Raw genomic sequence first — 128,895 nt, forward strand, 5'->3', positions numbered from 1 at the left:
TGGGGGAGCAGCACAGCAAAGAAGGACTCATCCAGGCTGGAGAAACTGATCAGGAGGGCTAGCTCTGTGGTCGGCATGAAGCTGGACACTCTGGTGACAGTGGCAGAGAAAAGGACATTAAAGAAACTGCTGGACATTATGAACAATGCTGGGCATCCTCTGCACACGGCCATTAACAACCAGAAGAGTCTGTTCAGTGACAGGTTGCTTCTCCCAAAGACAAGAACTAACAGACTTAAAAACTCCTTTGTCCCACACGCCATCGGACTGTTTAACTCCTCCCTGGAGGGGAGAGGGAGGGGAAACAGGAGGACAAAGGAGGGGGGAACAACTAAGCTGTAGTGCCTCTTCACCTCACTGTGCAATACCTTGTGTACTTTTGTAAATAGTCAACGGTGCAATAGACTCAATACTTGAAATGTGCAATTCACTTGTATTTTTATTTTTATTCCTATTTATTCTATTTATCCCCTTCGTATATTTTATTTATATTGTCTCTGTATTTATATATATGTGTGTGTGTGTGTGTATATATATATATATATATATAATATTCTGTAACTCTGTAACTTCTGTCGGTGCTGTGCTTTTTTGGAAATCGAATTTCCCAGAGGAACCCACCCGAGGGATTAATAAAGTTCTATCTAATCTAATCTATATTACATTTGAAGTGTGAAACTTGGGAATCCTTTGTCACATAAAACAAACTGCATGAGTTCAGAGCAGAATTTACCATGTGACATTTCATAATGGACTCTAAATGAAATTAAATGTATTTGAATACGTCCCTGAAGATGTTATCATTAGCGGCATTACTCTATTATCCGAGGTTTCAAATGAGCATCTTCTTTCTGTGTCGACAAGATTAAAGGGAGGAACTGTACGCTGCAGTTTCTTTCCACGAGCATATGGATGGATATTGAATGTTTGCACAACATCTGCTCTGAGGTAGTGACTGAATATCACTGTATACGCTGGTAGTTTTGGTAGTTTTTGCTGGATTTTTTTCTTCTTCCATGATGCAAACTGGTCATATTTGAGCACACTTTGCTTATTCAGTAGATGCACTCTGTCCCTGTTTAATTAGATATCATGATTAAATGAGTTAGCTCCAGGAACTGGTTTGTAGTAGTTTACTAGTCTACACTTGAGTATGATAGCTAAAAGAGGAGAGAAGAAGTACAGAAACTGATTTTTACCCTTCAACTGTGAAAGCATGAACTCGAGAACAAGGGGACATACGATTCTCAAATTGATACCACAGATGTAGCTACTAAAAGTCTTGGCCAAGTTCAGATATCAGTGAACTTGAGCTGAAGGTAGACTAAGTTTTCTGAAAATCTTGGGAATGCGGTGACTTGAGAACAAGGCGACCTAGGATTTTGAAATCAATACCATAGGTGTGCCTGCTAGGAGACTGAGGGGTAACATTGGTGGTCAGTGGTCAGTATTTTTCTCTTTTTGACTGCTTCTATTTAAAGGTTTCTTATTCTGCTTTTTTTTCCAGTCTTTGGCCTGATTCAGTTAGAACAATTCTTGCTCCGGCCTCATTATCCTGTGTTGTTGTGCTGTTTTTATTAATACTAATGATCCAGGTGAAAACTACTGCCCACAATACTGAAATTCTAATAGGGTTAAAAATAGTATCGTATTTATATGCCTGGAATAAGGTGGATTTTGGTAATGAATGGTCTTGCACTTTTCTTTTGCTTTTTTGCTTCCTTTCTCCTGATTACACCGGGGAATGCTGATTAAAATATTGCGCTTCGTGGATTGTTAAAAAGTCCATCTTCACAAGCCGGAGCAAAAACAGCAGAACACGCTCGCGCTTTAACGCATGCATAAAATCTGAACACCCGGGAGATAAATGTTTAATATTAGCCTTAATGCGCGCGGTCATAATTGGCATTAGGATCCTAATCCGCGCGCTCCCTGGCGATCCGCTCCAGGTTTTGCGCGCTTTCCTCAACAGCCAGCTGCTGCAGAGCAGGGGACCGGTGAGCCGTTTCTCCTCGCCTTGTTTGCCTCCAGTCCGGCTGTAGCTCCGACTGTCTGCACGGCGTGTGGATAAGGCGCAGAGGGAACAACCGAGGGAACGCACTGAAAACCAGCCTGAAGAAGTCCTATTAGCCCCCTCCGTGCTTTATCTGCGAACCCGACCGCTGGAGACTTTAAGAAAGACTTAGCAGTGCGGGAGCAGAGCTCGGAGTTTGATTTTTTTAAACGAGACTGGGGCGCAACTCAGTCTCCTTGAAGTGATCCCTTTTTTTATGCAGTCTATCCGTAGCGCTCCCGTCGGAAGGAGCCTGGGTGCATGCACAAGAGGAGGAGGAGGAGGCGGGGGAGTAACGATCATTACTTTTGAACAGACCCTTCGCCATGGAGCTATTCGTCCGGTCCCGGGCGCGTTGGCTGGAAGAAGAATAGATACCTGGCACGGGAAACCCCACCTTTCTCTTCCACTGTGAGGAAAGTGGAGCATGCAGCCGAACCCCAGCCGTCTTTGTGCGACCCGCTGTTTAGTTTCTGGGGGCCTCTTCTGAAAAAGAAAAGAAGGGAGAGACGGAGAAGAAGAAGAAGGGGGCTCCTGGTGTTGATCTGAGATTCACATTCCGCGCCGGGATCCGTATTTTGGCACGGCGTATACCCTCTGTAAGTAGCCTTTAAAAGCGGATGTTTTGAGTCTTTCAGGGGAGATGCTGGGTTATGTCTCGCTGAATCAATACCATTTATTTACACTCCCAGGATAGGATAAGGCAAATGTCAGAAAACGGGCCCACGGGCTCCTCCGGTAGTTTAAAACTGTGGTGATGGGATCAATATAAAGCCCAGAGTATAGGCGACGTTATTTTTAGGTGGCTTTCGCATCCAGACTTTAAATTAATGTGAAGTTGCTTAGTTACTGAGATGTATATATAATCCCATGTAATTTACCTTAAATACCCACTGAGAGGTGCTTTTTTTAAAAAACGATTATTCTATGACAGTTCTTGGGTTTTCACATTACAAATGGGATTTTCTTTTAATCAAGATTCACACATGACAAGAAAATCCCTTAGCATGAAGCTGAAGCCTGTTTTTCTTCATAAGGAAAAAACAAAGAGAAGTTGATTTATATTTATAGGATATTCAAGAGTGATATTTTAAAAAAAAAGAGAGCGCTCACACAAACATCTCCACCCAGTCCAGGACACCAGGAGCTAAGTAGTTGGATGTCAGTTACTGTCTCCATTTACTTCTCCATTTTGCGGCTATAAAATAAGATCATTTCACAGGGCATGTATAATTCACAGACCAGAGTCAGCCATGTGTGATGATGGGACACACTCACAAACACACTCACACTCTCTGTCTCTCACGTACACACACACACACACACACACACACACACACACACACACACACAGTTTTTACAGGCACCATCTCCCAATCTCACATGAAGCTTTTAGAGATAGGGAGGCACAGACTAAAGCAAGAAGCCAGAGGAGAGCATGACTGTGCTGGGCAGACGTGGGAAGGTTAAATAACGTTTGCACATAATCCATACTGTCTATACCAGATCAGGATGGTGGTGCAACATTATATAAGCTAAGTTGGGGAAACTGAGAGCTTCCCTTTCATATGCTTATATAACAGCTTCATGCAGAAAAGTATGGATGAGCTGGCCTTAAAAGAAACCTGACAAAATTCACAATTCAGTCACGAACTACAAAGGGGGGGAAAAAGCGAAAGGAAAAACTGCAGCATTATATAAGCTATATGCACAGTGTGACTAATTGTCTCGCCACCAGACAAATCCAGGCATATTTTGGGGCCGTGGCGGATAAGTTTTTTTGTGTCGTGTCGGTCAAAGACAAAAAAAAAAGTCTCCCTCGGCTGGGATGATGCTCAGAGCGTCTGGTTAATACTGACGTACCCATCAGTGATTGCTGAAGATGAAAAGGTCACTTCCTCCCCTGCCGATAGGAGGCTTTACTGTTGAATATAGATGTTGCGCTTAAAAAAAAAATGCCTCAGTTCGGGGGGTGGGGGGGTCTGTGTCTTGAAACAAGTGCTTGGACAGTGAATGGTAGGAATTCAAGGAGAAGGAGGGGAAGGGAGGAGGAGGAGGGGGACAAATGGTCTGTTGCCTCCCTCTACCCTGTCTCTACCTCCACTCCATCTCTCGCCCACCCCAGACATGCTGGTTTAGTCCATTTGTCTTGTGTTTTCTTGGGAGGAAGTGCCATCTCATCTCACATTGCGCAAATGGTTTCAGTGCATGCTAGTGTGAATTCTAGCGGGTTTTTGTAACTGCCAATTTCCATATCAAAGTGTCTGCATTTCAATAGGGAGAACTTGAGCTACCAGCCCCCTTCCTCTAAGCAGTTTTGTTCTGATAGAGAATTGCTGCTGCTGCTGTTGCTGGTGGAAGCTAGTGACAGGATTGCTGGACACTGCAGTTGGTCATGGTTTATGTGTGTGTGCGAGAGGCAAGTGTTTGTCTTGGAAACAGATTTAGTGTGGATTGGGAGAACTTGCTGGCCGTAAGCTTAACACCAAAAGCCGCGTATTTAGCGGAAATTTTGGACGCCGTTCAGAGACGTGGTCATGTTAAAAAAGATTTTGCCTGTTAAAACATTTTCGCTCAGTATTTCTCGGGGCGAGCGTAGACCAGGAACAAAGATCTGTGTTTCAACCTCTTTAGGAGAATGGGACACCATCAGAGCAATCATGGCGATTGGGGAAAAAAAGAAAAGAACAGAAGTTGCTGAAAATATGTTTGCTTGTTTTTCACTGCCGTTTTGGTCACCGCGGCCTGCATCTAAAAAGGCTCCAAAATCAATTTGCTTTCAGTCGCTTTCTGACAAAATAAATGGTTTAATTCCAAAACCGAGCGAGCGTAGATGTAATGACACGGAGCGTTCAAGCTTTGTGTACGACTCTCGAGAACCTAGCGGTGTTGTTTTTCTTGTCGCAGAGATAATATTTATTTCCAATTCTGTGCAGCTGTTGTTTGTCAGAGAAGGAATGCGGCAAGACGCTGTTTATTTTGATGGATTCGTCTTTTTCCCCCCCCCTTTCCCTTCTCCTCCCTTTGTGTGAGGATACGTGGCCTAATGTTCACAGCAATTTTAGGCAGGTTAAGTAGATGAAAATAAACACTCGCACGTTTGCACTGCAAAGAAGGAGAGACACGGGGGAAAAAAAGCCATTTCTATGCTTTGTGCGTGCCCTTACTTTGAAAATAGGATCAGCATAGGTTAATAGTGAAAGAAAGTGCAGTGTGTGAGATGTTATTACACAGAGACAGGGAATGGAAATGCCATTGGAAGCGCGGTAGGGGTCGGTGGCCCCTTCGTGGTCATCCTGCTCCTGGGTAATAACATGAGCCAACCACTTCCCAACCTTCAAGAGGAGAGACCTCGCTGCTTCCTCTCCTTCCTATGTTTGGACAAAATATGATCACAAAACTTGTGAAAGAGGCGAGAGTAGGAGGCCACTTTTCCGTGTTGAACCAAAGAGTAGGATAGAGAAGTCTGAGGAGGTGGGGGGGGGCGGAGGTGGATAAAGCAGGACTTCACCTGCCATCTTCACTCACGGCAGGCGGGTTTGACAGCTGACTTGTTCTGTTCCTCTGACTGGCTCGCTGCGAAAAAGTTGGACAAACAAATGGACAGGAAGAAGGTCTGAGAGGGGCGCAGGTGGGATTATATTCATTTTAGTGGAGAAGCACACTTTAGATGCTTTTCTCATGAATGGTTGAATTCTCCTTCCCTGTTAGGACTGACTTACTCCTGTGTTGTCTACAATGGCTTCTGACAAAGCTCAGAGAGCAGGGCTGCCTTCATTGTGTATGTGTAGGAGGACAGGGCAGCAGCAACTGTGGTGAGTTTGGTGAGTCAGGAAAGAAACAAGAGTGGGAAGAAACCATGCTGCGGTGTGCTGAGCCGAGCCCGGTTCTTCAAATTATTAAAAAGCTGCTGAAGAGGAGAAGTACATGCATTCTGCTCTGTTGAGGTTGCTATCAGTGGAGGGATTTGACATCAGTGCTCCTTCTAAGATGGATTTTGTCCTGGCTGAGTGTTGCTGCAAAATGGTCTCAGGTCTGGAGAGTAGTGTCTGAATCTTAGGGGCTGACACCAAACCTGATATTTACCGGTGATGCTCACATTGAAGCGGTACTCTTGCCTGTTAGCCAGAAGGAGGGAGGAAAATGCACAACAGAGGAGTGTGGGCTTAAAAAGAAGAAAGCAAAGGGCATTTTGTTTATTTAACAAAGTGCTTCGGGGTGAGTTTCTCACTCGCTGCAGAATCCTATCATAGCCATTTTGTGGCTCGCCTCAAAAATAAAGAGACAGATGACTGGAACGAATGATTATGTGTTAGGGTAGTTAACCCGATGGATAGATATATGGTCTCGCTCCTTTTCGCTGAGATCTGAGGGAGAAAAATTCTCTCCCATACTACCACCTCCTGCGTTTAAAATGACAGTTAACTTTCCCCCACTGGTTTAAAAATGGATGTTTAATGATCAACAGAGGCTTGGCACTTAGGTCTAGTAGTCACGCTGGCTGTAGATGCGCTCACCGCGGAGAAAGCTACCTCCTCTGTGTTGTTAGGGGACTCTGCTCAAACAGAGACCGGTTCTTGAGTGATGGATCGTCAGAGGTCTCTTTGGGGTGTGTGTTAACCCTTTGGAGTGTGCAGATCTCGCCCAGTAGGGGAGCCGTCAGCGGCATGTGATGGATGTGTCCCAGGTCTTTAAGCTCCATATATCAGAAGATTAGCACTGACCTGTGCTGTCTGGGCAGCCCTCAGAGCTTCTTCTCCAACACTGGCTGGCATTAGCATATTAGGACACTGCTCTGTCTCAGGGGGATACGAAGATAGGGTTCTTTATTTGGTTCTGCCACAGTATAGGTCACAGGAAGTGTGCAGATTAAAGGCTGAAGGCTTTGTGTTGGTATTAGGTGTATCTGACAGGTCATCTGTCTTGAGCCGAGGAAGCGCTTCTCTCTTCTTCAAATTCCTAAATAGTATCATATAATTATCCCAGAAATTGAAGCTCAGGCCATGCTTCACTGCAGAAAGATCTCCTTGTTCATCCTTCATGGTATTCATGAATCACATAAAAATGGAAATGAGTCAGCTGATGTGGGGTAACATCGTTATTCCTCAAAGAGATCGGACCAGGTATACACCCACACCCATGTTTTATTTTCCAAATGAGTAATCGTCATGGCCTCCGCGCGTGATGGACAGCACGAATTCTGCTATTAAGTGCTTTCGCACAAACATCACAGGAGCATTTGCTTCCCGAGAAGCTACTTAGTGTATTACAAAGCTAAATTGAACATAATATTGGGGTTCTTTCACTTCCTTCAATTTTGCTGCAGATTCCTTCAAATGATCATAAAAACGCTTCCACCGTTAGTGCTCTCATGCAGTGCATTTTCTGTCCAACTCTTAAATGTCACCTCCCACGGTATTGCTGGCATTTGTTCTTGTTGTGTCTTTATGTACAGAAAGAATACTTTGAATGCCAATTTTTCAAGGAGCTGTTTTGCTACATTGGGTGAAAAAAAGAAAAGAAAAATAAGAGGAGAGAGGCACGGGATCACCTGTAGTGCGCCGGCTCTTTGTCTCCCATGTCTAATGGCTATTTGATGCCTACTTGGTGTCACTCGGTGCCTTGTGATGAAGCCAATGTATTTTCAAGGTGAGGAGATATTGTCAAAGCCCTTGAACGTTCCTCGGGCTTTGATTGGCAGGCGTTGTCACAGAAGATGAGGAGTGGTGGGAGTCGCACAGCAAAGAGAATCTATTACCTAGGATTGCGAGGCGTGCTTTCACAATGTGTCAGTGCAGTCAGCCATCTTGCGCTCTCCGTGTCAGGAACAGTCCCCTCATCGGCGCAATGAGGGAGCAGCTTTCAAGTTTAATTTAACTGGTTACCATAAGTGATGTTATTGATGTTTTTCTTCTTACTCGGGTTTCGTAGCATGATGAATTAGCTTGTGAAACCAAAAACATTTAGGCGTTCATCACCGTCAGTGTGTAATCTATTTTGTGATTGCTGGCAGTCAATATTAAAAAAGAGACAGAAAGAAAGAAGGAAAAAGAAATGCAAATGGCATTCTGGCAAAAAAAGAGAGAAGAAGAGCAATATAAAACTCAAAATTCAGCTGAGCCCTTTCTTGCTGATTTCCGACATTTCAAAAGCCTCCTTAATACACACTGAGAGGGGCTGCAGGCTCTCAGGGTTGCAGTGAGAGAAGGAAGCCTGTTGTTGATCAGCCAAGCAAACCAGATCTTGATATTTGAAGAGTGGAGTTGTGATTGCTAATCACTCCACTGCTGAGTTTTAATTAGGAGACTCATAAGCATTCTGTCATTTCTCAGCAGAGCATAGTCAAGCATCAGATGTACTTAAGAGAACAAATAATTAGTTGTCTTAGTAGTTGGGGCTACCAAACAAGCACGTGCACGGGTTTGTTTTAGCTTTTTATTTCATGGATTAATTAGTATTTTATACTATGTACTTGCAATGATTAAAAATATTACTGCTAACTGTGCTTAATGCGAGCCCGTGTGCTTTTCACATCTTAAATCATATCTTGATCTCATTAAAGGATAAACTGGGGTTGTTTTGAGCCGAGCAGCAGCCGTGCGTGGACACTTTGTGCATGTGCTTATCACCAAAGGAAGCTTTAAACTATTTTCTTGGGGTTATTGCTATAGATTGGACCGAGCTTATTTTGAATGGGTAGGTTTCTGTCCTGTGCTCCTAAGACCTTTGTTAGGACATTTTAATTACAGCAGAGCTGGATGTAATTGATCTAGGCTTAGAGGGATTTCACTGTCAATGAGAATGAGCCTGGGCGTTAATACAGCCGAGCAAACGCTTCCACCTCTGTGCCACACTAACACACTCACACACACACACGGTGGAGACAAGAGGAGATATGCGGTGGCTGTCCTTTATTTCAGAGGGACCTCTGTGTTTTCCGTGTAACGGTTAAATCAACCTTGCGGGACTGGCTTACATGATAGTGCAGACGAGTGTACCTCTGCCTTTAGTTGAACATATCTGTTGCCCACATTGTTGGCACCTGGAGTGCTCTCTTACGGAGCACTTTCTTCACTGGTTCCATGTTGTCACCCACAACCTTGAAATTTTTATAAGGCTGTTAGATAATGCTTCCCGATGAGGGTGAATTATTGATGGTCTTGTTCGTATGAGTGGGACAGGGCAGGCTTTTAACTCTCTGAGCTGCTGGGTCTCTTATCCGGTAACTAAGGGACACCGCACAAACACCCAGAGGAATGATGTACTGGAGGGAGGAAAAGAAAAACGGAGGCAGGGGGCTGAAAATAAAATAAAAGAAGCATGCATCCTTTACGCTACTGTTGGGCTAAGCCACAGCACAAGGGAAATTTGGCAGCAGAGAAAAGCGTTGCATCGACTGAAGCCTTTTCTTTGTTTTTTTTTTTGTTTTTTTGAAGCATTGAAAAGTGATGTGGTGGCCGCGTATTTTTTGTTTGCAAGGATACACACAGAAGTCTGCCTTTTGCGATTTCTTTCCTTTTTTGCAGAAACACATGCTTCAAGTTTAGTACATGTGTCAACACAGGATGTGATGTCAGGAGAGAAAAGCGGACAAATAAAGTTTGTAACCCGGGTAAGGCTGCAGAAACGAGTTGATTAATTGATTAGGCGGTCAAATAAAAAGTGATAACTGATTGATTATCCCAGAGAAGTAAAAACACAAAGCATTCTTTGGTTTCTGGCTGGATGTTTTTGGCTTTTCTCTCGCTTGTAATCAGAGATAATTCGATGTGTTTTGGGCTTTGGACTTTTGATTGGACAAATCAGGCAATAAGAAGATGTCACACAGATGGATAAATGAATAACATAGACGGGATAATATACAAAACGAAGATAATGATCAGTTCTTTAACGGATGGTTTTAGCAGGCTCTTACCAAATGTGAAGTCCTTGTGTCCTCTCACAGTTTCAAATTTGATAAATGTGGCTATAAACACTCAAGGTTTTGGTACATATCTGCTCCAAGGCAGTGTAAACAGTATTTATGAATGCTCTTGGAGGCAGAAACCACACAGCCTTGAGTCTTAATTAGTTTTTTGGTGAAAGTGAGGTCTGAGCTGTTCATTTGACCCTTAATGGCAAACTGTGTAACCTGCTGCACACACAGAGCTCTTCTCTGTGTCTGTCTCTACTGAAAACGTAGCTGCATTCTAGTAAAATCAGTCCTCAGCCATTAATTGTACACCCGCACAACCTGACAGCTGTCCTGATTCTTATAGCTCGCACTTTCATCATTGTCCCAATTCATTCTCTCTCCTCTCAACTGGGCCTCGTGTTTGCATTACAATGGAGCGAGCAGGACGAACTGGTGGAAATACCGGTAAAGCGTATAATTTAGCAAGCAGAAATCTGCAGCGTTGTGCTTGAAGCTACATTTTGGATTTTATTCTAGCGTCTGCTTTTTTTCAGCCACAAAAAAATCTTAAGTTTGGCCTTAAAAAGCAGCCTGTCTTTTGTCAAATCGTCGCAGGTTTGGTGCATTTAAAGCAAGAAATCCTATTCTGAGTTTAGAGACGCATCCAGCTGTTTAGAGGCTCTGCGTTAGTCTTTTTCGATGTGTTGGAGGTCATGTTGCATTCATTCGTCAACCTGCGGTGGTCCGTCTTCACAATGAAAATTTAAAGTAGTTTACAGCTCAATCAGCGATAGTCACTCTTGAATAATAACCCCGAGACTGTCTCAGCGAAGACAGGAACAGCACAAGAAAGCAATTATGTACAAAGAAAACGAGAAAAACAAGTCCAACCAGCTTCCATTTCCCACTGGAAATGCTGTAGATTGATGCCTGTGAGTTTGTTTCCAAAGGAACAGACAGAGGGGGTGGACAAATTAATAGAAACCAATACTGAGAAAAAAAAAAAAAAAAAAGGATTTGTGAAGAAAACAAGCACAAAAACTGTCCAGGCCTCCACGTATGTGCATATTAAGTCCATGGCTCATTTCCAGCTCAATACAGCCAAGTTGTGAATGTGGGCAATATGGCTAAAAGATATTAGCTTGAGCATGGGTGAAATACTGAATCTCTGCAGAAGGATTTCTCTAATCGGTGCTTTAATTCAGAGGAATCAGTCTTCAATAAATGATGGTAGATTTGAACAGACAAAGTCAAGATTACTAGGAGTTTGAAATGATCATTATTATTATTTCTTTTAAACAACATTGATTAAAATTCAGATCTTGAGTCAGAAGAATATTCGGCTCCAAAACTGTCCCTTTGGGACATGCCGGGTGTCTGTGAACTTAATCATATTTTCTGGCTTCTCTCAAACACCGCCACAACTAACATGCCATCAATCATACCCAATTTTCTCTTTTGCTCTTTTTTCAATTAAAGTCTAACTAAATTTCAGTTGCTTCTCTGATGAATGGCGCTTAGCTGAATATACAGTAATGAGTCAGCTTCAAAAGAGACTAAGCACCACATTTGAACATGAAAGTAGCAGGTCTGAGCAGTCATTACTTGAATTAGCAGGTACTGGGCACAGAAAAGAAAATTAATGTTCAACACTGTGCCAGGTATTGTTCATAACTGTTATGGTTGTGTAGCGATAATGCATTGTTTTCAAGGTCTTTCCTGATTTTTGAAAAAAGACAACTAAAAACTATTAAAAGAAATAAGAAGCCAAACTGTGGTGAAGTAATTTAAACGCAAGAAACATGGGTCAAAACAATCCAATAATCAAAAATTTCATATCACAGCGGCTCAAACGACTGCATGAAAAACAAAAGTGGGCTCTTGTGCTCAGAAATCCCTTCAATTTGCTGAGCGTTGAGCATCTTTTAGATTATAGTGTTGGTTTCACAGCCTGCAACTTGCTCTCATAGTGTCATTTACTGCAGCAGCAGACAGTTGTTTTTCACCAAAGAGGAAAAAAAAAAAACCCTACGCACACTACCTGCCCATCAACAAACCACAGACAGACAAATTTAGCAACTAGCCAATAATGGAGCATTTAGCAGCTTAAGAGCCAGATATTTCCCTCGGGAGTTTTGGAGACCACGGCAGAGCTAAAAGAGAGGGGTGTATTGGCCAGAAATGCGACTCCAAATGAATGATAATGCCGGGCTCTAACTGCTGGATGTGTAATTAGGCAGTTGTTTGCTAACAGATTGAATAAAAACACTTGGTCATCATATGTCAGTGTTTTGTTTACAGCTCCATCTGCGGGCCCTAATCCTCAAGTCGGACTAAAAAAAAAGAGATAGCAAACTTTTAATAAAAAGTGCCGTGGACGGAAAAAAAAAAAATGTGGTAGTGAGGTTAAACAGGCTCCTATCAGATGTGAACAAAAGCACAAAAACTGAGATATTTACTAGTAAACAGCTTAAAAGTCTAAACCGTAAGTTCGCATGTTGCACACCATGATTCGAACAGGCACAAATCGCTTTCATCCAGTGCTCAGCCATAAACTTGCACTTAGCTACCTGGCATCGAAACGCAGACAAAATAAAACGGTGCTAAATGTTTTTCTCGAAATCTAATGAGTTTACCTGCAGAGAAAACCCGTATGTGTCTGCTGTCGACTGTTAAACATGGCGGTGGGTCCGTAATAGCATTGGCAGCCGTCTCGTGGGACTCATTAGGTCTGACGATTACTCCGCACAGTGGTGTAATGGCCAAGGTGTATGAGGCAATTTTACAGGACTACTGTTGCTGCTCCCCGTGTTGCGGCGGTTTTATGAATTAAATCAAATTCCTGGTATGGTTTCCCCTGTCACCGGATATAAACTTCCTTTAACATTGTGGAAAACCCTGTAGAGAAGAGTGTGGAGTCAGTTTCCACCTCCCTCCATTCTCACCCAGTCAGAGGCTTTAGTCCTATAATTATACACGTTCACGCTATAGTCTTAATATTTTCTCATATCAGCACATTTTTTATGTCTCCAGTCACTGAGCTTCAGTTATATAAGAGGAGTCCTTAAGGGTTATTTACTATTCCATGTGGTGCTTGATTTGCATTATGTGAGTGCGCACTGGAAAGTAGGTCAGTATATCAGTAATATTAAATATCAGCGCAATTGTTTGACAGTTTTGGCTTGTTCACATTCATTATTGCAAGCTGTTTTTCTTTTTTTAATCAATCAGATTATTTTAGGGTTAAATTAGTACATTAGTGCTGCGCCTAACAATTATTCTCAGCATCCTTTAATTTAATATAATTTTCTTACTACATTATTGTTTCTTTAAATGTTTCATGTGTGTTGTTTTGCTGAATCTCGTGTATAAAAAAGCACAATTAAGTGATTATAAAACACCTGCTGTTAATGCTCTGCCAGGTGACTCATTGCTTTAGATTATTATTATTTTTTATTTATTTCTTGTCATATTGTGATTTACACCGAGTTGCCATTTTTTGTATTTTTACCTAAAACGGATGTAGCTAAAAGCACGTTTCTGTTATAACCCCCCTCCACCCACTTCATAAAGGCTGTAATGCAGAAAAGGGGTTTAGTGAGTGTGTAATAGTATCAGAAAAAATATATATGTACGTTTATTGGACTTTGTTTCCAGAAATTTCAGAAAACAGCAATTGTGTAGGTGTTTGTTGGAATAGGAGTAGGAAGACTTCACAATATCTGCAAATGAAATGGCAATTTTATTCACACAGTACACTTCAATATGTTACGCTTAACATAAAAGATAAGAAAATAAAAACCTGAATGGCTCTACTGTGCCTTAAGGTAATAAAAAACAGCAAAAAAGACTTTATAAAGAAATAAAGAATAAATAAAGAAATACAAGTTACCATACATACTACACACACACACACACACACACACACACACACACACACACACACACAACAGTTATTAAGTGCAAGCCTTTGAGAATAAAAAAGGTTTTGAGTGAGTTTTTAATGTAGACACAGTTGAGTTCAAAGGTCACTTTTAAAACTGTAAACAGTAACCAAAAGGAGCAAAAATACTTCTTGTTTAACTTGGTTCACACAAATGCAGACTTTTACTTTGGTGTTTTACATAATAACTAAGAAATATATATATATATATATATATATCCCAGCTCAGTTATTACATTGAATAAGGCGCTTTAGAGAATTTGCTTCTGGAGTGAATCACAGAAAGTTGATATTTTTTCTGTCCTGGCAATGACACCGATAACTATTTCATTTTTTATTTTGCATTTTTAACACGAGCATTAAAGAAAAGAAAAAGAACCAGTTTTCAAACACGAGTAGTGAAAACACCACCAGCTTTTTGTGACTGTGACATATGGATTTCCTGATTTTAAACTGATTTGTGATTAAAAATCTGCCTATCATGAGCACACAAACAAACAAAAACTCCAAGATGATCTCAAAAAATCAATGTGTATCCGTGAATGTCACTGACTTCTACGACCCTGATCTAATAGAGACCTCACAGACGTCCCACAGCGGGGAAACACACCATGTGCTGAACAAACACACATTATGCAAAACAGACTGAATTTTTGACCAAAAAAAGCCCTTTAAATGCACTTTAAATTGGACAAACATGGATCGCGATGAGGCCGCAAGGATAGATACATCACAGTATGTGTAGTGAGCCATGAAGATCTCGTTGTGGCAAAGCAGGAACTGCATTAAATTGTTCCCAGTTGAGAGAATCCATATAACTTTAAATAGCTTCTAAAATCTGTATGAAAATGCAGCGAGCATGAAGTGTAAACCAAGATGTCAGGAGAGACATAACAGCCTGTTTGAGTGATGTACAGTGTCATGTCCTTGTGTTAAAAATAAGATCCGGCTCTGTGAGGAACATTAATGTAGCAGCTCTGTGGGTGAAACACAGCGAGGGAGGGACTGCACCACTGGCAGATTAGAGGAAACTTTAATCAATGTTAAATGAGGTTTAATCCAAAGTTAACTTTTTATTCAGTAATAATTAAACTAAATAATGAACTAATGCGACTGTGCCAGATGACAAAGTAGACATATAATCAATAATCATGATTCCTTTCATTTAGAAAAAAGTCAAAACACTTTCCCTTTTATAGTCTTTCCTTTGATTTAAATGCAAAAATGATTCCTTTCTTTTTGACAGTCCAGCTGAGAAAACCCGAGTGAGATGAAGAGAATACCTTTGCTCTGACTTTTACTTGTCAGGCTACACCCCTGCTCTCTGATCGGTAGTCTAGCGAGACAGGATGTGCTAGTAGAGGTTAGGAAAAAAAAAATTGAGAACTCTGCTCTTTTATTTTACTCTAAATATTCTCTCTCTTAAAAAGGTGCCAAAACGGATCGGCATCAAAGACCAGACAGAAGCATACGTTTGATCAATAGCAACATACTATTATTAACATTTTTTAATAATATATATATAAAAATTGATATAGAAATGCTTATATCTGAATCTATATTATCTTTGCTTGGCCAAACAAGTAGTGATGCAGTAATTTGCAGTAAAGGAACATGTTAGATGTATTTAAATATCTAAATGTGCCTACATGTGCCATCTCACTTAATAAAAAAACATATCAGTGCCAGAGAATTTTTTTAAAGCTTCTTTTACTGTAACATCTACTACTGGGGTGTCAACTATAAGGTTCAGGGGCCAGAATCAGCCTGGGAAAGATTCAAATCTGGCCCACTGGAAAGCTTTGGAAAATGTGAGGACTGCATAGGTTTTGAGGTTTTACAGTTTTTCCTGTTGATAAAGACTCCACAGTATTCCCATTCATACTATGCCAAAGTAGTAATAAACAATGAAATGACAGAAAAAAGCCAGTTTTTCTAGTTTTACTTTAGTGGATCCACAGTTAAAATATTACATATAAATGCTGGGCACTAAGCTGCCCTCCATTTATAATAGCAAGGCTACCAGAACTTTTTCTGTCTCTTTACACATTTATCATGTAAAAACACCGAGACATACTGTTAAAATTGCAGCTTCTTTTTCTTATATTAAAATATCTCACGGATTAAATGTTCACTTAAATGCCGTTTAAAACGGAGCATGTCTGTATATTTCAGCCCCATCTGAGTCTTGCCGTGTCAGTAACTTGTGTGGCTTTTAGTGGTTTGACCTACCAGTGGCGAGTAGAAATAAACTCTTGATAACACCTTAAGCCGGGCCTATATCCGAAATGACAACCCTCAGATAGTTTGCAAAATAGCGTGCCTCTCCCCTTGGTCTGTTCTGGCCCAGACCCCAAAGCTGAGATCACTTCGGGCCACATGTAGGATTTCTTCTCCTTTCTCGTTGTTTAAACAAGTTGTTGTCAGAGGTGGAAATTAATGCTGGATTATTTCGATTTGATGGCAACACATGAATGAAGTTTTGCAAAGCTGGAGGCTGATTGCGCCGTCACTCCTCGCCTGCATGTTGTTCATTAATGTCACAGATGTTGTGTGTTAGCGGTTAACATCCTACTAAAACCTAATGCAGTCTGAATGGAGCTACAGTGTGTAAAAATTTAACATCGAGTCAGTGCGCAACCTCCCCCCCCCCCTGCGAAAAGGTGTGAACATCAACATATCACCCAGTGGAAACATGCTGAAAGTGAATGAATCTGTTGTGAATGCGCTGCTCGTGTGTAGTAAGGTTAGGTTGAGGGGTGGGGGGTGATATTGCCAGGCCAATCGCGTTTTCCCTCGTAAAAGAAATGCAGCTTTAATGCTGTACGAGGTGTGTGGGTGTGTTTGTGTGTGGATAAAGAGCGAACGGGTTGGGGGGCGGAGTGCTAGCATTATGCGTGGAGGAGGTGAGAAGTGAGGCCTTCAGTAAATTTATGAAGAGACTGATTGAAAGGAGAAACCGCTCTTTTTCGTGTCAGTGTCAAGCTGCTCTCTGCTCCTCTCCAGCGACCCTACTGCTCAACCAACTGCTCTGAGGTCAGCCTATTCATTTTGGTGCCAAGCAGGAACAGCTACGGCGCTCAGTAGTAGCCTGTAGCCAGATATCAGTGAATAAAACTGACACCTCGGTCATTGTCTCCCTCTGTTTTTCTTTGATCTCTTCAAATACGTGTGGTATGATGTAGCTTTTACAGATCCGGGGTCAACTGGGGGAATCGGGGAGCGTCACAGCAGTGATGATAAAGCCAGTGCTGAAGCGATGGCTCATTAAAGCCGTTTTCTTGGCAGAAAATGAATCTCCCAACAATTTTGATAATGTATTAGTTGTTTAAATCGGTTATCAAGCAGAATGCTGAACATGCACTGCCGTAGCTTCTCAAACATGAAGATTAATTAAGAAGAAAGAAGCAAGAGAAGCGCTCGCTGTCTCAAATGAATCTTTCAAAGCCACATTTTTCTAAAGAATTACAGTGTGGAAACACACAGTCCCCCGAAGACCCAAACAAACAATGCAATATACATGCAGACTGGAGCAAAACATCATTTTCTGTTACTCCTGTTACTCGCAGCCTTTTTTTCTTTTGATACTCCAAACAAATTCATCAAAACCCAGTGAAATTGTTCGATTGAGATATTGTTTGTTCGCTTTAGAAACACAGAACTAATCTTAAATCTACTCAGGACACTTGGAAGTCCTCACTCTTCTTTGTGTGTACAGCTTCACATCACTCACTTTTTTTTTTTTTTGCTTGTTTCAATATCGTCACCGTTAGACTCAACTGGAAGCTTTTTTTTTTATCGGTGACATTTCATAAGCTGTGGTAAAAATAATTGTTAGGTGTTAATTTGATCGTTGACAGACAAAGCAGACCGGGGATGGTAATTATTTTAGGCAGCTGTCCTTATTTGTTGACAGGTGATTTCAACTACCGGCGTCAACAGAAGATTCCACTTTTTACCCTTTATCCAAGTGTCTGCTCCCCCGCACGGCTCTTTTTGAAAGCTACACACCATCCTCTCTTCATTTTGCTTGACACTAACCTGGCTGTTCAGCCCGGGTCTTCTTTGTTCTCTTCACTTTGCTAAGCTTCTTTGCTCACCCCTCTCTGTTTCACCATGTCCATTTGCCCGCTGGCACTCTATCTTATCTACTGGCTCAATCTTTTGGCCAAGAGCCGCTGAACACACCAACTGTTGTGCTCTCTCGATAAAATAGTGAAGCTTTGCACCTTTCAGGTTTTCTTTTTGTGTGTTTGTGTATATGTGTGTGTTTGCACTTTTTGAGCTGCACCGACGACCATTTCTACTTAAAAGCATGCTATCCACAAAGGTCTCTTTTTAATCTGGAGCCATTTATCCCAAAAAGAAAACAAGACAGAAAGTGGAGCTGCCTTCAATTGCAGCTTTGCATATTTACATGTTACAGGAACGTTTTTGACCTCGTCATCTGCAAACCATCTTTAAAAAAAAACTACCTGTTGACATATGAATTATTTATGGGCACTGAGCCTGTTGTAATTATGAGGGAATAAGTAGCACGTGCAGCCTAATGGGAACTCATGCAAAGACATATTTTCACAAAAAATTAGCGTGTGAAAACACACTCATTTGCCAAAACATTCAAGCAAACTTCCCAACATCCGTGCGTCACGAAGCAAAGCAACCTACCGCTCTATCATTTCCTTTTCTCTGCTTTTAGAGATAAAAAAATAACTCAAAAAATTTGCTGTTACGTCTGGGCGAATCGTCAAAAATCTTATCTGTTTAGCCAAAACAAGATTTCGAAAACCCGCAAACGTCAACATTTGAGCCACATCTGGAACCAGCGCTTTAACGATTTAAGAGATCATCTGAATATTTTGCTACTATTTATTGCTGCGGCTCCATGTTTACTAATATACGTAAGCATATTTAAGTACTTAAACTGCTCTTACGCTTTTCTACGTCCGACTCCCCGAACAGCATTCACCGAAAACACCTAAAAGAACAAACATTTGTAAAGCTGAAAACTGTAAGTTCTTGTTGTGCTTACAGAACGGCAGCTGAAGACAAAAAAAGGAAGATTCGGCTCTATTTGAGATATGTGTCTTTAATTGTTTCCTTGTGTGAGGCTGTAAACCCCCCTGTTTACTGCCTGTTAATCCTAACAGTGCTTTATCTTATCAGCAGTGTTGATAAAGCACGCTCTGCAGACTGCGCCCGGTGTCACCGCGTCTCTATTTCTGGCAGTTGACGGCAACTTCCCTACATCACTGGTGGAGCCAAGGAAATGACATCATGTCGCTGCAGGGGTTGAAAGCGCAGCCCTGATAGGACTGTCATGACAAAAGAGTTCCTTGGGAACATCAGGGCGCACCGAGGACAGAAAAAAAAACGAGTGTCTGGAGGCTCTGTTTTCTTAGTTCCTGTAGTTCGCATCTTCCACTTCTAGCTCATCAACAATTTTCTGATGTTTCAAATTCTCCTCTCACATGTGTGTCTTTTTCTTTTTTTTTCCTTTCTCTTTTTTGTCCTGAATGTAGGGCAAAGGGGCGGGCCAGAAAGTTCTTCAAATTAGTAGTTATTCAAAGAGTGGAAGACGGATCATTGTGTTGGGAAGATCCAGCTCTACAGGGCCGCGGCTCTATTTCACTTGTAGGTTTTGAGCTTACACTTGGAGTTGCGCATTAGTTTTGTTCCGCTCGTACTTGATATGTATGTATGCGCTCTTTATCTCTCTTCTCGGCGTTGACAATTGAAAATAAATTAACATTCCTGGGCTTTATTTTTGTCTTCGCTAAGCCTGTGGAGAAAACTTGGAGGCAAACCCAGGAGGTCAGGCCATACTCACAGCCTGTCAATCCTCCTCGGTGACCCCACCGCCCCTTTCTTTCTCCCCCTTCCATTCTTCTCCTCCTCTCCTCTTCCCTCTCCCATCTATTTAGTCCCTCCCGGCTTAGAAACTCCCAAACTCCCCCTCTTCTCCCACTCTCTTTCACTGGACGCCTCTCCAGCTTGAGTGAAGCAGATACAAGCTTTGTCAAAGGAGCCTCACATTCATTCAGCTGGCTGTTACACACAGCCTAGTATTTCATGTGAAGACATGTGGGCTGTCTCCTTCCATCCATTTATTTTAATTATGTTTTAATTGCTCGCCATCCTTTTTTCAATGCTTGCTTATTATTTCTATCAGGCTGATGTGAAAAATTTGCTGTGGACTGTGATTTTCTCCATTATCCTAACTGATGATAGATTTCTCTCCCTGGGTCTCCACACTGTGTGTGTGTAAGAGACAAAAGAAAAACAGATGTCGTGAATGTTTGCATAGCATTTTTCATTTCATTGGTGAAGTTTTTTGTCTCGTTTCCAGAAAGATATACTGTTAATAGAGGACGGGGAGGGAGAGAGGGGGGAAAAAACCTCAGGGAATAGATTTCCTTGTATTTTTGTAGGAAGAGGAGCTTAAAAACGCAGATGAAAATTAATAACTTTTGTGTCATTTGTCTCCTGGTGTATATTATATCTTTGAGCTCATTAGATGTAGTGTAGGTGGTGACAGTTAGTCATAACTGTGTTCCCTTTTTTTTTAACATATCGGCCTCTGTGGAGCATGATTATCATTATGCAGAAATCACTGGCCGAGTAACAAGTAACCTCAATTCCCCGGCTTCGAGGTGGGGGGTGGGTGTACATAATTCCTCGGCACGATCTCCGAGGGGTTAACGATGCCTCACTTACCTCTTAAAATCATTTTCTGCTCGAGATCATCTTAGCCCCCCACCCTTCCCCTTAGACAAACGTCAACCCCCTCTTCCCCGCTGCATCCCCTGATGTGAAATTATGATACGTCTGTCAGCGCTTGTGTAAAGCATCTCAGTGTTAATCGCCTAATCCCTTTATCTCAAGTCCGGACCGATTCAGTGCAGAAATCCCACCAAACAAAACTGTGTTTTTAGGAAGATGAGCATGGCTGTGTCCTGCACCAGCTTAAGGGAGAAAGGAGACATGTTACTCAGCAGGGCGACGGCTGATCGGGAGAAAGAACCCCAGGGTGGTGAGGGCGAGCGTTCAGCCGCGAGGCCTGGCGGGCTCTCGCCCCCTGGTGTCTGGAGGGGCCGAGTGGCTCAGCAGGCCCAGCGGGCCATAGGGGCAGGGGGGTGCCCCTCCTTTCCACCCCCCAACAGTTTGCAATCTCCTCCTGTCAGCCACCATTATGGTTACTCCGTGGCCCCCAGGACTCATATTTGTGGATGATAAATTGCTGTGGAAGACGTCACATGCTCTGCCCGGTATTGGAGCTGGTGGAAGATCCGAGATTATGAGAAGCCTGAGTAGACGTGGTGTGAGCTCTCCCATGGAGGAGAGCGAGTCCCCTCCACTGTGGCCCTTACCTGATCTGGTTTGGCGCCATTGGCAGGTAAACAACTGGAAGACAAATAAAACCACAATCCCACGAAGCCACCCAACTTTAACTGATAAATTATAAGCTAGCCGAGTGAGTGTGTGTGCGAGTTTCCTTGGTGCACACTCTGCAGCACAACTGCTCGGCCAGGATGACCTCAAATTAAAATAAATACGATCCGGCTCCAACAGGCTAGGTGGAGGCTTTTTTTGTTAAACTGTTATCCCTCCACCAGGCTTTGGACACGTATAGAACGAATCTAATAGTGGCTTAAATCAGAATCAGAATCAGAATCAGAATACTTTATTGATCCCTGGGGGAAATTATTTTTTGTTACAGTGCTCCATTTTAAACCAACATTAAGACAAGACAGACAATACGCTAACTAAGAATAGTACAATATATACATATATATACATACATACATAAGTCACTTATAAATAAATATTTGGAAAAGAAACATTATTGCTCAGTATGCTAATGTGGAAGCTTTCCATGTTTTGTGGGTTTTTGTGTTGCCAAAAATATCCAGGCGCATTAGTGAGGCCCAGAGAGCGATCAGAGCTGACTGCTCTGCTGCTCAAATTTAGGTTCATTATAAAATAATCAGGGCGGTTGACGGGTGGCTCTGAAGGAGCGGCGTTGAGAAGCAGGAAGCATTCGCTCTCCTTTGCATAGCGACGGCTGCAAAGTTTGTGTGGATATGTGTGCATGTCGTGGGGAGATGCTTAGATGGCAACCGCCAAGAAATAAACAAGATCTTCCTGCATGCTTGTGTAGGTGTGTGGAAGTTCCTGTGTGTGCGTATCCACGTCCTTTGCTGTACATTTGTGCATGAATGAGTCCATATGAGTTTTTGTGTGTGTATGTGCGTAATTTCACATATGACACAACTCACCCATCCTCGGTGTTTGACTTTGGTAAGCAGCTTATCTGTCTGCCGTGTTAGTCTGTCTCAGGCTCTAACCTTTCGCTGCTTTTGCAGACAAAGGCCTGTTTTTGCCACCCCTCGATAAGGAAGGAGACAAAAGTAGCTCTCAAAGCAGCTGTGTCTCTAACGGCGTCCTTTGCGAGCGTGTTGCCGGAGTGACAAGGTTTCTCCCGCGGGGATCCTGGGAGTAAATGGGGAAGGTGGAACGGGGACGAGTGGGAGAATGAGGCAGTGTAAACATTTAGTCGTAACATGCCGCCGCGTGCTAAATAAGCGCAGAGCATCAGGCGCGCTACACGCTTTCATGCCGCTGCTCTCGAAATCGTTTTGAGAATAAAGTTTGAATATTTCTGTGAAACTTGAAATCAGAGAAATGCTCTGTTTGCTCAATCAAACAGCAGTCAGGATCTTCTCTTTTTTTCCTCCTGTGGTGTTTAGATATTTGCTTGACTGCGTTTAACAAGCAACTCACACATGAACTGGTGTAGGATGCAGATTGTAGAAATTACGCCAATTAAACCAGCGAAGCGCTAATGATCTCATAGATCTCACCAACTTCCTCCATTTTTATGCAATCTTCCTCTCTTTTTTCTCCCCTTTTTTTCCAGATGGAAAAAAATGACTGGCGAGGCTTCTCCAAGAACTACTGATCGTTGACGTCGCTTCAGCCTTCAGCTCTCCCTCCGCAACTCGCCGAACCAGCACTATTAGCCATCAGGCTCCTGGATCGTTTGCATACAGCAACACAATGGCTTCTGCACTGCGGAGGTGTCCGGTGTTTCACTGCCTCCTGCTCCTTCTCTTTTGCTTTCACTGTTCACAAGGTGAGTTACCATGGAGTTGCACGGCAGAAAGTAGCGTTAATGTGCTGCTAGTCAACCTTTCAAGAAGCCACTTATTATTCAGCTTATGAATGTGTTGAATTTATTAGCACACATTGTTGTCGCCACACTCGAGAAGTGGAGAGCTGTTATGTAGCAAGGTTGCTGAGTTCTTCTTCAGTGGTTTTACCCTTGAAGTTTGAAAAAGGTGTTTCAAACACCTCGTATGGAACTCATTGAATATTCTTGGCAGCGCACGGACACTTTGACTGACACATTTCTTCACTTCCACAGTAACTCAAATGGTGTGTCCTTCCCCCAAAGCCTCATAACGACACCTTTTCTGCCGGATGAGCTGTGTAACAGATTATTTGAGTGTACTTTGAGGCACTGCAGCCGCAGAGGATTGATGCATTTTTTATTTGCACCTTAATCAGATTGTTCTGAGCAGCCTGTGTACTTGGAACCATCAAAAGCGGGGCACTTGATTCTGTGCCAGAGCGAGGAATTGGGAAGGAATGTGTCAGTGTTTTTAATTGTCTGCAGTGACATTTTTTTTGGTTACTTCCCTCACTTTTGATTAGTACATTTGGCTGTAATTACAAGTATTGTCACAAAACACTCCCATCAGTTCCATGCCCATCAAAACCACTGATGTTGGTATGTCTGCTTAATGATGATCATTATATTTTTCCCCCGTTTCAGTCCCATTGTAACGGGAGACAAAGTAAGCCAAAATCGCATGCTCGTGTGCCAAGCATTGATTACACATAGATGCTGAAGCACATTATTTTGGGGCTTCCTTTTGAATTTGGATCTTTCATTTTTCTCCCTCTCTCTCTTGCTGTTTTGTTCTGTGATAGATACACCCTACACTTTTATGTTATTCCTGGTTGTAGCGTACAGTTTTTTATTTTATATTAACAAAGGTAGCAGTGCAGTCTAGTATAGAGCAGGCTACCTCTTCAGTCTTTTTTTTTTCTTTGTAGATTAGCAATTTTAGATAATATGGAAGAGAGTCTTACTGAGGTACTTGAAGAATAGCCCTCTGATTTGGCCTGGCTTAGAAACTGAGCTGAATAGTCCTGTTGAATTTCTTAAAGAGGAATACTGCTTTGGTATGCAGAAAGTGCGGGTTTTGGGTTTCAGTTGATGTGAGGGCTCTCAGGCCTAAGAATGCATATTTGCCCATCCGTCAATAAAGGAATGTGTGTGTGTGTGTGCGTGCGTGCGTGTGTGTGTAGGTTCATCTGAAAACAATATCTGATTCTATCCACATGCCAGTCACCTTCAGCCAATGCAGCCCGGAGGGTTTTGCATCCCAGGGCTTATGATCTGCGTTTCCCTGAGAGTTCCTGCAAGCAAAACTCCACTTGATAATTACCTCCTGTCCCTCGCCAGGAGAGGCTATAATCAGGTTATGATTTTCACCCAAAACATTCCCCTTGCTTTGAAATGCTCGATGACATACCTGAAAAGAGGGTGATTTTTTTCACTCTACTGGTATTGACTTTCTCAGCCAGCGGGGAAGAAAAAACACCAGTTGAGCTCGGTTTCGGGCAGACTCGTGCAGAATCAAATGGAATTGACAGCATTATTTTTTTAAAGTGGCATTCACTTAGAGTTATATACAGCATATTTCTTTATTATAGTAATGTATAAAATGACAGTGTGTGTGTGTATGGGGGGGGGGGACTAGGGAGTTGTTTCCTGAATCTGCAGCTCTGCACAGCTTTATCAAGTTTTATTGCATGTTTCAGCTTATTGTTTAGCTGCCTGTAATTTAACCCTGTAAAAAGCCTATGAACTATGAAATAATTACCAGGAAATGCTATTTTTTTTCTAAAAACGGACTGTTTATTGAACCTGCTGACATATCAGTTTGCATTTATGAGTTTTCATTTGCATCATTTTTGCTGCACCTGCCTTTTTGTGCTATTTATGGCTCGCATTTTGTTCATCTTAAACAAAAACATATGAGGGCATTAGGGTTAAAAAAACACAGATGATGGTGATCGGGGTTATAGGGTTAAATGTTAACTGCTCTAATAAAAGAGGCCAAAAAGAATGCTGCTAAAAAGCAATAGGAACCACTGATTCACCACCCAGACAGCAAACACAGAGTTACCAGAACCAAAAAACTAAAACAAGGCTAAATATTGGCTCTTACCACCCATAGACGATGAGGTGAAGAGGCAGACGTGAAGGCAGCAATGCTGGCTTTTATCCACACGTCACTTCCTGTGAATCTCTTATGTGTTTGTGTGTTTAGGTGAAGGCAGTTGTTTACTCCAACACTAATAAGAAAAACTTCTCTAAGCTGTGACCGAACTAGTGTCAATGTTTCAAACGCCACACTTTGCCTAATTCGCCCTGCATTTCTTCCACGATTATAAAACAGATCTATAAAATGACGCGTCTGCTGGAGTAAACTGGGGCATGCAGGTATCACGTTCGTTTCAGATGTTTCAAACCGCCTAGATTGCAAATATGAAAGAAGACGCCCGGATTCAAAGTGAGCAGCCACGAAGGTGGGGCGAGTGCACAGGTACACGCCTGCTGTGCCTGAATGAGAGCAGTTATCTAAGTCTTTAAAGTAAAGAGAGACAGATGTAAGGAGGGATTATGTCATGTAGTCAGTGTCAACACTTTCCGTTGGCTGTTGTGTTTGAATACCAAAGGAGAGCAGACAGCGCAGCCTTCGTATCAAAATATTGCACAAAAGAGGAATGTAAAAAGATTAAGTAGTTTATGTTTGATAGCTGTGCCGTATCTGCAGAGACGGAGGATCAGAGCAAAGAGGCAGTGTTTGTTTAGGTCCTAGAAATTGTTCCAGCATGACGAATGTGTGAACGAGAGGCATTAATATGCAGCGTGTTGAATAATCAAGTCGGCGGACTCGAGAGTCGTTTGTAAGGAAACTGCTAAATGGTGCACTGGAGTCGCCCTCCCTGCCCTAAAACAAAAAAGTTTTTTGCAACGTTATGCTTTTTGGTTTTCAGCCCCCGCTGCTCAGGATCACTCGCTGTTTGCTTCTCACTAAGAGAGTTTTTTTTTTTTTTTTTTTTAAACTGTAAAATATTACTTAGTCGAACACACCAGCATGCCTGCGTTTCTCCCCCGAAAAGGTTGTAAAGGTTAATGTTACGTCTCAGCTCAACATTTGTCTCAAGCAGCGCCATACATTGTGCTGATGGAAGACCCTCCTTCGTGCCACACTGGTATTTGCAGTCCTGGGGTTGACTGAAAGGGGGAAGCTATTGTGCTGCAACTCCTCTCTGGCCCGGGGCCATACACATCCAGTCTGTCATCCATTGATATGCTTGGCTTGCCATTTTATAATTCATATTGAATGCTGCGGGTCCATGGTAGGGCGATCATGAATTATCAGCTAAACCATGGGAGATTCACAGATGACTGGTCAATCTGTGTGGTGAGAACAAGCACAGAGGAAGGGAAAAAAAAAACTGATATATCAGGCTTGCATGGAAATTTTTGGCCAGCTGGAAGCATTTCAAAAAATAAGGCAGGGGTTCATCATTTGAATTGAATGGACTTTGCTTCGTATTGAGAGGCACGCTGACACAAATAAATCGTCCCATTTCTCAGTCGCTCCCTCTCATTTGCTAATACAATTCTTTCTGCATTTTTGCCACAATCTCTGGTGCACGCGGCGTTTCGCTTTTCCGCGCCGCGGACATATTTCTGCACGACACAGCATTACAATATACTGTTTTAATAATAACCGAGGACCTGGAAAGTTTTAAATCATAGGAGAACGCGAAATTGAAATGAGCCAGAGTCGCATGAATCTTCGGGATCAGGATTTCGCTCAGAGGAAATGAAATACAATATCGCCCTCGATGGGGTCATCCTAGATTTATTGCAACAGCGATTTCCTGAGTGCGGTTTTTTGAGAGCGAGAGCCTCCTTTCCTCCACTGTGTGTTTAGACGTGATTGTAAAAGTCAGGCCGACGAACAAACACGTACTTTATGGGGCCGAGAGCTGCGCTTTTATGACAGTTTAATTTCAAATGTTAAGCGGGCCTTAAATTTCAATAGCATCTCAGAGTTGTTCACTTCACACCCCTTACGGTAACAAGTTGTATAAACAGCGGACCAGATGCCCACATGACGTCGTCCTTTCTTAAGTACTGTCTTCACGTGTATTCTTTCTTCTTTCCTTTATCGTTTTCTTTCCTCCGGGCAGGCTAATTCAAATAATAGATGAGCCCGACGTACAACCACAAAGTACTTTTCCTCCGATTCTAAACTTTTGGATTTGCTCAGTGTAAGTCGCTGCTTCACAGGAGGGTTCAGCTGTCATAACAAAGTAATGCATTTAATCTTGAAAGGAAGCAGAAGGGTTTCAAATAAAATCAATTCTACACTATAGGAAAGCAGCCGAGTCCCCCCCCCCCCTTTTCTTTCTTTCTTTGTATGTGAGAAGGTGTTTTGGATCTGAGACAAAATTATTTACGGAGACAACAAGAACCTGTCGGATTTTAGTGTTCCCAACACTTCTGAATAGCTGGAAGGCACGTCAGGACTAATTTATTTGAACAAAAAGCTAAACAAACATGCAAAAACAAAAGCAGCTATATAGCATTAAACACCAAAGGGAGACTGTGCAAAAGCAACAAAAGCAGGTTGCTGCTATGAATACCTGCAACTTTTTTTTTTTTTTTTACACTGCCACTCCAGGCGTTTTTTCCCCCCTGTTATCACAGCATACATTTTGGGCACTAATTTGTTAAGGACAGCTTGATGATGGCGACGCGCAGTGCATGTACAGAACAAGGCCATTTGAACAAAAACCTGGTTGTTGTTAGAGAGCGAGGGAGGCTACAATTATAATTACCCTGTGTGAAAATTGTTCAAAAATGATGCATTTGTCTCTACCTGTCTTTGTCGCTCCTTATCAGAACTGTCACAACAGCTCAGGTCTCACATTTTTGTTACTGCCGCTTTACACAGTAAATGGTGGTGTTAAAACTAATGTTGACAGTGGGGAAGGGATGGCAATCAATAAAAGAAATTACAAAGGATTCGGTAAAAACGAGCTTTTCGTGGCTCAGTTGTGCGTTTCGCTGCCTTTGCCGACTTTCAGAAGCGTCCTCTGAAGTCAGAGCGATATTTAAATATGACCTGGAAGTGGGTACGCTGCCACTGGTCTTATTTAATTAATTTTGCATCGCTAATGGTCATATATGATGTGAATCAATGTGTTTGATGTGTGTTGGGGTTTCTGTCTCTCGGCGCCTGCAGTCTTACTCTCACTACAGGCCATGAATGCTTCTCTGTTGCATTCACTGTATTAGTAATCTCCTCAGGCTGAGGGTCTGTGTCATAGAGCACGACCGCACATTTTCTTTTGTCTAGGAATTAAATGTCACCTCAGGGTGGGTCACCTGCAAACAAAAGGCCACCAGCCGATTTGCAGGTATAAACAGTCTAAGATAAGGAAGCCCTCTCCTGCCGTGCAGGAAATTGAATAAGTACACTGCAAAAAAAAGTCAGAGAAACAGCTAAGCACAAAGAACATTTTTGTTTGCCTTGCTCTATCAGTATTGACCTCCTCCTTGTAGTGTATATCCCTATTGAATGTGCAAGGCACAATGCCCTCATCGAAGATGAGGTGCAGGAAACTGTCTGTCATCAAGCCTCCCGCCACCCCCACCCCCCCACAGCAATCTGTGCATCTCTTATCAGTGCTCCTGTTTTCCACTCGCATTCAGCGGTATGCCGGTGGAAGGGAACGGGCAAGGTCATCACGCTCAAGTCAATCAAAGTGGTCAGTGTTGCAGTGATAGCAGGGGGCTATTGCTAAGGAATGTGTTCTTTTTTTTCATTGACTTTCCCGGTAAATCTGAAAGGCTTCAAAGGCCACAAAAGCTTTCTCTGTTGCCCAGTACAGTACGTATATATAGATCCACGACGCCCAGAAATCTTTTATCAGGAGTAATGGCTGCCAATAAAGAGGTTACTGCTCAAAGGCACTGAAGAAAATACTCAGAAAACATTTCTTTTTTGTGTCAAAGTAACAATTTTTCGATAGAACTCAATAAAGCAAAAAGACCTCAAGCCAGAGCATTATACAACCAAATACCCTAATAGATGCAGAGCCAGCACTTCACATGCCAGCAGATAAGCTAGTTTAAAAATTGCTAGCTTTGCCGCTTTCGTCCAGTGACCCTTGCAGATGGTGATCAATATTATGTCAAAACTGAAGTGAAAACAAGAAATACTAACAAGGAAGGCATTGTTGCCCATAAAATGCTAGCGTTCTGCTATTACATGCTTGGCGGGTTAAGAATTCTAATGTGGGAGACACACTCCCCTCGGTGGCACACATTTCTGAACAGAAACTTCAAAAGAGTTTAGGAGCGTGCTGATCCCAAATCAGTAGAAAACAAAAGAAGCTGCTTGTGTCTGGTAGCTTGAAATTCTTTGCTATTGCCTCATTTGATGTGCAGTATCCACATGATGAATGCTGTGGAGTGGCTGCTGAGGGTCAGTGATGCTTACACTAAACAACAACAACAGCATTAAAAAGAAAGTGGTCATTTGTCTTCAGTGTCACATTTTTTGGCATATAGGTAGTAGTATCGCCCGCTTCATTCTGGACCACCCCGCGAGTGGGAGTTCTCCCATGTTCAGAAATTTTCTGGTGCTGGTCTGTCAACGCTATTTATATTACCGCTTTTATTTTGCAAGCACACATGGGTGTGACCAACACATTTTTTGAATTATGATGACTTGATGTGCCAATCCAGCCCTCGTGCAAAATATCAAATAGAGTAGGAGCTCTAGCAAGATGAACACTGTTCAATGGATCTCAGGATGCATGCTGAAGACATTACTGATTTAAAAAGAAATCCCCCATTAATCTAACCCAGCACAGACTGAGCTTTAATTGCGTTAAAAACTGTATGTTAGTGTGCACTGACTCTGCACTAAATGAAAAACGCATGTCAAAATAAAAGATGCATGAAAGGGTTTTTCAAAAAAATATATTTTTCTCATGCACCAACAAAAGCCTCAAAAGAATATTGTGCTGGGATGAAACAGAGAAACACAATTTCATGCCAAAACGAGTACTAAAATTGCTCTGCACCACCTCATCTGCATAAACGCAGCCTGAGTTACCACTCCATCCACTTCGCCACAAGTGGGTTTTTTCAGATATACGAAAATACCAAAATGGACTTGTTACAAACAGAAGTGATAGAAGTGCGAATGTGTTAAAGACTACTGCAGGCTGGGAGTCCGCGTGAAGAGTAATTCCGCGTCTCTTATCAGAATTGTCGCTTCATTATCGTCTCAAGGCCCTGATCTCTGTCCCTTGTCATTCTTGTACTCTCTGACTCATTATTCGTGTCATCCGTGTTCCAGTTGCAGCCTTTTCTGACACCGTGTCAATGTGACGTCCAGAGTAAGCCTCCTGGGCTGTGCTCGGTACAGGCAGGGCTGAGTGAAGGAAGTAGGGGTTGATTAGGAGGGAGAAATGGGGAGATTCTGCCACAGCAAACAAAAACAGAGACACAAGCATGAGATGGAGACAATCCCACATCCTCCTTCATTTTCTCTTCCCCTGCTTCCCCCCCTCAATCCCCACCCTCAGGGGGGCACCTGACTTACTCCGAGACATTTTCTTGAGTGGAAAATCCAGCTGGGGTTTAAGTGCAGGGGTAAAATATGGGCTTTAAGGGGGAGTTAAGCATCACTCAGGGCAGATCAAACCTGTGAAACTATTCCCTCGCTGCACCAGGGAGACTTGCTTTAAGTCACCTCTCTTTCTTTGTGTTTCATCAACTCCCCTGAAGAGATGCAACAATATGTTAGATATTGAACAAGCAATGAACTAATTCTGTCAAAGTGGCACTCTCCCAGGAGCATATAGGATTTTTTTTCTATCTTCCGAGTCGAGCATCTTTTTCTAAAATGTTTAGCCTTCGTGACAGTTATTTGTAATTTCTAAGAAAAGCCTTGTTTGCTCAGTAGACAATACAAGGTGTCGAATTATGCTTTCCTTTAATCTGACTGATGTATCCATGGACCAAATAAAACAAGACATTCCATTTAGTTCCATCTCTCCAGCTGAAAATTCCCTGTCATGACGTGCATTACACGCTGACCCTCTTTGCATTTAGCAGATTATTAGTAATGTAATGATGCCCCCCTCTTCCCGAGCTGCTTGTCTTTGATGTGTGCCCACGGGGTCAGGGTTCATCCTACCAATCGACTGAGGAGCGAACCCTGATTTTCTGAGGCAAATTAAGACAGAGTCATTATAGCCTCCACTTTCTGATTTTTTTTTTTTTTCTTCAGTTCTTGCCCCATGAGGGAAATTCTTCATCTGCAGTCTTCTGCAGCTGAGCCGGCTGTTCTGAAGAGGCAAAAATAATCCACCATGTCGACTCGCATCACTTGTGGCAAAACTGAAACATTTTCTGAGAGTTTTGTAATCCCAGAGAGTGATTTCTGCAACATCAAAATAAAGTAGGCTGTGCATTTCAAGTATTTTGTTTTTGCCAGAAGTTACATCCTTAAAGGTACAGTCAGTTAATTTTTTTTTGAGGTTATTTAACAGAAAAAAAGGATACCGTACTTAAAAATCTAAGTATTAATTACAAACTTGTAATTAATCTATTAAAAATTCATGGGAGCAAGCGTTGGTCTGTGGAAGGTGCCATGTTTACCCACCATATTTGAATACAGTGGCCAGGAAGGACGTCTCCCTTCTGACTGATAACGTTTTACTCATGTGTCTTGAGACCGACCACATACGCAGCAGGCCAAAGTCAGAGAAAAGAAGTCCTAGGTGTTTTTGTGCTGTAGAGGGACATTTAAACTCGTGCCTCTAACTTCAGACGCTATTTAGGATCATACCTATGTTTTACCATCGGAGAAGGACTTCCCTTTACCAAAGAACTAAAAATCCTAAACAGGCTTATTTATTCCTGATATTGTCACTATTTCTTATTGTTAGCAGATTAGACATGCAAACCTCCCACCCATCTCCGCTGACAATGAGCCAGCTAAACGACAACAGGAGCTATAAGCTAAAAATCCAGTTAGGGATGTTCTTTCCCCCTGATAAACAGTTTGATTATATTCTTATGTCACATAACAGTTTATTCAGTAAACATCAGAGTAAAATGTTAGATCCACTTCAAGACAGTTTCACTAACGCTGGCTAACAGCAGCTAACAGCAGCTAACAGAGGCTAACAGCAGCAAAAAAAAAAATGCCAGTGCTTATAAACAGAGAAGCTTTCATATCCTCATCAACACAAATCAGTTATTGTGAACTCTCCTGTTGCTCCCTCGCTCCTGTTTCAGGGCCAGTTGCATGCTGTTTGATTTATGGAGGACTGCAGACAAGCATGTTTGCATGGGTTACGTAGCCTTCTGTGCAGACAAATACCAATGCAAACTAACACAAACGCAGTGCCATAAAATAGACTTAATCCAGGGGTTTCCCCACATAGAGAAGTTTAGTAGTGCATTATGTGTCTCCGTTTCTGCTTTGTTTTGCATATAAAGTAATGGTTAACTTGAGTGTGTATAAATTGTTCTTACCAAAGCCTGCAGATGTGTACACGGTTGGTCAGTTGGACCAGTTTTGTGTTTAGATTCCTTGAATTCACAGAGGGGGGGAAGAGGCTTTGAGCCAGATGACTGGTTGTCTGCAGCTTTCTATTCAATTCAAATGATTTTGACAGACCAGGACAGGCAAATGGTTAAAATGATGGAGTGAACATGTTAGTCTCTACATGTTACAGTCAGTTTTAACAAGCAGGATGATATCAGAAAAAAGCAAATGAAGAATTATAATATTATTTTATACAATATGTAGCAGAAACAGCTTTCTGGCATTGATAAACATCAATAACTGTCTTTAAAAGTCACAATGTGTCATTTCCACATGTTATATATGGATTTAAAAATAGGATTGTTTTATTCAGTGGTCCTTGGTGAGCATGTTGACAGATTTTGTTAGTTTTGAAAAGAGCAAGAAAAATCTATTTAATTTTGTTCAAGTTTCAGTTGGTAAAGATGGGAAGCCAAGATATTAAGGAAGTCTTTTGGAGTGCATGGACCTACATTGCATTGTGTAGACTTCATCCTTTGCATGGGACTGTAAATGCACTGTAAGTGTTTTCTCCATGAAGAAGAAGCTTTGAGGTTTTCTGTTTTATTTGCTGTGGGATCTTGTTGGGCCAAAAGATGCAAAAGCCAGATCCTGCCAGCAAGTGTCTCTCCCACACACTCACACACACAAAAGGGTGAGAGGTTGGGTACCCTGGGAAAATCTTGAAAAGTTCTTGTGCAGCTAAATTTAATATACATTTTGTTCTGTGGCTGGCTCCCTGGTTTGTGCCAGGTCATTTTTAAACATAAGCGGAGTCTTGCTCCATGTTAAAAGTGCGATGGTGTCATCACCTTTACACGGAACGTCTGCATTTCACGATGTTTTCGTTATTTATTTATTTTTAATGAGAATTAAGACCGAGGCGAGGAAAAAAAACCCCTACTTTTTTCTATTTATGGTTTTGCTGCTCCCGTTACAGAGGAAATATTACATGGCTGCATCAGGTGTGATATGGATCTAGCGCACTCTAAATGGATCCACCTGAGGAGTTAAGAGGCAGCAGCGGTGTCTGTCACGCTTAGCCTCAGCAAAATGACAAATCCTTCTCCTTAAACCCCCTCAACGAGACATGCACCAACATGGAGCACGTGATTTCTTTTTCTCCCCCCACCTCCTCCTCCTGATCTCTTTCTTCGCCTCAATATAAGAAATAAATTTAAGAGATGAATCAGAGAAAAGGCAATGAGCAAGAATGCAAAAAAGAAAAAAAAAAAAGTGGAGATTTTTGAAGGGGGAGTGCTGAATGCGTGTACCACCAAAGAGAAAAGGGATATGACTCAGAGCGCTTCATCTAACCACAAATGGACTCGGTCCTATATTGCCAGTTTCTATTTTAAAATTCTTATATCGGAATCAAGAGTGTCTGATAGCAGTTGTCTGGGAAAGGCGGGCGTGGTTTGTGGTCTTGTCTGACACTGTCTTTAGAAACACTTCCCAGCAAAGGTGGACCAGAGCTGGGACTTAAGTGTCATGGGAAACGGTGCCATATGTCCACGTTGATTTCCCGGTGTTTCAGCGCGTTTTGACAGTTGGAATGAAATATGATCTGCCGGTGGCGCAGCAAAGAGTTCTCGGGGTGTTGTCTGTATTTGAAAAGCAGGTGTTACTTTGTAAATCCCAAATCTCCTTTCTCATCTCCCACCTCGCTCCCGGCTTGTCTCTCACATCTGATGGGTGGTCATGTTCTGCATTTGGGAACATTTTAGGCAGCATCGCCGGATGCCTCACAAATTGAGGGATGGGGAAATAAAAAAGACTTTGCCTGCTGCCTTTGGACCGTGCAAGCTGAATTAGACCCAACTTTTGAGTTTGTTAGTTGAGAGGCATGTGCATAGACAGCAAAGGGTACTTGTGTTTTAATTAATACATGAAAGAATTACCGCAGTGGTCTCTTGATTTTTTTTTATGAGCTATTTTTTTCCCTCTCCTTGGCCAGCAATCAGAAAGTTCCCCTGAGCAGATTAGAAATACTTCAGTAAAGAACAAAGAAGCTGGGAAAAAAAGAGGCAAAATATTAAGAATTCAAATGAGACTTTATTATTTTCTCCCCCCCTTCCCAGTGAATATCTTTACTCCACTAGAGCAAAACCTGCTCTGTGACCACTCGGATATTGGATTATGGATGCATCTCCCACCGTTGGAGCAAAAGCTTGACTCCGAGATTTGCTCTTTCTTCCAGAGATGTCGGCTACCAGTAGTATGGGGAATGAAACAATATGAAAAGACAAACAATCCTGAAGTACTCCTGCTGTGACCTCTGTGGGGGCACTCTTATTTGACTAAAGGCTACACCCTCCTTTATGCTGTGGAGAAAGCGTCCCTGTCAAACCGAAGCCCAGAACAATGGGGGCCAGCCTCGGGGAAACAGGGCCATTTGCATGCAGCTGTTTGCCGTTTCCCGGACCACAAAGGCCAATCAAAGGATCCTTAATGGAGGATGACAAGCGTCAGCCAACGCCTTTGCTCTCTGTCTGTGCCAGCCCTCGCCGCTCTGTCTACCCTCCCAAAGTGGCCCACGTTTTGTTTTTTTTTTCCGATCGGGCATTCCTTAACTTTTTTTCTCTCTCTCTGTCCTGATGCCGTGGCCTTTGAAGGGTTAAAGGTTGGTCACGACAGCACTCTTGAGAGGGAATGCTCAGAGCAGCAAAGATCACCCCGAACATGTGTGTTACGGTCTGCCGCGTGCAGTCGCCAAATGGCGATACCTCGACACCAAACCTCCATTATCTTTTCGCTTCATCTCCAGGGTTTTAAGAGCCACGGAGTGTAAGTCTGTGGATGGTTTTAGATGCACCCATCTGAGCCACAGTGCCACTTCCAATTTCAAGGGTGTTGATAGAAAACAAAATATGTATTATGAGGGGGATTGTCACCAGTGAATTATAGGCTGTCAACTGGAGAAGCCAAAGAAGAAGAAGAAGAAGGAGGGGGAAAAAAATCACCCAGAATGCAACATATTGAGAAGCAGTCCCAGCCCTTGCTTTGCTCTCTTGAGCTCAATAGACAGCTTAGCAGGCAGGTCAGGGGGAGGAATCTGAAAAGCTACTTTCCTCTCGCAGTCACTCACTGACCAGAATGCATGATAAGACTTCATGTCAACAAGGCCAGGAATAGAGATCACAGCCAATTATAGCCAAGTCAAAGTGGTTACCATGGCTAAACATAATTCAACTCTCTCAATAATTTTGCCATTTCAAGTTAATCTGAGGTACGGATACATTTGGAGCAGTCTGTTCTCTGCAGTGTTTGTGTTATGGATTTTTCCTGCAGTTTTCTCTACACCGTTTTTTCTTTTTTCTTTTTCCTGCAGCTGGTGCCCTTCTGTCGCAATCTTCAACTGCTGCAAAGTTGAACAGTCAAACAAAGCACAGAACGCGAGATGAAAAGCTTTTCATGCCTCCCTAAGACATTGACATTTGTGCACACAAACAGTCTTCCCCCTCCTCTCCAGAATCTCGCAAAAGTTGTTTAAACCGAGAAAATCAACACGAAAGGATACCGACACCCAGAAACCTCTTATTGGCACAAGTTTTTTCCTTCACAGCCGTGTTTAAATCCTAAGATCTTAAGCGAAACCCAATTAAGTCGACCGAAAATATTTTACTTTGAATTCGGCTCTGTTCTTCTTCCTACAGTACCAAAAAAAAAATAAAAAATAAAAACCATTATATGTATTTTAACTTTTTTAGACAGATTTGTCATTACTTGCCCAATTACAAGTTGACAAGACGGTCATTAATGAGGCCGAGACTATCTACAGTTTGGAAAAGAAGCAATTTGTTCTTTAGGCCGCCAGTACGGTCTAGATACTCCCCCTAATTGATGTACTGTTAGCCTATAACCAGAGAAATCTATACAAGTGAGGGAGGAGGATGCCGCCGAGGCACAGGCCTAATCAATCGTTAGGCTTCTGTTGACAACAGCATGCTATCATGCCATAGCGGTCTGATAGATAGGCAGAGTAGTCAGTGGACAACCAGAGAAAGGAGGTTACAAAAGGCAGATGGCGTGTGCGTGCGTGTGTGTGTCCACGAGGGTGTTTCAGCCGAAAGACTCGTCTCCCTGCTTAGAATTTTAAAACCCAATGAAATGCATTCTTTCTGTCTGTCCTCTCTAGCTGCCGTGATAAACCCGTCACTCCTTCCATGAGGAATGGCAGGCAGACCGATCATTAGTCTTTGCAGCAAAGCCGACGACTTCTCTCTGTGTTTTATCATCCGCCATTCTGGACAGGTTTTCTGAAAGGTTTGGGTAATTGTAGTAGTTATTGGGAAAGATGGAGTGACCCCGCAGCCCTCCACTTATGGCTCGGCTACAATGACGTCTCCTAATGAGGTGATAAACAGTCCAGCTAAGCAGAATCTACTGGCCATTAGATAGATCATGGTATTATAATGAAATGTCTAGTGGCCGAATGCCAGAGAATTTATACCATTAGTTTCATATTTTGCTGTCCTGCTACTGCTTCTAGTGTGTGCAGGAGTTTTTCCTAATGCACAATGACTTTAACATTATATTCTCAACAGTGTGTGTTTCACAGATGTTATTTTTTTTGTCTGTTTGCTGGTGTGACATGTACAGAGTGACATAGAATATCATTATAACCGGGGCCAGGCACAGCGGGCTGGAATGGCTAGCAGACGTGTGTGTTGGGGTTTAAGGGTAGGAATTTCAAGCCCGAATCACTTCAGCTTTGAGCAGTTCAGACAATGCTAATTGCATCAGACCCTGACTGTCAAAAGTGTGAGGATAATTAGAGTGAGGGGGCAATGTGAACCCGGGGTGGTAAGTGTTAGTACATGACAATGCTCAGAAGCCAATGGGAGCATGGAAAAAGGTAACAAGCTGAAAGGAGGGCTAATTAGGAGAGAGCAGTGCAGAAAATACAAATGGTAGCTGCCCCCTCAGGGGCCCACCATTGCTGCAAACAACGGCGATTATTGGCAGTTCATGCAGCGCTCTGCTTGCACTTCTTAAATGGAACACATTTCCATGTTCTGCTTAGATTTTACCTAATTGTTTTCTCAAAATTGCAGACAGTTATGTTTTTTTTTTTCTTCCTTTCTCTTTCTTTCGTTTTTTTTTTTTTTTTTTTTGTAGTTCGGATCATTTTAACCCCACATAATGGATCTTTTTCTTTTGCTTTCTCCAGTTTTGTTCCCTCTCTCTTTGTAAATCATATCTGTGGCTCCACTCTATTCGTGATGCAGCAGTTTATTACTTAGGGGAAGAAAAAAAAGTTAGAAAACGAAATGCTGAGAAATAACCTGTCCCAGTGTAATTTGCTGAAAGGAGGCAGAGATTTGAATGAAATAGTTAATATTCCCCTTAAAGCAGAGCTATTTGGCTGCGCTCCATCTATAGATTTTTCCTCCTGTGTGGACTCCAGACTGTCCCCTGTTCGATTGCCGGCACTGTAAAATGGATTATATTACACTCCTTTCTGCTGGGATTTTTGCCCTTCTTCTTCTTCTTCTTCTTCTTCTTTACAGAGCAAGAAAAGCAAAAGAAACAAATGCTGGGGTGGAGGTCTCTAACGACCGTAAAACAAACTATTCTCTGTCCAGTTCAGTTTGGCTCTGCGGTGGTTGTTCTCTATAGGTGGAGACCTTCCGGATGCACTGTGGCCTTTGTATTTGCTCAAGAATTTATGAGGTTACCATTGGTCTCCAGTGATTCAAAATTTGATGTCTTAGCCAAAAGGCTTAGACCACAAAGCGATGGAGACATGAATTGTTTCGTCTTTCCCCGGTCCTATATCGCGTGTAATGGCCCTTCTGTTTAAAACTGTGGTAAACATTGGACTGCTGTTGCCCATTTATTTTGCGCCAGCGGATTTTTACTGCATGATGTGTGGTCTTATTGTATCAAGAGCAGTGATCCTTTTAACTCGTTCTTTTTTTCCCCCCCTGATTTAATGTGCTTCTTCTCTGTCTCCGTGCGTCTCACCCTCTGTCAGGGTTCAGCCGAGCTGCCTTGCCTTTCGGGCTGGTCCGGAGGGAGCTCTCATGTGAAGGATATGCAATTGATCTCCGCTGCCCGGGGAGTGATGTCATTATGATCGAGACGGCCAACTACGGCCGGACTGACGACAAGATCTGCGATGCTGACCCATTCCAGATGGAGAACGTCCAGTGCTACCTCCCCGACGCCTACAAGATTATATCACAAAGGTAAAAAAAAAAAAGACAAAACTCTGTCATGAAAGGGCAGATCTTATTTCACAAACACAACCAGGAGCTGAGGACTAAAAGTAAGGCTCTCGTTTTTTTGTTTTTTTTCCCGTTCCCCCTTCTCTCCGCGCCAGACATTCCCTCGCACAAAAGAACTGTTAAAATTATCGCCCCACTCGTGCAGCCACCTACATACCGGACAATTAATCGACATCTCGCCCCTTGTTAAATGTAATTTGTTCGTCCATTGACGAGATTATGTAGGTGGCATTTGAAATTTTCGAAAACTGGGGTGCACATTAATTCTTGACAGGCAGGAATTGACATCCGTGCTGCAGAGCTCTTCAAACCAGCTGCGCGTTGTTGCCTCTGTTTGAGTCATAATCAGAGAACTGCGAGTCACATGAACACCCTCTTAATTCCCTATCTGGAACATTGGGCTTGCTTTGTTCAAACACTTGTAGTGCATTGAAGTGGCTTTGCCTCAGGTAGTGAGCAATGCCCATCATCATGCCTTTTATCCTGGTTACCCTCTCACAGGATGCTGCCTCTCTGTCAAATGACATCACAGCAACACTTTAGCTCCACTGCTGCTTACCCCTAGAGGAGTGTGTGTTTTTAAAGGGCACTGGATGAACTATTCATAAATAGTAACCAGCACAGTTCATCTTCTAATGCACTGCTCTGTCTTTAACCTGCCCCCCCCGTGCACTAGCTTGTGAGCATCATCGCCCACCATCTCAGACCTCTGGGATTTTTCCCTGCTTCGCTCTCTTCTGTATTTACTCCCATGAGGGATAGATCAAATCCAGCAATCTTATTCTGTCTTTCTAAATTTACAGCACCGCCTCAGTACGCTCACATAGTAACATGCTGCTGACAGTGTCCATGCCCCTCGGTTTGACTGCAACCTGCCACACTGTGCGCCACATCTGTTGACAAGTCAGACTCTCACTCGCCGAAGCTACACTTCAAACTTATCTCAATTGAAGATTCCCTGGAGGCAGTGTGCGAGTGAAGGCTTTGAGAAGAGTCTGCACCACAAGCCCTTAACCAGAATTATTCTAATGATTCAGATCAGAGGAAATGGGCTCCTGACCGTAATTAAAGTTGATGTGATAACTGGGGATGTTAAAGCAGTCACAAAGCTTTGGCAGACACTGATCAGCCCTCCTTCAGTCTGCAGGAAACCAGAACAAGAACAACTAAGACAACATTGACACAGACTCCCCTGCCAGAATCATCAAGATTAACAAAAGGCAATAGCTCCACGGACATAAACAAACATATTAAACAAGATTGGGGAGACAGAAACAGTGGGGAGCCTGCTGCACAGAGTGGCAGTTTTTGCCGGTTTGGAAATTGCGATAGAAAGTATTCATCAACCGCCTGTTTTTCCACAACAACAACAAAAAACCAACTAACAGGAATCAAATGGCTTGATTTTCAGCATCTACATCAAAGTGTTTTGTCAAGTGAAATGTTTTGTTGTTCACGCAAAAAAGTGTTTGGATGAAAGATGCATGAAGGAACTGATGGAACCTCAGGTTTGTAGGTCACTTTAATATTCAGGTGATCATCCCCTCAGAGATGTACTGTAAATGGACGGTATGTCTGACCTTTCTCTCTGTCTGCTCTTCTCCCTCCGTATCTCAGTTGGCCACCAGCACAAATGCAAAAATACGCCTGTTTTGCTGACTTCCGTTACCTTATTTCAACGGCCGCCCATTCCGTGACCTGTTACAAAATGCCCGAATAAAACTTTTACCAGATCAAAGGTGCAGCGTTTTCATGCGAGACTTCAAGGACTTTCATTAGATTGTGCTCGGTGCAATAAAGATTGCATGCAGTGATTTCAGCTGCAGTTTAAAACAGAGGAAGACTGTCAGGATGCTTTGCAACAACACATCTGCTGTTCTCCAGAGCACTAGGACTAAAACTTAAAGCTGAATAAATGCCACAGTGGGTTCATTAGTATTTATATCCTTTACTTGAAGGTACACCGATCGATATTTTGTAGTTACAATGAATCAAGCGATAATGTGCAATGTGAAGGGTTTTCTCTTGTAACGATGAACCCTTCAGAGCATCGGCCCCCAACTCTCCAGTTATCCCTCCGTTCATCTTTTAACTCCTGGCTTTGGTTTCCTGGACTGCATCAGACTCACTGCACGTCTCTGTCTGTAACCACAGGCTGTATATAAATGATGGAAGTAGCCACCATGATAGTGAAGTCCCATTATGAGGCTTTGAAATGAGCATCTTGGCCATCTTGACGTTCTTAGACCGGATCTGGATCTGACAGAGAAATCGACCATCCATTTATCTATTCATCCATTTTCTTAACCACTTATCCAATTCAGGGTCACGGCAGAGCTGCAGCCCATCCCAGCTACAGGGTACACCCTAGACAGTCCATCATGGCCTCATTAAGAGAGTGTTTTTACTGCGGTCATAAATCAAGCGAGCAGCGGGGTCATTTCAGTACAGTTTGACCTCTTTTTGCAACCAGGAATCACCCACTACTGACCGACCATTATCCAAAATGCAAGTTTAAACGACAGCTACACTTTAGACAATGCTAAGGCACTTCCATTTTTATATACAGTCTGCATCTCCAACAAACGACTCAGTGAAACACACAAGTCCTCAGCTGGAGACCCATATAATTATAGCTGCAGGTAACAGAGACCAAAACAGCGCTTAAAGGACACCAAATGATCTCTAATGTTTCAGCGCTTTGTGTAGTTAGGCAGGCGTTTCTGTATTTTTCTACCCTTATTTGACCAAAAAGTGGGGAAAAAAACAAAAAGTGGCACCCACGCTACAGCTTTTAAGAGCAGATCGCTTTTCATTTAGAAACTCCTGCTTGTGTTTGGGTAATAAGTAGGTAGATTTTCTTACTTACTGACCCAGAAATAATGTCCACTGATTGCTGCTTTTGAGCTCTCTTAAGACCAGGAGTGCTCACCAAAAAGTGAATGCCAGCCCAAGGTTTACTCGTCTTTTACTGTTTTGCTTTGTTTTTTTTGTTTTTTTTAAATCACTTTGCATTCTCTGCCTCCTCCGACAGCTGCACTCCTGTTTCCTTTGCCAGGTAGGGTTTCCAGCATCCGCTAATTCAGCTACCCGGGGAAAGTTCCTGATATTTGTGGAAAAATAAAAAGTGCTGTCCTGTTTCTGTTTTGGTTGTGCAGTCAAGCCTTTATTTCCTCTGGAAGATTTTGTACCACGTGGCAGACAGAACTCATCAAAGTGACTGTGCACGTAATGATAAGTTGTAATGATAAGCCCAACGCATGCAAGCATTGAAAATAAATGACTCACTGAAAAATGCTCACTTTCAAGGAATATGTTACTCTGCTGTGAATGTTTTTAGTGACTTGATATTGGTTACTCATCTATAGGCAACACCTAAATACGGTAGTTTTATCTCTCTGATATACTCTTGTAAATCCTCTGAAAATAAGTACAAGCACAAAATGAATTACACAAGCAATTTACAAATACCTGCAACCATATTACTTGATTAAATATACCCTCTATCACCGGGGCTGTCGTCGGTCCGGCTCATAAACTCATAACGTAGAAGTAGATCAAATATGTTGGGGTGCATTTTAATCAAGTGTGTTGTTCTTATCTGCCGTCAGTCAGTTCACATTTTGATGCAGTGACCCTTCTCCTTTGCAGCAGCCCTCTTGAGCATTCACTGCAGTGAAGCCACAAAAGCACCTCTCCTAAGTGCAGCTGGCAGCGTTAGTGTCAGTGATGTTGAAACCGTGGCCAATGATGCCGATGCTATTTGTTAACTCCTTAATGGGAGCCCCCACCCCCACACCGTATAACGTTTATAATCCATTAGTTTGAAGAAAATGGCTCTTGTTGTTAAGATGCATGCTCTGTCTCTTAATGCACACACATTTACCTTTACGTTCATTAATTCGACCAGAGCCAAAAAGTGCACTGTCATGGTTTCGTGTGGTTGCCGTGCAGCACGACTCCCATTTGCAGCGACAGGAAGCTTCTCGAATGACTAATGGTTCTTTGTCCGGTCTTCAAATGTACGTCCAACTTGAATTTGTGCTTCAGACCTTCTGAAAAATTTATCTGAGGCTTGCAAATTGCTTAATGTCCTATTTTGGTGCCATTTTCTGTCTTTCTTTCTTTCTGTCTTGCTTTTTTCTGGCTCGCCTCTGTCACTGGTGACATTCTCAATCCCTCCATCTCAGCAGAGCTTGATTGAAGTGGAGCCAATTTCAGCCTATGCAGTATTTAAACAAACTCAATCCACTGCTGTTCTTTTCCTTCCCCACCTCCCCTCCTTTTCTTCTGATTTACTCGAACTTTTTCAGCACCCAGAAACATCTGCTAACATGCACGCATACCGTCTCTGCAATCCGCACGTCAGACTCTGACTTAGGGACACCATTTCACACTGCAAGGCCTCTCATCGAAATGACGCTCTCGTGCCATGCAGAGGAGCTGCTGTTGCACTAGAGGCCAGCCATTCATGTCCACTGCATGTCACCGCCACCTGTCGCGTGTGTCTTAATGAATGTCTTCTCTTTCAATAGCGGTGCGAAGACTAATTCCTAACATGCCTTTAGCAGCTCTTTCGCTCTGTCGTTCATCACATCATGCTCATTTACTCTTCCTTAATGTTTTCATTCCTCTCTCTGTTTGCAAAGGTTTAAACTTGAGTGCATTTGTGACAGCTCCGGCTGGGATTTGATCAATTACAGTGTAGCTGTAACGATGAACTTTCTCCCCCCTCCCGGCCTCATCTTTGTTATTAATGTTATCTTTGAGGAGTGTTCTTGCTGTGGGTAGTCATGATGAAATCTCTGGTCAATCTTTTTTTCTTCTTTAGGTGCAACAACCGTACGCAGTGCGTGGTTGTCACTGGCTCTGATGTCTTTCCCGATCCATGCCCTGGCACCTACAAGTACTTAGAGGTCCAGTATGAGTGTGTTCCATATAGTAAGTACCGCTATCCAAATCTCATACTGAAATCTTACTGTGTGCAATTGAAAATGGTGTGATGTAACCGCTGTGTCTCATCATTTGCAAGTATTTTGCAGTTCGCCCTTACGGACGGTGCTCCCGCTGATGTATTTGAAACGGGATTGTAGCATTAATGACGCTAAGTTATGTTGAAATATGAAGTGTTTTGGTCATTTAAAGCTCCAGTTCACCCCAATAATGAAAACAAAAATCGAAATTACATTTAATGGAATCCACCCATGCAGGCCGTTTTAGACGTTTAAATCACCTTATTTGACATCCGTTTGACCCTAATTCTGGCTCTGGTTCCAAATAACTGGATTAATTAAAGGCTTCTTTTTTTTTTGTAATGACCATCCTGCCTTAGTCTTATTCGGGAAACATTCAAGAAGCTTTATTCCTGTTTTCACTTGACCCTGCCTGATAAAATAGCAACTCTCACTGCTGGCAGTTTGGTTAATGTTAAGTTTGCAAGAGCAAAAATGTCTTTTATGAAGCTGAGGTCCACCAGGCGTTCTCTGACAGGGTCAAATAAAATGTTACACGCAACGCACAAAAAGCAGATTTGAGTCTGGTTTCGGATCCATATATAAAGCTCCATCCCTGTCTGCAGCGGTGATGTATTTGTGCAGCACGCGGGACTGAAAAGTCGTAATTAAAGTATTTCAATAGCAAAATCTCTTTCAGGAGCAGAATTGCTGTTTGTCTGGATAAACCGCAGCGCTTACTGTCAAGAGTTATCGCTGGAACTACTTTCCACTGAACAAACAGCCGTAGTAAAAGGTTCCCCCCCCCCCCCCTTTTTTTTCCCCTTTTGTAAAACTGTCTCTTTTGTATTTGGCTTCTAGCAGAAATTTCAGCAGTTTTCACGAGCAAAACAAAACACCTACAAAAAAAAAAGAAAATAAAATCCCAAAACTATCTGCATGAGGTGATACCATTAGGAGTGTGGAAGAAAATATGTTTACTGGTAATTTCGTTGAGCTGACCTTCCACCGGTCTTAACTTGAGATTTGTTGTCTTTCGCCGAGATGTTACAAATAATTGGGTACACTGGTTTTTGCTTTTGTTTTGTTTTTTGCATTCATACAGTGTGTTCAGTCATTTAATTTGAGAACACATTGAATAAGAGGCAGATTAAAAATTAAAATGAATGTGCATCTGCTCTTAGATTAAACCAGAACTCATGTATTCAGCTGTGAAGTGTCTCTAGTATTCCATTATGAAAGTGGCTTAATTAAATCGCTTGAGAGTTGGTTGGTTTGTTTCTGGTGTCTAGTTTAACTAAATCTACCTTAAGAGTGTTATAGACTAGTTTATAAAAAGTTAGTCCAGGCTTCATTTAAATCCTTCGTATTTAAATTGATGAAATGTAAACATATTCAGAAATATTCACTCTTTTTTCTTCTTCTTCTTTCAAACAGACCTCCCTTTCACCTCCTGTCTAATCCCCCCGACTAACCTCTTTGCTCTTGATTTTTTTTTCTCCTTCCTTTCAACATTCGATCTCTCACATATTGTCTCCAGCCTCCCCCCACCCCATTCCTCTGCCCCAGTATATGCAGCTTCGACAGCCCACTAAAGAAACTCCATATTAGGCCGAATATCCATCAGTCATCTCATGTGCTGTTGCTCTCTTTGGCTCATTTGAGAGTTTGGTCTGTAACATTAGCACCGTGTCATGTTTTACGTGTGTGGGCGAGCGAGTTTGGAAGCGAGTTTTGATTTGTGTTTATAAAGTTTGAACAAATTCCACCCGCAGTCAATACAAGCCAAAAATAATTACTGTGCTGTTTCTCTAAGAATGTTATCCATCTAAATATGAGCCGAACTTTGAGATTTCTATTCTCCTGCCACCTAGGGGGAAGCATTTTTAGAGGGATTTGCTCTGCTTTTGCAGTGGCCAGTGCATTATTTTGTTGGCAGACAAAGACGACGAAAACGAAACGTTTAATGCACTGGAAAACACGGCGCGTAGCTCGTCTCTGGTCATATAACTTGTCTGTTTTTATATCCTAGGGACGAGAGGCCGTTTTCACTAACAAACATCCTTGTTTTCTTTCCCTCCTCCAGCTCTTCCTCCCTAAGCAGCGCTGCAGTTCATCTCATGGTCATTCCCTCAGACTAATTCTTCTCTTTGTACCTGGTAGTTGACTCATGATAACCTTTCTCTCCCTTTTTCGCACTCTTTTTTTGCTTTCTTTTCCAATGCCTGAAATAGAAGTGGAGCAAAAAGGTAAATGAGTGGTCTGGTCCTTCCCTCCCCCTCCTTTGGCTCCTTGTTCTGTGGTGTTGAGTACAGCTCCCCCTTCACGTCTTCCCCCCCTCCTCTCCTGATTGCCTCTCCTGTCAAATGCTAAACCCATAGGAGGATTGTTTGCACCCACGGAGTCCAAATGGACACAATTTCAAATGACATCCGCGGTCATTAAACGTAGTTTTTCCCTGACAGTGTGACAGAAATCACCAACTGTCCGGTGTCGATTTGTTCCAGAACCCTGAAGAATCACTAGTTGTGTGTATATATTCTTATTTGGCTCAGTCGTAGTTTGCTTGGCCCAACTTCTGCTGCACCCATAGCACGTGATGTGAAATAGCAGTGATGGCTGAGTGAGATTGGCACAGGCTGAACAAAAAGTTTGAAGAAAAAAAACCAAACAGCGATTCACTGTGTTCCCTTTGTTTTTTGCTTTTTTAAAATCCAGAACCAATTAATTTAAAAGCAGCTAAACGGGAACCTTGCCATGGCCTCCCTCACCCATCAGTGGTTACTCTGTCTTTTTGCCACAGAAGTAGTGAAAATCCTTTACCACTGTTGCCTCCCCCCTCCCCTCCAACCTCCACTTTCATTTTTTACCTTCTGCTTTGCTGCCGCCACCACCACCATTAACAACCTGTTGTTCACTCCTATCGAAAGACGTGAAGCCCGTTACCCCTTATCATTTCGGTTTATGACCTCAGTCATGTGAGTATGCATGTGCAGTGTGTCCATATACCCAGCTGTTCGTGTGCCATTTGACATCACAACAGACTGGTATTTTTCGAAACAAGTTCCAATCGAAACACTGTGAACCCTACTTCTTATTTCCATTTCCCACGTCTTTCGTTTGCAGGATTTTTCCTTTTTCTTTGTGTTCTCATTTTTGTTTTGTTTTGTCCCCGTTAGGATGTATCAGCAGACCCCTGAGATGCAAGTTCTCTCAACCACACGTTTCTCATTGTGAACAATCGCTGTTGATACATGCATTTGTTTTCTTTTCTTTTTTTCCCTGCTCATTAGCGGTAGTACAAAAGCACTAGTTTAAAGATTCCTCCAAAATCACAGTCCCTGATCTTTTTTGTCCTGCACTCAAGTCGCACAGCAGCGAGAATGATGCCTGTCAAATAATACTGTTTTTTTTTTTTTTTTTTCTTTTCTCAAAAGTATATAAATTCTTGCCTTATTTTGTTTCACTCTCTTCTCTGTCACTAGTTTTCATTTGTCCCGGGACTCTGAAGAGTATCGGCGCCGCCACCTTCCTGTTTGAAGGCGAGCAGCAGGCCGGCTCGTGGTGCAAAGACCCGCTGCAGGCCGGAGACAAAATTTTCTTCATGCCCTGGACGCCATACCGCACTGACACCCTCATCGAATACGCCTCTCTGGAGGATTTAAAAAATGGTCGCCAGACGACCACCTATAAACTGCCGCACCGTGTCGACGGGACGGGCTTCGTCGCTTATGACGGCGCCATCTTCTTTAACAAGGAGCGCACGCGCAACATTGTCAAGTTCGACCTGCGCACGCGCATCAAAAGCGGCGAGGCCATCGTTAACAATGCCAACTACCACGACACCTCTCCCTACCGCTGGGGTGGCAAGACCGACATTGACCTCGCAGTAGACGAGCGGGGCTTGTGGGTAATCTACGCCACAGAGCAGAACAATGGCCGCATAGTGGTGAGCCAGCTCAACCCTTACACGCTCCGCTTCGAAGCCACCTGGGAGACGGCTTACGACAAACGCTCTGCCTCCAACGCCTTCATGGTATGCGGCGTGCTGCACGTAGTACGCTCCACCTATGAGGAGAACGAGAGCGAGGCGAGCCGGAGCCAAATCGATTACATCTACAACACCAAGCTGAGCCAGGGCGAGTACACAGACATCCTGTTCCCCAACCAGTACCAGTACATCACCGCTGTGGATTACAACCCCAGGGACAACCAGCTGTACGTGTGGAATAACTTTTACATCCTGCGCTACGACCTGGATTTCGGGCCGCCGGATCCCGCCGAAGGTGAGAGCTGCTTCATTGTTGTTTAGTCTTTGTCTAATTCTTCTGTTGTTTGGCTGCAGTGTGGGATGTCACAGATGGCTGCCTTTTAATTTTGGATGCAAGTCAGGTGTGATATATAAAAAAAAAAAAGCGTTGCATTAGTCTTGGGGAAAGGGCTCATTTGCAGACAGAAATTACACATTCACCTTGGAATGAGGGATAGCTCCCAGTGGGGCTTGCATCGCAACCAAAAAAACAGCTCCTTTATTACCATGAGGCAAGCCGAGGCACTCCTTCCAGCTGAAGTTTGGACCCTATCAAATTCTTTAATCTCGGGCCTTATCCAAAACCATTATGAACACGGCCCTCCTGAACTCGCCTCTATTGCTGGGAATATGCTTGAGAGGTATTGTGCACAGTACGACACAGGTTATCCTCTCCCTCTTTACCTCGGGTTTTCAATTTGTTGCCATGGTTACCTCATCAACTTCACAGAGGCCATTTTTGCAACAGATCAGAAGATAATCGCTACCCTATTGTGGGATAATATTTTTAAAAATCGCCAGACTGAGGTGTGGGAGACTTATGTACCACTCGGTGAATCACAAGCAGGAGAGTGGCTGGAAAGCGATTACGCCGAAGAATCTCGTCTCGGGGGCTGTGGGGTGGGGAGGGGGGGGGCTTAAATTAATCTGTGAAGTGCGGAGAGGCGACATACGTGTCACCACACTGCGGCCTTACATCCAGCTGATAATGGGTTTAATTGCCTGACTGCTGCCATCTTATCCCATAAAGCTCGGCTTCTCTAAGTCTTCTGTATGAAGTGTGGAAAACAAGAATCTTGACCTGACTCGACGATACGTTAGAAGCTCAGGTTGCCCTCAGGCAGTGGTCCGGATTAGGTTATGATTTTTTAACTTCTGGATATTCGGGAGGGGCTACGCACAGCGGTGGGGGAAATCTGATTCCTGACCTGAGCTGTTGAAAAGTGGCGAGGGGGGTAGGGTGGGGGCGGTTTGCCGCTGACGTCTCAATGGAGGCTGTGTGCTCCTGAACTCTGGCCTCTTGTCAACACGTCTGTTTGTTTTCCCGCTGTTCCCTGGAATCTCCCCCGGCATGATAACTCGACACCCAAGGGAGGCTCCGGGTTTGTGTCTGAGTCGCGGAACAACCAAAGCCTCAATTAAGAGTATGTTGGAGAAGATATGAAAAATACTCCCAACTTTAATGAGTTCGTCATGCATGCAAACTGCCTGCTCAACTCCTCACGTCCTGATGTATGTAAATGTAATTAACAACTGAATTATCATAATTACCCTCCTTGTCTCAAAAGGAGTCTTGGGGAGAGGAGAAAAGTGGCCATCACAGAGCATTTTCAATGAAGGGCCTAATGTGCTCCCTCAGCTACTGCAATGGCTCGGTAAACATAAATGCCACTGAGGCCTGGTGTTGCCACTTGCTGCAGCAACAGTGCATTTAATCAAGAAACCCCAAAGAACATAGCTGTTGATTTCACTCATTATTCGAAGTGCGGGCTTCCTGCCACTGTTCCGTTATTGGGATCCAATCAGAAATGTGTCTTTGCAGCAGAACTTGTCAGTGTGGTTCATTAAGTGCGCCTTATGAGAACATTATGAAATGTTGCGAGCTCGAGTAGGAGAGAGGAAGCATCTGTAGATGCCAAGGCCAGCAGCAGCAGCATGCCAGATCCCGTGAATGGCACTTGAAAATAATTGGTTCTTGTTTATTAGGTTTTTTTCAGATTTACACCTTTAACTTCTTTACTGTGTAGCTATTAGGATTTATTGCTGCCCATGATATGCCGTTGAATTAAACAACCTATTCTGCAGGGTAATCTAATGGTGCTGAAATAATGTCTCTCTCTCTCTCTCTGAAACTGTGGGGCACTTGAGGCGTAAAGGAAATTAATTGTGCCCATTAAGATTCATCGACCACAGAGTGAAGTTACCTCGAACACCAAACCCAATGTATCTCTCTCCTTTTTAGAGCTCGTGTAATACAATGAACGTCGGTGTCCTTTTCTGTCAGAAGCATCAACCTTGGCCGTAGTGCTCATCCTACAGAGGCGCTGAAACGCTAGCAGGATTAGGGGTTTATATTAAGTTGTTTTTTTTGTTTTTTTTAGCAAACTGATCAAAGCAGAAAATAATTGACCTTAGCAACTTGTCTATATTTCCTTTACCTTGTGTTGGTAACAGTGCAGGTTTCTTAATTCGGGCCCCGGGTTGAGGTGATTAGCTCGGATCATTCCCCAAATCGATCGCTCTCGCCTATTGCTCTAAATAATTTGCGCAAGTTTAGAGGAAACTTCTATGCTCTGCTAATGCGTTGAGAACACGAAAAGCTCTGGTCAATATCTGGAGAGTCTACCTTCTCAGTGCCCGTAGTTACAGAACCAAGAGGGACAGCGGTAATGTATTCTCTGTGATGTGCAGAGACATTAGCGGATTTCAGTCCGAACAGCTCAGAAGTCAATCAAAAGGACCAGTAATTGCAGAAAGCTTTTCATGCGAACAAGGAGAGAAAACAGAAAATGAATTTGTCTTTTAGGTAGCATCGATTTGAGGTCTTAAAGACAAGAGGCATAAAATTATTGGCTTTATCCGAAACGCTTAGCTCCTTGGAATAGCATGGTAGCAGTGAGCAATAAGTGGGCTCTCTGCTAAATTACAAAACAATTATTATCATATCCTGCATGCGGCGCATATCTGTCGGCTAAATCCAGCTGTGCGCCATGCTGCACTTTGGTTTGCTTTCATATCTCAGAACGACGCCTCCAGGTGTGCCTTCAAGACGGAGGACATTTATAGATGTGTCATGCACTAAGCCTGTGTTCCACCCTCTGATGCATGATGTTTGGCAACAGAAATAGGGGCTCCAGAGAATGAGTCGGGGATTTGGAACAGCTCTAATTGTTCTGCTTGGTGGATTATGACAGGAAAACTTTTTTCAGTGGACCTTATAGGCCTATATGACAGAGGGTTTTGGGGTGTTTTGCTCAGAGTGTATTTCTGTCTGCGCATATATCTTCCTGTCTGCATGCATGTGTCTGTATTGTGAGCCGCTCTGCCATCCTTCTGACTCAGACTGTCAGGTTGTGACTGTGCTATGTCTGCTGCTCCACGGTATTCAGTTTCAGGCCTCATAAATTACCCCACACAGACATAGGATATGTCGGGCAGAGCCTTTTTCTGTCTTCTGCTCTTTAAAGAATAAGTGTCAATAAAGCAGTCAGCCCTACAACAATTTCATAATAACTCCACTTTTTGTACTTTTAGGAGGAATAATGACATGAACTTTGGCATCGGATCAGAAAGTACACATGGATTGTTTTGCGGTTTTTTTTGTACCCTGCATGCCAAGCTCAAGTCACGAAAGCTTGAATCAGGCAGAAGAGCATTAGTGCATATAAACAGCCTAATGCAAAATTCATGACTTCTGGGATTTGTTTCTGTCATTAATTACCAGCAGTGGCTTTAGGTAAAGAGGCAAAAAACCAACTGTAGCTTCTGCGTGGCTCTTTTCCTCCCCCTCGCTGTGGAGTCAGGCCAATCAAACCACACATGGATACACGAGGACCCCCACATGGAGTCACGGTGGGCTAAGCTACCAGCTGCTGGCTGCAGTCTTATTTTTACCCATCAGACTGTACATTATTTACCATGCTTCCTTCTTCCATTCATTACAAATCTATCAACTCGTATAGCTCCGAAAAGGAATCCTGGTAATGCAAGGATGATTTCTAACCGATGGCAATGATTTCCTTTCAGCTGTGTGGGTCTGTTTGTTCGTCTACTGTGAGGATTAGCCTTGTAAGTGATTCAGCTTCAAAACTGAAAGCAATTAAAACAGCTTGATTTGACTGCAGCTGTCATTGCTTTTCCCTTAATAGCAAGTATTAGGCAGCTTATGATGCATTTATTCTGGTGTCTATCTGGACAGGTACATAGTTTTTACTGCTCTCGCTCGATGTGTGTAATTTGATATGGGAAAAAAAAAAAAAAAACCCAAAAACACACTGTTTTAGTACAGCCGTGTCAGCTATAAAAGCAAGGACAAACAGAGTGTCTAGACCTCTGATCATCTGATTATGGTTTAATATTTTTTGTCATCTTCCTCTCGGATACGTAAATGACTCTGGGGGGCTATAAAGTGATAAAACTAATTCTGTTCCATCTCCAGTGTCTTGATGGATGATCTTGCATAATGGTTTTCCTTCCTTTTAGCTCTGTTTTAATTTACACACTCTGTTTTGACACTGGTGACAGTCATTTTTCAAGCATTCAATCTCAAACTCTTCCATTATTTACAAGAGGTATTATTCACCATATGTCAACAGTATGCCTTTGGTGTCAGATTGCCCATAAAGAGCGACTTCGCTGCCTCTCGAGAGAAATGGTAGCTAATTGGTGCAGCCCTCTCTTGGTTGAGTGCTATCAGAGGACACAGGGCTCTTACTGGAGGGGAATTTGCTCTTTGCAATCAAAGGAAAATTGTAGCGAGCATGGTGCACAGACATCAAAATAACCCCTCAGATGCATCGACATCTGATAAGCACATTACTGGATGTACTACTGAATAGATATTTGATGTTCTTGGTGTTATTCTCAGTCACATTGTGATATGAAACCCAAGACATGATGACTATAAGCAGCTACAAAGATGGTATCACGTCTTTGATTAGAATAAAAATCGCTCTTGACATCAGAGTACCACTCCTAATTACAGTGATACGAGTCCATGACTCTCCCTGACAGTCTCTTACAAGAGACAATGACCATCTAATAGTAAATGATGTATATGATCTAATAGTATGAAAAATATTTAGGGATGCCGGCTGCTATAGAGCTGTCGAAATTTGCACCCTGTGCCTGGATAATCAATTTAAAATGCACATGAACATAAACGAATATGACGACCCACAAACTCTGAATCCTTTTTTATAATTTCTCAACGTTACAGATGTGATGATCTTCTCTTTTTTTAAAAACCTTGGGCATTTTTCTTTTATATTAGGGAAGCTATAAGCAATTTAATCACTAATAAGAATAATCAAGTTACAGCTCTGTGTTGGAATACTGAACTGGGAATGCTTTATTGTTATGCGAGGGTTTTGACTCATATATTTGAAATGGCATTGTGTGATGAGTCATATAATCAATTAAGTGATTAACAGAAATAAGTCTGAAGCACTTATTATTAAATATTCATGACTAAATGAGTATTTGTATTGAATTTTTGCACATTTAAATCTCAGCTAGTCTGCTTCAGACTGTGTTGGAGCTAATTGATTGTGTTTGATTTGTTACAAAATCTGATTGGCATTAATTTAAAAAAAGCTATGTTAAAATATGGTAAAAATGCTAAAATAAAATAGTATTAAATAAATAATTGAGCTGTTTTGGTTCACGATGTGAATACGTAAAAGCATCGGAGCCATCAGTTTGAATACATAACATTTAATCACATCTTAAAGCTTAACCATTGCTTAAAATAATTGTTGACAGATTAATTCTGTCAATGATTTTCTCCTAACCTCATCATGGTTTTTCCTTTTCTTTTCTTTTTTTGCTGCAGATCTAAATTGATTAAATCATACAATTGAAAACAAACAACGTTTATGAAAATGGAAAACAAACAGAATATAAATACCGAAAAGCAAACTAAATAGTTCTCAGTACAGGGTAATAAGTTTGGTGCTTTGGTCTCTTGAGTTGGAGAAACAGCGTCTCAGGAGCAGGTTAATCAGGTGAAGCAAGCATGCTGTTACAGCCAGATGCATATTAGAGCTTATATCAGCCTGTGGAAAAGCACAAGTTTGCTCAGGTATGGAGAGGTTTAATATTCTGAAACCTAATTACACTTGCCCTTGTATTGCATTATATGCGTATATTGAATCAACCAAGTCAGCCTATGAATCATCTCACTTCTCCTGAGTCAATAAAAAATCCTCATCTGCAATATATAATATATTTGAAACACCATTTTTTTTGTTTTGTTTTGTTGTTGTTTTTTCTGTAGCATTGTTTTTTATTATCTGATAGCCTCAAAGTTATTTATCTGTAAAGGAATAAATAAAAGTTTGTTTAATGCATCTTCCCAAAAGGTAGAGAGAGGGGGGGGGGAAATCGGATGTCTGTCCACTTTTCTTTTTGATTGCTTTGGTATGTTTTGGCCGTCATTTTTTAGCTTATTCTGCACATTGTCCTGATAACTGAAGGCTATGCTAACTGCTAACTGCACCTTAGCTAATGGTTGTGCATGTGCAGGTGTCAAACACACCAGGACCAAATGAGTGTAAGGTAATTACCCAGAGCTCCTGTCTGGAGGAAAGGTCATTGAGAGAATTGTCACAATTCCGGCACAAATGAGTAACACCCCACTCCACCCACTGTCACACTAATGCTTTTCTCCACTCCCTGCATCACCACATATAACTTATTTAATATATTTAAATATTTTTTTGTCCAGTGAAAACGTACATATTCACCTGACTGGCTGATTAAAGTGGAGACAGTCACCATTCTCAGGAAATGGAGAAATGTGTCTGATGATGGACTGTCAGACAGGATGATATTGCGTTTTCCCATCAGCTCCCAGGGAAACTGAAGACAACCCTATGGTGCCTTTCACAGCGGCAGACCTCATTTTGGGAATCTGCTTTTATCTCAAAATACAATCAAGTGGTTGTGGGCAGAAATGTATGATCATTCATGCAGGAGACAAGTAGCCCAGTATATACACGTAGACCTGTGCACATACACACAATGTGTTTTCCTTTTATTCTTATTGGCTATTCATACTGTATAAAATTTATAGATTTCCCATTTCTGAACCCATTTCCCAGTTATCTCCAGGCTCTGTGCAGCAGATATCCATCTGTGTGCACACAGTGGTTTTAAACAGAGACACACCTGACTAATCGAGCAAACACAAGCACACGTGCACACGTGCACATTCACGCAAAGATTTGCTTCGCAGGGTAACCGTGGACTGAATACAGTGGAATCCCATTATTGCTGATGTATGGTTTTTGCCCAGAGCAGTGCAATTCTCCTTCCGCACACCAGCTTTATCTGAGTGAAAGAGAGATGAACAAGGCAGAAAAAAGGTAAAATGCAGACAGGCTTTGTCTTCATTGTTGATATTTAATCAGTCCAAGGTACTGACTCTGCTGGGAAGAAACTGCTATGTCAAAGGATGCCTGACTGCCATTGCCTTAAGGGGCGATCGTGGCTCAAGAGTTGGGAGTTCGCCTTGTAATCGGAAGGTTGCCGGTTCGAGCCCCGGCTCGGACAGTCTCGGTCGTTGTGTCCTTGGGCAAGACACTTCACCCGTTGCCTACTGGTGGTGGTCAGAGGGCCCGGTGGCGCCAGTGTCCGGCAGTCTCGCCTCTGTCAGTGCGCCCCAGGGCGGCTGTGGCTACAATGTAGCTTGCCATCACCAGTGTGTGAATGGGTGGATGACTGGATATGTAAAGCGCTTTGGTGTCCTTAGGGACTAGTAAAGCGCTATATAAATACAGGCCATTTACCATTTTGTTGTTGTTATTTATGGGCTTAAGTAAAGTATAAAATAGTAAGTGATACTGTTGTGTTTGCATGTTTATCTTGATTTCTTTTAGTAAATGAGCTGGGGGGGGGAGAAAGTGGAAATAAAGAGTGAAAGCCGCACAATGCTTTTATTTCCAGATAATATGGGAAGCAGTAACTCTAGTAATACCAACAAACCATGAGGCTCAAAGCAGATGCAGTCCCCCCCACTGCGAGAAACAGCAGGGGTTCAAGGCGAGGACGTTTATGTCTCGAGCTCTAACAGCGTCACTGCTCTCTCCCTCCCTCTCTCTCTCTAGTGCCAACCACCGAAGACGCCTCTGTCTCGTCTGCCATGCCTAAGACCACAACAATTACCACCACCACTGCCGCGTCCACTGTGAAGGGGCGCGGTGACACCACAGTGGCAGGAGCAGATCCAAGAGATGGCAGAGATCCGTTTGAGGACAGCCGAGGCTTGAGTACCGCTGAGCCCACTATCCCAGAGCTGCCTCCAACACCCAGACGCTTCTGCGAGGCGACTAGGAGGAGAGCCATTGACTGGCCCCAGACCCACACTGGGACTACTGTGGAGAGGCCCTGCCCCAAGGGGACCAGAGGTATTTCCTCCACTTTTCTTGAAACATGAAAATTCAACATTTTGTCTACTGTGTGCCTGCTAGAGGTAGACGTTCTTTTTCTTTTTCTGTAAAAGTATTCCACTGAAGCTTTTAGCAGCCCTGTGACCATAGGGTTTTAACAGAGGAACAGTCTGACATTTAAAGAAATACTTATTCACCCTCTGAAGTGTGGACAAGAAAACCATTGCCTGTGTGTGTGTGTGTGTGTGTGTGTGTGTGTGTGTGTGTGTGTGTGTGTGTGTGTGTGTGTCTATATACAGTCCTCATAGGCATGAATGTTGCTGTAATTCTGGGCTTTTAGTTATTTCTTTATACTGTTGTTTTTCCTGGGTGCAGTGACTATACAGCATACACTTTTAACAAGTTAAGAAAAAAACAAGACAAGACAGTTCAAAAAGTTTGAATTTATTTTGAATTTTCCTAATCAACACAGGGTCAAAAATATACATGCATTTACAGTTTTTGATGCTTAAAGTTCTACAATATATTTTAACTTGACAAAACCAAGGTCTAGTAACTTCTTGTAAGTGGTCATAATTGATTACAACTTGTAATTTCTCTTTGCCAGCATCAAAAGGATTTGTTTGGCAGCACTAATTGGATTAATCAATATCAAAGCACTGGGAAAGAGTTTTAGATTTATATAAGTTTGGAAGGTGTCTTGGAACCAGCCAGTGTACTGCTATAGTTCCAGCTCCAGGCCTGGATAACTGGGGAGAGCTGCGTCAGGAAGGGTACCTGGCGTAAAGTCTTGGCCAACTCAAATATGCAGGACAACTGCAGATTAGAAAACTGCAGGTTCAAACTATTGTATACAACTATGAGTTATTAGGATGTTTCACCACCTTTGTAAGAGGAAATTGGTTAGGATGTTCAAAAACAAACCAGTAACCACAAAGGCTGAAGCCTGCCATGAACTGGAAACTGATTAAACACCGGCTGATGGAAGCCCCAGCTCCAGAATTAACACCTTCAAGCTTCACAAAAATTTGCAGCTGCCCTCACGGGCAAGCCAAATGTCTTGTGGAAGGAGGGTGGTGAAACTTGATGGGTGAAAATTGGACTATTGTGTGTTCGTGAAAGGCAATGATCCCAAACGCACATCAAAGTTGGTTTTTGAATGGATAAAGCGAGCTAACATCAAGCTTTTGAATGACCTTTCAGAAGCCCCGACCTCAGCCCTGTTCTGGACTAGACTTAACCTCCTAAGACCCAAACTCTTTCATGGCATGCAATTTTAATTTCTCTATGCTATTTGGGCTGATTGGAACCTGATGAATGTAAAAACAAAGAATTACCGTAATTTTTTTTTTTTTTTTACCTGATTTTTGTTTCTGAGAAAAATAAGATCCACATATGAAGACATTTGTTTTAAATTTCGAGAGAACAGTGACAGTATAATGTCCTCGTACGTGGATAAAAGGCCCCTGTAGAACAAAATTTAGAATTTTGGTCTAGACAACCCAAAATGTGATGTCCACATATGTGGACGCCAGGTCCTAGGGCGTTACAGCTGGGTCGGTGCCAGGGAATTAACCTATTTAAATCAACTCTACCAAGAAGAGTAGTCAAATATTCAGCCAGAATTATGCCAGAAACCTGTTAATTGGTTGCATTTTGTCAATGTGCAGCTAGCTAAGGGACAGTTGACCAAATATTAGTGGGGGTATACAGCATGTATATATTTGAGCTTGTGTGCATGATTGTAATCTTGTATGCATTACAGAAAATCCAAAATAAATGAAACTGTCATCTCTTATCTTATCTGAAGAACTAAGTATAGAGCAAGAGCTAGGCACTTATTAGCTTAGCTTAAACTGGAAACAGTGCTAAGCTTACTAGCCTAAAGATGTCTCGTATTGCCTCTAAAGTTTAATAATCAACATTTTATATTTTGTTTTATTTAAGACATATACTGCTGGTTTTGTGAAAAATGTGTGTTTTCTTCTGTTATGACTTCTTACAAAAATCATTTGGTAATTTTATGCTAGCTTTTTTTCTGCCTATCAATTTGTCCGAGTTTAAGCTAAGCTAAAGTAATTGTTTCTAGGGTTTAGGTCTATTTTTATGACACGTCTAAAGATATGTATTAACAGTTACATTTTGACATTAATGGTGTCTAACATTCACCATAAAGACAAAAAGATATTTGAACACAAATGTGAAAATATTCATTTAAATGGTCAATTAAAACAATGGCACAGGAACAATACACAATATTTTCATATATTAAAATATACATTTCTCTGACAGTTTGCAAAAGTTTACAGCTTACAGAAATACTGTTTCTGTTGAAACACTAATTCATAAATGTTTATTTTGCGTCTTATTCCAACTGCTTTGAATTTCCTTAATTGGTCCTTACTCTCTAGGAGGTTAGTGCCAAATAATTAGTGCCATTAACAATCAGGTATAAACCAAACCTCAGAATGATCACAAATCACAGTTTAGCAAAAAAAAGCAAAGCTCCCAATTAAACATGTTAAAATTGCAGAGTTATTTAGCTGTACTTATTTAGGTCTCGCTTCCATCTTGGTTTACTTGTCTTTTTTTTTTGTTTTTTGTAAAACTTCATAAAATGGACATGTCAGTCTAAAAATGTATTATAGCAGGATTTGAGCCTTTTTGACAAAAATAAGATTTCGAAATGTACCTAGTTACTGTAATTTTGAAGCCCATTTCTCCTTGAAAGGAAATCACACAGAGGGGGGAAAAAACTATCTGTAACAGACCAAAAGTAAAAGTAAAAAAGATGTTGGACTGCTTCTATTAGATAGCCAGATTAAAAATCCTCCTACAAATGAAGAAATTTGGCCATTAATTTTGCAGGTGATCATCTGCCGTAATCTCACAAAATCCATCTAAACATCCCGTTGCAAAGATTGGCAACTGAAAAGACTCAAAAGAAAGTGGGAAAGGAGATGATATTGAGAAAGGAAAAAGATTTAGCTTTTACTAGTCAAGCTGCATGTTATCTGGAGGATTCGTGTTTTATTTGTACATGCATAGCAAGAGGTCTTTAAAATATTTGTTTACGATCAATAACAAACCACTGCGTCCACCTTTTCTTTTTTTCTGTGTATTTTCCCCCAAGCTTTGTAGAACTCTAATAGTCTTTTAGTGTCCTTTCTGTACTTTTTTGTACAGTCTACAAAGCTTTTAGGTTTTCAATCATTTAGAAATCTTTGTTCCGGGTGAAGAGTCTGCATGAATGAAGGATAAGCAGGAGAAACTGTATCTGAGCAACATTCTGGCTCCCCTCCAACTGTTGTTTTTATTCTGTGGTACTGCAGGCATCGCCTCTTTCCTCTGCACCATGGCAGGGACATGGTGCTCCAAAGGGCCAGACCTCAGCAACTGCACCTCCCACTGGGTGACTCAAGTGGCACAAAAGGTAAAAGGAGAATTTGTCGATCACAAAAATATAGCAGCAAACAACCACGTAAAATGGCTGCGATCCAACATACAGCGGTAATTTCTGACCTCGTTCCCTAGCTTGGTTTATTTTTCCAGCACAGAACTTTTCAAGTGTACACGAAACTTTCAAGGGTAACTAAAATGCTGTTTGGCAGCAGAAAGAAATGAGCTAAAGCATCAGGAGTAAATGCCAAGAACTGCAGTCTGTTAGTGAGAATCAAAGAGCCACGGTTTCTTTCTGCGGTGACATTTATGCTTTGATGTCATGCAGGTAGAAATGTAATGTAGATGTGCAGATAACAGTTGCTTAGATGCACAGGAATGTAAAACATAGCAAACCCTAAAGAAGAGATTATTGTTTCTCTTGAAAAAATAAAAACACCTACAGAATGCTGCAGGTTCAGGCAGGGTTTCAGTCTATTGTTGAAAGACATCTTGGCTAATGAACAGCTGTGTGTTTAAAAAAATCAAAAACAAAAAAACAGTAGTAAGTGAAAAAGTGTTGGATACGCTCAGTTTTTACGCTAGAAACACAGCAAAATGAAGTGTAATAGAGAAAGTATGCACACTGCATTAAAACTGGGGTATGCAATATGTTTTCGGCATCACTGGACTAAAATCCATAATTACCTTTCAGCATACTCTAGTTTAGAGAGGGAGCTAGACTCATGTTCCTCATCTGTGTGGAGTCCTTGGAGACCTCATTGGATGAGGAATACTAAGCAGTTACAAATGGAAGTCAAATGCAGAGGTGTAATAGGCTTTAAAAAGGAAGAAAAGAGGAATTTCAGCTGGGAAAGTGAGGTCCGAATCCCGTGTTTGGACAAAAGTTAGCAACACTTACAGTTTCTGCTTCTTCCAGAATTTTCGTCATTCAAGTTTTAATGCAACATGTTTTTGCATATTTTTAGAAGCATTCAGTTAACAGTATTTTCCCTCAAAGTAACGCACAGAGATAGGGGGGAAAAAAACAAAAAACCCAACAAAACATTTTGCATCTTACGCACTGTTGCCAAGTCGAAAAACTCACACAACTCCATTACTCTCAGGCGATTATACACACTGCTAGCCTTGCTATGACATATAATAAGCAGGAGCTTTAGTTATCTGTTCTAAGCTTTGCATATTTGCTCATTAAAAAGTGAAACTAATATGAACAGCGTTTAATTGGCTGAATTGGCTGTATAAGTCCTGATGTTAGATTTTATTAAGATATAATTGCCAGCGATGGTGGGCCTTAGAGCTGCAATGCTTCTGGTTTGTTGACACCACTGTAGTACTTTTTAGTAAGTGGGGAGATATTGTAATGTAGCTACAAGATACTTCTGATAGCCCTGAATTATTTTTTTGGAGGCTGAATGGCTCAAGGATTAATGGTATGTTGGTTTTGCATTAGCTTCCTCTATTTGAAGTTTAATTGGCAGCAGCACTTCAAAGTCACATTTTGATTGATGTCGTTGTTGCCGCATTTTAGTGCAAAAAATTGATTCGTTTGTGGCAAAAGACACCTTGAACATTTTATATAAAATATGTACACAGTATTGTAGTGGTTCTCTGTTTGGAGAGAGTACTGCTGTGCATTTAATAAGACATAGTTATGTTATAACGTCCCTGGTTAATCATACAGTCACCATGAGTGCATTCCGTCTGCACACAAAGACAAATTCCTTCTAGACTTGCTGTGAATTTTCAGATGTGTGTGAGAGATATTAGTCCAGGTTCATATTGCATGACTCTGATCTGAGCGCTGCATCACTGACACTTTACTGACACCCCCGTGTTTCTCCCTGTGGTTGTTTTTTGTTGTTGTTTTTTTTAGATCCGAAGCGGCGAAAACGCTGCAAATTTAGCCAATGAGCTGGCACGTCACACACAGGGCCCGGTGTTTGCCGGCGACGTCAGCTCATCGGTGCGCCTGATGGAGCAGCTCGTGGACATCCTCGATGCTCAGCTGCAGGAGCTCAAGCCCAACGAGAAGGACTCAGCTGGACGCAGCTTCAACAAGGTGCTGTGAAAATCCTCCCTGGCCCTTTCCTTTTCTGACCTCTCGTTAAACGTTGTCCCTGTTTTGCCCTGGTTCTGTGTCAGCATGACTCAGGACATTCATTAGCAAAACACACACACAGATGCACACAAGCCGCTCTGCGCTTTTCTTACATGCACGTATGCATCATCCAAACACACGCAGTCTGAGGTGAGGGGGCTAGGGAGGCAGGTCTAACCCTGCGGGGGAAGCTCATTCCTCTAGAGTTCCTTGGTAATTACCAGCGTTGGAAAACACAGGCTCACCTGGCAGCTCCACCTTTAAGGAGCTAATGGCCACGAGCCCCCAACCAGCACAAAGAATAACTCTTCATTGCTGACAAGTGTGGAGGTGCCCCCTCCTGGAGCTCATGCAGGTGCTCAGTGGAAAGAAAGCAGGCCTGAGACAAAACTACATCTCGTAGCTGCTGGCAGTCCCGTGGCGATTTGAGTGACAGTTTTGAAAAATTACATTGTTATTCAGACTTTGGAGCAGTTGCTGTGTAAACAAAGTGATTTTGAACAAAAAAACCCCCAAAACAACCAAAAATGACGCCCATTGTTTGCGCCCATGTGTTCAGACAGCTGCACCGCTATTATTTGAAGATAAGAGCTAACAGGTTTCTTACTGCAATGCCAATATTGTTGCGGTGATTGGAACAATTCAAAGGCAACAACAACAACAACAACATTCAACTTAAAACTACTTGAAAATTGTGACATCCTGTCACAGAGCTGTTGTTTGTACCTGCAGTTCTGCAGCTGCAATGAAACACACTTTCACTCTCGAGCACACCAGGGGTGAATCTGACAGAGAAATACTACTACCGTGCCTGATTTTAAAGTCACTGTTTAAACAGCCTGCTTGGAATTGTGAATATAATAATTTAGTTATCCTTCCTTTGATCTCGTTGCGCTTCTCCACCAACAGTTTCCCCCCGTCTGAGCACTTCAGCCATGCACACATGTATTTGCAAGACCAAGAAAACTCAAAATCAAGATCTTTTTTAAATTCCTTGCCCTGATTTATAGAATCTGGCTTTCTTATGATTAAAGAAATCAGGTTAATGCAGAAGGCAGACTGAAACCTGTCTGCCAAATGATTTCCATGCCATACTGGAATAAATAGACACCAATGGGTGCCAGTAAAAGAAGAAGAAAAAAAGAAGAAGCCTGAACATCCGAGCCTACACACATGGGTTTGAAAATGTTTAGAAGAAATGTATTGCATACATGATTTGCATTCAAGAAAGCTGAACTGAGAACACCCCCCAACAAAAACAGAACGCGGTGCTTTCAGCTTCACGCAGCCCTTTCCTCCAAATAAACAAGTAAATGCCGGCGTCCACGGGCGCAATCTGGACTGCGTTGAAGAACCATTTCTGGTTTCCTGTGTGTGCTTTTTTTTTTTTCCCTTTAAGTATGGTTGTAATTTGGACACAAGGAACATTTTTATCTCTTTGTTTCCAAATTCTGATGCAACGATATGTGAGTTTCTCTGGTTTGACTCAATTAGGAAGAGACACCAACTTATTTAAAGCCAAGAGCCTAACAAAGGGGTTTTAAAGAGAGCTAGCGCTGTATTATTTTCTCCATGACAAGAAATACAAATGACCTCATCCCACATTGTTTGTCTTCCGAATGTATTTTAAAGCATCACTAATGGGGAAGCTTCAGAATCTGGTCTCAGCGTTTTTTCCTCACTGCTGCTTTGCGTTTCTCGTCTCTCTCCCCTCACTTTGACTTGATCCAAATTTATACTTAGTATTCAAACACAGCTCCCCTTCTGGGGGTGGGCGTCCGGGTACACACCGGCTCACTCCTTGGCGGCCACTTGTCGGGGCCTGGGGCCTGGGGCTCGCTCGGGCCCCTTTGGAGGTGGGGTGCCCCCGGCCTCTCGGCCTAGGGCTCGGTCACTCAGGCGCAGCTGGGGGCCGGCGGAGCTCACGGGCGCGTCACTGCAACTCCCCCTGACTTCTGCTCCGCGGCTGCTGGGCGAGCCCTCATCTGGGACTCTCCTCAGCTCTTACTGGAACAGTGGCGCGGCTGCCCCTCTGTTGGTCTTCCATGGTCTCTTGTGTTCTGGGGGCCTCTGGATGTCTGGAGTTTTGATCTCCTCCATACCCGCTTCACACCCTGGAGGACGGGGCTGTGGCCCCCCCACACTCCCTAGCAGATCATTACATGGAGAAACCTTTGGAATGCAAGCATGCTGATCCACACAGGTATGCACACATGGGTATTCACAGACGCGGACTAAAGCTTTCTTGGCTGCTGCCTCAAAGCACACTGTGCGCTGTCTATCTTGCGTGCTGCACAATATCGTTTATTACTTAGTAAATACTGATATCTATGACTAGCTAGTTTATTGTGATGGTGCTTTGTTTTCTCTATTATTATGTTGCTCTTTGTTGTTTGCTGTCTCCTCTGTTTGTTTTTTTTGTTTGTTTGTTTTTTTTTCTCCATACAGGTGACCCAGGAGTTCTTTTTTTTTTTTTCTCTCTCTTCCCCCCCCCTTCTCACCGTCTCTTCTCCCCTTTGGTTTTCTTTCTTTCTCTCCCCCTCTCTCTCTCATTCATTCATTCCCCTGTCCTATTTATTTAAAAAAAAAAAATGACAAAGGATGAACTGAAGCTCTGCCATCACGTAATGTCGCATACTGCTGTTTCTGATGTCATTTAGAAAAAAAAAAAAAAAAAAACACAGCTCCCCTGAAAAGCACTTATTACTCTTTGGGTTATAGTTAATAGACCTGTGTCTTTTCTTCTTTTCATTAACTCTGTAATTGATGGTAAGTGGCATGATTTAATGCTTCCTGTTTTCTTACCTCCTCTTTCTTCAATCCGTTTCTTGCACTTGATCGTCTGGTTGTGTGGAAAAGCTTCAAAAAAGGGAGAAGACATGCAGAGCGTACATGAAGGTATAACTGCCAGGCTTTCTGCATTCCTTTTTCACCCCGATCCCTAACGTCTGACTTGCAGCATGCCGCACTGTCTGTCTTTATGTCTTTGATTATTTTGTTACAGCGTGTGCCTGCTGATGTGTTTGTACAAAATGCGGCCACTTCCTCAGATTCGGCTGTCTGCTGCCCTGTCATTCTGTCCATCTGAGGATGCCGCCATCCATATTCTTCTTCACTCGTAAATCTTCCCTTCGTTTTTTCTTTTAAACTTTCTCCTCCTCCTCTGCCTCCGCCACTCTTTTTTTTGCCTCCCTCCATCTCTTCTGTCGTCGGCTCTTTACACGTCGTGTGAATAATTGCCTTCCCACGGTTGTAATTGCACCTCCCTGTCAGGCAGAAGTGTGATCAAAGTGGCAATGTGCTCAATTTTCACTTGCTTATATTGTACAAATTCTACTGTCGCCATTGCAAATAATAAGAATAATAAAATTTAAAAAAAAAAACAAAAAAACCTCTTGGCCCCTTTTTGATTTATCTGTGGGATTAATTTCCAACCCCATTAAATATGTTTGTGTTCCAGTCTGATCTTTGCAGGCTGTCCACCAGACATTTTACTTAGTGGAGTGCAGTACTGTTTATTTTCCCGGGCTTGGGTCTGCTGGAAGACAAGGCCGTGATGTAGACACATGGGAGAAGATGCACTGCATGGTGTTTAGATTTTGTGTCAGTGGTGGATTGACACAAATATTCATGGTGCCCAGTGGTTGTATCCCAGACTCTAGCTTTGCTGGAAGTACAATGGTTTGTAAAGATGGGCCTCTCCTTATGCAGTTCCTCCCATACACCTCCTGCCCGTATTTGGTTTAGATTTAGCAGCTTGAAAGTATGCATTATTATGGTCTGTTCTCCCCATATACTAATATCCTCCTCCAAAAGTTAAAGCAGCCCCAGCCTCCCAGAGTTAACAATCCAAAATGGCGGCAGTGAACATAAACAGTAGTAAAACCTTTAATCAGCACTGCCACTGTTGTGTATTTATGACTTACTGAACGAACAAGCCAGTTGCAGACCAGGCTCTGTCCATGAATCTGCTGCAGCGGTGTTTTTAAGCATAAAAAAAGTGTTATATTGTGTTGCTAGTGGTACTTGAATCACCTGTTGTTGTTGTTGTTGTTGTTGTTGTTGTTGTTGTTGTTGTTGTTTTAGTTTTCACTTTTTCTGGAATGCGCTAAGTCGTCCCAATTCCAGAAATCTGAGTTCAGAGGTACCTGGAATTGGTTAGTAGGAGATCCTGTGACTGAAACACTGAACATTGCTGCTGAAGAAAACTTCTGAATACAAGGAGGATCATTTTTGTTCTCAGCAGATGTATTTTGCAGGTATAGAGAACAGAGATATTGAGAAATCATCAAGTCTGTACCTTAGAAAATGTACAGAGATTGGACTTGGGATAACGCAGGGCTGTAGCTCTGGAGGTAGAGAGGGTCATCTAAACAGAAACTTTGTGGTTTTATCCCTGGTTGCTCCAATCTCCTGTCTGCATGCCAAAGTATCCTCGGCCAAGATACTGAACCTCAAGTTGTTGCATTCATTGAAGTATAAATATGTGAGAACGTTAGATAGAAAGCACCTGAGTGTAGAAAAAAGTGCTTGTGTTAATGGGCGAATGAGGCATTGTAGAGTAGAAAAGCCTTTTATGCAAGAATTTACTATTTAATTGAGCAACATGCTGTATAAATGCTGGATTTCGAAGCATTTTGTTTTTTTCCATAATTGTGTCACAGACACTTCTGACCATGTTTGGCCCCGTACAGATTTTTCTTTGGGCCCTTACCACCATGTCGTCCCCTGGGCTGTGCTGACAAACTACTCTGTAAGAAACTCTCTGCCAAACAAATTGTTTCACAGTTGACGTCAGGAGGTTTGCAAGCATTTTCCACAAATGACAAGAGAGAAGGGCAGGAAATAAAAGCAATATATTGCAACATCTGTCCACCTTTATCTAAACACAGTGAATATGTGCATGCTGTGTAAAGCCGGGGGGGGGGGGGACTACTTGATAGTGATGTTGACTGGTCCCCTCTACCTTCTGGGCCCTGGGGCATTGAACCGGCTGCACTGTTATAAGTTATGTTTCTGGTTTTTCATTAAATATCTTAAAACCAAAGTCTGAGCTCTGTGCAGAAGCCTCATGCTAATGAAAGATGAGGAACCTACAACTAACTCCTAAATATCCAGAACCTAACATTGCCATATTGAGCACATTGGCATCCCGGCATTAGCAATTAGCTTAAAGCTAATGTGGCTGTTATTTTATTTTTCAGTGTCACTGATCATCGTCCATTGCTGTTTAAGTCAGAGCAGCTGATATGGGCAGCCACAGGGGCTCCCCTGGTGGTTGCACTCTTGTGATTTGTAAATTGACCACCACCCAGGCATGAATTAAATCAGAAGACAGATTCTTTCTGTGCTACACAAATTGGAGACAGACTTTTTCCCCCCTTCTTTTGGATTTCATGGGTCCTTTGAGGATGGCTTACCAGGGGGCAGGAGAAGACCATTTAGTGTCTGTCTGGTTGTAATGGCTCCAACCCCATAATCGCCACTTCTCTCTCTCTTGCTCACTCTCTCTCTCTCACTCTCTCTCACTCACACACACACACAGACACCACACACACACTTAACTCCTGTCATAGTCACAGTTGCCTGCAAGGTTAGGGCCACAGAGATTGATTTTTTGTGCTTGGACCCAAGATATAAAGACATGCTGAGCACTCTGTCTGGATGCAGCCATCACTGCTGCGGTTAACATCAGCTCGGTGGTTAAAACGTTGCGGTTAATCATATATTGGTGCAGACTTTGGTTCATTCCCTTTCTTGTTATTCCGAGCAAATGGATAATCCTGTCCTTGGTCAATTAGTGTTTTGGATAATCACAGCTGTGACTAATTGGTACAGTGAGCAAGGGCTTGTTTTGGTTAATTACCGTTATTGTGGTGGGTCTTGCTGTGGGTAATGGCACCTATGGTTAAATTGTCACTCTGATTTATCACACCCAGGGCTCGTCTAGATCTGTGTACAAATGTCTGTCTTTTTTTCGAGGGGGGTTAAGAAAGTTAATGATGTTGTTTCTTAATTGTGCCAGCCAGGAGTCATGAACTCACCCTGCCAGGGTCAAAGGAAACTCTTGTTTTATCAACATATGATACTTGTGTAGGTTTTGTGGAATGTTTTGCTCGCATACTGCTTATCAGAAAGCAGGAAATGAAAGGATTGCCATTTAAAACAAGCAGAAATCCCACCACCCTCCCCTCTCTCTGCTGTTTTCACTTGCACTACTACGCCGAACACGGATTTCACGATAATGCCCTCTTTCCTCAAGGAAAATTGCATCCAAGTCATTATGGTCAGATCCTGTTATGGAAATAAGAGTATTGTCCATGGATACGATTGCTTTCTTCTTCTTTTTTTTTGGTTTGTTTTTTGAAAAATAGCTGCTTAAAGCAGGAAGGGCAAATGCAGCATTCAATGAAGGGGGAACAAAATCCCAAAACATTTGGTTTGTATTTCTTTTTACCCTCAAGGATGTTTGCATTATCATTCAATAAAGACTCTGGCCCACGAGAGACTTCCCCAGATTAGCTTTATTCTTTTTAAACAGAATATTAAATAATACACACTAAATATTCCATCGTCATTATTATTTTAGCTACCCATGGCTTTCTCTGACCTTCATGTCTTCAGTTGGAATGATTTTGCTTTTGTGATCTTTTTTTTAAATAATTATTATTATTATTTGTTTTCCAGTCCCTGCTCTTTGTCATTAAACTCAAGTTATGATTTGGGGGTGGAGGGAGTGCAAGCTGACAAATTTGTCTTGTCTCCATGGATACAGGCGATTGTGGACACTGTTGACAACCTCTTGAGGCCAGAAGCTCTAAAATCCTGGAAAGACATGAATTCCACGGAACAAACGCACGCCGCCACGATGCTGCTGGATACCCTGGAGGAAGGGGCGTTTGTCCTCGCGGAAAACCTCATTGAGCCCGCCATCGTGAAAGTTCCCGCAGAGAATATCCGTAAGTTCCTCTCCAGTAACTGAGAAAACCACATGTGCACATCCATCATTCACAGTCTGTGATGTTGATGGCTTTTCTTTTCTTTCTTTCTTTTCAGTCTCAGGGAGATAGTTTTAAACACAGCGGTAAAAATTGTCTCACATTCAGGCAGCTATTCTTTAAGAAGAGCGTCATTTTGAAAATAGCCACATCTCATCTCGTTTCACTGACGTCATAAGAAAAGATTTGACTCAAAAAAAGCGGGGAGAAAAAAAAGCTAATTTGCCCTCAAAGGCAGGCACTTTATTATCAACATGATCTCATTCATATAAGTCAGCTGTGTGCAGTGAACTGTCATATTTCTACTCGTATCTCTTTGTTTCTATGGTTATGGTCCTCCACTTACCCTTTTTGTCTTATACCTCATTGATTTTTAATCTTTTTCTCGCATTGTAAAGTCACCTCACTGAATGGGTGCTGCCAGATGAACTGTCCAGACCTCTTGGGGGGGAAACAAAGAAACCAATTGAATGGCACTGCTCCATTCACATGGCACTCTATCTGTTCCCTCTAAGCCTTTCCCATTAATAAGTAGTTAGCCAAACTGATAAGGACTAGTTGCTCTGTCTTTACCAAAAGCACTGATTAACACATTGTGTAATATGTTTCACATTAGCCATTTAATCACCGCATTCAGACAGTTTTTATGAGCTTGTCAAGTGCTTGCTTATCTGCACAATATAGATAATGAAAAAAACATAACTAAATATGACGAAACCTCAGAGAACAGCCTACCTGACCTCTCTTAAAAGAGTCGAAAAAAGCCGAAAATGATTGTTGATTCTAATTAGCAGTTTCCTCGAAGCTCAAATGGCATCTCCGGGCGAGTATCAAGGGCAGGGCGAGGGAAAAAAGGGAGAAAGGGAGCTAAAAGGTAGATGGCGGGTGGTAGTGGTGGTGGGGGGAGCAGCTAGAGAACAATTCCTCATCTCCGTCTGTCAGAAGCCACCTATCTGAGGAAGTGAGGCCGTTTCTGATGGGAGGGAGTGTGCTGATACGTGTGTCCTCCTGACCCTTTAATAATTTCACACATCAAAGGGAGCACCACCCGGCAGCTGGCATACCAGAGAGAGGGGCTGCAGGAATTTGGAGGATTTTCAGAGATTTGCTCGTCGAGGCCCAGAGTTATCTGAACCCACAGGGGAAAGAAAAAGTAAAGTAAAAGCTCAATGATATTTTTGATCCTATGAATATTTGACATTCATGCTGCAGTAGGCTGCGTGCTTGAATTTGCTCATCTTCTATCGTTGCCCTTGTTGTTATTTTTTCTTCTGCTCCTGCCTCCAAGGCTTTCACAATGCCAGCCAACAGCTTAGTGACATGGTTTTTTAAGTAAATGACACTCGACGGGGTTTTGCCAATAAGACTGGATTCTGTTACTGGTACAATGAACCTCGAGTCTTTACACATACCCCACTGGGCCTGAGCGATAGAGTTCTATTAAACACCATGTAATGCTTCTCAAATGTTGCCTATGAGTAATACATCTCCCCCTCTCTCAATCTCTCTGTCGCTTTCCCTTTTACCTCGGCCATCTCTCAGTGTTGGAGGTGTGTGTGCTAAGCACCGACGGGCAGGTGCAAGACTTCAGATTTCCACAGACGAGCAAGAGCGGAATGACTCTTCAGCTGTCTTCCAACACGGTGAAAGTCAACAGCAAAAACGGTGAGAGAACGTCACTGCAGAAGAAACACCTAGCTGATCAGATGGTTCGATGGTAGTTCATAACCATGTCCTAATTCACATAGTTGTTTTCATTTGGGTAATTAAGTTGGGATAATGCCTTAAAGTGATTTTACGTGCTAAGGCATTTTGAATCGGATTAGTAAGACATTTGTGAAATATGCTCATTGATTTATTTATTTTTTGCCGGGAGTTACAATATGAGTCTCATACACTGCACTGTATGGGGTAATATAATCAGGAGGTTATTAGCTTAGCTTAGCATAAATCCTGGAACGAATTAGCGATGCTAAAAGGCAATGCTCCTTGGATATGGGTCAACAAAAACAACCGTTGTTTAGGTTTCATGTGTTTGTGCATGTCTATGCTGAAGTATTGCTTGACCTGTTTGTTCTCAAAGTTTTTTTTTTTGTTTTTTTTAATTATATGTGTTATCTAGGACTGCTGGTTTAGCTTACTGGGTTGAGCGGTTGACTTGTGTGCTGCAAGGCTCATGCAGAGGCCTGGGTTCAAATCTGCCCCAAGGGTTTTTACTGTGTGTCTTTCTGCCAGTTTCTCTGTCTTACTTCCGCTGTCCAGTCACAATAAATGCTAAAAGCTTAAACACTGGGCATTTTAGCTATATATTCATGTATAATTCAGGTTTTGTGGACATAAATGGGATGTTATTGTCCTGAAATGAAAACTATCGGTTGCTTTCATAAGGTTTTAACGATGCATAAAGGCTTAAAAAAACCTGTTGCTCGGTGGTTGCTTGGAAGCATGATAACATCATAATATCTGATATAGATAAGAACCAGTGACTACGTAAAAGACTTACAGGGGCCTAAGATGTTCCTGATGATCTTAGGAGGAGTTTGTGAACAAACAAACACACGTAGATCTGAGATTAGTGATCTAATCTTAACATTTTGATATTTCGAGGAAGGGGGGAAAAAGTGTAACGATCACTTTTGCAGAAAACAGAACTTCTGCTCAAAATGTTTCAGAAGTTTCTGGTGAGGTGGAATACTAAATAGAGGACTTTCACCCAGGAGATTGGGACGCTTGTACGCATAACCATAACTCACTGCTCATTAGTTTTAGTCTTTGTTTGATGTTTGCGTTAATGTTGAGGCTTTCAGTTGGAGTATTGTTAGGCTGAACCAAACTACCTGGTCTAGATAAAGATCATGGTTTTGGTCAAAAAGCCACAAAGGCAAATGTCTCCCATGTGCACCTGGCTTTTAATCTTTTTTATCTTTTCCCAGTGACATGGTCGGTTAGTGGCAACAATGGACATTAATTATGATGTTGCTGGAGCAACGCAGCGAAAGCACATCATTTTGCAATGAAGAGTCTTGAGGTTGCCATTAAAAATAGTTTTAAAAACATGCAAAACATGAAGAACATGGATCAGATGTTTCATATTTTAAAATTAATCTTAATTATCACTGTAATGAGTAAAGCATAGTGCGCTTTGCAGCAGTCAGACAGATGAGTTGTGCACCTCATCTGTCTAACTGGCTCGACATCCTGTGTGTTCATTGGCAGAGGCACCAGTTTTAACAATCTATATATTTTATATAAAATGCAGTGAGCCGTGTTATTTTGGGGGAGTGAATTATTACTGTTTGGTAGATAACTGTAAATTATGTCTAATGCTGTACTTCTTATTGTTTGCTATAGGTGTAGCCAAGCTGGTATTTGTACTCTACAAGCACCTGGGTCAGTTCCTCAGCACAGAAAATGCCACATTGCGGGGAATGGGAGACCTGAACAAACACAACCTCTCTCTCACTGTCAACTCCCACATCCTGTCAGCCTCTATTACAAAGGAGTCGAGCCGTGTGTTTGTGGCAGACCCCGTGATCTTCACACTGGAGCACCTGGATGTAAGCCTCCCTCTGAGATTTACCCTGACCACACTATAGAGCCAGGCTGTCAAAAAACAGGATAGACTGCAATACCTTTTACAGTAAAGGAGAAACCGTGTGCCGTTAGTGATGATTAGCACCATTTTGATCTTTCTCCTTCACAAATAATTGAGTACGTTTTTTTAAAATCGAAAAAAAGGAGAAGTAAACACATGACTGACGTGCTTTAACTGCGCATATTCATAAATGTTTAATTTTTTCCCCCTCTCTGCTTTTGTGTTTTGCAGAAAGAACATTATTACAATCCCAACTGTTCCTTCTGGAATTACTCAGAGAGGAGCATGATGGGATACTGGTCCACTCAGGGTTGTAAACTGCTGGAAACCAATAAGAGCCACACCACTTGCTCGTGCAGTCACTTGACCAACTTTGCCATCCTCATGGCTCATCGGGGAAATGTGGTAAGTGGCCCTCGCCTTGTGGCTCGCTCAAGCTATTTTTCAGTCTCAATTACTCGTTCTTCCGTCTCACTTAAAGATTTGTGCACACGCGGCAAGAACAAGAATGGCATTTCAGTGGAGATAATTAGATTATAGCTGGAGGAGAAGGTAAGGGCAGGGAAGAAAGGGAGAAGTGGAGAAAAGGCAGCAGGGCTGTCGCTTTAAAAGTGCGAGTTTGTGTCAGGAAGTGCCATACCATTATCAGAAGTAATTATGTTCTACCTGTGATCCATGTCTAATATCCCTCTGTGCATATGTCTCAGAGAATCATGGGAAACAACATAACTTCAGCTTTAACTTGTGTCTCCACCCCTCTTGAAGTGGTGTTGGACCCATTTGGTCGCGAAATGCAATTACAATCCAATTACATGATAAATAGCATGTGCAGCGAGGACCTAGCCAGTAATAAATGTAGAGGATAAGTTTGTGGTTCGTCTAATAATACGTCCCAACTCATGAACTCTATGCCTGTCATCTGTCTTAACCTCAACCTTAACCACAGCTTGAAACCAGAGCCCTGAGGCTAGGCTTAGCCCCACCAATCCCCTACACATCACCTCAACTGTAACTCCTGCCCTCAATAAAATTACAAATATCACAGGAGGAATTGGCTCACTTTGAGGCCACCATGTCCTTGAGTGATATTTTTTTATGGTCGTGTCTGCTATTTTCACTTTTGCCAGGTGGCCGTCTTGAAATACGCTCAGTTTTGGACCTCCTGAAACGCAGCGTGATTCAACCGCAAAGCGAGAACTCGGATGCCACATGTTCACAGCTCTTTTTGCGGCATTTTTCTGTTGATGTCACTTTCTGCAACACTTTCTCGTGAAACTTCATGAGTTTTAATCAGTCAAGTTGTCATATGAATACCAAAACATGTTGTGGAGGCTCTAATCATTAATATCAGCAAGGTGATGCGACTTTCCCAGTAATAAGCGAGGATTAAACACTCCAGAGATTTCGATTCAGTGACAACATACAGGGTGCGTGTGTGTCCCCATTAGGCCAGCACAGCTTCACTCATTACGTGCTCAAACGCTGCCCATTATAATGAGAGGTGCAAAGTTTAAAGTCAGTCCGTGCTTTCTCTATTTGTCTGCAGAGGGACGGGAGCGTGCACGAGGTTCTCCTCACCGTCATCACCAGGATGGGCATTGCTGTGTCTCTGGTCTGCCTGGCCATCAGCCTCTTCACTTTCTGCTTCTTCAGAGGTCTGCAGAGTGACCGCAACACCATTCACAAAAACCTGTGCCTCAACCTGTTCATCGGCGAGCTTCTCTTTCTTGTGGGCATCAACATGACAGAACCAAAGGTACCGTGGAAGTGACTCTGCAGAAGGTTTTAATTTCACACTACTGATTAATAGTCTCATCTGCTGTAATTAACCTTTTGTACGCCTGAATTTTCCCTTCAGTTTTCCTTTGAAGTGGCAAACCAAAAAAAAAATCCACATTAGATTAAAATATCATATTTCTATTAGGAGTCTGCCAGTGGTAGAATTTAATGCAGATATTAAAAGCAGGAGTTTTATGGCAGCAACGTACAGTGGGGCAAAAAAGTATTTAGTCAGCCACCGATTGTGCAAGTTCCCCCACCTAAAATGATGACAGAGGTCAGTAATTTGCACCAGAGGTACACTTCAACTGTGAGAGACAGAATGTGAAAAAAAAAATCCATGAATTCACATGGTAGGATTTGTAAAGAATTTATTCGTAAATCAGGGTGGAAAATAAGTATTTGGTCAATAACAAAAATACAACTCAATACTTTGTAACATAACCTTTGTTGGCAATAACAGAGGTCAAACGTTTACTATAGGTCTTTACCAGGTTTGCACACACAGTAGCTGGTATTTTGGCCCATTCCTCCATGCAGATCTTCTCGAGAGCAGTGATGTTTTGGGGCTGTCGCCGAGCAACACGGACTTTCAACTCCCGCCACAGATTTTCTATGGGGTTGAGGTCTGGAGACTGGCTAGGCCACTCCAGGACTTTCAAATGCTTCTTACGGAGCCACTCCTTTGTTGCCCGGGCGGTGTGTTTTGGATCATTGTCATGTTGGAAGACCCAGCCTCGTTTCATCTTCAAAGTTCTCACTGTTGGAAGGAGGTTTTGGCTCAAAATCTCACGATACATGGCCCCATTCATTCTGTCCTTAACACGGATCACTCGTCCTGTCCCCTTGGCAGAAAAACAGCCCCATAGCATGATGTTTCCACCCCCATGCTTCACAGTAGGTATGGTGTTCTTGGGATGCAACTCAGTATTCTTCTTCCTCCAAACACGACGAGTTGAGTTTATACCAAAAAGTTCTACTTTGGTTTCATCTGACCACATGACATTCTCCCAATCCTCTGCTGTATCATCCATGTGCTCTCTGGCAAACTTCAGACGGGCCTGGACATGCACTGGCTTCAGCAGCGGAACACGTCTGGCACTGCGGGATTTGATTCCCTGCCGTTGTAGTGTGTTACTGATGGTGACCTTTGTTACTTTGGTCCCAGCTCTCTGCAGGTCATTCACCAGGTCCCCCCGTGTGGTTCTGGGATCTTTGCTCACCGTTCTCATGATCATTTTGACCCCACGGGATGAGATCTTGCGTGGAGCCCCAGCTCGAGGGAGATTATCAGTGGTCTTGTATGTCTTCCATTTTCTGATGATTGCTCCCACAGTTGATTTTTTTCACACCAAGCTGCTTGCCTATTGTAGATTCACTCTTCCCAGTCTGGTGCAGGTCTACAATACTTTACCTGGTGTCCTTCAAAAGCTCTTTGGTCTTGGCCATGGCGGAGTTTGGAGTCTGACTGTTTGAGGCTGTGGACAGGTGTCTTTTATACAGATGATGAGTTCAAACAGGTGCCATTCATACAGGTAACGAGTGGGGGACAGAAAAGCGTCTTACAGAGGACGTTACAGGTCTGTGAGAGCCAGAGATTTTCCTTGTTTGAGGTGACCAAATACTTATTTTCCACCCTGATTTACGAATAAATTCTTTACAAATCCTACCATGTGGATTCATGGATTTTTTTTTCACATTCTGTCTCTCACAGTTGAAGTGTACCTCTGGTGCAAATTACTGACCTCTGTCATCATTTTAAGTGGGGGAACTTGCACAATCGGTGGCTGACTAAATACTTTTTTGCCCCACTGTATTTATTTGAAATCAAATATTCTTCCTGTAATTTAATCACAGATGTCTGAAATTATTTATGTTTTTGCTGAGGTTTTGCAAACATGTAACTGCTAACAATGGGATGTTAACTTTTGCAACACTTTGGGCGTGTGACAATCATGTTGACAGTGTCCTCCAGTTTCACCGGCCTAGAGAACAGTCCGGGGCCATCTGGGAAACACCGAGCGTGAGGCAAAAATGTGTATTCGCAACTTTTTGGCGAGTGGTTAATGGACGCTGCTGACAGTCACTGGGAAAGTCGGTTGCTAAAGATCCAGTTACACAGGCCTGGAGGCTGGTTAATGACCTGCCCCCGGCTGTGAGGAAACTGGTTGTTGAAACTTTGCCTTCCTTTGCGTTGAGAGCAAAACTAACACAAGAGGTTAAAGGGCTTAAACTCCAAAATATAAATATAGAAGCTTTAAAGTAAATAAAAGGCTTTGTTTAGGAATTATTTAACCATTTTATAATTTTACGGTTTGGGTTTTGGAACATAACTCTTCATATCATTTTAAGAGGATGTAAAAATTTAGTCTGCTGTAAGATTCCTCCAGAATATTCAATTTAAACCAAGTTTGCAGTTGAAAAATCTGCTTTCATGAGTGAGGAGCAGTTTGACTTGGCTAGCTGCAGTTGGCCTGCAGATTTACACTGAATCAGGTCCACAGTCAGGTACAGCTTAATCTCTCTCTCTCACACTCACCTATCTCAGAAGTATTTAAATTTATGTAAAAGATTTCTGTTTTGTTTACTAGCTTAAAAGGGGAATAAAGAAACTGGTTGCTTGGGGGGGGAAAAGTTATGTTTCCTTCCTGGTCTGTGTTTGCTCTGGTCTCACATTGCTGCGGTTGCCTGTAGTTTTCATGGGAGATGCCAACTTGTCTGCAAACACTCATTAACTAAAAGCTGAGCAGCAGTGAGACTTGGAAGAAGCTCGACACGAACTTGAAATGGAGAACGTTTGCCTCAGTCATACCTCAGCTAACACAAGGAGATTTTTGGTGCAGCATCCTCTTTGTGATCGATTTCACCTGACAGCCAGCAACCACACATGTTATACTCTTCAGAAATGTGCACGTGACATCATGCGAGAAACCTTACTACTTTGAGATCTGTGGAATCTGTTACATTTATAGGAGGAAGATGCAGATTTTTAAATTCTAATAAAGTGTGAAAAATGAGTGTTTGAACTATTTGATCAATAGAAAAATGAAAGTACCTCCAAACATCTGATTCTGATATTTATGAAGCTGATTTGTTGCTAGATATTTTTTTATATAAAAAGACTAAAATACATCTTTACTCACTGAATATGTAGCTTCTTAATTTCAAACTTTGACAGAAATGTGTATCTCAAAACATGTTAAAAAGCTTAATCTTTGCATCAGTTAACATCCATCTAAAAGATAAAGGTAATAATTATCAATCATTGCTATGCTTTTAGCTCTGGTTTGGTGTCCAATGACTCCCAGTGAAAGTGTTATTAAGCTGCTAAAAGCGTCGCTTCATCATTTCTAGGAGTGTGCAGCATGTATTTGGTCTTACTAAGGCACATTTCTGATCCCACAAATGACAACAACAAAGCTGTGGACTAAAAAACAAACATTTTCAGCTAAAAGATGCAGAAATCTGCTAGCATACATCTGCAAACATCTAGTCCTGTCTTAATAAAAATAAATAACTAGACTAACTTAAACTAACCACCGTTCTAAAGCAAAAACATACAGATTTGTGTTAAATACTATAGACAAGTCATTTTTGGTAATAATGAAAAAGGGAAAAAAAATCTTTCTATTTATTTATCTTTTGACTTTTATTTTCAGTATAGAAAAATAATGATAAAAACATGGAGGGTGTGTGGAAAGTGCTGGCAAAAGCACAAGGTAAGGTCACCATCAGGGGGTTCCACAGGTTTCGCAGGGTAAGGTCATCCGGGTCAGGAGTGTTGTTTTGTAGCATAGAATTACACATTTATTATGGTTGCTTTGATTGGTGTTATGACACTCTGAATTCCTCTCAGCCCAGACAGCAGAAAGCTGACCGCATGAATAAACCTTTCCAAAGCAGCAGGGAGGGAAGCGTGTTCATCCAAGGCGCAGGGTTTAGTAAAATAAGCTCTTTCACTGTCCTTTTACCTGCTTGTATTTTCTCATCAGCTGGTCTGCTCCATCATCGCTGGAGTTCTCCACTTCTGCTTCCTGGCCGCGTTCGTGTGGATGTGTTTGGAGGGCGTGCAGCTGTACCTCATGCTGGTCGAGGTGTTTGAGAGCGAGTTTTCACGCAGGAAGTATTACTACATGTCTGGGTACCTCATCCCAGCCGTGGTGGTGGGCATCTCAGCGGCCATTGACTACAGAAGCTACGGCACTCAGCGGGCGTAAGTGTGGGATCTTTGCAGAGGCTCTTCTTCCCGGGATAAATATCACAAGCTTTAGTCCTCCCTTCTCCCCACTGCGACACACCCACACAGCATGTACTGTATGTGCTAATGATAGTAATATCACAAAGAGTAGTCCACCTCTGGCCCCTTGGCAAATTTACAGCCTGTCATTGCTAAAAGAAGAGGCTGTGAGCAAAGTAGCTGCATTAATGAATGTGCTGGCTAGCTGCACTCGCTCGCTGGGTTTTTAGTCTTGTGGATGTGGATAATTGCCGCCCATGTCAGTTAAAAGTTTATGCACTCCTCTGCTGGTCTTCATCCAAGCAGCAAGCTTTATGATTTGTAAAACGGCGAGTCCTCTCTAATTTATGGAATTTAAGTAAACCGCCTTTTTCAGACTCTATTTTCCATTCTGTTTCCCGGTGATAAACGTGGGCTGAGGTGCAATTCATTCTTAAACTGTCTACATTACAATGTTTACTGTACTGTACATACACACAGATATCCCACATTTGTAGACATTTGCAGACTGTGAAGTCATGAGTCCAGTAACCACTGGCTTTTACACTGCAGCTTCTCATGGCACGAGGCCAGCACTCCCTTAAGGTCGGGTTTTCTTCTTTGCGGTCAAAGGAGTTTCTATTCTGTTGCTGCGGCCTATCATGCAGCCAGCTCTGCTGGGCTCCGATCAATGAGAAGCAACTTTGTTTTCACAAAGAGACGATTTAATGAACTGAACACCACCTTTTACACCCTATAGGTGCTGGTTAAGAGTCGACAACCATTTCATCTGGAGCTTCATCGGACCTGTAACCTTCATAATTGTGGTAAGTTGTAAATTTGTGCACGCGTGTGATAACTTTTTGTTCTTTGAAAGAAAAGCTCAGAGAATAGTTTATAGATTTCTCTCTCTCCGTCTGTGCTGGCAGCCTCTTAGCTCTGCTTTCTCAGATCAATTTGCATGAAAGGAAAGTGGTCCCATTATAGCTGACACGAGGACATCAGTGTCCACTCAGCTATGAAATCCTCTGAAATCAGAATTGGTGAGCGGCAACAACTTGAAGCTGTTTGGTCCTTGCTGTACATCTAGAGAATACTCCCCTGCTGCAATCAGGAGGAGAAATCGTTTCAGGCATGAAGGTCATTTGCTCAGTGGGAAAACAAGGGTGATGGTGGCGGGGGGTGGGGATGGGGTGGTGAACATGGAAGTAATGAGTGGGTGGGCCAGACAACTATTACCACAGCTCATAGCCCTGCTGAGGATTATGACGTATCCCCAGCCAATCCTAGAGCGCGGACATCTCCATCTTCACCTTTTAATATTTCATGCACGGCGCTGGGTGTTCGCCATGCGCATAGACACACGCACAACGTGTGCGCATCTCATGCACGCATTCAGCATGACCTAAGCAGACCCAGAGCACTTATCCATATAGGCGTATATAGTAACACGTATGTAAATCTGTCCATAGGCTGTAGATGGACACCAGACCCCGTGTAGGCAGCCCCTGTTATATGCTCTTGATTTCGCAGGGAAGTACAAATTTTAGATGGCACATGCAGTTCGCCTCATCTTTCTGCAGAGTGCCCCCTTTACTCCATTCCTCACTGTCTGTCTCATCGTATCTGTGTCACCACTTACAGCTGTGTTAAATGCATCTCCAGCCTCTCGACTCAAGCAGACGTAAATCGGCCCCTGTGGCTGGGAGACAAAACACGGCATTACTCTAAGCTGTGATCTAAAAGCCTCTTTCTGTCTTTTTAGCCACTCCTTTTTCTTCCATCTTTCTCAACGCCGCTGTTGTTGGTTTCCATCTGCGTTCCACTCACAGCCTCTTTGTTTCCATTTAGGACCCTGCTTTTGTTGCCGCCTGTGTTCTCGGGATGCGTTCACGCGGGATAATGCCGGGGATCTTGCCGCTGATTTGTGAATGAGAATTGAAACTGAAATATTTGATAAACTGGAGAGCACTACATCTCGATCATTAGGGGTCCGTTTTTATGCCAACTCGTGCCTTTTATTATCCCCCATTCACGCTCGAAGCGCTTGGGTGGGCTTGAAAAATGCACGCTCGGAGCAGGTTTTTGAGGGTAGAAGTTTTTCATGTGATAAGACTCCGGATCCATTTTTTTTCTTTTTTGTTTTTCGTTGAATATTAACAGAAGTACATTTCAAAGGTTGAATGTGGTATCGTGCCAAATTGAAGTGCATCTCCTCCCTTTCCCTTTGTGGCTACAGGCCTGCAGTGCTTAGAGAGTTAGAGATAGAGACATCCTGAAAGCATCGAAACCTTTCTGGATGTATGGCTTGAATCACTTAAATGTTTTTTTCCTGGTCTCGGTGAAGCTTGTTTTTAAAACATGACATTCAAACTCTATACTTTCCCCACTAGATTTAACTTTTTTTCTCTCTCCCGGCGCTCTTGCCTGCACTTTATTAGATCTGTTTCATCAGATAGACGTCCCTTATTTTGTGGATTTGTACTCTGTGTTTGGAATCAGCTGTAATGACAAACATGAGGGAGAAATTTCGAATGTAGCCGATGTTGAATATCGAAGCTGTGTGAAGCAGACCAAGGCGATAACCTCTCACAGTTGTTTTTCCTCTTTGAAAGTCAATGTACTTTGTGATCTGCACAGAGGCATTAAATTTTCATATTCCTCTCGGTAAAGGTGTGTTTGTGTTGACACACGCCACGGAGCCAGCGAGAGAATAGCTTCAAAAAATATTCTGGTTGAAAATGTAAAACGTTAAGGGAGCTGTTTTCTGCACTGACTACTTTTTAATTTCAAGATTTCTATTTGCATATATAGAATTAAAGAAATCAAACACAAGGTCAGCGTGACAGTAAAGGATCGGAGCACTTGCTCCATTCGTTGGTGGTAACAGCAGGAATCACGTGACTACCTAAATGCGTTCTGTTAACCCTTATGTGGCATCTGTTTTGACAGGTCAATGTCATCTTCCTGGTGGTGACCATGTACAAGATGGTGAAGCATTCCACCTCCATGAAACCTGACTCGTCCAGGATCGGGGGTATAAGGTGAGGGAGGCGGGGGGGGTGTCACTCTAGTCGATAAGGAGGCTGAGCTGTGGCTGCTTGCTGTTAGAGTGTGTGTGTGTGTTTGCTGAGCGGGGGAAGTGGGAAGAAAAATAATATGCACCCTTAATGCTTTTGCCTACCTCCTGAAATTTCAAAAGCAGCTTCTGACCTACACGTTTATTTGATTTTCTCCTCTCTTAAACCCGACCAGACAAGTAATTTTCCCTTTAGATTTTATTTCAGTCCGTAGGTGGTGCCTTTTTAGTTCATTTTATGATTTCTGTATTTGCGCTACGCTGGGGTATATTGCCTTTTTTTTTTTTTTTTTTTTTATTTCTTCATAACTGCAATTCTGACCTTTGTATCTTTTTGCTCCTGTGTTGGCATAGTTTATAGGCTTCTTTGAAAGGCGGATTCAACCGCAATCTTTGCAGATTTGAAGTTTTAAAACAAAAACAGGGGGGCCTCAGTGTTTTCGTTTTCTGTCTGCTGCGTTTGGTTGTGAAAAGACGAAAGCCTCTGACCGTTTCTATGCCTGGATTCTTGCTCAACAATATGTTTGAGGGCAGGCCAACATATGTTATGTGGGTGTCTGATTCAAAGACATTCACTCTGATTTTGGTCCAAACCCAAGATAAGGCATTGAACTGGTTTTTGGATTTTTTTGCACAGACAAAACTCACATTTATGGATGCTGGATTTCTCACATTATAATAAGTACTCAGTAGTCATTAACTGTTATGGTCCAACTTGAATCTGCTATGAATTTGGTCTCTGACTCAAATTTAGGAACTTGTTAAACAATGAAATAACATCTTCGCTGCACTAGACAGCAAGCAGAATTAGGCGTCATTTTCAACATTGTTCACTGTGATTTTTCTCCCACCGACAACATGCTGTTGTCCCATTTATTTCCAGGCTCGTGGTATCTCTCTGGGGATGCCTTACTTCTCTCTTGTGTGTCAGTAACGACCAGGCATCGCCACTGAAACTGACTGTCGAGTTATCTTATATTCTGGAAACCACCAAGGAAAATCCTGCTGTGTTTGCAGTCTTGTTAGACAACAATTCAGAGGAAGACCAAGGAAATTTCCTAACTGTCAGACAGTGAACGTGCGCTGTCTGCAAAATTTGTATCAGCATTTTTACACTTTGCCACCACTAGTGCAAATTGTCAAGCAAAAAAACCGGTGTTTCAAAAAGGTGTTGTCCAGGAGTGGAGAAGCAGGGAATTTAAGATTTTTTGCTGTTTTAATGTTGCTCTTTCCTGTCTTTTGCAGGTCATGGGTGTTAGGAGCCTTTGCTCTACTTTGTCTTTTGGGGCTGACGTGGTCCTTTGGCTTGTTCTTTCTCAATGAGTCCTCAATAGTGATGGCTTACCTCTTTACCATCTTCAACACTCTGCAAGGGATGTTCATCTTCATCTTTCACTGCCTGCTGCAGAAAAAAGTAAGATTTGTCCTTCTGTGTCTCAGATATGCTGTAAAATAGATTAACAGTAAGGTGAAAAACTGTTTTCTTAGTTTTTTGCGTATTTGTCACATTTACATGCTTTAGATTGTCAAACAAATTTTAATATTAGACAAAGACAACCCGAGTTGATACAAAATGCACTTAAATGATGATTTCATTTATTAAGTGGAAAAAAGCTATCCACACCTAGCTGGGCCTATGTGGAAAAAGTAATTGTCCCCCTTATTAAATCATGAATTAACTCTGATTTACCAAAATGTTTTGGAAAGCCAGACCTGTTGAATCAAGAAATCGCTTAAATAGAACCTGCCTGACAAAGTGAAGTAAGCTAAAAGATCTTAGAAAGCCAAACATTACGGTCAGATCTAAAGAAACAGCAGACAAGCAAAGGCACTTACATCTATCAGTCTGCCAAGGATTACGAAGCCACTTCTAAGGCTTTGGGATGCCAGTGAACCACAGTGAGAGCCATTATTATCCACAAATGGAGAAAACGCGGAACAGCAGGCTATCAAAACTACTCCAAGAGTGCATCGACGGCTCATCCAGGAGGTCACAAAAGACCCCAGAGCAACATCTGAAGAACTTCAGGCCTCAATTGTCTCAGTAAAGGTCAGAGTTCATGATTTTACAGTTGGAGAGTTCCAAGAAGAAAATCACCGCTGACCAAAAAGAGGACAAAGGCTCGTCTCACATTCGTCAAAAAATAACCAAGGGAAGATATTCTATGAACTGCCGAAAAATACTTTTTTACAGAAGACTAGGGCGGTTTGGATGGCTTTCTAATAAATTAAATCACCGTTTGTATTTACTTTAGTTATCTTTGTCTAATTTCTTTGATGATCTGAAACATGAACATGTGACAAATATGCAATATTTATGCGGGAATTTGTTTAGTCACGATAATTGCACTCCCGGCATCTGTGTATGTAGCTCAGTGATAGAGTGTATTAGGCCCTGGGTTCAGTCCCCGGTATCTCCACATTTTGTGGCTTCGTTATGTTGCGGTTTACTCATTTCCAACCATAGAGACAAATGGCCTTTGCGATTGAGTCAGAAAGGGCATCCAGTGTAAAACTGCCAAATCAAACATGTTCAGTTACCTGCTGTGAATAAGGGAGCAGCTGAAAGTAGCTTTTAATTATCCAACATTGTGACAGCTATGATTTGAGTTGTCTTCTCTCATTTTGTAAACTAAAGGAAGAGAATTACTTAAACAAGTTTAATAAGTTTTATTAATAATTAATCACTCTAAGTGATTAGTTGATTGGCAGGAAATTAGCGAGGAGATATTAACTAGTTAACTAATTGCCCAGTTGGTTTATAGTTACTTTTTAGGACAAATATGAACAGCTTGTTGCAGGTTTTTAAATGTCAGGATATTTTTTTTGCCTTTCTTTGTCCTCTATGGTAATAAATTAATTTCATTTTAAACTGCTGTAGAGACAGAACAATATGTGTGTTAACTGCTATCTATAATTGTCTTTTTTTTAAATAGAGGAAACATTCAGTAATTGTTTCACCTTTTCTAAAAGGGGGAATTTTCTAAAGATTTAAGCTATGATTTGCCTGCTTGTCACTGAATCTAAAGTAGATTCCAGGTGTGGCTATTTGTATCTCTTTATAGGAGCATTTCCAGTTTATTTTTTTTGTTTTGTTTTTTTTAACTGGTATTTCATATATTCATATGTAGCAACACTCATGTCAAAATGCTTTCTTGTTACAATATTGCAATATGCTGCACACTGTTTGTTATTCCTGCCCTTACACATATGACATTTAAACTGCTGTCAGCTGGATGGCATTTGATAAAGATTTGGGATTTGCATCTCTCAGGGGGGGGCTGCTGTCTGTGTCTGTATGCTGAGTTTGTCCTGATCTTTTATTCCTCTGCAGGTACGCAAAGAGTACAGCAAATGTTTCCGTCAGTCCCAGTGCTGCGGGGCGCTGCCGTCTGAGGGTTCCCACAGCTCAGCCAAGACAGCCACGTCTCGATCCACGGCCCGCTATTCGTCCGCTACTCAGGTACACACCAGAGAATCTGGCATATCAAGGTTTAGGATTTAGAGAACTGTACCTTAAAATAGACTGCACCGCAGAGAATGAGTAATTCATTAATTACTGAACATTTTACGGGCTTTTCATAAAGTATTTTTCGCTACCTTCTTGCACTTTTGAAGGCCAAAATAAAACAAAGTATTTAGCCCTGTTTTCTTAAACATATATAGACTCTAAGCCATTTTTAAGACTGAGCTACAAATGGCCTTCAGGCTGAGTGCTTTTCCATGAGTACAGACAAGGTGTGAAGTTTGAGAGACAAAGTAACACACTCTTATCTTTTGATTGAAAATATAAAAGTGTTGAAAAGAATTCTTAAACGCTAAATTTGCACTTTCTTCCGTAAAGCCAAGCTTCTCTACAGAGGTTGGGCATTGAAATAGAAATGTCACAGAGTGCAGTGCGTTATGTCACATTTCAGCCTTCACATTGTAGCTTAAGTGTAGTTTTCAGATTGTTTGGCTGTGTAATGTTAAATGTTAGTGATCAAAGGATGGACTTGAAGTTTTCTTGTCACTTGTGTTAAGAAATCTTTCCTTTTTTAAAATCCCGAAAAGGCATTTACACCCAGTGCTTCTTTCATATGTGTGTTATCGTGGCCACAGGTAGACCCTATTTGAAAATTGTAAAAAAAAAACCAAAAAAAAAACCCCAGATACATGCATGTGGTAATATCTTCTTTCTTGTCTTTGTGAGAGCTATCTTAAGAGCACCTCTGGGAATTTGGCAGATGCTCCTGCTCTTAGCATCTGAAGAAAAAAGAAAAAAAAATGCTGCTCAGGGCCGATCTCTCAAATTACAAACCGTAAGACTCTCAGCGTATCCATTTTTGGTTGGATCAATAGCACGTGAAGGGCTTTGTTGTACCTGAACACAAACATGTCATCAAGCGGTGAATGAGCTGGATTTTTTTTTTGTGTACAAGTGCAGGTTTGAAGCACAAACTCGCATAGCCACTCAACCCTTTGGGGCAAAAAAGCCTTCAATAAAAGTCGCGCCGTGTTGAGTCCTGATCAGTGGCTGCCTTTTTTCTCAACCCAGAGCCGCATCAGGCGGATGTGGAACGACACTGTGAGGAAGCAGTCAGAGTCCTCCTTCATCTCAGGAGACATAAACAGCACCTCCACACTCAACCAGGGTAAGCAGCCATCTCTCCTTCGCCACCGCCAGACGAGACACATACGCCATTCTCTTTGTGATGAAGCTCTGAATTCACAATAAACACATCAATGGATGCGACCCACCTGGCTATGTGGCAGCTCAGAAAGGAGTAAGATAAGACCCGATTTAATGCCTCCGTTCTCTTAGCGCCAAGCAATCAAAAAATAGCATTAAATGTTACGTGTGTATCTTAAGTTCAGAGCTTTTTCCGCTACGCTCCTGCTCGCCGGGATCCTCTGAACGGAGGGGAAAAAATAGTGACAGAAAGGAGGTGCGATATTTAGTCTGGCATAAAAAGTTATAGACGAGGACTTGAGTTCAAATAACGACCCTGAGCGGAGAGACTGACTGCGCAGCAGCCCTCTAAATCATCTTCATCCTGGGGTGATTGTCAGCATGAAAGCAGGGGAGGGAGACGAGCAAAGTCAGGCTGAGGTCAGAGCAGGTTTTGGACTGATCCCAGCATCATGAAGCTCAGGCTGCAGACAGCGCCAGCACAGATTTGGCTCTAATTCTCAATTAGTTTGGATTTATTTTTATTTATTTTTATTTATTTTTTTTAGGGGATGGTTATTGCATTCCTAAAGATATACACAAGCATGCTGAGGATGATGGGGATGCTGTGACATGGTCACAACGCGCCACTTAGACGTGTTTCGTTTTTTGTCTCAACCGAACGAGTTTGTTTAGATGAATTAGTTCCATATAAACACAGCAGCTGATTGTGCAGCTATGCTTTTTTGGTTGACACTTGTCGCAGTAATACTGTTTGTCAGTTAGAGCAGATGACTGTTTGGATAATGGTTTGCTTTGACCGGCGTTTCTATGGCTGCCTTGTCCATAATAGAAGGCAGACGGATCGCAGGCTGTAAATCTTCTGCAGTGTGAGATTCTGGACAGTGAACGTCAGCTCCGTTGTTTATGTGGACAGCTAACCAACATATAACCACAGACCATGAGATACAATGACTCAGGCTCTCTTCTTCAGCTGCTTTTTCCACCCCTCCTAATTTTTCTCCCTCTCTGTCTTTCTCTTCCTGTTATTTCAGGGATGACTGGCAACTACCTCCTAACTAACCCTCTCCTTCGAACCCACGACACTAACCCTTATAACAACCTTCTGGCAGAAACCGTGGTGTGCAACACCCCCTCTCCACCGGCTTTTCACTCCCCAGGTGCACATCCGCCCTCCACCTTTTTTCTTATGCATTTTATCTGCTTTTTTGTTTTGTTTTTGCTTTTCCTTTTATGTTTAAAGCAACATTATGTTTCATTCAGTTGCTCATTTTTAGATGAATGACAAACAAAAGGATTGTAACGGCTTTCATTTCTGCCAGTCAACCCCAAAGCTAGCTTAGTTTAGCAAAAAGAGTGAAACTAGAGATAAACAGACAGCTTGGCATTGTAAAAAAAAAAAGAAAAGAAACCCCTCCAGCTTGCAACTAGAAAGCCTGCTAATTTTAATGTTTTATCTCTTATAATTGGAAAACCAACAGGTTAGCTTAGCTTAGCATGAAGAGCAGGAGAAAAAAAGCTTACACTCTAGCATAAAAAACTACCCTTTGTAACTACTGTGCAAAATTAATTTTATTTACACTGCGGATACGACTGCCATGGCTGATGGGTGGATGTCAGCACACGAGTTTGGTTTAACCATAAATGTAGAATCTATACTTATATAGCCTATGGCGGCGCTGTCCCAGCTAAGTTAGCGTTAGCTAAAACTTAGCCCCATATGATCACTTTTCACTCCAAAATAAGGCAGCAGCCTCCATAGGGCTTGTTTTACAGTACCATGTTTGTATTTGGCTACGCAAACGGATCTGTAACCAGAGCAAACATACTCGTGTCCTCCCAACATCACATAGTTCGACATGGATGACGCTAGGCTTAGGTTAAAAGCTAATTTGTTGAAAGGGGGGCGGGGGATTGAAGGGAGCGACAGCAGCTTTAATCAAAAGCGGGAGAAGTGCAAAAAATGAATTTGCATACATGAATATATATTTCATTGATATCATATTTGCTACATCTGGTATTTTCTTTGATATTTGCACATTATTAGTCAATGAAATTCAATGCACGGAACTTTTTACAGGACAGACTTGACAGGACAGCCCTGAGGTTGCATCCATCTTTTAACTACAGTCTGTGGTTTAAACAGATGGAAATGGCTAGCTTAGCCTCACAAAATGATAAGAAAATCCGCCAACCAGCAAGTGCAAAACTTACTAATTAACAGGTTTTATCCTGTCTGTTGAATTTGTGCAAAAGCAAACGTGTAAGAACAACAGGTTTCAGTCTTTGTGGCAAAACAGTCAGCCTGAGTTCCTTCAGTGACAACATCGATCTATCAGCACTTGGAAAGCACACTAATTAACGCTAATTAATCCATCTCATTTGTTTAATCCATACAAGAACAACAATTTGCCACTTCCGGGCAGGTCATCTGCCGGCTCTTTCTTTGATCTGAGCAGTTCCCAGGCAACGAGCGGAGAAAGGAAGTTACCGGTTAAGAGAGAGTTAAGCAAAAGTTCTTGCATGTATTATAATAATTTCAGATATCACATGTCTATCAGAGAGCTTTAGGGTTGCCTGTAGCCAGAGTTTGTTTTCTTTTAACAGAGCTGTCTTAATTGTTTACCCCTGCTTCCCGTCTTTATGCTATTCTAAGCTTGCCCTCTCCCGACTGCAGCTTCATATTTGAGAGACAGATACCGAGAGTGGTACCAGTCATCTCATTTAAGCCTCTGCCAGAAACGATTTCTCAAAATGTCGAACTGTTCCATTAAGTCTGTTTACTAAATTCACCAAAAACATGGAAACTGTTGAGGTTGCGGTTGTGACACAGCATGAATGGAAATGTTGAGAATAATTACACAAGGTTTCGCTTTGTTCTTCTTCATTCACACCTTCTCTGTATTTTTGTTTGTTCTTATCGAGGCAATTTTCTCCTTTGTAAGCACAGAGGGAGATAAACTCCGAGACGTCAATGCTATCTTATCTCGTCCACTTAGCAGTCATAAGAGAATTGCCCTCTCTTGAATGCAAGGTTTTTGGTGACGATTCGGCTCGTTTATACCATTTACGAGCGACGTATTTACGCGAGATCTTTGCATTCTGTTTAGCTAACTTAAAGAAAAACCCGAGCGTAAATTGTGTTAGTGTTTATGGTGACCTAGTTCCTCACTGGCAAAGCAAAGGAAACCTAATCAAAGGGGAGAAAGCAGAAGCACATGACGCAATGCGGGCAGAGTCACAGCTCTCAGATATACACACGCATTTGATGATAAAAGAGAATATTTAAAAAAATACAAGCTCTATGGCAAAAGTGTATAAGGAGCAAGATTTGCAGTAACATATAGCTTTAACATGTTGCGGCTGCTGCTCTCGTTTTGTGCTGCAAACTGGCTTGCAGCACAATGAGTGCACTTCACACTTAGAGATAATGAAGCAGGGTTGGGACCATAAAATGTCTGTTCAGGAACTCAAAGACATTTTTGTGATATATATTTTTGCCCTGCTCTCTAGAGCTCTGCAGCAGCGAAGCAGCTCAACACAAAACTGTGTGTGTGTGTGTGTGTGTGTGTGTGTGTGTGTGTGTGTGTGTGTGTGTGTGTGTGTGTGTGTGTGTGTGTGGACAGCATTTGCTTTATTGGCCTAAAATGTTTACCTGCTTAATCGTTGTTGGATAATTGCAGGTTAACACCAGAACAGAGCAGGCAGGTAAGAATGGCAATATTTAATTAGCAGATCATTTTGGGTCCAAGCTTAAATCTCCACTTTACCTGTAGAAACAGTTTATATCCCACTGCAGAGGACCGCTTTGCTGAGCTGCGTTTAAACAGGAGAGCAGCAGAAAGTAAAAAGACAAAAAAATAATAGTAAAAGGATGTAAGGATCTACATATGGAAACTAGTTTGAGGAGAGAAGACAGCACTGCGACACACAAATGTCAAATCCCGGTGTGAAGATCACCATCCAAGGATGAAATAAGTGCCGAGAGAATGTCACGTTTAACTCAAGCTTATTCTAAATTTCCCCTGCTAGAGTCATTACACTTAGCTCCTGCGAAAAAGATGAGCATGTCTTTTACTATAAAGTGTATTAATACTCAGTAATACTCCACAGATGCTCATCCGGTGCTGTAAAATTGGTAAGGAGAACATCTTGGATGAATCTCTGCTGGAAAGCTTCCCAGAGTGCAGCTGTCTCTGTGTCCAGTTGAATTCTGTTCACATCATTTCCCTCCCTCACCCACTCTCCCGGTAGACAATACCTGTCTGCAACAAAATCGCCCAGCTGAGCATAAACAAATGCAAATCTGGAAGTCGGGCCTTTTGAGAGAACTGTCTAATAATCCCTCCACCATTACCACCACTGCCTTTTTGTCTCCTTTTGCACCCTGCACTCTTTTTGCGGGTTTTTTTTTTTTTAAAGGAAATCTCTTTGATGTTGTTTTCAGAGCTTTTTTTTCAGGTACCATCATCATATTCTGACAAGTTTGAAAGAGTGCAGTTTCCCCCTTTTCCCCTTTTTATGTGTGCTCGTGACGACACAGCCGTCAGCCTACGAAATATCACTCGCAGTCTACCCAGTAAATAAAATCCTCATCAAATCAAACCAGCCCCCTCCTCCCTCCCTCTGTTTTTCCCCACATCCATCCTGCTACTTGAGCTTAGTCAGAGGGCTGCACAGAATAGGAGTAATCTGTTGTGTGTACGTCTGTGTGCGTGTTTCGCTCGTGTAAAATTGATAGATGTACACTTGAAAAAGGCGGAAAAATTTTGTGTTTCTCAGAAAGAAATAGTTTCATCAGGAAATATTTTCTTTGACTTCTTCTTTTTCTTTTTTTTCTGTCAACTTTCTTTCTTTTTTCTTTTTTTAAAGACTGCTTGCTGCTGAACCCTTTCACCTGCTGAGTCCAGGATTCAGTTGTCCATGATTTGTCCTTTAGCTCGCTCAAATTGGTAAACAAAATAATTTCTCCATCTACGTCCAGCGATTTAAGCAAAGCCTCTGCACTAAACTCGAGTTAAGCGCAAGGACACAATCCCAGCTGGGTCAACTGAATCCGGGATGGATGTTACGAGCTTCCACTTTTTTCCTATTTGAGTGATTTTATTGTTTCTGCTTCAATTGAAAAAAAGCATCTGTTTTGCTTTCTTTGCAAATCAGCTGTTCTTAGGCCAGGTAGCCTGAGCAGACACACTTGATGTGAGTGGTGGCAAAGTGAGTCATTGCACCCTGCCTGTGTGTTGTGGTGTTTGGGGCTTGTTGCTGTGCTTGTGGGGCCCCAGTGCAGAGAGGTGGTTTGCCATCTGTGTTTGACATTACTCTTTTGTTATGCCCTCGTTTCTTTATTTATTTTTATTTTTTTTATAGTTTTGCTGGAATGTTTTATTCATTGTTAACATCACTGCACTTCCTCATCAGCTTGTACTTCTTTCTTTCTTTTATTCCAGTTTTCTTCTGTTTTCCTGCTGCTTTGTTACCTGGTCATGAGCTACCTAATTACATGTTGCTGTACTATATTTTTGATTTCTAAGCCATCTTTTGTTCTCATTTCTTCAATATTGTTCAGGATAATCTCTTAGATTGGCTTTAATGATATTCAGCAGTAATGAGCTTGGACGTGGTGGGAAGCTAATTGGGTTCTCCTTTGAATTTTAAAAGTTTTCTTTTCTCTTTTTTTTTGGATATTTGTTTAAAATTAAAATGAATCAAGAGATCAAAGAGTACAAGAGTAAAGTGTCCTGAGCAGTATCAAGCACATGTGGATGATGTAGTGGAGACCGCCTTGTTCTGTGAAAAGCTGAAACGTTGCGTCTCACCTGCTCATTTCCGCCTTTCTTTGCAGGACAGCAGTCTCTGAGCAACAGCAGGGACATCAGTGCCATGGACACCCTCCCCCTCAACGGCAATTTCAACAACAGCTACTCCCTGCGAGACGACGACTATGAGGCCGTGGGCGTTCGAGCCCCGGGTGACCTGGGGGGCCTCAACCTGGACGATGCCGCTTTTGAGAAGTTGATCATATCCGAGATTGTCCACAACAACCTCAGGCCCCGCGGGGCTCCCAAAGGTCGCGATGCTCCACGGGAGAGGGACAGAGTCTTGCCTCCGCAGACCAGGGTGACGGTGGACCGGGGAGGGGGCGGGGGTGGGAGCGGGAGCGAGGATGACGCCATCGTGGCAGATCACGCCGATGCCTCATCCCCGCAGAGAGGGAGCGGAAGAGGAGGCCACGCCACCCTGGAGCTGCTCCTGCACCCCCACCACAAGGAGGTGCTGGAAGCCCCTCTCCTGCCCCAGAGGACTCATTCCTTGCTGTACAGCTCCCAGAAGGCCCCCAGGTGCCTGGAGGGCCAGAGCGGCCATGGCTCTGAGACTGTTACCGCAGAGGAGGACATGGGCTCCCATTCACCCAGCAACAATAGAGACTCCCTTTATACCAGCATGCCAAACTTGAGAGACTCCCCCTCGCCTTCAGCTTCCCCATACCCTCCGGAAGAAGAGGAGGAGGAGGAGCTCTCCCCCTCACCTCAAAGCGAGAGCGAGGATGCGTATCACAAAAGCATGCCTGAGCTCGGCGATGCGCCGCAGCCGCTGTCCTACTACCACATAAACCGGGGCACCAGCGACGGGTGCATCATCCCACCCAACAACGAAGACTGTGCGCATGACGGAGAGGCGCCCGCCGACGGACAAATGCAGCTCATCACCAGCCTCTGAGCGGGCGACGCTTTGTTTGCACAGGTTTTAGCAGGACGGGTGCATCGGAGAGAGCCGGCGAGCCTGGCTCCGCACTTCACACGCTCTTTCTGTTCTTTGTGTCAGGACAAGAAGTGAAAAGTTGTTGGGTGGAAAAAGGAATGAATGAATACATGACTTTTGCACACAGATCTCATTAACACACAAAACACATCCCATCTGAGGCCAGACAAATGTGGACTGTGAAGGCTCTGCTGTTGGACTAAAGAGGAGCAGAGAATGACACGTAGGCCGAGATAAATCTGGCATTTCTGTTGTACTGCGAGAAAAATCGAAGAATAAGAGTTAAAAAAACAGAGAAAAAAAAGGGGGAAAGTACTCTAAGAACTATGAAACTCCTGACGTATTCCTGGGGGGGCTTTGAAGAACCGGGGTCTTTTTAGTCAAGAAGTGCAGAGCTAGAACTAGTGTGGCTCCACTACACAGTCAGGACTGTAAAGTTAAGAAACCACTAATTCAGACTCAGGCCTTATATTTTCTCTATTGCACATTTAACTGTTGTCAAAGTAACAGCTGAAAAAAATATATTTTGCTGTACCACTAGTGTAAAAAGTGAAATTAAAAAAGGAAAAAAGAAGAAGAAGAAAGGCAACCATTCAGTAGTTCTTGCCCTTTCAATGTTAATAAGATTCTTCAGACAAGGCTAATCAAAAATGGTGGAAATGTGCTTTTCCTCTCACACTTGACTTGTTGTAGTATGTTTGAATATGAGAAAATCATTTAAAAAAAAAGCTTTTGGGAGATGCAAAATCCATATGAAATCATCATGCTCACGTCTCTGCTTGTGAAGTGCTTTTTGCTTTCATGAATGATGAGTTTTCGCCAGTAGTTAATATTTGTTAACACCGGGCCATGCACAGATTTGGAGTAAAATTGGATCCTCGTGTAATTTATTTTACTTGAAAGAAATTGTCGGGTTTCTGAGACTTTTTTAATGCGACGTAGATGCGATATTGCAGTTTTTGAGGACATTTCATCCTTTGACACGAATTAATTTATTAATTATTCCAAGAAAAATGTTAAAAAACAAAAAAAGAACATGGTTGGGAAGTGTGAAAAGTTGTTGCAGCACTGATTAGGTTCATTTTATTTCTTTTTGTAAGAGCCCATCATCAGCTGGTATTTAATTCAACTCCTGTTTGATATCAAATAAATGTGAAATTTTTTCTTGTTCGCAGATGTTTGGTTGCTTATTCGCATTCGGAATAATAAATCACAGACATATTTCACACTTTTATTGAAGGTAAAACCCACAAATAGACCCAAACTACAGACTCGTTGGTGAAAAAAACCAAGCATTTTTACATAAACATGTGGACACATTTATCAATTTTCTTCTTCGCGTAAATGGGAATAAATTGTGGATTTGTGTGGAAGTATTTTCTTGGGTGGATTAATGCACACGTGATTTGCTAGTGACGTCATATTGTGTTTCAAATATAAATAAATTCATGGATAACTTTATAATTCATGACATATAAAAAACAAAAATCCCCATTTTTCCATTCACACAGGCATTTTCTCAGCTGCTTAACCAATTCAGGGTTGCAGGGGAGGGCTCAAATCTGTCCCAGCTGCCCATTTGAACAGGTTGCCAAGCTATCACACTATCCCCCTTTTTCACTACATAAAGAATCAAATATTCTGTATGTTAACTGAATTAATTATCTCTTTAATACACTTTGTGTTGATGCTCCCTGATGGCAGCATCCTCACACACAGCAGGATAGTGCCCTCAGTTGAACCCCAGACAACACTGGAACGTGAAACACTGCAAAGTGCCAAAAGTCTTAACCCAGCATCCAAAAGAAAAAATCCTCCAAATCCCAATCAGATCGAGCAGCCGTGGCCCAAACCCTGCAAAACCCAAACACCCAAAGGACACGCTGCCAGACACCACAGGAGACACCCTGGAGCTCCCGCGTTCAACACAGACATGCTCTGTTGGCAAGAAGGCGCATCGACACAAGACTAGACAAATGTTTTGCATTTTATCAAAATCATTTGTAAATGTGCAAATAGTGTGAGTGCAACATTCAATCGGCATCGTTCTAACAGTCTGATGGTTGTCTTTCTACCCAGAGACTGCATGTTGTCTGATTTTAGCCTTCCAGTGCACAAAAAAAGAGGAAAAACATCTCCTTTATGTGTGTCAGCCATGATGTTCTCACAGCAAGATGTTGTTTCTGTCCTCATTCTGTCTCTTCTTGCATCTGCGCTTGCATCTCGCAGCTTTGTACGGGACGTTTGTTGTCTCACTGTAATGCCTGTCTGCTCCGTGTCCAGCAGCAGCATCGGCGGCGGCAGAAGCTTCGTAAAAAGTCCCCCAGTGGTGTAAATCCGTTTTGGGGAAGAAGGAAAAGAACTCAGCTAAAGAGTTGCAGGTGTAATCTAAAGTTGACAGCGTGTGATAAATTGCAGTCACAACTCAGAACTAATTGAGATCCATCTGTTATCGCTTCTTTTTATAGCAACACCAACTCGGTTAGACAAAATGAAACATTTGCGTTTGGGAAGCTCCTGACAGTTGGCTCGAACGGGTTGGAGGTTATCCACTGAGCTTGTTGACGTGGATACATCTGAGATCGTCATTAAAGAAGAGGTTTAATCTGCCAGGACCATCCTAAAGCAATACGTCACTAGATTATTTTCTTCTCTTTAAATTCCACTACTTAATGAGCTGTGCTGCAGGAATGAACTGCGGATTTAAAAAAGCTGCGCCCACTATCGCGGCCATTTAATGATCGCGCCAAAGCAGTTGAAGCTTCGTGGCCTGTGTAGTTCTTTTTGTGGGCTTTATTGACCAAAAAGAAACAAAAAAAATAATCAGCTCGAGCTTCTGACTGCCACTGCAAGAATACGCTGTGACAGTAATTATGCAAGTTTAACAAGACGTGCCATAATCATTTTTGATCATCCTCTGTGTCTAAATCATTCCATGTGCTGAGCTGCTGCGCATCATCTGAGGAGAAGACAGAGTGGATGAGACTCCCATCACAGACTTAGCAAATGTGGCATGCAGTTTGTCTTTCATCCGTGGCTTTTTCAGCTTGTACTGACCACACACATACACCCACTCAGCAGACATACGGTCGCAGCAGGATCTGGGTGGTGCACTTTATTAACTGGAGCTGGGTGCCAGTAGGCTGTCGGGAACTAACACGGAGGCCAAAGCAAAGCTCTGAGTCCACCGTGGCTTTCTGTCTTGTTGTTTGAACATCGGCCTCTCGGTTTACACAGGGCCATCCAAAAAGCCCCGCGGGAGACACCGAACCCATCTGCAAGTCATCCAGAAACTCTGCTTCCTTTCACTTAAGACTCGAATTAAATGCAAAGTTGATGACCTGCTCGCGGTTCACCGGGAATGAGCCCGCACCCTCTGCGAAAGCCGTCTTATGATAAACGCCGGACGTGACGAGCTCGCAGCGGGACTTCACACGAGACGAACCCTTCGGGACAGGCACGCGTGATGCAACTGCGAGGATGGCTTCCCCGCCTGTGATTCATAACAGGCGAAATTGAGATGAATGGATGTGCTGAGCTCTCTTTGCCAAGCATAAGGCTCAGTTTTGCATGATGCATATATATTGGTTCATTATCACTAAGTCACCTGTGCTCTGCATTAGCTCTCTCACCCCATTATCTTAAAGAACATTGGATTTTGAAATAGAACAATATATAAATGATCCTGTACTGTTTGTGCTTGTCTGCCTGCGTGTGTTGGAGTGGGGTGTGCGTGTGTGGGGTTCTTCATACAAAGATCCCGGGCACTCCTTATCCTGCTGCGATGATTTCCGACCATTCATCCTCTTCAAAGATATTCCTTCCACCTTTGACTTTTCATTGAGCTGCTGACATTACCGTCTCTCATTATCTGATTATATTATGATGCAGCGTATTAGCCATGCAGTGTTTGTGTTGCAAATGAAAAAGTTGTCAAAGTTTGTTGGAGATGAAAGTGCTTCATTTATCAATTCATCTTTTATCTGTTCGTAGTCAAAGCCCAGCTTCCATGGGGCAGTGGCAAATGAAGGCGCAATAAGGCTCAGTCCGAGAAGACATTACCGTGTTTTCATTTGGAACTGTTTGATGTTCCAGCCTCTGGTGATTTGGACATTATTTCATGTCCATCATCAAAAAGACATCAAACAAGATGCTGCATTCAAAATCAGATCACAGAGCCTCGGCCAAATGTGGTGTGCTTGTGTGTGTGTGTGCAATGACTGCCTATATACTGTATACTGTGTGAGTACTTAGAAAGGAGGTACATTTTTTTTCTTAACAAATTCCCCCCCAAAGCTTTCTCAAAGCTAACATGAACAGGATGTTTACAGAGACAGCTTTTTGACCCACTCCACCAAAGTCTGTCTTTTGGAAAGGAGGGAGGAGCATTATTATTAAAATTAAAACACATTCTTGCAGACAATATTTATATTCTTGGATAGCAATCTTTATTCTTTAGCTAGTGCAGAAACTATGCATGATTATATTATCACAACCACAATGCAGGGGGAGAGTTGTGTGTCCTCGGGGCCTCTGTAAATGTAAAGCTTGCATTCCTCCATATTTCACTGCTCTGCAGCATGAAGATAAAGAATATCTGAACCGCTCCTGCATCTGCTGCCACCCATCCCACCGAACAGCGCCGCACTGCCTTGGCTCACTCGGCTTCTCTGTGTGACACAAACCTGCCTGCAAAACAAGGCGAAATCAAGCTGCCTTGCATTTTTATGCTGGTGGAGAATAGATGTGAAAGGTGTGTTGAATAGGAGTGGGGAAAAGAAAAATCTGTTTTTCCTGTGCAGTTTATGGCACTTTAACCATGCTGTGATTCTCTTTTAATTTTTTATTTTATTTTAGCCCCTTGACATTTCTAGTTTGTTGTTTTAAAGCTTGTTAGAAAATTACCACAACTAGCCCTCATCGGTCCCAGCAGAGGCCCATTTAAATGAAATATGGGCTTTCACTCAACTTTAACAAATAAAAGCTATTATGAGAGATTAAGACTTTTGGCTTAAAATATGCTCAAGAGTCCCTTTTCCTGGCTGGCTGGCTCAGAAAGCCTGTATATAATTTGCAGGGAAAGAAAGAAATGGAGTGTGTTTCAGACCGAGTCAGGGAGGCTGAAGAGGAGAAAGCGAAGGGGAAAGATGGTGAGACAGACGGCGAGCAGCAGCAGTCTAACATGTCAGAAACAATCTGAGTCTGAGCCCCGCAGTTGTAAAACTGTCATACCTCGTAGGAAACACCAGCAGTGACCTCAGAATTGGGCTAAGGTAGCCTGTCACACCCATTATACAGTAAACACTCTGTAGAGGGCTGTGTTTTGGTTGGGTTGTCTCCCTTAAAGTAATATCAATACATTCCCGGGAGGCACAAACACAACACACGACTGCCATTAATCAAACGGTCAAGAAAGGAATTTTCCCATATTTAAGCAATTGGTCCCACATTTTTTGGCCATTTGAGACAAAACATAATGATTGTAATTATTTTTTCTCTTTCTGTTTTTTTCTTTTTTAAATCTAGGACTAGAAAGGTGAATGTGTGAGAAAGCATATCTCACTGGAGTCTAGACGTGGAAAAAATAAATACATTTGTGAAGATAAAATGTAGTCGATTCTGCTGTGTGTCCCAGTTCAAAGTGTTGTTTGATTTGGCAATTCAGAGAAACAGTATTCTCAAAAGACAGCACAGAGAGTATGGAGGACCAAATCTGCCAAAATCTCAACCAAATAAAATCCTTGAAAAATAAAAATGCGAGTGTGAGTTTGGGAGCAACTGGCACAAGGTTGACCCTTTAATGCACTGTGAAGGACAACCGTGCATGAATAGGTCCGAGGGAAACCATACAGGGAGTGCAGAATTATTAGGCAAATAAGTATTTTGTCCACATCATCCTCTTCATGCATGTTGTCTTACTCCAAGCTGTATAGGCTCGAAAGCCTACTACCAATTAAGCATATTAGGTGATGTGCATCTCTGTAATGAGAAGGGGTGTGGTCTAATGACATCAACACCCTATATCAGGGTTATTAGGCAACGTTCTTTCCTTTGGCAAAATGGGTCAAAAGAAGGACCTGACAGGCTCAGAAAAGTCTAAAATGGTGAGATATCTTGCAGAGGGATGCAGCAGTCTCAAAATTGCAAAGCTTCTGAAGCGTGATCATCGAACAATCAAGCGTTTCATTCAAAATAGTCAACAGGGTCGCAAGAAGCGTGTGGAAAAACCAAGGCGCAAAATAACTGCCCATGAACTGAGAAAAGTCAAGCGTGCAGCTGCCAAGATGCCACTTGCCACCAGTTTGGCCATATTTCAGAGCTGCAACATCACTGGAGTGCCCAAAAGCACAAGGTGTGCAATACTCAGAGACATGGCCAAGGTAAGAAAGGCTGAAAGACGACCACCACTGAACAAGACACACAAGCTGAAACGTCAAGACTGGGCCAAGAAATATCTCAAGACTGGTTTTTCTAAGGTTTTATGGACTGATGAAATGAGAGTGAGTCTTGATGGGCCAGATAGATGGGCCCGTGGCTGGATTGGTAAAGGGCAGAGAGCTCCAGTCCGACTCAGACGCCAGCAAGGTGGAGGTGGAGTACTGGTTTGGGCTGGTATCATCAAAGATAAGCTTGTGGGGCCTTTTCGGGTTGAGGATGGAGTCAAGCTCAACTCCCAGTCCTACTGCCAGTTTCTGGAAGACACCTTCTTCAAGCAGTGGTACAGGAAGAAGTCTGCATCCTTCAAGAAAAACATGATTTTCATGCAGGACAATGCTCCATCACACGCGTCCAAGTACTCCACAGCGTGGCTGGCAAGAAAGGGTATAAAAGAAGAAAAACTAATGACATGGCCACCTTGTTCACCTGATCTGAACCCCATTGAGAACCTGTGGTCCATCATCAAATGTGAGATTTACAAGGAGGGAAAACAGTACACCTCTCTGAACAGTGTCTGGGAGGCTGTGGTTGCTGCTGCACGCAATGTTGATGGTGAACAGATCAAAACACTGACAGAATCCATGGATGGCAGGCTTTTGAGTGTCCTTGCAAAGAAAGGTGGCTATATTGGTCGCTGATTTGTTTTTGTTTTGTTTTTGAATGTCAGAAATGTATATTTGTGAATGTGGAGATGTTATATTGGTTTCACTGGTAAAAATAAATAATTGAAATGGAATTATTTCAATTATTTACACTGGAAAATAACTCAAAATGTTAGAAATATTCCAGTATTAGAAAATCAGCACTGCTCAGTGTTAGCCATTGTTAATCTTCAAAACTGACTAGGTTACTTTTAAACATATAACACTGTCAAAAGTGTTAAATTAACACTCAACAGTGTTGTATTTAACACTCAGAGGTGTGGACCCATATAGACACTCTCCAGTGTTAATTTAACACTGGAGATTTTGCTGTGTATATTTGTGAATGTGGAGATGTTATATTGGTTTCACTGGTAAAAATAAATAATTGAAATGGGTATATATTTGTTTTTTGTTAAGTTGCCTAATAATTATGCACAGTAATAGTCACCTGCACACACAGATATCCCCCTAAAATAGCTAAAACTAAAAATAAACTAAAAACTACTTCGAAAAACATTCCGCTTTGATATTAATGAGTTTTTTGGGTTCATTGAGAACATGGTTGTTGTTCAATAATAAAATTATTCCTCAAAAATACAACTTGCCTAATAATTCTGCACTCCCTGTATAGGTGAAAGTGTAAAGAAAAAATAACAGAGTAGGAGAACTGAAAAAATAAATAAAATGGAAAAATGCAGGAAAATTAATGCATACAGTTATTTTAAAATAGATTCATTTTTAATTATTAAATAATAAATATAATTAATCCATGTAATAATTTCAACATTCATTTGTTTAATTAATAAATTTTTTTTACATCATGTTTAAGTCAAAATTAACAGCTTATTATCTCAAAATGTCAACTTCAAAACTCAAAATTTTTAAATACTAATTTGAAATTTCAACTTACCTTTTTTTAATTTCTTTTTTTTCCCAGTGGCAAATATAAGCCTCCATATAGAAACTTTTGTTTCCTCATCATATCATTTAAAGCCTTGTTCTCATTTGAAATCACATATATTTCTCATGTATGGCAGCCATTTCTAGTCATTTTCTGACTGAAAGCGTGCCCTGCTTTTGTTTGGCGCCAACTTCGCAGTTGGAATACTGAGACGTTTTATAGCATTAAACTGCAGGGTGCCTTTATTTAAAAAAGGCTTTCATTCCCACCCAGGATTGTGCCCAGCCTAGTCTGGATGTGAAATACAGTGGTACAGTAACATGTGGAGATAATTATGAAGCTAAGATAATCAATGTCATGCTTGAAGTTACATAGATGCCTAAAGCAATGTTTTCTTGAGCCACCAGTTTGAAAATCAAAGTGATGGGTTTAAAAAAAGAAAGAAAAGAAAAGAAAAAGAAAGCTTGGCCCTGGCTTTGAAACTATACCGAGCTGCGATGAACTGAGCTACTACACACGGTGAAATGCTTTATTATTGCCTTCTTGTAGCCACTAAATGACCTTTTATGCAGACTACATCAACAAGGGTTCATATTCCAGCAAAATATTTGGTTTAGGAGTTAAGACAGACACACATGCTCCAAACCACCCGCAAACGCATTAAAACAAAAGAAAAATGAGGACAGAGTAATAAAAATGCTTCATTGTGACATTTGTTTTGGAAATATTTTGTTATCTAAACTTCCTGTCAGAGTCAGTTTGGGCGCACGGTTTGATGCTCAGGGAAAACGTCCTGACACTTTTATGGAGGTACAGATCAAATTTCAGAAGGAAGCTCCTCAGTTGTTGCAGCTTCCTACTATCAGCGTGCCCCAGAGCAAGGCGAGGAAGATGCAGAGCTGTGAGCCTCGCTTCTAAGGAGCCCCAGATCTCCGAGCCAATTAGAAGAAAGCATGTCCCCAGACGTGGGGGGACTTTTTCTTTTCTGGCACAAGAGTACAAAAGCGGAGAGGCTACTAGTTTCACGGTCTTTAACCCTGATTTGCTCAGAATGAGAGGATAACTTGTGTAAAAAGATGACTTTTTAAGTAAAATAAGCCATAGAAAATCTGCTGGTACCGCTGGGCTGATATGACTTTAGCTTGAGTCTTTTATATCTGACAATAGAAGGCAATAAGAATAAGAGACACGAGTGACAATTAGGATCCACAGTTTTTTCATTTCTAAATATTTTGCTGTTTTGAAGCAAGTAGTTTCTGTGCACGAAACACAAGAAAAGGTTTATTTCTCATGTATTTCTTATGCTAAATCCCCGAGGATATTAGACTGTGTTTCACATTATTTCACACCACTATAAATACCAAAGCCCTTAATGCAAAATAACCAGGCTGTATTTCTTTCCCACCTAACACGCTACATGAATAACTATTCATTCTGCATTTTTACCCAACAAAAGCGTTGCGTTGAAAGGTTGCTCGCATACTATGGGCACCCCGACAAGAGGCCTGCAGTTCAGTCCACTTGACGTCTCCTCCAGTGGCTCCACGGTTTCTCCATGTGGTGAATGACTGTGTGAAAAAAGAAGAGAGACCCAGAGCTCTTAGTGAAAAGCAAGTATCCTCAGTTGACTCACTAGTCTTGCTGGTTTTCCTGAAGAGGAATGATTTAAAAATGTAAGACATATAACACTGCTAAATAAATAATAAATACAGGGGCAAATATCCTCTCTGTTGTTCTGAAGCATTTCCTTCATCTCTCTATTTTTTTCTTTTCCATTTGTGCAATGCAAGAAAGAAAAAAACATTCAGAAGCCGACAGCAAAAAAACCATTATGGAAAGTCACTCTGAGCTGCTGCTCTGTGTTCTCTGTTCTGTGTGAGCTCACACTCAAAAAAGCTCCAGGCAGCCCAAAAAAATCTCCCAAGTTTTCACCCTCCACATGTCTTTCACATTTCAGTCTTTGTAAAGCGCAGAGCAACACTTGTTCCTGCCTTGGTCACATTACTCCTTCTTTTTTTCTAGCCCCCCCCCCTTACTATCCATAAATAAACTTTTTCATGGACGTGCATTTTAGCACATTAGCTGCATTTCAAGAACTCACATCTTGTTCAGCACAGTCAAAAAGAAAGGGCAGGAAGGGTCTTTTCAGTAAATGCATAAAGGAAAATCCCACACTGCGCTCAGGGCCTCTGCAGTGAACCCTCTGTTCCTTTCCTTATCGCTTTGCTTCGTCTACACCCTGAAAGGTCTTGACTCGAGTCTGCTTCGAGAGTGCCGAGAATGTGAATACTCTGTATTGAGATGTTTAGAGAGGGAAAAAAGATGATGGTGGGAATAAGAAGAGTACACGGCGGTGGCAAAAGTTTTCTCTCCTCTCATAAAAAAGAAAGATTAATAAACAGCATGTTGCCCTGATAGTGACCCATTTTTCTACCTGCTGCAAACCTGACCAGTATCTCAAAAACAGGAAATATCACACATGATGAGTTTTTGCTGCTAGTGTGGCTATGTGATTGAAATAGCCCAGAAACTACTGAATGTTACTGCAGAAAAATGGGAAGTTACCAGGTTGATGGGAAGTTTTCATATTATAACAGAATGTAACGCCTTCATTTGAAGTTTTCCTGTGTTTTATCCGTTAGACTTTTATTTTGAAGGATGCCTTTATGAAATATACTGCTAAAAAACCTTAAGAAAACTTTACCTTGATCTAACAGCAGTCAGCAAATACTGAGGTCATCGGCCTTTTGATAAAAAAAAAAATCAAAAATAAATTTTCCGAGCAACATAATGTGTCTAAAAAGTCCAGTAACAATAAAACCACAATGGGAAATGAACGTTCACATTTTATTTAAAAACAGCAGTTTAACAGACTTCATTGTGGAATTTAAAAGTTTTTACTTTGCTTGAAGTTTATCCCATTTATGTATTTATTTGTGTGTGTTTGTGTGTATGTGGTGATGATGGTTTAGGTTTTTTTTTTTCAGAACCACTCTTATTTTGTGTTTTTTTCATTTTATTTATATTCCTCATGACTGGATCAAGCTGCTGTCTGGACTTGGATTCTGGATTTGGACTGAGCTGGACTGAGCCGGCGGTTTGGTTTGGTTTCCAGCTGTGTTTTGCTGTAACTTCACATGTGGTTTCCTTTGATTTTTGTATTGCTGTGGCATAAAAATCAAATGCCAAAATACATGTCAACATGACATACTCTGGCTTCGCCAAACATTTAGTTGCTGCGCTTTAGCTCTAACTATGTATTTCTGTGATCCCCTGGCTTTCCCCCTTGCTGCGCCATGCGGCTGGCATCTGTTTTTAGTAAAATATCTTAATAACTACTACATTGTTATGAAATTCATGATTTTACCCCTGGTACTTTTGAACTTGGATTTGTTTTTTCCCCCATAATTGCCCCCCTTGTGATCAGCTGTTACAGTGATCTCTTTATACTTCGGCTCAGCTTCATCGTAAAGCTGCATTAGATTTGCTAAATTCTAATAAAGCGAATCAAATATTGTCAGCCTGACTAATTAGCAAACATCTGCTAACACTCTGAGCTAAGATAGTAAATATGGTCGGCATCGTCCTCGCTAAACGTCAACATGTTGTCACTGTCACTCTGGGTAAGTTAGCCTGCTGGCATTAGCATTAAGTCACTGCAGCGCGCCGACTACAATTTTCCAAACATGCCTGCTGTAATCTTTAAACCCTGGTGCAATAATATGAAACATTTGCTCATATAAGAGTAATTAAATTCACATATGAGAAAATACAAGTGATGAAAAATTCCTCAGATAGCTTAAAGTGTTACTGGCGCTTGTTTGCGGCCTCTTTGTTGGTGACTTAGGGGTTTAATATGTCTTTTTTTCCCATCTAAAGTGACCTTAAAACTATATCTGCTTTTTCTCTTTGCACGTCTGTGTTGCCAGAGGATTGTACTTGACCCTTCCTTGATTTTCAGACAGCATTGCTTGTTTTCCCTGGTGGATTTTCTTTTTTTTGAGGGGGGTGGGGGGCTGGGTTAACTGTCGTTTAATGCACCGTTAAAAGGCTGCAGCTGGAAAAGTGAACAGGAACATTTTTAACAACCTCACAAAGCCCCTAAAGCCTAAACCCAGAGCTGTCTCTGACCACCTCACGCAAAAGAGGAAGCCGTCCCTCAAACCGCCAGGCTCCAAATGCTGCATGTCAATCTTCCTCGGCGCGGAGAGGCAGTGGTCATTTCACTTTCATTTCTCTGACCGAGCCTATCAACTATTTATTCTGAAAGCTTCTCCTGACCATGGAAGAAATGTACTGACATAATTCAAGTTTGGACAAGGGTTCTGTGAGATATGGTGAAGACCTTGAAGACATCCAGGAGAAATGGGGAGGACAGGGGTTGCGTTTTAGTTTATTTCCACGGGGGGAAGAGGGGAGGATGGGGGAGTGATCTGTCCTGTAGGAGAAGTTAAAAAAAATCATCATAAAGACAATGGATAGCTGGGCTGCATCCTTAAGTTGTACCATTTGATAATATATCTGTCTGAAAAATGAATCAGCTCACCTGGGGAGGGAAGCAATGATTTCCGTTGCTTGTCTTTGTGTATGGTAGCATGCACAATCTAAAAGGCAAAGAGGAAATATTTAGAGTGACTGAAGCACGCACTCGACGTGATGAGCAAAACTTTAAAGTGAGTAAAAGAAAATCAAACTGTGAGATGCAGACAATGTGGTAAACACGCCAACCAGGGGTGCCATCGTTCATATTAGATCCGGGACCCCGGAGTATCATTGTGCGTTATGAGTTCAGCATTAATTGCTGCCTTTGGGAATGTTTGTTCTTGACGTAATTACTTGTCAGAGGGGGAACCTTGACTTTCGATGAAGCGTGAGCTGCAGAGGAGCGTCTTTTGTGACAAATAATTCAGGTTTTTAACAAGACAGAGTCGATTCCCTGCTCTATAAAACAAGAGAAAGAGAGAAAAAGAGGGAATTTGCTCCTCTGCTAGTGGTGCTTACAGTAATGGCAGCTCGAGCAAAGACCGGGCCAGAAATGAGGTGATTTTATAAACCAGCTCATTAGCTGATGAACAGATATTTGGATATGTTTCTTTTTTTTTTTTTTACTACGAATGCCAAATATGTTCATTTCTGAATATTTGTTGCTTCTCTTTCTTTTGGAGGTTTTAGGAGCCCGAAGATATGAAACTGGACTTCTACTCAAGGGTGATGTCTCTAAAAAAATGTTTAAAATGAGTCCAATCAACCTAAAATAATTAAAAGAACCAAGTGATAAATATGGGACTATGAGAACAAGAGCTAATGGAGGGCTTTATTGCCTATGAAAAGAATACAATAAATAGCAGCACCCGTCCTTACTGCTGCATCAAGAAAGTCAAACAAACGCAGCAAGAATCATTTTCAGACTCAGGCAAACATAATTAGTTAAAAATAAAGACGTTCTATAATTTAATAGACTGCTCTGCCTGAAATGGAGCTAAAACTGTACACAAACAAGTTTTTGATGTCAGATTTTGAGTGTCACTTTTCACATTTATTGCTCTGCTTGACCGTTTGACAAGCGTGTGCACGCGCGTCAACACTCTGGAACAGTCACTCATGCACATGCACACACGCAGGCACACATGCCCTGTTGGACTCAGAAGCCTTGCGACCGTCATGTCCATCTTTTCAAACACTGTCCAGACAGGAGAAAAACCTTGGCCATCAGCTCTCCTCTCTGAACCTGTCCATCACTGTCACTCTGGATCAGTGGTGCAGAACTCATCCTTCCTCTCCCGCTGGTCCCCGCCGGACTGGACTTGCTCAGCCTAGCCCCTCATATCGCTGTCAGGGGTCCCAACTGACAGCCTGCTGCTGCAGCTGATTCCAGTTTGTTGGCCCTGCTATGGGCTGATGCCAGCAATCTGTGCTTTGGCAGTGGGTGGCCGTCTGCTAAGGCGAGGCTTTGATAGGTACAATGATGGAGTTATTCATATGGGCATCTTAACACCCCTCGAAAGCACTATTATATGCATGAAATAGCAACGTGTTGGAATGACAATCCCTGACTTTGACGTGAGAATGCTCAAATCCTGCAGTTCACAGGCAGAGGTGGTGATGTGGGTAAAACACGCACACATGCTGCAGTGTCTCAACTTCTCGACCAGACCGGATGTCACACCAGTTCCCGCGTCTGTGCGAGAGCAAAGGCCTTTTCTTTCTCCCTCTCTCTGCACCACATGTGTGAATTCTATCGTAATGGCTGGGGTTTCCAGAGAACTCTGGATCTTTCAAACAAACCACAACAGACAGTAAGACCCAGCTTCTCAGCCTCCCACAGAGACAGGGACAGTCAGTGGAGAAGTGAGAGTGGGGATTGGAATTTAATTACAGCCTTAAAGCCCTCAGAGTCCAATATGAGAGAGAGGGATGAGACATAAATCTACAGGGGTGCCTTTGTTTGTACGGTGGCTACAACAAGAAAATCATTCAAAACCCACTGCGGAGACACAGAAGTCTGTAGTACGGCGGTTCAAAGTTTGACGAATGAACAACTGGGATTTCAAAGACTGTCATTCACTCATTTATCCCAGCTTTCTTTAATTAAAGTGCCCATTCTTGCCTATTATGGAAAACAGTGCTTCAATAAACAGCTGGAAGTAACAAAGACAAATATAGATTTGATTGCACGCCCTTGGGCAAAGTGCCAACCGCTCTGTTCGACTGCATGTAAAAGTTATGTTGAAATTTCAACAACTGACAAAAAAAAATGGAAAACTATTTTAAGTGTTTACTAAACTATTGCTGACATGCAATAGCAGAGATTGATGACTAAAAAATCAATTCATCTTTTTTCCACATCGCTTCGAACAAACGCAATTCTATTGTGTCCAAGTGAGGGAACATGGACGTACTATTACAAGGGAACCTACGGCCTTATGATTAGATTCAAAGCTGCTTTGGCCCTCACATCAAGGGGCTTTTCTGGGCTGCAGATTGGCCAGACTGGCGGCAGAGCATAGAATCTGCAGAGTGAGTTAAAAGTCACAGGCCTGCTCCCAGTCCATTGTATTTCAGCCAGGGTGGGGCGCGGAGGATGAAAACCAGATTGGGTGCTCCACATACTGTTCCACATACAGCATGAAGAATAAGACCCGAAGGACGCTCTGTGTCTCTTTCTCCTTCGCTTCACATTTGTAAGAGAGATGCAGCGAGGAAGTGTTGTTTTAAGACTTAACCGGACTCTGCTGTGATATGTGTGACAGAGAACATTTAAGGGTTGTATTCACAATTGAGTGTCTCGCAGTGGAACCGCGGAGAAAGGGAGAAAAAAAAATCTGGCTTGTGGCTCTGTGAGAGGCAGTCAGGGGGTGGGGCACCCTCTAGTGCAGAAATCCAGATGTAGGTCACTGCCAAAAAATTCCAAAATCCTGATGTTCTGGCCAACAGGGAGGCTACAAAACCTTCTCCATGTAAATAACGTCAGCAAATCACCCCCTACAAGCCGTTCCATAAAAAATCTGGAGACATTTAAGCTGAGACAGCCATGAGAATACAAACCGCATGTCTTCTTCTGTTAGGGTTTCTTAAATCACCTAAGTTCTGTTAAAACAAAATATAAGGGTAGAATTTGACGGGGGACGAATCAGGCGGTAGGCGCTGAGGTATGACGTTTGCGAGGCTTATATAGGGAAAAAGTTGGGATATCCTACATGTCAACCATGATTGCTTTTGGCAGTAATATCATGCAAATCTATCTCTTCAAACTGACAGGGTTTGCTCAACAAATTGCTACAAAACACTGCGTTCATTTCGTTTGCCTGGACAAGTCTTCAAGTATCTCTTTGAGTAATTGAATAAAGTTGTGAGGCGAAGTTTCCACTGATGTGACTGGGCTTGCTCGAGATAGAAATGTCTCAGTCCTTGGTGTTTGAACTAACAGGATGAGTCTGGAAAGGCCGCGTGGAGGCTCTGAGACTGTGAACAAGTCTAAAAGAACAATTCTCCTCACCGAGGGAGAAAGCCTGAAAAAATTAACACTATAAAATTGTGTCCCTAGTGGGTGCATGCCGATTCCACCCGTTTTCTATTCTTTTTGTGTAATCGCAGCCATGTGCATGTCATTGTTCCCTCATTTCAACCGATTCCACCACCGACTCTTTATCCATTTTTCTGACACATGCGATCTCTTTCAGCAAACTTTAATGCCTTTTTTCTCTCTCCAGAAGCTGTGAGGTGTTACCGTCCAGATGTTTCAGCCTCAGTTCAGTCATAGGCGTTCTGATTAGGACATAGCTTTTAAAGATCTAGCTGAAATGTAGCTACGTGTGAGATGGCGGTGAGAAATATGGAAACGTTAAAGAATCGGGAGAGCGATGCACATAAATGTTTATGTCACTCCATAGACTTAATAGTTACTTGGGGCTGCCACCTCCTAGCCTGACATTTTCTCTCCATAAAAATCGCAGCAGAGTGACATCTGGATCTCATGCAGCACACTGATTTAATACTTCAGGCATCGGGATGGTTTTCACTACCTATCTGCTTTAAAACTCAATAACGTATTCACTCGCTAGCCATTCCAGTGAGAAAATGTCCCCAGTAAGGCTGCAAATGACAATTGTCTTCAAAATCTACTCATATGTTTTTCAAAATTAGAAAGCTAGGGAAAATACCGTATTTTCCGCACTATAAAGCGCACTTAAAATCCTTTAAATTTCACAAAAATCGACAAATCCAGTGCACCTTATGTATGAATTCTGTTGTGCTTACAGACCTCGAACCGATTTTATGTGGTACATGGTGCACAAAAATCTGTCAAAAAATGTTTTAGCACGACTTTGGTAAGCTACGAAGCCGCACCGCTTGATGGATTGTTGGAGCATTATGGCTGCCGTAGTCAGGAGCCTCACGGAGTAATCTGGGTCCAAAACTCCGTCCCAATGTCAAACGAACACTGTGACATCACTAAGAGTTAAAAACTGTCTAAATTCTTTCATCTTTAATAAAATGATCAGCGTTGCTGCTTTACCAGGTGTAACAATTAAGTTTAAAATCCAGGTATTCATGAAAACAGAATTTATTAAATTTAACAGAGTTAGAAATTAGCAGGAAGTTAGCTCGCGAGTTTCCACCTAGCATGTTCTGACTGAGAGATTTCTGAAAAAATTTAAACGGACAGCTCTGCTATCACTTCCAACATAAATGAAGACAGAAAAATAAACAGTAGTGACTTTTGTCGAGTTACTGAAGTTGGACTAGCACATAATGATGTGCTACATGATCGCTAGTGACACAGCTATGTTAGCATAACATAAACAGAGTAAAGCTGAAGGATGAATGCTAACTTTTTTCCACTTGATAAAAGTTAACTAGAGAATTCAACATTAATGAATCAATGGTACAGAAGTGGAGGAAGCAAGAAGAATCAGTTGAGTAAAGTTTGAGTTATCTGACTGTTTTGTTTCACTTAATGCGCCTTATAATCCAGTGCACCTTGTGAAAACAGACCCGTTCATCGACAGTGCACCTTATGGTCCGAAAAATATGGTAAAGAGAATCCCCAACAATCATGAGCAAGCACTTGGTGAAAGTGGGAAGGAAAAACTCACTTTTAACAGGAAGAAACTTCCAGCAGAATCAGGGTTGGCGAGGGGCAGCCATCCGCTGCCTCCGGTTGAGGGTGAAATAATTTATTTTACGACCAAAAGGTCAAAAGTCAACTACACCAAATTTAAAATGCCCCACATGCTTTCCATTGCATATATATATATATACTGTATATATATATATATACTATATATATATACTGTATATATATACAGTATATATATACATACATATATATACATGTATATATACATATATATATATATATATATATATATATATATATATACATATACATATATATATATATATATATATAGTACATGTCAACTATTGTTGCAGATTAATTTTCTGACCTTGGTCTGAACTCATATTCAGGTCCACATTGTTTGAATTATTAGAAACATTTAAAATGTTTCAAATCTATTTTTTATTGAAGGACCAACAAAATTCACTTAACCTTCTTTTGGGGTTTGGGGCAATAAAACCAAAAACTATTCACATTGCCGGGACATGACAAGACTGCTTTTTCTTTTCCTCTCTCATGTCAAAAACCTTTGTTTAATTCTAATGAATAATATAATATTTTCAACAAAGGGTTGTAGAAATACCATTTTACAAACTTCTTGAGTTAATTACGGACAGACACAGAGACTTCTGGCGTGTTTGCATAACATTACGGCTGTGCACAAATTCACCCCCCTCCTCCATGGTGAAAATCCCCTGTGAACTCAGCTCTAAACAAAGTGTAAAGGCTGGCAGTACACACATGACATGTATGAACTTTGACATGTCAACATGACTGGTTGCATTTATCCCCGAACAGCCTGCGACCGACCAGCCACGTAAGACTGCTGCACCAGCCACCGAGGTTAATTAACTATCTGGAAACTATTTCGGCCCAGCCAAGTTTGTGTCACTTCAGGTATGTCTCCATTTAATGTCTTCCGCTCTAAGTATGCGCGGCTGGTGCTGGCTCTGAGCGCTTTTCCGTTGTGTGGAATTATAATGACGGGACAGAAAAGGCAATAATGTGGGCACAGACTCAAAAAGGTTTCACTCAAAGGGTTCCCAAAGAGCATGTGTGTGTTTTGCCAAAAAAAGAATGAAAACATTAAAATTATACCCTCGCCTCTTTTACATTAGCATTTCCATCCAACATACAGCCTGCAAAACAAAGGATAAGAAACCTGAATATTAATATTTTACCTTTTTATATAAAACCCTATTAAGTTATTAAAATATTTATTTTTGAACAAACAATCATTTATATTGCAATACACATTTTGCATAGAAGCAAACCAGTTGTAGTTATTGTGGTTAAAACAAATGGAAAAAGGATTTTTGCACTGATTACTCACAACATGTAGCCTGCCTTCATTCATTCTTCATCTAAGTCAATTCCACATTTAAATAAAAAAAAAAAACCCAGCCTCACTAAACTGACAATTGTACATATCAGGTCCTAATCAAATCCACTGACTAATCATTCACATTTTGGGTTGACTCATCAATCTAGCAGAACCTGCTTCAGCAGCAGCAGCAGCCTCCCATTAGATATTTCCTGCACCATGATGATAAGGAACATTTTTAAGATTTCTCCCTGCCCTGCTAAACTCTGTCTCTTTCTCAGTATTTCTGGCTTGTCTTTATTTACCCTAAACCTGTTCAGGTCATGCCACAGTATCTTTATTTATTTAAGGTCACCAGTCTGTCTGAACCTGACTTTTTTTCCCCTTTTCACATCCTGTGACTGATTTTGTTGTGTCGTTTGGGCGCTCGTGTGGTTGCACCATCCAAGAGCTCCTAAGCTCAGGTCATGGACCATTACCCTGACATTTTCTGTAAAATTTCTTGATACAAATTTAATAAAGCGTTGAAGATCTTTGCCAAAAAAGTTCAACCTTTGTCTCAGCGAGGCATAAATATTGTCCCAAAGATTTCTGAAGGTGTTTTGCTTCTATCGCCTCCTTTGCACACCGCAGGTTGTGTGCTCTGTGATCGTTCAGAGGTGCCCACACCTGGGGAGAGCAGCGAAATTCCTGATTTTTCTCTATTTGACATGAAATGTATTTCTGTGAACCAGAAAGGTGTACTGAAAATGAGATTGATGGGTTAGTGAGCTATGTTGTTTAACTTAAAGTCAGAGTTTTATGTCTTATGAAAGTGGCTCTCTTTTTACCTGGTTAAATCACCGTGGTAACTGATGCTGCGCACAGTGCCACTCACGGATCCTTTTTTCCCAGCAGGTTTTAAGCACTATGTAGATTCTCCGTTGTAAGAACATGTTATATATGTGGAAGTTGTTAAGATGTACATCCCCCAAATAATTGACTGTAAAGTGAATTAACTGTGCGTGGCAATGTCACATTCAGCTAGTGATGCAAAAAAATATATACATGTTTCATATGGGCTTCTAATGTGCTGTTAAGTCTGTTTTACAGGTGGAAATGCACAGATTAGAAAAACTGATCAGTACAATTACTTTCACTTTGATTTGTCAACAAACAAAATCTATTTCTACGTCTCCTCTATTAGATTATGGGACACTAACCTGCAATGTTTAAATGTATCAAGAACATTTTCAGAGCTGTAATCTGCAACTTGTCGCATTAGAATAAAAACCCCAGCAGCATTAAAAAATTAACTCAAGTTAAAAATGTTTATTTTTCTGCTCTGTGCGCTAAACCCAGAGATTATTTCTGCTGCATTAATTGTCTATCTAATTTGCAGCAGTGTTGCATTTTACTTTTATAACTTTACACGCTGGCTGAATTTAGCTGCCATCAATTTACATACTGGTCTGAAATTAAAATGGTAATACATTTTTTTAAAATAGATTTTTATCACCTTTTCATAGTCATTATCATCTGATAACATCTCTGGTTGGAGTAGGTTTATTTTCTGCAAAAGAAAAGCCATATGATGCGTGAAATGTTCCTTTTTTAATGTGAGCATGTCCAAAGTCTGAAACAGAAAGCCTGGCTTAACAGAGGATGTTGGTGACACCTGTTATCTCTGACTTGGATTTTAGGTTGTGCAGAACCATCTAAGACAAAGAACGGTTGCACTATACCTCTCTGGCCATGAGAAATGCATCTTTTTCCAGCTTCTTGCATCTCTGTAATGCTTCTTTAACAGCGCCCTAAAAGTTGGTGTGAGGCACGGTTATGACCTATCTTTGGTGAGAAGAACAGACTCTGTATGTCTGTATTCACAGCCCACACTTACAGTGTCAGCTCCTTAACTGGAACACTTGACTCCAAGTAGCTTTTGGAAAAGTCATTAGCCGAGAGGTTCACCTACTTTTTTTCCAGCCTGGAATTGATTGTGCATGTGAGATCACCCGAGATAACTTTTGTTAAAGCCAAATGTCTTCAGTGTTCTTTTTTCTTTCTTTCTTTCTTTTTTTTTTTTGAGTGGAAATGAAAAAGAAATTATCTTCATGAATGACAAAATAAGAAACTAAAATGCAACTCCAGTGAAAAAGAAAGAAAGAGAGAAATTAGAATATGTTATACTGGTATAAAATTAATTGGTTGTTACGATGTTGAATATTAAATATATTTATTTCAATAGTTTTATCGACATCTGTAAAAAGAATTAATCTGCTGTAATTAAAATAATTTTTGTTTTAACCACCTTAATAGTCATAAAACAGCTGAAACCATTCAGTAAGCTAAACTAGTGCCCCTATTTGTGTAGGTTCCATGTTTTATTATCAGCTCAATAATTAAAGACTAGCCCACCTTAAACTCTGATCCCTTTTCTCAGCACACAGTGAATCTGTGCTATCTTTTCTCATTGCTGCAGCTCGTATCCCATCAGGGGTCTTAAAAGAAGGGCTCTCAGGCTTCCGTTGGGTAAAGATGAGGGATATTCTTCTATGTTAGTAAATCAAAAATCACAATAATCACTTCTGTAGCTTGTAGTTTGTCTCAAAGGCAACGAACAGACATATTAAACTGCTCTTTGGCGCCTACATTCATGCCGGATCTTATTTGTTTAGTGCATTAGCATACCCAAACACTGCATGAAACCCAGTTGTCATATTGTTGCATTTGCTTTACCTGTGATGTGTTGAGATGTCTTCTGTTGTTATTGCGGCGCAATTCGGCGGGGGACATCAAAGCCTCGTTTTTTTCATGTAGAACAGCAGAAGGCTCTCAGAGACTTCGTATCTGTAGCTCAGTCAATTGCCGCCACTCCAGGATGGAATTTATTCCACAACAACAGCAGATACGGACATGTCATAGTGTCACATTTATCTGCAGATACAGTGATGCTCTACAAATATGAACTCATCATAATGTTAAATTAAATATCTCTGTGCGGAAGGCTTCTGACATGTAACCAGCCTCTGTGTGCGAGTGTTCCTGCATATCAAATAGGCAAGCTGATATTGCACAGACTATTACGCTATTATTGACAGCATTCACACTTTCATGCATTACATAAAACATTCAAACATCAAAAGAGGTGTGCTCCCTTTGCATTCAGCATTGCGATTATACGACCGCCACAGGATGTGCTGCAGAAACAGCCTAACCAAGTGTGTTTATGCAGGGTGCAGCAAACGTCCCTTTGCTCGGTGTTTCTGACACTCACACTAACTTTCAGAAATAACTCGGGCCGCTGTGAGATTAAAATCGAAGAAACAGCATTGTTTTGTTTTCCTTTCTGTGAAATAATTTAATGTTTAACATTCAAGTGCGCCTGTGTGTGTGTGTGTGTGTGTGTGTGTGTGTGTGTGTGTGTGTGTGTGTGTGTGTGTGTGTGTGTGTGTGTGAGCGGAGCTAGTAGGGCAGATAAATTCTGGTACATGGGTGGAACTGGATTATTGCCAACAAGTTCAAATTGAAGACTATTTTTGCATTGTTCACTGTGAGTGATTGCTGAGTGTGAGGCATTAGTTATGCTGACTGCGGAGCCATAAATAATATTTTACTGTGGTGCGGATGTGTGTGTCTGTTAGCGTGACATCTGGGTTTTAATTCTCAGAGAAAAATCCCATATCTGCATGATCCTACTAACGCAAGCCATCTGAAGAGAATACAGATGAGAGATGGTCCCTCTGTTCTCCCAGAACCTCCTTCAACAACACAGCATAGCAACATACACAGTGACCTTGGCTGATTAAACATTCCTCTCTGGTTTGGATTCAGAAGAGAGAGAGAAAAAGCAGCCTTTCCTATGTGTCTATAGTGTGTCTATAGCGTGTCCCTGCAAGGTGCTGCACAGTGAGACTGGGTTTCAAATGAATTATTTTAATAGTGGAGTGGTTCCTTGTGCTTTTGCACCGGGCTTGTTTGTGCTCTCATATGTATGACACGAGGGATACGAGTGTGCATATTTGCAGATAAATATGATTTCATTGAACGTGGCCTATGGAATTTATTATCATCACTCATTTTAATGAGGTAGCAACTGATAGGGTAACAAGATCACTAAGAGTAATGTTCCACGGGGAGAGTGCAAAGACCGCCACCAGATGGTTTGGTTGGGAATGACCGGAATACCAAACAGGCTTTACAAACAGAATCGTTTTACTTGCAAGGTTAGGCTGCATAATTTCTGCCATGTTTACAGAAATAGACTTGAAACAGCCTATTAGAGGGTTTGAGCCAAAAGTGGAAAGCAAAACGGATGATGTAGCACACTCCAGTTCATGCCACATCCTCTAGAAACACATCGTGATTTATACACACGGTGAGTGAACAGAAGTCTTTCACATGAATGCCACATTGGACTAATATCTACAAGAAAATGATGTTGTTTAGAAGCCGCTGCTGAGTGCATGCTAAGTGCCTGAATCACAACATTTCACTCGTGGATCGCTAAAGATATACTAAGGCATCATGTGGGTCAGACAGATCCCAGGTTTAATTTCATAGCAAATTGGTGGCTCTTTGAAGCCTCCGGTTACCACATGGTGACACTGGAAATGGTCTATTTAATACCTGTTATATTGTCACTAGACCCACCAGTCCTTCAGCTGCCCCAAGCCCTCTGTGAGACTGGAGAGGAACAAAGGGAATATGAATTAAGTCTGTAACCGAGCTGGCCCCTGGCATACGTCTGAATTCAGCAGTGCTTTATGAGCCTTTCATCTGATTCCGGTCTGATAATTCTTGGTCTTAATTACAATGGTATGAGGCAGACCTTAGCTGGAAAAAGATGTTGAACATAGGAATCAGAACTATCAAGAGGGTTATAAAAAAAACCCCTGAGATGAGCTAAGAATACCGCTCCCACATTCTTGATTTATAAAGGGAAAGTTGGAGTCAAGTTGAATATGGTGAGATCAGAAAGCCCTCCTGGAATCAACCATGTCTTCAGCGCTATGTGTGAGGAAGCCTGTGCAGACTTCTCAGTTCTGATTTTTAAGCAATTTAACAACACATTCCCTGCTGAACACTCGCATCGCGGGCCAGAACTCGTGTCCTCTCTTTCATGTCCAAGACAAAAAAAATGTAGAGCTATTTGAAAACTGCAATAATGTGAACGGAGCTAGATCCAGAAACAGTCACATCTTATTAAAGCAGACACAGAGCATGAACTGCGTGTTTGCAATGGCTAAATATTTAGAGCAGCGGCAGCAGACATTTTATTTGCCTGAAACACACAAGCACAGTCTGTTGTGCTCATGCCAAAAAGTAATTTATTCAGTACTCAGGAAACTAAGAAGAGGAAAATAGAACAATAGAAAAGTTATAAACTGAACTGTCATAACTGAAGAAGCTCTATTGATAAGACTAATAGTAAAAATAATACAAGACTAGGCTGAAGATAAAAATAAGCAGCAACTTGTGCATTACTGGGAGAGTTAAATTCGAGTTAGAAATCTTCCCGCAGTATGGACCTGATAAGACCATTATCAGCTGCACTGTCATTTTCAGTTTGACCTATCTTTTCGGAACAAACCAACCAACCCTCCCCCCAAAACATAGTTTGGTCTAATTAAATTGTAGATTTAGATACCATGGAGATATTCAAGGACAGCAAACATAGCAAAATACTGCTATGAGTCACCTGGAGTGAAAGCTTTTGCAAACCAAGCAAGAGTGCAGCCAAAAAGAAAAAAGGGACCAAAAAAAAAAACTTCAAACAGATTGATGAAACATCATCAAAAATGAAAGTTCCCCCTCAGCGGGCTCATCTCTGCTCTCACAGACATTATAAGCACTCGAAAAGATGCTGTCTGTGGAATTGACAAGCAGGGCCAGGTCGGCTGTTTGATCTCACTCGTAATCATTGCGATGCTCCTAATTGATACAAGTTTGTCCCTTGCTGCTGCAAGTCCACTTAAAACATTTGATCCACACGGTAAATCTCTCCCTGAGAGGTCTCCCGGTGTACCTGTCACCTCTATCTCTGCGGCAAATGGAAACGGGTGAGGCTGAGGTCATATGCAGAGTCTATATCTTTCTGGCCTGTATTTTATTTATATAGCACTTTACTAGTCCCTAAGGACCCCAAAGCGCTTTACATATCCAGTCATCCACCCATTCACACACTGGTGATGGCAAGCTACATTGTAGCCACAGTCACCCTGGGGCGCACGGACACTGGCGCCACCGGGCCCTCTGACCACCACCAGTAGGCAACGGGTGAAGTGTCTTGCCCAAGGACACAACGACCGAGACTGTCCAAGCCGGGGCTCGAACCGGCAACCTTCCGATTACAAGGTGAACGCCCAACTCTTGAATGAAACACCGATCAATGTGTTTCATTCTTTCCGTGGAGCCACTGTTTACTGTCGAGTGCAGTTTGAAAATGAACTTGCAGAGCTTAAAATCTTGCTCTGGACAGTTAATCCATAGGAGCAAATACTCTTAGATATTTATGAATATTGACCCATTGTACTGTATCGCGGTGCGATAATACAGATTATTTACCTGCGGATCGGTGAGGGTTAGGCGATGCTGGCAGGAACCTTTGATTCGAAATGAAAAAGAAGAAAAATACAATATTCTTTAATGTAACATCCAATTAAACACAGGTTTATAGAATACATTATCATTAATGCAACCGCTACTAAAAAGAAAGCTGAATGCCCAGGGTGGCGGATTAAATTTCTCAAGCAAGGCTCCGTGCTCTGATATAGATTTTCATACCACACTGAAATAAACTGAAACCAGTAGCTGTCTGCGAGGAAGAAAAAATGCATCCATCAATCTAAAACCACATGGGCAAATGTCAAGGAGGTCAAATGTCAAAGGCTGAAAAGTTAAGGAGGCCTGACTTTTGAAATATGGTGATGCATCAATAGATTTCTGTAGCCACCGTTATATAGTATCAGTGGGGATTGACTGATTGATTGATTCTCTTGTTTGAATGTGCACTGGCTCTTGTCTGCATTTCTCATATGGAGGTAGCAGCACCACTAGAGGAAATTTGGAGTAATACAGTTCGTGCTCAATTTAAAAAAGAAAAGAAAAGTTAATTGAAAAATGATATCAGTCCTGCATAATTCTTAAAAATACCGAAACAATAATTAATTCAATTCTGCAAGTTCAACAAACCACATGTAACCACTTTTGATGCAGTCTCTACTTGTCAAAGCAATTCAACTGCAATAAAACCGCACAAAAAGAGAAAGCAACAAATGTAATTCCTTCATATCTGTATTCAAAACGGATTCATGTAATGGCTTCACTGTAGCAGTGCGACTCAAAACACGGAGAAAAATAGCAACCCACTTATTTATGTAAGGCCTCCTTTTCTGTAATAACCGATCAAAACAAAGCAATGAAAAAGACTGTGTCTGGAAAAGAGATCACTGCGGTCGCCTCCCTGCTGCTCATAATGACAAAGCACAGGAAAATGCAAACACATGTTTCTCACAAATGTTTAAGCGCAACTTTCGCAGTTTAGTAATGCATTTTAAATATTTCAAATGCATTACTTTACTTTATTGAGAAGGATTAAGGCCACTTTAAAAAAAAAACAACAACTTGGGGGCTGTGAATTTTTTCTTTTTTTGAATTCTGAGAAAAAGACACATTTCTGACAAAATGTACATTTATCTATTTTATTATCTATATAAATTTAATCTCCCAATTCTGACCTTTTTTTAAAAAAAAATATTTTTGACTTTTATCTTAGAAAAGGTGAATTCTGACTTTGCTGTGACTTTTCAGAGTGTGGAGAAAACAAAACTTTAATCTCTGAATCCTGATTTTTTCAGTGTTCTGCGAAAAAAAAAAGTAAGTAGATTTATTTATGTAGCCCCTTTTAAGATAGAAATAAATAAATAAAATGAACAAAACCTTAAGCTCAGAATTTTGAGTCTTTTTCTTTTATCCGTCTTTAATTTCAACATATTGACTTTTTTCTATTTTTATTTAAATATTTAGATTTTGTGACATATTTGAACTCTTTCATATGTATTTATGGCTTAAAAACATATATTATTTAAAAAACTTTTTAAAAAACCTTTCCTTATAATATGACTACTACACTTGTACTAGCTGACCACACTAAGGTGGGTATCTGTTCACTATTTTCCTTCTAAAATCTGAAAAGGGCTAAAACACCGAATAACATAAAAGTTCACAAAATGCTCAATGTCCAACATCTGCAGCCTGTAGAGGACTTTTATACTTTTATACCAGTTTGAAAGAAGAAAGGAAATTAGAAATGAACTTAAAATATTTTAATTAGTTATTACACTTTTAAAGGGTGACTTATTACATTTGAGAAGTAACCCAATCCTCTATAGCGTAATCTGTTCTGTGGGAAAGTGGGTCAAGACAACTCTGCTATGATGGAGCCTGCACGAGCCCCATGGTTACACTCTTTCATGTAAAACCATACATGAGTCATGATAAATCGTTTGTCATGACAATCTTGTACAGCCAAATCCTGAACCATAAATGATTATGACCAGTGTCATGTCTTATCAGTATTGGCATTACACAGGCTTTACAGCGCGACAGCTCAGGTTTAATATTATCATAGGTCATTTACTGTGTTGTTTGCATTGCTTTGAAGGATTTACGTCCGGCCTACTCACTGTCCAGTTTTCAGTCAAAGGGGCTTATGTCTGCCCCAGAAGAGGAAAGATTGGGGATGGAAACAGTTGAGTCGAGGGTAACACTTTTGCTCAGTCGGGGCGGAGTGGGGGGAGCCAGACATTTAAAAGAGCTTACTGCTGTAGCTTTCACTCTGGCTTTGATTGTCTTTGCTTTGATCTGGTTTTGGGGCGGCCATGTTGTGCAGTGTTATCCTCCCATAATCTCTGCCATCGCTGAAACACTGCAGTGGAAAAAAACACTGACAGGGTTTCTGTGTCTCTGCACTGGGCAATATTTTCACCCCGCACAGTAAGCATGAAACACCTTATCTATTAATAAAAGCTCAGGGAAGAAACAGTTCTGAGGAAACCCTGGATACATCTTGGGAAAAAAATATAGTTTATTCATCTGAAGAAGAAAATATTGCAGTTATTTGAAATGAAACAAGCAGGATTCTGGCAAGGTGACCCAGAACACTTTCTTACTTTGCACTTGGACTTCCACGTGCACGCCCTGTTTTGTTAATGAATAAACCTTCCACTTAATCAAATGCAACATTGCTTTCCCTTCAGCAACTAAAACAGTGCACAACAGAGGAGCTCTTATGTGCTGCTTTCTAAGGGGGAAATTTTAGAGCGCTAGCGCTAAAGCAGAACTTCAAAGGGATATTGTGCATCTATCCCAAATTAGCTGCCTTTGCAACTGTCTGAGCACTTTGAGACCATCCTCTGTTGGTAAGAATACATTATCTTGCGGTTGGGAAATTACAGGCATTTGTGTAGTAGTGCACCATGAAGGCTGCTAAAGGACGAAAAACTTATTTCCCACATAAAGACACAAAGGAGACTTAGCACAGTGAACAGAGAACCAATAGAGAAAAGCCCTTATGGTTTTCAGATCAACATTCTCAGACAGACGTGTTGTAAATATATGATATCTCTTCATGCCCAGTGCTCACCCTGCTTGGAGCTAACACAGGACTAGGGTGCCAAGCAGCAAATTCAAGCATCAATACTTGATGGCTGTAAAACTAAAACGGGAAGTGAATATACAAAATGTGTCCTGCATTCTTGCAGCTCATGTCTGACATTTTATCACTGTAATAAAAATGTTAAATAAAGGCTGATAAAAAAAAAGGACCACATGTTAGCTCACAAGCGGTCTTTGCAACAGGTTATTTAAGCCTCTTGTTTGGGGTCCAAAGTACATATTCAGCAAAAATATATTCAGTGGGAGAGCTGTCACGTTTGTTGACACACTCTTGGAAGACCTTCGGCAGTTTGCACTTGATTTGTATCACCTGCATGTCATTAAACCATGAGCATTTGCTAGCAATGTGAGCTACAGTAGAGACACCACCTACATCATACTGAAATATCTGATCGGACCGCAGCTGAGCACAATACGACACAGTCTTTGGCGCTGTTTTTTTTTTTTTTTTAAATCTTAATTACATAAACAAATGCATGATTAAAAGTTGTACCGAAGCTCTGCGCCAGCTGTTTGAGGCAAGCTGACACAGCTGTATACATGTGTCTTTGCACACTAAATCAAATGTCCCATTGTGCTCATCTGGAGTAAATTAGGGGGTTAGAGGGAGGGGCACCTCGAGGCTTTGATATACAGAGGAGGAAATGGGTAATGTCCTGGAACCACATGCAACATCCTAATAGGAGCTGGTGACTGATAAGAGGGAGATAACCAGAACATCCGTGTCTGTCTGCTACCTGTGACCTTTTTCTTTCTCCCTTTAACCAGCTCACAATGTTAGAATAATGCAGATTTGAACATATTTAAGCATACACGTTGATCAGTTTGCCCTCGTTTCATGTGAGGCTTAATAGTAGCAATATTCATACAATCACTCCCAAGCTCACCACTCACGCCCCCTGCCTAAAGAAGAATAGGCGATTTTTAAGCAAAATGGGTCCAATAACTTCACTCCCTAGGTTTTAGCGGCCACAAAATGATTGCAGTGAATGTGGTATTCCAATGTTGTTGGTTTGAATCCCAGCAAGTGGAAGGAAATTTAGGGATTCAGTGACAACCAGGAGCTGGAGAGCTGCAAATATCACACACCCTACTCCCTATAAATTCAGCTGATGTGCTGTGGATGAAGGCACTCAAGCCTCAACCACTGGAGTAGAGCTGGTCGGTTGCCAACAGAGGAAATCTGTGGTTGTACTAGGCAGCTCCTGTGTGAATGTGTAGCAGGGCGTGTCTGAAATACAGCCACTCTACCCAATATTTCAATTGCTTGGACAAATAAGCACCTAGAATAGAATTATCATTGTTTTACAATGTCATCAAATGAGTCGAGAGTCGCGGTTACAGTATAATTACAATCATCATTGTGGCTATTGTTGTGATTAAGATAAAAGAAGGCTGAAAGAATGCAGCATACTCTCCAGTCACAGGTCTGAGGCGATCAAATCTGAAAACATGGAAGATATGGCTTTTCATTCATTCATTTAAGGGCATAAATCATTCCCTTTGAAGCGCAGCCGAGACTGTTTGCAAGAAACATAAGAAAGCCAATATGGAGAGCAGCTGGTCAATCGAGATGAATATGACCTGCTGTTTGCTGAGAAGAAAAGAGAAAGAAAGGGAAAAAACGAGGAGGTAAAAGAGTGAAAACAGATGAATGTTCCATTCAATAACCAAAATATCTCTTTACGTGCTTGCACGCAATTTCTGTGAAAAACACGATGAGGCACCACATTTTCAGAGAGAAAAACTCTTGGATAGCTATCAATCCACAAAAAACACTTCTTTTTTTAACCTTCAGACACGCCACAGCTCTGTAAGGACACACTGTCACATGTTTGTTGCAGAAAGTGCAACTTACTTTGGCCACAAGAGAAAGCCTTGTTTGTAAGTCTTAAATTCACACAGCAGACAAGCACCAAACTTTACATCAGCCAAATGCAATATAAGCAGACTCACTGAACCGAGTTTGCAAAGCTGACCGCAATGAACTAAAATCAAAAAATTTAATCAACTCCCTCTGACTGCGGTCAAGGCAAAACATGAGTGCACAGAGAATTGGTTCGGGTGTTTATCACAGGTTATGCGGCAGAGGTCTGCTGCCCTCTTGTGTAGTGAAAGATAACTACAGCTCAAAGTTTGGCCTGATGCAATACCGAGAGAGAGAGAGGGAGCACAGTAAAAGCTGTATTTAATGTCACACAGTAAAAGCTACTGTTGGCTGCTCCCCTCATTCACAAGGGGTCACCCCAGCAGGTAGCTCCCATTATTTTGCTGTTCCTGCAACAAACCCCAAGGGATTTGTGTCCCCTCCCAGGATCAAAGCAAGGATCTTTCACTCAATGGGCAAACGTGCAATACACCGCCCTAGGAGCCACTCACACAGTATTATCAGTATTCTTATGTCAGTCATTCTGTTGTCTTTAGCGACTTTGAACACATTTGCGAGATAAAGCACATAAATCTGGTTTTCATCTTGCAAAAATAATGCACACGTTCACATTTCCAGGTGTCCAAGATATATTTAAAATCAAACAATTCAGGCAGCAAGGTCTTGGATTTGAATCCACCAGCCAGCTGGCTGTGTGTGTGTTTTTGTGTGGAATTTTACACTCTCCCTGTGTTTGCCTGGGTTTCACCCAGGTACTTATGCTTCCTCCCACAGTCCAAGCTCAGTAAACCCATTAGAAGAACTGGTGATTCTAAATTGGTGATAGATGTGAATGTTGGTGTGAATGGTTATAGGTCTACCTTTGCAGTAGACTGGCAACATGTCCAAAATTTACCGCACTTTTTTGCCCTACAGCAGCTGGTCTCCAAACTCCTCGTGACCCTGAATCGGATAAGCGTAAGAAAATAGATGGATGAAATTTGCATTTGAAATGCCAAAGACGGCACAAATATTTCAGTGTAAATGTAAACAGGATAAATTCCACACAGGGATAAGAGTTCAAACTAATCTTTTAGTTGTCAGTAATAAAATAAGTAGTGTTGTTAATAGCAAAAATCACCTGTCTTAATCACTTAGCTAGCAATAATTGATTTCATTAAAATGCCAGAATAAAATTGGTTTTTCAGCATTTTAACATATGCTATAAGTTGCATAACAGCCCCCTGAAATGCAATCCAAAGGTGAATACATGTAAACCTAACTGTGGATCAGTGCAGCGACAACAAATGGTGGGGATATCTGGTTACAGTATGCAGGAAGGCTGCAGTCGAACAGGAAAAGCCAATCATCAGACACCTTATCAAAATATGACAGCTGGCTGAGTCTGTCAGTGAAGGGGGGAACCTCCCACCCCACATGCTGGCGATAATAAGACCCTTGATATCTGCACTAAGCCAAGCAGTGAGTTCTGCTATCTCAACCACCTCTGCTATTGGTCTTAAAAACAACAGGGCGGGCAGGGTTTTGGGATGTGATCATTAGAACAGTAAGCAACACTGCAGAAGTGGAAAAAAGTAATATTGCACATACAGTATCACAGCGTATAAAAGGTGACTTGTAAAGCTTTAAATTGTTAGGTGAGGCTGTGTGCAAGCAGGAATAGGACCCAAGGTGCAGACTCCGGAGACAGACGTGAACTCAAAAAGGCTTTAATTTAAGACTCAAAATATAACATGACTGAAAAAACTCAAAACAAACTTAAACTAGAAAAATGACAAAACACACAGCAAAGTAAACGGTAGATCGCGACACAGACACTAAGAAACACAGGGCTAAAATACACAGAGGGAGCAATCAGGGAATGGGTAACAGGAGGGAAACACAGCTGGGGCAAATCAGGCCTAACGAGACAAGAGGAAGCAAAACCAGACATATTAACATCACATATGGACTTTCAAAGTAAAACAGGAAACATAACAGACTCACGGGCAGGCACTATAACAAAGGGAACAGAGACACTGACTGGATGTGGGGATACAGCAGAAAGGGGAGACAGCAACATGGAACACAGACAGAAAACCAGAACACTAAAACTAACCAAACCCCACCCAGAGAACCTAAAGCAAAGCTAGAATATAATGAAATAACAAAATCAAAGAACCAAAAACACAAAAACACTGGGTCAACGACCCAGGGACCCTAACATAAATACGTCACATCTCTGCTGCCAGAGACGCGCAGGTGGAATGCAGAAGTCTCTAAAAGCTGCTGTTTTTCTTTTGCAAAGGAAAATTTCTTACTCTTTGGGCTTTTGATGAATTTTGGGCCTAACACTGGTGAACTGGTAATTCTCTGTGATCTCTGTGTGTCATCGTCTTGACTTTACGCACAGTTATATGGCTCAGTTTACTGCTGTGCCCTTTTGGCTCCTCCTGTTTGCCTTCTGTTCTCGACAGAAGTCCTCCATTTATGAATTTTGATCAGGATTAGTAAATGTGATGGAGGACTGATTTGCTTTGCATATGATTTGAATAATAGTGTGCAGACAAGCAATCCTTGAACTTTCCTCGGAGCTTACTTTGCTTTTCTTTGACATTTTTTGCAGAAGGTTTTAATCAACCACCTCCGAGGTTATTCTTCAGGGTTGCATAAAGTAATTTATATTTAAGTTCAAAAATTCTTTAAAGCTACTGCATGTGCTGTAAAGAGCAGTCATTTTGGATCTGTAGTCTGGTGTCTGTTACAGTAAACAGCTCTTTTGGCGCCATTGGGTAACGGAAAGTCTGCTAAATTCAAGACTGAAGGACACCTAAATGTCACTAACCCCTTTTGTAAGCTTTTGGTGGCCACACCCAAAGCTCTATCCTGATTGGAGGCTTCCAGGTGATTTCTGTCCAACAATCATATTGATGGCTACCTGGGGGCCTTCAGGGGATTTCGTGTGAGAAGATGATCTCGCCAAGTGAGATGCTGTTAGGAGAGTGAAGAAAATGCATAGAAGAGAAGACCCTTCAGGCAGTTGTTGGAAAAGCCATCCATCCCCTGAGGAATGCTGGTCTCTGCCAGAGAAAACAACATAGAGCAATCTTTGTGTGTGAAACAAAGGGCTGGGCTTTCCCATAACAATGCCAAATCATCTGTATCCCCTCTTCCCTAGAGATCCACCTCTAGTGTGACAATAAACACAAACTTGCCCCCAAGAAAGTGAGAAAAGGCTAACATTTCCACTGAATCCAGTGATACAAAGAGTCATGGTGCCACGACAATAACTTGGCCTTAAACACCAAAAAGACCAAGGAGATCATTGTAGATTTCCGGAAGAGGGGTCATAACAACCATCTGCCTCTCTTCATTGGCAGTGAGGCGGTGGAGAGGGTGAGCAGTTTTAAATTCTTGGTGGTAACTGTGACCGAGGACCTGTCCTGGGGCAACCATATCACCTCAGTTGTACGGAAGGCCCAACAGCGCCTCTACTACCTGAGGAGACTGCGGAGCGCACACATTCCCAGATCTCTGATGTTGAACTTCTACAACTGTGCCATCAGCAGCGTTCTGACGTATGGATTTCTAGTGTGGTTCCCCAGCTGCACCAAGGCCGATCAGCAAGCACTCCAGCGGGTGGTGAAAGAAGCTGGCAGAATTATTGGAACAAGTCTGCCAGAGATCAGTAATATCTTCCCCACTCGCTGTCTGAGGAGGGTGCACAGTATCCTGCGGGACCAACATCACCCTGCGCGCCACCTTTTCCATCTGCTGCCCTCAGGGAGAAGGTACAGGTCTATACAGGCCAGAACATCCAGACTGGCCAACAGCCTGTATCCACAGGCTGTGAGGCTCCTGAACTCTCTGCCCCCCTCTCACGGACAATAACCATATCCAACTTCTTAATAGCAATGAACTGGTCTGCATTGGTGCATCATATCTTTATTCTCTTCCCCCTCCTGCCCGCCCCCCCCCCTCTTTCTTAAATAGATAACTATCATATCTGATATCATATCTCACAGTACAATAATATTGAATGGGTTGCATTGTTGTATTTTGTCATGTTTCTCAGGTCTTTGTCTGAATTTCTACGAACATTATTGCTAAGGATTGTCTTATTGCATTGGAGTCACACTGGGTTAAATATGTACACTTGGGTTTTAAGGGGTATTTATTATTTTCTTCTTTTTTTTGGGTTGTATGGAAGCCCCAAACGCAATTTCATTGTTCTTGACAATGACAATAAATAAATAAATATCAGCGAGATGACAGCTGCTGATGTGAAGATCAAAACAAACAAACATGGACAGGTGGGTTGGGTCAAAAGACCTCTTGCCCTTCGCAGAGTTGCCTGATACCTTGATGAGGATGGATTTTCTCTTCCTTCTGCTTCCTGAGGTAAAGGGGTGCAAATGAGTCAGTCTTCCAAGTAAGGGATATTTGCACTCCTCAGGAACAATCTCCTTAGTGCTCATGCATCTTGTAAAGACGTAGTTTGCCTATGACAGACTAAAATGAAGGACAGCAAGGCGATATGCTTGTCCTTGAAGGACAATGTAAACATATTCCTTGTGTTTTGGAAGAATGGAAGTATAAAATATTTTTTTAATCTACGGAGGCAAACCACTAGCCTGAAATAAACACCTAAAAACATTTTGATCTTTTCTTCTTCCTGTGTCAGAATATATGTCGAATAAAATGCTTTTTCAGCTTCTGCCCTCAAAATAACTGACCAGCCAATGTTTGATAGCAATCATCAGACACCCATGATGTCATATGACAGCAAGGCTGGATACCAAATGCTCTGCTTCGCTGGTCATCACTCCAAAGGCATGGATTACTTCCTCACTTCCTCTAATAATCTTCCTGCATGCTGTAGTTGTGACATTCTTGGCAGCGTTGCCATAATTATTTAAAGAAAGCTATCGCTTACCAAAGATTAAAGCACGAGACAACAGGCTTGTTCCTAAGATGCAAGACACTGATCCAGGTCGCGTGTATGAAAACCAGGAAATGTGAACTGTGAACAAGCCACAGGAAATGATCCAAACTCCAAGCAGACCGACTTTCAAAGATGCACACAGATACGCATCTAAATAGGAACATCACCATACAGTTAGTCTGTCAGACTGAATACCCAGTGTGGATTTGAAGCTGATGTAGGCCTGAGGTAAACTGCAAAGCTTGGATCAGATTCTCCAACCATTCTGCTAGTTCACAGCACAGATAAATAAGCAAAGCCAGACGTTATTATCTAGCCTTTTTCTCTTCTTCTTCTTCCAGCTGCTCTATTTGGGTTCACCACAGATGTACTCATTTCTGATTTTGTCCATTCTAGTCAATGAAGATCTCCAGCTCAGCCTCTTGTCTTTTTGTCAGTACCACTGTCTACAAACCATTCATCATCGCTGGTCTCTCTACTATCTTCCCTTTCACTTCTGCTGCTATCTTTCTGTCACAAATCACCCCAGACACTCATCTCCACCCAGCATTCACACTCTTTTTCTCCTCTCTTGTGAACTATCTGTTGCTATGTATGGTTGACCACCTGATGTATTCCAACCCCCACCTTGAAC

At 41.9% G+C, this 128,895-nt stretch overlaps 1 protein-coding gene across 8 annotated transcripts; it reads left to right on the top strand.

The window, feature by feature from the left end:
• Nucleotides 1-2,007: 2,007 nt before the first annotated feature.
• On the top strand, nucleotides 2,008-94,037 carry adgrl2b.1 (adhesion G protein-coupled receptor L2b, tandem duplicate 1). 8 transcript variants are annotated; one of them, XM_085255937.1, is made up of 23 exons: nucleotides 2,008-2,652; nucleotides 22,811-23,026; nucleotides 38,641-38,854; nucleotides 43,725-43,834; nucleotides 47,331-48,131; nucleotides 55,984-56,283; nucleotides 59,598-59,698; nucleotides 61,541-61,726; nucleotides 64,625-64,663; nucleotides 68,541-68,724; nucleotides 70,306-70,428; nucleotides 72,115-72,320; nucleotides 72,590-72,763; nucleotides 73,905-74,114; nucleotides 78,130-78,350; nucleotides 79,114-79,180; nucleotides 81,306-81,397; nucleotides 82,678-82,846; nucleotides 84,767-84,895; nucleotides 85,970-86,066; nucleotides 87,139-87,264; nucleotides 91,265-91,303; nucleotides 91,947-92,083. In XM_085255937.1, exons 2-22 carry the CDS (start codon nucleotides 22,951-22,953, stop codon nucleotides 91,300-91,302), a joined length of 3,663 nt encoding a protein of 1,220 aa, XP_085112063.1. In that variant the 5' UTR covers nucleotides 2,008-2,652; nucleotides 22,811-22,950; the 3' UTR covers nucleotide 91,303; nucleotides 91,947-92,083. The 8 variants fall into 8 exon arrangements, with proteins under 8 accessions (XP_085112063.1, XP_085112064.1, XP_085112062.1 ...); XM_085255938.1 differs by having other exon boundaries at nucleotides 91,952-92,082; XM_085255936.1 differs by having other exon boundaries at nucleotides 91,265-91,318; nucleotides 91,947-92,081.
• The last annotated feature ends 34,858 nt before the right edge of the window (nucleotides 94,038-128,895 follow it).

Source organism: Mchenga conophoros, linkage group LG18 (assembly GCF_057382185.1).
Source record: "Mchenga conophoros isolate Kocher_MC1m ecotype Shallow Benthic linkage group LG18, M_conophoros_male_GT1.1, whole genome shotgun sequence".
Classification (NCBI taxonomy): Eukaryota; Metazoa; Chordata; class Actinopteri; order Cichliformes; family Cichlidae; genus Mchenga; species Mchenga conophoros.

Bases quoted from the DNA above. Each gene is read 5' to 3' on its own strand.
- adgrl2b.1 (XM_085255930.1), top strand. From the start codon at position 22,951: ATGGCTTCTGCACTGCGGAGGTGTCCGGTGTTTCACTGCCTCCTGCTC. The intron at 59,699-61,540 runs GTAAAAGGAGAA...TGTTTTTTTTAG, and splicing joins TGACTCAAGTGGCACAAAAG to ATCCGAAGCGGCGAAAACGC. The intron at 64,664-68,540 runs GTATAACTGCCA...CCATGGATACAG, and splicing joins CATGCAGAGCGTACATGAAG to GCGATTGTGGACACTGTTGA.